Source organism: Leptodactylus fuscus, chromosome 8 (assembly GCF_031893055.1).
Source record: "Leptodactylus fuscus isolate aLepFus1 chromosome 8, aLepFus1.hap2, whole genome shotgun sequence".
NCBI classification, from domain to species: Eukaryota; Metazoa; Chordata; class Amphibia; order Anura; family Leptodactylidae; genus Leptodactylus; species Leptodactylus fuscus.
This window is the reverse complement of record NC_134272.1, coordinates 77,550,374-77,684,180: the sequence shown is the minus strand read 5'-3', so window position 1 is coordinate 77,684,180 and position 133,807 is coordinate 77,550,374. Positions and strand designations below refer to the sequence as shown.

At 42.6% G+C, this 133,807-nt stretch overlaps 2 protein-coding genes across 5 annotated transcripts; both read right to left on the bottom strand.

Annotated features, from left to right (window-relative positions):
* Positions 1 to 11,928: 11,928 nt before the first annotated feature.
* LOC142217278 (secretory phospholipase A2 receptor-like) lies at positions 11,929 to 53,674 on the bottom strand. Its single transcript, XM_075285471.1, has 36 exons — positions 53,581 to 53,674; positions 49,582 to 49,737; positions 46,052 to 46,165; positions 45,180 to 45,323; positions 44,637 to 44,825; positions 43,879 to 44,039; positions 42,090 to 42,197; positions 41,828 to 41,934; positions 40,999 to 41,168; positions 40,407 to 40,609; positions 37,248 to 37,393; positions 36,654 to 36,738; positions 34,906 to 35,038; positions 34,623 to 34,658; positions 34,357 to 34,514; positions 32,734 to 32,795; positions 32,267 to 32,376; positions 31,700 to 31,857; positions 31,335 to 31,440; positions 29,687 to 29,817; positions 29,210 to 29,336; positions 28,436 to 28,674; positions 24,454 to 24,622; positions 24,203 to 24,331; positions 22,216 to 22,323; positions 21,435 to 21,608; positions 20,961 to 21,008; positions 20,465 to 20,647; positions 19,578 to 19,634; positions 18,213 to 18,251; positions 16,987 to 17,169; positions 15,287 to 15,325; positions 14,790 to 14,972; positions 13,591 to 13,629; positions 13,096 to 13,278; positions 11,929 to 12,128 (listed from the first exon to the last, which is right to left on the bottom strand). Exons 1-36 carry the CDS (start codon positions 53,672 to 53,674, stop codon positions 11,929 to 11,931), a joined length of 4,671 nt encoding a protein of 1,556 aa, XP_075141572.1.
* Positions 53,675 to 60,383: 6,709 nt separating this feature from the next.
* On the bottom strand, positions 60,384 to 131,635 carry ITGB6 (integrin subunit beta 6). Of its 4 annotated transcripts, XM_075284472.1 has the most exons (17): positions 131,573 to 131,635; positions 131,333 to 131,449; positions 102,700 to 102,777; positions 99,216 to 99,295; positions 97,032 to 97,248; positions 95,757 to 96,003; positions 93,358 to 93,523; positions 92,273 to 92,434; positions 90,687 to 90,782; positions 86,500 to 86,589; positions 77,365 to 77,499; positions 73,697 to 74,105; positions 73,206 to 73,428; positions 67,977 to 68,092; positions 64,394 to 64,513; positions 61,204 to 61,367; positions 60,384 to 60,866 (listed from the first exon to the last, which is right to left on the bottom strand). In XM_075284472.1, the coding sequence occupies exons 3-17, from the start codon at positions 102,758 to 102,760 to the stop codon at positions 60,783 to 60,785; spliced, it is 2,370 nt and encodes a 789-aa protein (XP_075140573.1). In that variant the 5' UTR covers positions 102,761 to 102,777; positions 131,333 to 131,449; positions 131,573 to 131,635; the 3' UTR covers positions 60,384 to 60,782. The 4 variants fall into 4 exon arrangements, with proteins under 4 accessions (XP_075140573.1, XP_075140574.1, XP_075140575.1 ...); XM_075284473.1 differs by lacking the exons at positions 131,333 to 131,449; positions 131,573 to 131,635 and adding an exon at positions 123,180 to 123,261; XM_075284474.1 differs by lacking the exons at positions 131,333 to 131,449; positions 131,573 to 131,635 and adding an exon at positions 102,885 to 102,998.
* Positions 131,636 to 133,807: the final 2,172 nt, after the last annotated feature.

Genomic DNA, 133,807 nt, shown 5'->3' with positions numbered 1-133,807 from the left:
GCAGCACTGGGTCCTGGTGTTCAAATCCCGCCAAGGGCAAAAAAACATCTGCAAGGAGTTTGTATGTTCTCCCGGTGTTTGCATGGATTTCCATTCCATATTCCAAAAAGATATACTGATAGGGAAAAAATGTAGATTGTGAGGTCTATCTGGGGTTCACAATCTACATTTAAAAAAAAAAAAAGAATTTGCAATGGAGGCTTTGAGCTGAATGTGAACAGACCCATAGTCTCCACACTAGTCTGGCCTGTGTCCTTCTGATGGTAGGTTCAGTCTGGTTTGGTGTTGGGTCTTCCAGTTAATGTTACACTTCATCTGTATATATAATAAACAGCAAACTTTCACGAGATGGTGACCATGCAAGTTATACAAGAAAAGTGAAGGTAGTTCAGCCCCACAGGGGCCCTGGGGCCATCCTCCAGCCCCGCACCTGCCCAGGGATCAATAGGACATAATTATACTTCATCCTTGGAACGCGTCTCCTTATAAAACCTTGTGGGAGAGGAAGACGAGACCCCGGGGGAGCAGAGTAAACAATGAAGGATAATGAGCTGGAATAAGACTCTGTAGGGGATAGGTTGTTAAAACTGAGTTAACTAGTAAAGCGATTTTTCATGACTTACAGTAAATATTGCTGACCTACATGTCACATGTGTTACGTTTTTTTAATATTTTGCTTAAAATTATAAAAAATACTAATTAAACATAGAAAGATATTCACAATTCTTCCTTCAGCAGGTCGGGCAGGTCAGGCCGCTCTATTGGGATTGTCCATTACACAGAATTTGACTATCTCTGGCAGCCCTATTGAAGTGTATAGAGCAGTACACGCTGCCTGACCCCAGTTCTTATGATTGGTCCCAGTGGTCAGACCCCCACCGATCAGCAAGTTATCTCCGATCCTGTAGCTATGGGGTAAAGTTAACTGGGACTTGTGCATTTATACTTATGCAAAATGAAGAGCACCATATTGGAAACCAAGTAAATCTTTGTTCCTCCCATGCCGTGAATGATGAGTAGCAGGTGGACGGCAAGTAAACAGTCCCAGGACCTGCAAACCCAGCAAATTAGCTGATCTGCAGGGGTCCAACAGCAGCAACTTAAATTGATAGCTTATATTAAAGGGATTCTACTATTAAAAATCTTTATTTTTTCTAGTTAACATGTCGGCTTTTCGTCTTTTACTTTTAGAAGTCGTCTCCGGCCCACCGTTCGGTAGAAATACCGGTTTTCACCGGTATGCAAATGAGTTTTCTCGCAGTACTGGGGGTGTCCCCAATGCTGCCAGAGAACTCTCTCCAGCAACGCCTCAATCTTCAACAGCAACCGCGTCTTCTTCCGGCTGGGGTCACACTCCGCTCTTGAGCGCATGCTCAGTACGTTCCTGTAGTTCCTGTAGTTCTACAAAAATATACAAAAATCATAGTGAAAAAGAAAGAAAACGTGATTAAAAACCGCAGTCACTAACGCGTTTCATGACATCAATGTCCCTTATTCATAGCATAGCATGGCATTCCATCTATGCTATGAATAAGGGACATTGACGTCCTGAAACACGTCAGTGACTAGTGACTGCAGTTTTTAATCACGTTTTCTTTCTTTTTCACTATAATTTTTGTATATTTGCTGTTTATTTTTAAATGAAATATGGATTAAAAGTGAAATTTTAAAGAGCACTCAAGTGTTGCGGATCCATCTATCCTTTTCGGTGATTGGCAACTTAAAATAGAATTTACTAACAAGATATTTACGTGGACTACAAACAAGACTTTCACTTCACATTTATCTTCTGTTGTAACTACAACATGTTGCAAAATTTCTTTGCAAAACCCCCCACTGAATTTCATCATATGACTTAAAGGGGTTTTCCATGGGGGTTCCTATACTCCTTTTCCCTGGGTTCTATTGTGGACACAAGCTACAGGTTGCCAACCCTTAGTCATGTGATTGGAACCAGCATCTGACCGAGTCACTGTGTCTCCTCTTTTGTGTTCACTGCAAGTTACCTGTATCTCTGGGGTGCGAAATACTTCATAATAATAGTAAAACCAGTCTGCATATAGAGGAAACTAGTAGGGAACACAGGGGAGAAGGTGGAGAGATTCAGGGGCCAAGTGCTGGTTCTGACCATACAGTATGTCCCGGGGTTGGAACCAGCCTGGAAATCTGTAGTTTGTTCACAATAGAACAGGAGCAAGTGAGTGTAGAAACCATCTCTGGAGAACTCTTTTAAGGGGTTGTACTACTAGTGATGCTTCTACCCTGTCTATGTAAGTAAGGAGGCAGTGGCGTAACTAGGAATGGTGGGGCCCTGTGGTGAACTTTTTACATGGGAAAACCCCACCTGACTACCCCCCCTCCTCCCGAAGACCTTGACTGACCAACTCCCCCCCCATATTCCTGCACGTACTACTATGCCCCATAGTGGCCCCTGCACACAGTATTATTCTCCATAGTGGCCCCTGCACACAATATCATGCCCCATACTGGCCCCTGCACAGAGTATCATGCCCCATTATGGACCACCCATGAACAATTATTAAACAGAGTATAATAATTGGAGACCCAAGGGAGGATACAAACATAAAAAAAACCACTGTTACTTACCTCTCCCTGGCTCTGACGCACTCTTTGCTGATGTTAGCCATCTTCAATGATGGAAGAGACGTCACTTGTGCCGGGGCTTGCATCGCGACGCATAAGTACGCAAGCCTCAGACCACGTGACGTCTGTGACATCACTAAGTAGGCTTGAAGCCTACCGGAGCCAAGAGAGGTAAGTAACAGTGTTTTTTATGTTTCCTCACCTCTCCTAGCCCTCCGATCATTATACTTGGGGGTCTGAAAAGCTGTGAGCAGGAGCCAGGATAGGTAAGTAAATAGGGCCTGTTTCCTACTGGTTTTACTCCAGCAGGTATCGGCTTATTAAAAAAAAAATCCGCAGTGGTAGCGGCTGCTGCCGAGCCGCCTGATGTCTCAGGCCCTGTGGCAGCCGCTACCAATGCTACCCCAATAGTTACAGTGGGTGGCCACACACAGAGTCCCTACCCAAGACCGGTTAGTATCCCCTGAGTAACAATGTATATATCATGTCATGTTGGTGCCCATTGTCTGGATGTCGATAGTACAATGTACATATTGTTGTCTTTCCTTTGAAGGCATAAGGTGTAGAGGAGGAAAGGTGGTTGTGCCTTGGTATTGTACCACAACAGGAGGAGTTTTTTGGGCACGTCCCGTGCTATGATCCTGTGCTAGCTGTGACGTGACATTTGGTTATGCCAGGGCTTGTTATAAGTAGGAGAGTCTGTACAGGAGATGTCGTCAGGCAGGTCCGGTCTGTTGGTCGGTTTGCACTGTCTCAGGCACCGGAAGCCTCGTCTGTGAGAGTGAAAAAGAGTGATGTGCACTGGAGCGGGTGTGTAATCTCCAAGGGACTGAGTTTCCTGCCAAGGAGTCCTGTGCCTTGTGTGTGTTACTCACTTGTCTTGTTTACCTGAAATCACGATTAGTAAAGTTTCAAGAGATAGGGGGCGTTCACACTACCGTCGGTGTCCGACAGGTAGTGTCCGCTGCTAATGTCTGTTCAAAATCTTATGCGGACATTAGCAGCCGATACTAGCTGTGGCCGTGACATTTTGCATTGATTTAAATGGACATCGGGTGTGTTCTGTTACTGTCCGAGGGTGTCCTTAACTGTCCGTTCCCAAAGATGTCCGACTTTTCAAGCGGACAGCAAAACCCGACATGTATCCCCAAAATAGTAAGCATTCCACATTTTGTGCCTCAGCCTGGCTCACAGACTATACACAGATTGCTGGGGGTCCTACAGCAGGGACCCCCCTAAATACTGCATGTTAGCACATAAGTTTCAGTAATTGCTCCATGAGAATGAAGCGCTGGTGCACATAAGTAATTGGTGATTTATGGAAACCCCATAGAGGTGTATAGGGTACGGGCCATACATGTGCATTAGTACGTCATTCACATAAAGCCTGTTCTCCTGACATGTGGGTATCCCACGGGACAGACCCCCAGTGATCTGACACTTTTAGGGTATTAGTATCATTAGCAGCATAACCCTTTACAATGAGGAAGATTTTCATCCAGATGTTTTCAATTACCAATTCTATTTCCCCATCCAGATGACAAACTTGTGGAGGCTCCAATACATAGTTTATCCAAATATAGAGTAACATTATAAACCACAATTTTCTTTAGAATTTCCAGGGAAAAGCAAATTGCACAATTATCAAACATGCCCAAAAGCGACAATCCCAGGTGCAGAGAAATTAGTTTTGTCAGTTCCGTAACAATCTTATCCTGGAAACTTGTTATAACCTTCTAATACAGGGGTACCTGGGCCCTGCCCATACTGCCCACGCTGTGTCAGACTGTCACTCACTTGATTTTGGGATATACGCAAATATGGGAACATACAGTCCTATGAAAAAGTTTGGGCACCCCTATTAATCTTAATCATTTTTAGTTCTAAATATTTTGGTATTTGCAACAGCCATTTCAGTTTGATATATCTAATAACTGATGGACACAGTAATATTTCAGGATTGAAATGAGGTTTATTGTACTAACAGAAAATGTGCAATATGCATTAAACCAAAATTTGACCGGTGCAAAAGTATGGGCACCTCAACAGAAAAGTGACATTAATATTTAGTAGATCCTCCTTTTGCAAAGATAACAGCCTCTAGTCGCTTCCTGTAGCTTTTAATCAGTTCCTTGATCCTGGATAAAGGTATTTTGGACAAACAATTCAAGTTCAGTTAAGTTAGATGGTCGCCGAGCATGGACAGCCCGCTTCAAATCATCCCACAGATGTTCAATGATATTCAGGTCTGAGGACTGGGATGGCCATTCCAGAACATTGTAATTGTTCCTCTGCATGAATGCCTGAGGATTTGGAGCGGTGTTTTGGATCATTGTCTTGCTGAAATATCCATCCCCGGCGTAACTTCAACTTCGTCACTGATTCTTGAACATTATTCTCAAGAATCTGCTGATACTGAGTGGAATCCATGTGACTCTCAACTTTAACAAGATTCCTGATGCCGGCATTGGCCACACAGCCCCAAAGCATGATGGAACCTCCACCAAATTTTACAGTGGGTAGCATGTGTTTTTCTTGGAATGCTGTTTCTTTTTGGACGCCATGCATAACGCCTTTTTTTATAACCAAACAACTCAATTTTTGTTTCCAAAATGAAGCTGGCTTGTCCAAATGTGCTTTTTCATACCTCAGGCAACTCTATTTGTGGCGTACGTGCAGAAACGGCTTCTTTCTCATCACTCTCCCATACAGCTTCTATTTGTGCAAAGTGCGCTGTATAGTTGACCGATGCACAGTGACACCATCTGCAGCAAGATGATGCTGCAGCTCTTTGGAGGTGGTCTGTGGATTGTCCTTGACTGTTCTCAAAATTCTTCTTCTCTGCCTTTCTGATATTTTTCTTGGCCTGCCACTTCTGGGCTTAACAAGAACTGTCCCTGTGGTCTTCCATTTCCTTACTATGTTCCTCACAGTGGAAACTGACAGGTTAAATCTCTGAGACAGCTTTTTGTATCCTTCCGCTGAACAACTATGTTGAACAATCTTTGTTTTCAGATCATTTGAGAGTTGTTTTGAGTAGCCCATGATGCCACTCTTCAGAGGAGATTCAAATAGTAGAACAACTTGCAATTGGCCACCTTAAATACCTTTTCTCATGATTGGATACACCTGGCTATGAAGTTCAAAGCTCACTGAGGTTACAAAACCAATTTTGTGCTTCAGTAAGTCAGTAAAAAGTAGTTAGGAGTATTCAAATCAATAAAATGATAAGGGTGCCCATACTTTTGCACCGGTCAAATTTTGGTTTAATGCATATTGCGCATTTTCTGTTAGTACAATAAACCTCATTTCAATCCTGAAATATTACTGTGTCCATCAGTTATTAGATATATCAAACTGAAATGGCTGTTGCAAACACCAAAATATTTAGAACTAAAAATGATTAAGATTAATAGGGGTGCCCAAACTTTTTCATAGGACTGTATATAGTAGTTCAGCGGATGGGTTTGTTAAAAAACACAAAAAACAACTGAGATCAATGATAATAACTTTATTAATATAGCACCAACATTCTGCAGTACTATACTAGTCAGAGGGGACAAGAACAGACAATATGAGACATTACAATGTGACAAAGGAATCAACTTATCAAACATTAGGAGTGAGGGCCCTGCTCAAGAGCTTCGGGAGGAAATCGGGAGATACGAGAGGTCAGAGGGCTTGTTTGGTACAATGGTCCAGCCATCTATTAATAAACAAGCTGTATGAGATGTCACCGGCCGGCATATAGGGAGTGCAGATTAACTTCTAGATGGAGGGGTCAGGTTCTAAGGAATAGAGTAGGAAGGATAGTATAGGGTAAGATGTGTAATGTAGAACAATGTGATCAGGTCACGTTATAAGCCTGACTATACAGGTGTGATTTTTAGTTAGTGTAGTGGGATATTAATCTGATTGTCCAAGGTAACCCATTCTAGAGCATCGGTGTAGCTCGAGAAAACCCTTGAAGATGGGAGTGGGATGTTCCGATAATAGAGGATACAAGTCTAAGGTCATTGGCGGGACAGAGAGGACGATTAGAGCGGTAGACTGTGATGAGAGAGGAGATGTAGGGACGTAAGCGCTATGGAAGGGTTTATGGGGGAAAATGATAATTTTCTATTGTATTCTGTTGTGGACAGGCAACCAGTGCAATGACTGATACAAGGTAGATGCATCTGTGTACTGGAGTGACGGAGAAATGAGTCTGGCAAAAGCAACTGAAATAGTCTGGTCAGAAAGAAACTGATCTGCTGCATTTTTTTCAGCCGTGTGTGAATGAGATTTGTTTAAGTCCCGTCCACCATACTGGTAGTGAATATCACAGGCTGATGTGAACCGCTGAATGTGTACCTATAGATATTCCATACATGCTGAAGATGCGAATCCCCTTTTATGGCCACACAACATTCAATTTAAGGCGGCATTTTATTTTTTTTGTAGTTTAAGTTTAATCCCAAATATTATTCCTAGTGACAACATGGACCTGATCTAAACAAAGCATTGGCCGCCGTTCAGACATCTAAACTAACATTCACAAAGTCTTCATTCAGCCAATATCCCGTAAGAACAGATTAATCATCATGGCTGTCAGGAATGTTATTAGTTAAGTAAAACCTTGGAATGTCTCGAGATCCCGACATGTGTCTGCATGCTGGAAGGTTCTCACAAGAATATTAAAGATCAATTCCACCTTAAATAAAAAGTGGCTGCAGGTATGAACACACACTTGACTTGTCTTCACTTGTCTGGTTGTAAAAATTTAGAAATGTCCAATTCTGAGAAAGTTGGGTGGCCATCAATATTGCAACTATTAAAGGTCCCCTGTGAGTTCCAAGATTTCTGGATGGCAAATTCACCAGATTACTAAATATCCCTCATCCCTGTATTACTACATCACTCTGTCCCTTTGGGATTCTAGAAAGATCCTCCCATGAGGAAGCTCCGATAGTGACTATAGTGGTTCTTACCCAGCTTTCTCAGGAACAGATATAATTAAGGATGCATTTACAACACTAAATGGATGCAAATAGGTGCCAGCACATAGGCGTCCATTTGGATAGGATTCAGTGTTGAAAATAGCTGTGGCTACTTAGTATAAGAAGATAAGAGTTTGTTCTTACTGGCAATCATATTGATTGATAGGGGTTGGATTATACATTTTAACGCAGTCAAAATTGGGGGAGGGGGGATGTTAGAATATAAAAATGCACTTAGACTTACCTGTATAAGTACATGAGAGATTGTTCCTGTGCTCAGAGGGGGTGGGACAGCTTTTAGGACCGGGGAACAGCTTGTGTGCGGAGGACTTCTTGTAGGAAGTAGGTAGGGGGGGGCGGCATTTTTGCTGACCTAAGCCAGTCCAGGACAAGCTGTTCTGGACTGGCTCAGCTTTACTGTCTCGGCAGCCCGGCACAGGAAGCGAGCGGTGGATTAGGGAGGCCCTGTGGACGCAGCGCTGCTCCAGCGGCCTCCCCTCACGCTTAGCAGAGAGCAGGTCCTCTCCCTGCCTGCTCTCTGCCTGCTAACGCTGCGCCGTCCCCTCCTCCCAGAAGTAAATGCATGCATGCATACTTGCTCTACTGTTCTTGGAACTCCTATGGAAGTAAATGGAGCATGTTGGAAGCTGTAGTTTCACAGCAACTGGAGTGCCAAAGGTTGCTGACCCTTGTAATTAGGACATATGGACAACTTGGAAAGAGATCTGGCTTTGGCCCCCAGTAGGAGCCCACGTAGAAAATTATTGTGGACTTAGCGCATCCCTATAATTTGAATGGTAGCGTGCACTACTACATTTTTCCTGCAGAGGACGCAGCTATGAGTAGCTCATATCATCTTCCCTGTGTAATATCCCCTGTTTGCTGGGGGTTACAAGGTAGTAGGATGTGTCAATGACTTCTATGCAGAGCTGTGCTGTAGCTTCAGTGCTCTTAGTTCTTCTGTATCCAGTGCTATATCTGTGTTATTATAGTCTTATTATTATATTATAGTCTGCACCATTCCTTTTTGGCTCTCTAAATTCCTTTGATAAATCTTATTAGAGGTAAATGTGTAAGGCAGTATTGTCTGGGCCTATGACCTAGTTTAGCATGACATCAGGATATGATATATGACCTTCAGTGGAAGAACAAGTTTAGCAAGGTTCTAACCACGCGGAGTGATATTGCTCAAGATTCCATTAAAATGGTATATCCTGTAATATTATCACAGGGATTCTCAGGGATTTATTCCACTTTATGTTTATTCCTGGACAATGCAGCTACTGTACTGTATACAGCCATACACAACAGTCTATAGTAATGTGATGAGTCAGACATAGAGCCATACTTCATTCCAGAAATGTTTGGTGGCTGCAGCACAAGGCACTCAGCTTAGCGGTTATAGGCACAATAGTTACAAAACTTGGTAGTTGTAAAGTCTTTTAAAGACACAGAATGTGGCAGATATTAGTAACAACATAGCAGTCTCTCATAGAGTCCTCTCATACCCCCACAATGTATTGGTTACGTTCTCTTATTTAGTATAACCTCCATATTGGCTGCAGTAATAACGCGCTCTACTTGGGCGTACCCGAGATCTTTAGGCAAACACGGTCTTTGCATTTGGTCGGTCACAAACAGCATTATCTCCCCAGTCCTTCCTTAGTGCACAGGACGGCCACTCTCCAGGAAGTGTCCAGAAGAGGGACAGCCTCGGTGCAGGGATTTCCTCTAACTTGGCGGTCTTAAGCAAGGCCTTAGGCTATATTCACACACACAGCTGTGACAATACAGTACCAGTTTGGAATCCTTTTTTTAGGAGCTCTTTGACTGTTAGTGCAAACCACTGACTTTCAACATGTTTCCGAACTATCGGAAAGTAGAACATGCTCTACATTTTTCATGGATCACTCACCAGAAAACATTGGTAGTGTGAATAGAGCCTCAACATGGTGCAGGTCATGATAAACAGAATGTGAGGATCAGTGACACCAATCATTAGTAGGGGGACTCAACTCATAGGGACTTATAATATGCTCATTGAGCTCGTCCAATATTCCTGTAGTGATAGCAAAGTTATCCTTATCCTAAACCTCTCATGAAGGGCTCAGACCAGGGTGTCAGGATCCACCACCCTTGTATTTAGGTCCAGCATCCCATTCTACCCTCTCCTTCTGTTCTTCCCTCCTATTGCTGCGGTCAGTATCTATGTTCTCTGCATTCTGACTCCCTGACTTGGCTTGCTACTCTTTGCCGCTGCCTTTCTGCTGCTGGGACCTTTGGTTTTCCCCCTGAAATATGCTAACTCCTAGGTTTTAAAGGGTTGGTGCACGCTAATTCACTTCTTCTCTGACCCTGGCCTATTTACTGTTGTGCACAAACTCCACCAGACCTGACCTCTGCCCATCTGATTCCTGCTTGCTGACTTGGTACCACTTCCTGCCAGCCCCGACCCTGGCCTGTTTACCGTTGTGCACAAACTTCACCTGACTTGACCTCTACCATCTGATTCCTGCTTGCTGACTTGGTGTCACTTCCTGGTATCATCTGACTAGAGACTACTCTTGGGGCCAAAGGGGATGCTCTGCAACAGAGTTTGCAGTGATTGATGTCAAACTGCCCACTACAGCACTATTATTATTATTGTTTATTTATATCGCACCATTAATTCCATGGTGCTTTACATTTGGGGATTACATACAATACACAAAATATACAGGTAGATATAATACTAACAGTGACCGACTGGCACGGTGGGGTAGAGGGCCCTGCCCGCGAGGGCTTACAATCTATGAGGGAAGGGGGTAGAGACAGAAGGAGAGGGGGAGACTGTACAGATGGGGGTGCGGTGACAGTGTTATTGGAGGTTGTAGGCCTTCCTGAATAGGGGAGTCTTCAGGGCCTTCTTGAAGCCTGTGATTGTGGGGGTCAGTCTTATGTGTCTTGGTAAGGAGTTCCAGAGTATGGGGGATGCACGGGAGAAATCTTGGAGACGGTTGTGTGAGGAGCGGATGAGAGCAGAGCGAAGTAGGAGGTCATTGGAGGATCTGAGGTTACGTGTGGGCAGGTAGCGGGAGATTAGGTCAGAGATATATGGAGGGGACAGGTTGTGGATGGCTTTGTATGTTAATGTTAGTAGCTTGTATTCAATTCGCTGGGCTATGGGTAACCAGTGGAGGGACTGACAGAGGGGAGCGGACGATGAAGATTGGGGGGGGTGAGGTGAATTAAATGAGCAGCACAGTTTAAGTTGGACTGGAGGGGGGCGAGGGTGTTTATAGGATCTTCCGGTGAGCTCAGGCTCTAATACAATAATTGTCCAACAGAAGACACCCACATTTAAAGGGTGCTATGCTATATTTCTGAGGGGTTATTAGAGAGTGGGCCCCAAAATCATTCCACCTGCTAAGCCCAAGGAACCCCAGTGTGACATTGAGTGGTTAAAGGATGAATATTAGGGACTTGCTTAAACTCCGCTCTCAGGATTAGCCTTAGACCTTACAGGGTCTACACACATTCTCTTACAGAGGGTTTCTATACAGTAGGAATCCCCCGGAATTGCACCTCTGAAGTACATGTGTGAAGATCCTGAGACATATAATGTCACCTGCATAGGCAAATAGTACAACAAATAAACGTGCTGTCATTTATATGAGAATTATAATGGAAGGTTATGTGTACAATAATACATGAAGTGGAAGTTAAAAAAAAAAAATAGATACAAATTCCTGAATGAATAAATATTGTACAAGCTGGGGGACTCCGCGTTCCAGTATACATTAGTGTCCGCTCAGTATATGGTGCTCAGTGTGCAGAGACCTTAGTGGCTCATGAGAATTTTTTTTCGGGCTCCTACACGGTTTTTTCAGTGGTTTAACATGCTTGTAAGCAATGCCAAAAATGACCAGTGTTTGTTATAGCGTATCATTTTACATCAATTTTTTTTGTTATTTTGTTTGTAATTTTGTAAATTTTTTCCATCCTATACAGAAGTCTATCTGTTCACGTGATGCCTACCATTCACTACAAAGCCAGAAAAGCTTCTGCATGCAAGATCTAATCTCTAATGGATTTCAAAATGGATGGAAAATGGAAAAAGGAAAATGGATCCTGATGGATCCAGTTGAGTCAGTCTTAGGAGAGTTCATCAATATCAGATCGATGGCGGTCTGACACCAGATGATAGCAGCTGTATGGGGCCAGAAGTATACTCCCACCATTGTGATGTTAATGATCTCTCCGTAGGAGAGGTCATCAATATCAAAATCTCAGAAAAACCCATAAACTAGAAAGTCAAACATCGAAGTCCTTCAATTCAGGGGTAGTAGGTTTTCTGTTTTTTTGACTACAGGCTAGAACTACTATCTAAATCTGCAATAGAAATGCACAGTTCTTCATCCTGGGGCTCTGACCTGGCCTGGGTGCACGACAGTCTCTGGAGGTTTGGTCGTGCAAGGAATCTCTTCCTTATAAGCAGAACTATTAGGAGTATGGATACGGCCACTATTGACAGCACAACAGTTGGTATAAGGAAGTGATTGGTTCCTACAAGAAAAAACAGGATTGTTATAAAAATAATAATGTAAACTAACACAAGCACCTTAAAACTTTTTTTTTTGGCGATCACACGTCGGAATAACCTTTAGAAAGGCTATTCATCTCTTACCTTTAGACGTGGTCTCCACCACGCCGTTCCTTAGAAATACCGGTTTTTACCGGTATGCAAATGAGTTCTCTGGCAGCAATGAGGGCGTCTCCACCGCTGCCAGAGAAGTGTCTCCAAGCGACGCCTCCTTCTTCGTCCACCACGTCATGTTCAATATCTTCTTCCGATGCAGGCTCATAACCTAACAGAGCAGAGCAGACTGCACAGGCCACAGGAAAATGGCCGCTAACAATACTGTGCAAGCGGCCATTTTACCGCGACCTGTGCGCCTGTGCAGTCTGCTCTGATAGAAGTTACAAGCCTGCACTGGAAGACATTGAAGATGACGCGGCGGACGAAGGAGGCGGTGGCGCTTGGAGACACTTCTCTAGCAGCGGTGGGGACGCCCTCATCGCTCTTTGAGCACTGGGGCCCGCCCCCATCGCTGCCAGAGAACTCATTTGCATACCGGTAAAAACCAGTATTTCTAAGGAACGGCGCGGCGGAGACCACGTCTAAAGGTAAGAGACGAATAGCCTTTCTAAAGGCTATTCCGACGTGTGATTGCCAAAAACAAAGTTTTAATGGTAGAATCCCTTTAATAGCTATAACTATTTTCAGTGGGAGGATTTTCTCTGGCCAAAAGCCTCAATAGTATTTTTCTTTGCACACATTATGTATTGGTATATAGAGAGATATCTATATATATATATATATTAGTACATTGTGTTAGTATTCTGTTATGCCGATATGTGAAGCTTACACTGACTCTGCAGCTAGTCCGAGCTCTGAGATGCTGAGCCAATAACCTGGAGGGATATGTAAAGTCTGCTTAGTCCTCTCCATGTGCCTGCTATTAGTTGTTACTAGTCAGGTTCCTGAGCTCTGTACATATCTGTTGGGTTGCCGTATTCTTGGTGACTTTGGTTAGTTTACTAGATATTTGCTTGCTCACTGATTTTGCTTTGACTTTGCACTCTCGGAATGACCTTGGTTTCTGATTTGGATATTCTGTGCTTGACCTAGTTTGTTTCTTCTGTGTTTCTTGGTCTAATGGCAGATTGCATAGAGTGTATCAGAGATGTGCACAGGCCTTTTAATACATTAGGAGCATAGTCGGCTCCCGGAGCTGCCATACATTTGAGCTCTAAGTTACTCCAATTTCTGGTCAAGACTATGATAAATCTGCTGGGCCACTAGGTACGGCTGCAAATTAGCAGAAAGTCCCACATTTTTGCACAACAATGGACTTGTATAAAATGTGATACTTTTTTTACAACAGAAAAATGGAAAAAAGAGAAAGAATTCCAATAAATACAGGTGGTGAATGTATAAACTGTAGATCTAGAAATGCAGACTCACTTGTGTAAGTATCTGTGTCAAAATAGGGAGTTCGGACACCTGAGGATAGATATAAATATGTCACAATACATAGAACATAGTCACAGATTTATTTATTTATTTATTTATTTTGTAATAAATTCTTTATTTATAGCAACAAGGAATAACAAACAACAAAACAGGGCCCACACGACAAGAGGGGGCAGCAAAAAAAAAAAAAGAAGAGACCAAAACACAATGAAAAGCAAACAAAAAAGGTACCAGCATAAGTCACACTGCAATGATACTTCCGGAACATTCAGGAAAGGAAAGGGAAAGAAGGAAAGGGGGAAGGGAGAGAAAAGAGAAAAAAGGAAAAAGGACTGTAGGGCTCCGAGCTCCAAGCGAATAAGATTGGCAACCCAGATAGGATCACCTCAAAAGATCCCAGTATGACTGAATACCCTGGAGAAGAATACCCAGGTGTCCACACAAGCATCATACGTAGCACTCGAGAGTACCGCGAAGTCCTCTATGTAACAGAGAATATCTACCTTACAAACCCAGTGGCTTAAAGAGGGTGCACGAGACTATTACCAGAGCGTAGAAATACAAGCTCGAGCCTCATTGAACGTGTAGTACACAATAGACCTGTGGTAAGACCTCAAAGAGAGGTCCGAGAGGTGAGACGATAAGGGGGCAGGGGTACATACAAGCCACTGGAGTCCACTTGCTCCTGAGTAAACGAAACAAGGAGGACCGCTTCACGGTCGTATTAAGCCCATTAGCAATGCTAGAAGAAGACACCAGGGAACCCATTGGTCAAGCTCGGAGACCTACAGAGGGGGGAGATGAGGAGAGAGAAGAGGGGGAGAAGGAAAAAGAGGAAGGGGAGGGAGGGGGAGAAAGGTCGAAGAGCCTTTCTAAAGGCTATTCCGAGGTGTGATCGCCAAAAAAAAAGTTTTAATGGTAGAATCCCTTTAATAGCTATAACTATTCTCAGTGGGAGGATTTTCTCTGGACAAAAGCCTCAATAGTATTTTTCTTTGCACACATTATGTATTGGTATATAGAGAGATATCTATATATGTTAGTACATTGTGTTAGTATTCTGCTGTGCCGATATGTGAAGCTTACACTGACTCTGAAGCTAGTCCGAGCTCTGAGATGCTGAGCCAATAACCTGGAGGGATATGTAAAGTCTGTTTAGTCCTCTCCATGTGCCTGCTATTAGTTGTTACTAGTCAGGTTCCTGAGCTCTGTACATATCTGTTGGGTTGCCGTATTCTTGGTGACTTTGGTTAGTTTACTAGATATTTGCTTGCTCACTGATTTTGCTTTGACTTTGCACTCTCGGAATGACCTTGGTTTCTGATTTGGATATTCTGTGCTTGACCTAGTTTGTTTCTTCTGTGTTTCTTGGTCTAATGGCAGATTGCATAGAGTGTATCAGAGATGTGCACAGGCCTCTTAATACATTAGGAGCATAGTCGGCTCCCGGAGCTGCCATACATTTGAGCTCTAAGTTACACCAATTTCTGGTCAAATCTATGATAAATCTGCTGGGCCACTAGGCATGGCTGCAAATTAGCAGAAATTCCCACATTTTTGCACAACAATGGACTCGTATAAAATGTGATACTTTTTTTTACAACAGAAAAAATGGAAAAAAGAGAAAGAATTCCAATAAATACAGGTGGTGAATGTATAAACTGTAGCTCTAGAAATGCAGACTTACTTGTGTAAGTATCTGTGTCAAAATAGGGAGTTCGGACACCTGAGGATAGATATAGATATGTCACAATACATAGAACATAGTCACAGATTTATTGTACTAATACGGCCTAATACTTAGACAGTGTGAACTTAGACAAGAGAGATGATAAATCTGGTGCATCTGAATTTACTCAAACTATTTATTGGCTTAGTTTAGTATACAATATGCTGCTCTTGGCCCCAGTATATTTTGGAGCATGCATTATTGGTTTAAAAATGTAACAATACTGTGCAAGCGGCCATTTTCCCGTGACCTGTGCGCCTGCGCAGTCTGCTCTGCTAGAAGTTACAAGAATGCACCGGAAGACATTGAAGATGACGCGGTGGACGAAGGATGCGGCGGTGCTTGGAGACACTTCTCTGGCAGCGGTGGGGACGCCCTCATCGCTGTTTGAGCACTGGGACCCGCCCCCATCGCTACCAGAGAACTCATTTGCATACTGTTAAAAACCGGTATTTCTAAGGAACGGCGCGGCGGAGACCACGTCTAAAGGTAAGAGACGAATAGACTTTCTAAAGGCTATTCCGACGTGTGATCGCCAAAAAAAAAAGTTTTAATGGTAGAATCCCTTTAATAGCTATAACTATTCTCAGTGGGAGGATTTTCTCTGGCCAAAAGCCTCAATCAGGGGCGTAACTACCATAGAGGCAGCGGAGGCGGCTGCCACAGGGCCCGGGCCATTTGGGGGGCCCGGTGACAGCTGCTACCGCTGCGGGTTTTTTTTTTTTTAAATAGGCCGTTAGGGCCCCTATTCACTTGCCGATCCTGGCTTGGCTGAGATCGCCAAGTGACACCGCGGGCCCCACAAATACTATCATTATACTCGGGGATCTTTGCAGACCCCCGAGTATAATGATCGGCGTATCGGGAGAGGTAAGGGAACATAACAAACAGTGTTACTTACCTCTCCACGATCCTGCCAGGCCTCCTTTCTGACGTCTCTGACGTCCCATGAACCTGGCCTGCGTCCCGGGTCATGAGACGTCTGACGTCATTTCATAAGGACGCCAGCGGAGAAGACCGCGTAGGAGCCGGGGACAGGTAAAAAACAGTAATTTTTTATGTTTTCTATTCCTCCGGGTCTCCGATTATTATACTCTGGGGTCTGAAAAGACCCCAGAGTTTAATAATTGTTGATGGGTGTCCACAGTGGGACATAATACTGTGTGCAGGGGCCACTATGGGGGATAATACTGTGTGCAGGGGCCATTACGGGACAAAATACTGTGTGCAGGAGCCACTATGGGGCATAATACTGTGTGCAGGGCCAGTAAAGGACATAATACTGTGTGCAGGGGCCACTATAGGAAATAATACTGTGTGCAGGACTTACTAAGGGACATAATAGAGTCCGGAGGAGGGGGTCGGTCGAGGTCGTCGGTGTCGGTTGGGGGGGGCCATGTCAAAAGTTCGCCACGGGGCCCCGCCATTCTTAGTTACACCACTGGCCTCAATAGTATTTTTCTTTGCACACAGTATGTATTGGTATATAGAGAAATATCTATATATGTTAGTACATTGTGTTAGTATTCTGCTATGCCGATATGTGAAGCTTACACTGACTCTGCAGCTAGTCCGAGCTCTGAGATGCCGAGCCAATAACCTGGAGGGATATGTAAAGTCTGCTTAGTCCTCTCCATGTGCCTGCTATTAGTTGTTACTAGTCAGGTTCCTGAGCTCTGTACATATTTGTTGGGTTGCCGTATTCTTGGTGACTTTTGTTGGTTTACTAGATATTTGCTTGCTCACTGATTTTGCTTTGACTTTGCACTCTCGGAATGACCTTGGTTTCTGAGTTGGATATTCTGTGCTTGACCTAGTTTCTTTCTTCTGTGTTTCTTGGTCTAATGGCAGATTGCATAGAGTGTATTTTTAGGATACGGAGTCGCCGCGGTCTCCTTGCTACGCGGCGCCTCCCCGGGAGACGTATTAAGAGTTCTATTGGTTGTGCTTAGGTGATTAAGGGTTCATCTTTTCCTTGCTCTCAGTTCTCCATGCCATTAGTCATCACAGGTGTTGTGGGTGGTTTTCTCTGCTGCTATTTAAACCCCACCCAGGCATGGATCCTTGCCAGCCATTCACTTTGTGTTTTCCTGGTCTCCTGCTCTGTCAGTTTTCCTGTCTGAGAGTCTTTCAGTCTGTGATTTGGTTATTGTATACTTGGCTTGTATTTTGACTATTCCTTGTCTTCTGATTCGGTACTTTACTCTTATCTCCTGGCTTGACCTCTGGCTCGTCTGACCTCGCTTTCTCTACTGTGTTTTTGCTGGGACTTGTGGTCCTCCCTTGATCCATGCTGTTTTGTCTTTTGTTTTGCATTGCATGTTACACTGTGCTTTCTGCTTAGGTGTGACCCTCGTGACTCCAGTCCCTAGGACTTTCAGGGCCTCCTCTCCCCTTATCCTAGCCGCCTGGACAGTAGCGTAGGAGTCGTGGCAGGCGCACTTCAATTAGGAAGTGCATTGTTCTGCTCATCTCAGATCTACAGCATAGTTATAGCCGCAGGGCCTATGACCCCTTTTGTCATTAGTTGCACAGTGTTGCTTTCCCAGCTGTGTCACTTTGCACTGCCTGACCCTGACTCTGGTCCTTACTGTGTATCAGAGATGTGCACAGGCCTTTTAATACATTAGGAGCATAGTCGGCTCCCGGAGCTGCCATACATTTGAGCTCTAAGTTACACCAATTTCTGGTCAAGACTATGATAAATCTGCTGGGCCACTAGGCAGGGCTGCAAATTAGCAGAAAGTCCCACATTTTTGCACAACAATGGACTCGTATAAAATGTGATACTTTTTTTACAACAGAAAAAATGAAAAAAGAGAAAGAATTCCAATAAACACAGGTGGTGAATGTATAAACTGTAGATCTAGAAATGCAGACTCACTTGTGTAAGGATCTGTGTCAAAATGGGAAGTTTGGATACCTGAGGATAGATATAGATATGTCACAATACATAGAACATAGTCACAGATTTATTGTACTAATACGGCCTAATACTTAGACAGTGTGAACTTAGACAAGAGAGATGATAAATCTGGTGCATCTAAATGTACTCAAACTATTTATTGGCTTAGTTCAGTATACAATATGCTGGTCTTGGCCCCAGTATATTTTGGAGCATGCATTATTGGTTTAAAAATCTAACAATACTGTGCAAGCGGCCATTTTCCCGTAACCTGTGCGCCTGCGCAGTCTGCTCTGCTAGAAGTTACAAGCCTGCGCCGGAAGACATTGAAGATGATGTGGCGGACGAAGGAGGCGGCGGCACTTGGAGACACTTCTCTGGCAGCGGTGGGGACGCCCTCATCGCTGTTTGAGCACTGGGACCCACCCCCATCACTGCCAGAGAACTCATTTGCACACTGGTAAAAAACGGTATTTCTAAGGAACGGCGTGGCGGAGACCACGTCTAAAGGTTAGAGACGAATATTCTTTCTAAAGGCTATTCCGACGTGTGATCGCCAAAAAAAAAGTTTTAATAGTAGAATCCCTTTAATAGCTATAACTATTCTCAGTGGGAGGATTTTCTCTGGCCAAAAGCCTCAATAGTATTTTACTTTGCACACATTATGTATTGGTATATAGAGAGATATCTATATATATTAGTACATTGTGTTAGTATTCTGCTATGCCGATATGTGAAGCTTACACTGACTCTGCAGCTAGTCCGAGCTCTGAGATGCTGAGCCAATAACCTGGAGGGATATGTAAAGTCTGTTTAGTCCTCTCCATGTCCCTGCTATTAGTTGTTACTAGTCAGGTTCCTGAGCTCTGTACATATCTATTGGGTTGCCGTATTCTTGGTGACTTTGGTTAGTTTACTAGATATTTGCTTGCTCACTGATTTTGCTTTGACTTTGCACTCTCGGAATGACCTTGGTTTCTGATTTGGATATTCTGTGCTTGACCTAGTTTGTTTCTTCTGTGTTTCTTGGTCTAATGGCAGATTGCATAGAGTGTATCAGAGATGTGCACAGGCCTTTTAATACATTAGGAGCATAGTCGGCTCCCGGAGCTGCCATACATTTGAGCTCTAAGTTACACCAATTTCTGGTCAAGACTATGATAAATCTGCTGGGCCACTAGGCAGGGCTGCAAATTAGCAGAAATTCCCACATTTTTGCACAACAATGGACTCGTATAAAATGTGATAATTTTTTTACAACAGAAAAAATGGAAAAAAGAGAAAGAATTCCAATAAATACAGGTGGTGAATGTATAAACTGTAGATCTAGAAATGCAGACTCACTTGTGTAAGGATCTGTGTCAAAAGGGTCAAAAGGGTCATAATCGGAAGTTTGGATACCTGAGGATAGATATAGATATGTCACAATACATAGAACATAGTCACAGATTTATTGTACTAATACGGCCTAATACTTAGACAGTGTGAACTTAGACAAGAGAGATGATAAATCTGGTGCATCTGAATTTACTCAAACTATTTATTGGCTTAGTTCAGTATACAATATGCTGGTCTTGGCCCCAGTATATTTTGGAGCATGCATTATTGGTTTAAAAATCTAACAATACTGTGCAAGCGGCCATTTTCCCGTGACCTGTGCGCCTGCGCAGTCTGCTCTGCTAGAAGTTACAAGCCTGCGCCGGAAGACATTGAAGATGACACGGCGGACGAAGGAGGCGGCGGCGCTTGGAGACACTTCTCTGGCAGCGGTGGGGACGCCCTCATCGCTGTTTGAGCATTGGGACCCACCCCCATCACTGCCAGAGAACTCATTTGCATACTGGTAAAAACTGGTATTTCTAAGGAACGGCGCGGCGGAGACCACGTCTAAAGGTAAGAGACGAATAGCCTTTCTAAAGGCTATTCCGAGGTGTGATCGCCAAAAAAAAAGTTTTAATAGTAGAATCCCTTTAATAGCTATAACTATTTTCAGTGGGAGGATTTTCTCTGGCCAAAAGCCTCAATAGTATTTTTCTTTGCACACATTATGTATTGGTATATAGAGAGATATCTATATATATTAGTACATTGTGTTAGTATTCTGCTGTGCCGATATGTGAAGCTTACACTGACTCTGCAGCTAGTCCGAGCTCTGAGATGCTGAGCCAATAACCTGGAGGGATATGTAAAGTCTGTTTAGTCCTCTCCATGTCCCTGCTATTAGTTGTTACTAGTCAGGTTCCTGAGCTCTGTACATATCTGTTGGGTTGCCGTATTCTTGGCGACTTTGGTTGGTTTACTAGATATTTGCTTGCTCACTGATTTTGCTTTGACTTTACACTCTCGGAATGACCTTGGTTTCTGATTTGGATATTCTGTGCTTGACCTAGTTTGTTTCTTTTGTGTTTCTTGGTCTAATGGCAGATTGCATAGAGTGTATCAGAGATGTGCACAGGCCTTTTAATACATTAGGAGCATAGTCGGCTCCCGGAGCTGCCATACATTTGAGCTCTAAGTTACACCAATTTCTGGTCAAGACTATGATAAATCTGCTGGGCCACTAGGCAGGGCTGCAAATTAGCAGAAAGTCCCACATTTTTGCACAACAATGGACTCGTATAAAATGTGATACTTTTTTTACAACAGAAAAAATGGAAAAAAGAGAAAGAATTCCAATAAATACAGGTGATGAATGTATAAACTGTAGATCTAGAAATGCAGACTCACTTGTGTAAGGATCTGTGTCAAAAGGGTCAAAATTGGAAGTTTGGATACCTGAGGATAGATATAGATATGTCACAATACATAGAACAGTCACAGATTTATTGTACTAATACGGCCTAATACTTAGACAGTGTGAACTTAGACAAGAGAGATGATAAATCTGGTGCATCTGAATTTACTCAAACCATTTATTGGCTTAGTTCAGTATACAATATGCTGGTCTTGGCCGCAGTATATTTTGGAGCATGCATTATTGGTTTAAAAATCTATTCTTACATCTATTTATGTTTTTTATAGGGAATCGTCAGCTAAATTGTCCCTTCTCCTTTTCCCATCTTCAATCTTGAGCAAAGCCTGAGGAGCAGACGCGCGACTAATATTCCTTTGCAACGCTTTCTCACTGCTGCCATCTACTGGACTAAACCATGAGCAGCAACTACAAAGTGCTGAACCTGATGATTTCTCATAAAAAATTACCTTCTTTTTTACAAACAAAGCCTCTCCTTGCATCGCACTTGGAAATCCTCCATTCACCATCCTCCAGCCACAAGCTCACGCAGTTGTCATCCACTAATACACGATAATTTTTGGTCATATCATGCCAGTTAGTGTACCATACTCTAGATCCATCTGACCAAGATAGTACTCCTTCTAGGTAAAGAAATAAAATCTTGTTGTAAGTTATGACAGAACACAATTTAACTGTTCTTTAATAGGACACATCAGGGGCATGACTAGTGAAAGGGATTGTGTGGCATGTTTGCGCCAGGAGGGCCAGGGCACTGAGATATAAGGCAAGTGCAGAACGCTGAATATCGGGTTACAGAAAATGTGACTCTGGGACATTGTTTGGTTATTTTCCTACGGTCACCTATTTCTTATCCCGAAGTTGAGACAAGGTGACAAGTAATGGTATTGTGTGTTTGCTTTGATACTTGCAAGCCCCTCTGCAAACCCAAGGCAAGAGAAGATTCACCTGAGATACTTGTAAAATAGTATGTCTTACTGTAAAACTGAAATAGTTAGCTGTTCTAACTATTTGTTTTATTATTTTTAGTCATATCATCCATTGAAAACACAGTTGGAATTGGAATATTCATATATTTTTTCTGAAATGTTGCATTAACTTGGAGATGACCATGAGTTCCTGGATCTTACCAAGTAACCCATGTGAGTGCTGTCTAATGTTGGATGCATAAGATATCTTACTTGACTTACAGCTGTAGTATTTGGCTTTGCAAGTTGTGGTTCCACTTACCATCATGGAAAGTCATTCTGTTCAACCATATTGACTGCAGTGAGCTTAAAGTACTCGCATGAATAAATTTGTCTTCTTCTTCAGTCTCTACTGTAAGAATTTTACTACCTAAAGGTGCAGCACAGAGAAAGGTAGAAGGATAAATGTATTGTGTGTTCTGTTTTATCAAACTGATACATAAAATATTTGTTGGTGAACAAATACATGTATCTTCTTCAACAATACAATTCATTTACTGAGTATTCATTTCTTAAAGGTAGTCTTGTAACCAGAACCAATTATATCACCCAAACCCTGCAGATACATAGGTTAGTGTCACCAGAACCAGCATATCACCCCAGCCCTGCAGATACATAGGTTAGTGTCACCAGAACCAGCATATCACCCGAGCCCTGCAGATAGGTAGGTTAGTGTCACCAGAACCAGCATATCACCCCAGCCCTGCAGATAGATAGGTTAGTGTCACCAGAACCAGTATATCACCCCAGCCCTGCAGATAGATAGGTTAGTGTCACCAGAACCAGTATATCACCCCAGCCCTGCAGATAGATAGGTTAGGGTCACCAGAACCAGCATATCACCCCAGCACTGCAAATAGATGGGTTAGGGTCACCAGAGCCCAGCATATCACCCCAGCCCTGCAGATAGATAGGTTAATGTCACCAGAACCAGCATATCACCCCAGCCCTGCAGATAGATAGGTTAGGGTCACCAGAACCAGCATATCACCCCAGCCCTGCAGATAGATAGGTTATTGTCACCAGAACCAACATATCACCCCAGCCCTGCAGATAGATAGGTTAGGGTCACCAGAACCAGCATATCACCCCAGCACTGCAAATAGATGGGTTAGGGTCACCAGAGCCCAGCATATCACCCCAGCCCCGCAGATAGATAGGTTAGTGTTACCAGAACCAGCATATCACCCCAGCCCCGCAGATAGATAGGTTAGTGTCACCAGAACCAGCATATCACCCCAGCCCTGCAGATAGATAGGTTAGTGTCACTAGAACCAGCATATCACCCGAGCCCTGCAGATAGATAGGTTAATGTCACCAGAACCAGCATATCACCCCAGCACTGCAAATAGATGGGTTAGGGTCACCAGAACCCAGCATATCACCCCAGCCCCGCAGATAGATAGGTTATTGTCACCAGAACCAGCATATCACCCCAGCCCTGCAGATAGATAGGTTATTGTCACCAGAACCAGCTTATCACCCCAGCCCTGCAGATAGTTAGGTTAGTGTCACCAGAACCAGCATATAAACCCAGCCCTGCAGATATGATGTTTTTTCCCTTGTGAATCAGTTCCTCCATTGCCAAAGTATGGCCAATTGAGTTCTTTGGAACAACAAGGACATTGCTATTATTTATATATTGATATTAACAGTAACATCTCAGCAACAGAGACAGCGATTCACAAGGGTAATTCATGATTGATTCAGGTGACGCTAATTTATTTGCAGGGCTGTCACCAAGCATCAACACTATATGAAACTTGTCTACACCAATATACTGAATAGTGCCAGATACTTTACAGTATGTAGCATATTTATGACTTCAGGTTAGCTTTATTTTAATAATATGGAATACTTATTCAGTAAGCAAATCTTATCTATACCATATGTCATATACCCAGGAAACAGGAGTTGTGGAATTGGGGACAGTTTTTGGTGGAGTGGGAGTGTGAGTAGGAAAAAAAGTAGCCAACTCTAGATTCAAAACAATTGATACATATTATTGTATAATTAATTACATGTATAGTTTGTTACATATTTACTGTTATAGGAATCAATCACTGGATTATTAATGAATTAGAGGATCTTTACTGCTAGTGTCTGACATTAGCTGTCAGCCATTTATGAAGGAGTCAGAGCAGGAGATGGAGTTGGTCTGTGGAATAACAGAAGTATTGCAGTCGGTGATTTATCCTGCTGACTGACTGCCTGCCCTGCAAGGAATTAACAGATCTGACATTGATCACCTTGTTTTTTGCAAATTTCTTCAGCCTCGTAATAGTCTTTGTTGTGTAAAATTGTATACAAGCTGTAACAGAAGTCATCGTAAGGGATCCAGTGCTTCGGGCATCCAGGGTAGTGAATGACTATAATATCTGTGATCAAAATACTCCATTAGACCGTAATCCTGACAGTACACTGTGACTATGCACAATGGGATTTTAATGAGATATGTAGGTAAAGCTAAAAGCCACCTGGGGTCATGTGTGATCATTACCTGTTGATGGAAGACATAGCGCCCCCTTCAGGGGAGTATCACAATCTTCAGCTCTCCAGTACCCACTGGTGTCAATGTACACACAGCTTTCATTTGATGGAGATTCGTCATCTGCCCAGGATGCAAACAGAGACAAAGAGCCATCTATCCATTTAAAGTCATCTCTGGCCTGTGGATATATAGAATATAGATGTCAGGTTAATCCCACAGCAAGCTGAATATACAGTCCTATGAAAAAGTTTGGGCACCCCTATTAATCTTAATCATTTTTAGTTCTAAATATTTTGGTGTTTGCAACAGCCATTTCAGTTTGATATATCTAATAACTGATGGACACAGTAATATTTCAGGATTGAAATGAGGTTTATTGTACTAACAGAAAATGCGCAATATGCATTAAACCAAAATTTGACCGGTGCAAAAATATGGGCACCTCAACAGAAAAGTGACATTAATATTTAGTACATCCTCCTTTTGCAAAGATAACAGCCTCTAGTCGCTTCCTGTAGCTTTTAATCAGTTCCTGGATCCTGGATGAAGGGATTTTGGACCATTTCTTTCTACAAAACAATTCAAGTTCAGTTCAGTTTGATGGTCGCCGAACATGGACAGCCCGCTCTCAAATGATCTGAAAACAAAGATTGTTCAACATAGTTGTTCAGGGGAAGGATACAAAACGTTGTCTCAGAGATTTAACCTGTCAGTTTCCACTGTGAGGAACATAGTAAGGAAATGGAAGACCACAGGGACAGTTCTTGTTAAGCCCAGAAGTGGCAGGCCAAGAAAAATATCAGAAAGGTAGAGAAGAAGAATGGTGAGAAGAGTCAAGGACAATCCACAGACCACCTCCAAAGAGCTGCAGCATCATCTTGCTGCAGATGGTGTCACTGTGCATCGGTCAACTATACAGCGCACTTTGCACAAGGAGAAGCTGTATGGGAGAGTGATGAGAAGGAAGCCGTTTCTGCACGTACGCCACAAATAGAGTTGCCTGAGGTATGCAAAAGCACATTTGGAGAAGCCAACTTCATTTTGGAAACAAAGATTGAGTTGTTTGGTTATAAAAAAAGGCGTTATGCATGGCGTCCAAAAAGAAACAGCATTCCAAGAAAAACACATGCTACCCACTGTAAAATTTGGTGGAGTTTCCATCATGCTTTGGGGCTGTGTGGCCAATGCCAGCACCGGGAATCTTGTTAAAGTTGAGAGTCGCATGGATTCCACTCAGTATCAGCAGATTCTTGAGAATAATGTTCAAGAATCAGTGACGAAGTTGAAGTTATGCCGGGGATGGATATTTCAGCAAGACAATGATCCAAAACACTGCTCCAAATCAACTCAGGCATTCATGCAGACGAACAATTACAATGTTCTGGAATGGCCATCCCAGTCCCCAGACCTGAATATCATTGAACATCTGTGGGATGATTTGAAGCGGGCTGTCCATGCTCGGCGACCATCTAACTTAACTGAACTTGAATTGTTTGTCCAAAATACCTTTATCCAGGATCCAGGAACTGATTAAAAGCTACAGGAAGCGACTAGAGGCTGTTATCTTTGCAAAAGGAGGATCTACTAAATATTAATGTCACTTTTCTGTTGAGGTGCCCATACTTTTGCATCGGTCAAATTTTGGTTTAATGCATATTGCACATTTTCTGTTAGTACAATAAACCTCATTTCAATCCTGAAATATTACTGTGTCCATCAGTTATTAGATATATCAAACTGAAATGGCTGTTGCAAATACCAAAATATTTAGAACTAAAAATGATTAAGATTAATAGGGGTGCCCAAACTTTTTCATAGGACTGTATATATATATATATATATATACTAGCTGGTACCCGCAATTTCGTCTGCGGTGATTGTAGAAGTGGGTATATACAGGCGTGGGTAAGGTTTTCGTACTGTGTATAAGGTATGGGATATGAAATGTAACTTTGTATCTTGTTTTTGCTGTAATTCTGAGAATACGTGAGACTTTTGTGTTGAATGTAGTTTGTATTTCAAAGGGTGAGACCCCTGGCGATTGGGGGAATGGGGAGCCAAAAGTCTCCCTGAAGCCTTGTGATGCACCAGTGGGCTTGTGTGACTGGTGCTGTAATCACTTCTATGGGGTTAATGGTCACTATGTAGCAATTTCCCCTCTTGTTGCATTGCACTTATTCACTTATTGCCAGGTTTCTTCTCAGATCACAGCTGATCACTACAGATCCCAACAGGTGAAAACTTGGTGATCTGCTTTTTGTCAATGGACCTTTCTAACAAGTAATGCCCGGTTCACACATGCCGATGTGTTTTCCGTTCGTAAGAGTCCACATGAGGACCCTCCCAGACGGAATACAGGTGCAACTGCAAGCGCTGTGCAGTTGAAGCGCACGGACCCCATAGACCATAATGGGGTCCGTGTGCTTGCGGGGCACTGCCCGCACGAATGATTCATGCGGGCAGTGCGCGGCAAGCAGACGGACCCCATTATAGTCTATGGGATCCGTGCACTTGAACTGCACAGCGATTGCAGTTGCACCTGTATTCCGTCTGGGAGGGTCCTCATGCAGACTCCTTCCGGACGGAAAACACATCAGCATGTGTGAACCGGCCCTTAGGATTTTCCAGAGCAGAGAAGCCCCTTAACAACCTACTGTATTCTAGGATGGCCTTCATAGATTACAGTGTTAGGCTCAACAGGGCAACCCTTGTCCATATGCTCTATTTGAACCTATGGATGCCATAGTGGGCAGGGGTCCAGGACTTAGATCTTTGCGCTATAACAGCGGTTCTCAACCTGCGGGTCGCGACCCCGGCGGGGGTCAAACGACCAAAACACAGGGGTTGCCTGAAGCATACCTCCCAACTGTCGCGGCCGTTGGGAGGTATGTCCCGGTTTCAACTGATCGGCGCCCAGAGGACGCCGATGAGTTGAACACACAAACGATTAAAGCAGGAGCTGCTTTAACGCTGTGCTGCGTCTTCTGCATGTGTAGCCGCAATGTGATGAGGTCACATCGCGCCTACAACTATATGAGTGAGCGAGACTGCGGAGAGGGGGAGCATTGGAAGGTGAGTATAAGAGTTTTTTTTTTTTTTTTTTTAAACATTAAGGTGCAACATAATTAAGGGGCCCATGAACCTGGGGGCAGATGAAGGGGTGTGTGTGTGGGGGGGGGAACGGAATCACACTGGGGCAGATGAAGGGGTGGGAATGGCATGACACTGGGGACAGAGATGGAGGGACAAGAAACTGTGGGCAGAGATGGAGGGACAAGAAACTGGGGAAGAGATGGGGGGACATGAAACTGGGGAAGAGATGGGGGGACATGAAACTGGGGAAGAGATGGAGGGGGGGACAAGAAACTGGGGGCAGATGAAGGGGTTATATAAAACTGGGGGAGAGATGGCGGGGGACATATAATGTACGGGTGACTGTAGGAGGATTATACTGTGTAGGAGCACATGAAAAAATGAATGAGAATGGGCGGAGTCAACATACAAGTGGCCGAAGCTCAATTCACCACGGCGTGCTGCTCGCGCCGCACATCTTGTCCCTCCTTCTGATCTGATCTTCAAAAGTTGGGAGGTATGCCTAAAGCCATCAGAAAATACATATTTCCGATGGCTTTAGCCGCTGAGAAGCCGCACTACTGTCTGCAGCAGTGCTATTCACCTGGAACGCACGCCGTTATGGACGCGTGTTCCAAACTGAATGGGGTCACTGCAACATGAGGAACTGTATTGCGGGGTCACGGCATTAGGAAGGTTGAGAACCACTGCTCTATAAGCTCTCAGTCTGGACAATGTATCACTATTATCTATTATAGCAATGATCATCCTAATCTTTGTGGCGCAGTAGAAGGAATAAGTAGTATATAGCAATGCACAACACGCCAGCTCCAAATGGGTGACAAGCAGATGGGCATAGTATAAAACCTTCCTGGCTTATATCTGTAGCTAACAGACAGTGATGTCTACATCTACTTACATTAGCGCTATAGGATCCAATCCAATGAGAATATCCCAAGCGATGGACAAGAATGGTCACAAAGGCTTGGTGAGATTCGTCAGTGATGCTAACCAGATTATCGCCATATTGTTGACAAGCAGTGGAGGCGTCATGCCAGGACATATGGCCAGATATTATTCTGTAGGTTTTATGTCCATACATCATGGTTTCTGATACCGGGAACATGTCAGTTATATTAATACCTGGTGTAGGACTGTCTGCAATGATAAAAATGTGAAAGAGAAGAAAATAAATGACCTAAGTTCACACTCTGAATATTCAGCTATATCCATTTGTCACACAGCTCAGCTCTTTTCAACTGAATGGCCTGAGCTGCAATACCAAACGCAGCCACTATACGATGTATGGCGCTGTGTTTGGTAAGTAGTGAAGAGATTACAGCCACCATATCATAGCCCTGGAAAACTCATTAAGGCTAAGGACCCATGTCGCAGAAAAACAATGTTTTACAGTACCAGCAAAGTGAAATGGGATTTTATGAATCTCATCCACACATTTCAGGAGATAGAAACTGTGGAAAAGCAGAATTTTCAAAAAGTCACAGGTTCTTCAAAAATAATAATAATAATAATAATAATAATAATAATAATAATAATAATAATAAATTTTATTTCTATAGCGCCAACATATTCTGCAGCGCTGTACAATTTGTAGGGTTCAAATACAGGTTCTTAAAAAATGCACCTGCCTAAAATTTTGCACACCACTATACATGTCAGTAGGGCATATTACCTTGTCTTTTCTCACAAATAAACCCATAACGTGCACTGCACTTTTCAAGATACCATTTTCCAGTTTGGTGGCCGTTATAATTGGCTGCTATCAGGGCACAGAGTTGGTGTTGGTCGTTTTCGCCATTCTAAAAGAGAAAAAAATTACACAACTTGCCAAGTAATGACTGTACCATTATACAGAATCTTTCATGTCCTCTAAGCTAGGGGGAGTAATATATCATTACAAAGCGTAGTCAGAAGAGCCGGCCTTACAGCTCAGGGTCATTCCCACCGCCCAGCGATGAAGCTGAGCTATAAACTTGTGAGTGAACATAGTCAATATTCGCAAAACGAATCTTACAAGGTTCGCCCATCTCTAACTAATACCATAAGAGAAATTTAGTAGCAATACCAAGTTGTAATATGTAGATTGAGAATAGACTGGCACCAGGGTCACATTGCTCACGACTGGACAGTATATAGATTGTACACTTACATGGCTATGTCGAGTTGGAGTCCAGTTATTGTACGTCTGTACGCTTCCATTTTCCCATAACTCATAGTCAGTATCGGTGAGTCCCAGCCAAAACCCTTCTGGCCAAAGCAACAACTGCATAACTATAAAAGCTAAAGCAAACACAATAGTCATTTATAGCAGAGACGTTATGTCCACTGACATGAGTCTATGTGGTCCGGCACTGTAAGAGGGTCTATGGACCCCGAACAGATCCCATACATTTAACTTTATGGCATTCTCAGTTAAGCCATGGTAGGTTAAGTACTGCAGGTAAATTCCAGGGGAAAATATACATAAGATGCCATAGTGCTCCTCAACCTGTGCTTCCTGCAACTCTCAAGAAGCCCTGGCGCCTAAAGGCATGCAGGTAGCTTTGCAAGCGGCCACAGGTTGGAGAAGACGGCCATAAAGAAATGAGTAGAGAAGAGTTATCTGGTTTGTTACAAATTTTTGAAAATCGTCATGTTCAAGAAAATTCAACCATATTGCAGTTTCCTTTTAAAAACCAAGGCTTGGAGAAAGGGATTGCATGAGCTCAGCGACCAAGCGCGCTCATCCATAACGCCTTGCAAGCAGCCCTCAAGACCGGAGGAGCCAATAATGAAGGTCTAAAATCACTAAGGCTGATGGGAAGATGTCCAGTTTGTGTGAAAAATTAGAGAGATAGGGTCTTATACAATCAGAATTGAGATAGATAGGAAACATGCCGGGCCCCTTTTCAATAGATGCCAGCCCAGGGGAGGTGACTAAAAATAAGAAATACTTATACTCACCTCTCCTGGACTCCTGACAGACCACATGATGACGGCATCATGGCGTCAGCGTGCTCCACTTGACTGCTGAGGTCAAATTACAGGCCGCAGCAGTGATGTCTGGTTTGCGTCTCCACAAACACAGGCAGAAGAGAACCGAATGAGATGTTGAAGTGAACCAGACAGAGCGAGGATGGTCAAGCTAAGTGAGGTAAGGTGAGTATAAGTGTTTATTATTTTTAATCACGTCCCCTGGGCCACTACTTATAATAAGAGCACTGAAGTGGAGGGAAGACCTTCACAAAAATTCGTTAGGAACATACGCATAGTTCAGGAAAATATGCGCTGCGAAACTGTTGCGGCTTTGGAAATCACAGCATATCAATTATGCCTATGGAAACACAGATGGTTTCCTTGTAGAATGGAAGCAGAAATTCCACAGACGAAACCTCTGTGGGCTTTCTCTGAAAAGTGCTGCAGGAAAAATCATGATGCGTTTCTGCCATAGTTTTTCCCGCAGCACTTTTTTGCTGCAGGGCGCTACGTGGGGCCTTACCCAAAGACTCATAGAAGTATAGGAACCCTCAGAGTATCATGCACAACTTATGAAGGCAATTTGCACTTCTGGTTTCCAATTTATTGGCCTGGACCCGAAACGACAAACCAGAACACAAATGCAACAGTGAAAGCTTTGCTCATCCCTAGTTTTCAGACCATGTATTTGAGGATACTTTAGAGGTATAAAGGAGCTGTGTCAAGATTTATCCCCAGGCTATATGAGAAGTGTCTGATTGTAGGGGAATGATACCATCCTTGTCAATAAAACTATGGACATATTTGGCACATTTGGTTATTTGTTATCTGTTGAAAGTTACCTTGTTCTATTTCATTTGTAACTGTAGCAAGGTCTCCTCCATATTCCCTACAGAAGTTAGAAGCTGCATACCAGTCCATTGTTTTATCTCCGCATACAAGGATGTACTATAAAGGATAATAATGAAGCATTGGTTATCATAAACCCACGACTCAATGCATTGGTAAGCCTCTGTTCACACCATATTCAGGTGGTCACAATTTCTGACATGTACAGAGTTGGACTGGCCCATCAGAAAACCAGAGAACCCTCCAGTGGGCCCCATAGTGGCCAATCGTATCTGGCCCACAACTAAAACCACACGTTATGGATGGCTCTACAACACCCAGACCCTTCCAATAATACACTATTAATGAAGATTGCAACCTTGTTCCCGTAGTACAGCCAGTGCCCAGGACAGTTCTCCATCGCTTGGTAATAATGGTCATTGACCACAGGGGGGTAGTGATTTTCAATCTTCATTATTGCATCTGCTTTACAGATGGACAGATGTTCAGACTGACAATGTGTGTAACTCCAGAGCCCTGTAAAATAGAACATACAGGGATTATTGATGTAGTATAATACATAACCCCAATATCAGCAGTTACCATTGACACGACTGGGATGCCTCTATCTGGAATGGTGACGTATATTGGCACAATAGTCATTGGACACATAGATAATAAGGCAGATCCCTAATAATAGTGAGTATATTTCATATACAATGCTTGCTTTTAGTGCAATGTAGCGCCCTGTTATAATAGTGCTCAGTAATAGCTCCCTGTAATAGTGCCTTGAATATACCGTATCCTTTAGTGATCAAAGTTTTCATTCTTACATAGACGTCCAAATACCCTGCACATGTGTAATACCTACGGCAGCCACTAGAGACATCAAAGCATAATATCATCATCCTTTAGGCTTAATACAACATGGTGAATTTATACTCACCTGTGTTAGAGTCCATGTAGGCGCACTGTCTGTCTTTCATTGTACTGCTGTTATTACCCTGAGGATCTGTTTTCCAGTTACTGTATATAAGAGATGATTCGTCTCGCCAACTGGAGCCAAACGGAACAAACAAAAGTTACCAGATCAGCAGCTTTTCTCATAGTGTACAGATATGTGCACCCTCAGATCAAACTGGGCTAAAACCCTATCCCACGTTCCCTCCTTCTGCCATCTCTAAGAAAGCAAACATCCCTAATATTTAAGGGTTGTCATATCCTATATGTAATTGCATTCAGCTCCATTGTGCTTTGTGATCCCCTTGCACACATGTGGCTGTCTATGGTTTCTTGCAGATGACCTCAAACAGGTTACAAAAACTACGACCCGTCCTGGATACATTTGGTGGCTTCTGATCTATAGCAAATATTCTAGGCAAGTTTAATTATTTTCTTTCCAATACTATATACCTTAAGACTCCATCCTCCTTCTTCTCCAATCCAATCCACCATCTCATATTACTTGTCGACATCTGTAATGTAAGGAAATGTATGGGTTTTGTTCCTACCTTTGGAGGTTTACAATACTAAGCCAAATGTGACAAAATTCTGGCTTACGCTAGGTTCACACTAAAGTTCAGGTCTCAGTTGTTTGGGTCTCTGTGGGGACCTGGAAGACGGAGACCCTGTCCATTTAAAAAGTGGTTACCCTCAGAACCCGGCAGACCCCATAGATTATAATGGGATCTGCCATTTTACACTGGATTTAATTGGATTCTAGTGAATAGCATCCACACATTGCAGAAAAGTATGTGCAGCGGAAATGCTGCGATTTCCAAAACCGCGGTGGCTTTGGAAATCGCAGCATGTCAATTATATCTGCGGAAATGCTGCCATTTTCCCTAAAGGCATATCTCCCAAATTTCAAAGAACAGAAAGAAGGACAAAATGTGTGGCGCACTTTGCGCACCACAGCAAATTTAGTCCCACCCACTTCTATGTTGACTCCGCCCACTCTCACCCATTTATCTTTGTAGCCTACACAGTATAACACTCCTATAGTCACCCAAACATTATATGACCCCATATTATAATGTTCCCCTCCAATTGCCCCATAGTAGGACATCCGTCTCCTCATGCCCCAGTATAAATTGGGGACAAATATAGGGGACATTAAACTGGTGCAGCTGGAAGGGGACATTAAACTGGGGGCAACTAGAGGCAGACATATCCCCCTCCAGCTACCACCACGGTTTAATGTCCTCCTCCAGTTGCCCCCAGTTTAATGTCACCTTCCATCTGCCCCCACAGTTTAATGCAATCCTTTACCTGTCCCTAATTTAATATCCCCTCCATCCAGGGGTGAACCATGGCTTTCTGCCGCCTGAAGCGGACGTCAGAAAGCCCCCCCCCCAGGAGGGGGCGGGGCCGAACAGAAGGGGTGGGGCCTAGCAGAGGGGGCAGGCCCGAGCGGAGCTTTAGCAGGCAGAGAGCAGGCAGGGAGATGACCTGCTCTCTGCCTGAGCGTGAGGGGCGGCCGCTGGAGCAGCGATGCTCCAGCGGCCTCCCCAATCCACCGCTCAGTGACGGTGATCCTAAGCCAGTCCACGACAGCTTGTCCTGGACTGGCTTAAGTCAGCAAAAATGCCGCCCTCCCTGGGGCCCTGGCATAGCGCCGCCTGAAGCGGTCGCTTCAGGTCGCCTCATTGGAGGTGCGGCACTGCGCCACCAGTTTAATGTCCCCTCCATTTGTTCCTAGTTTAATGTCTCCTTCATCTGGAGCAAGTCATATGTTCTCTCCAGGCCACAGACTACCAGGTCCAGAAGTGCAAAGGGTCAAGTGACCACTGTGTCCAATCACTGACCTCAGCAGGCACTTGCTGGGTACTGATGATGTCACTGCTGATATCGGTACCGAACTGGTGGGTACAGGGGATGAACCCATTTGGGTGCTAGGGGTAGATGAGTTTTTTTTTTTTTTTTGCCCAACCCCCGGCCCCCACTGAATTTTTATTTTGGATAATCTCTTTAATTTGAGCCAAAGACACTGATTTTGCTTTGTCCAACAAAATACTTTAGGATACCCATATTTACCTGTTTTATTTTCCTATATAGGAAAGCTTGCTCAGCCTCAGAGTGTACGGACGTTAATGTACTTCCCTTCATGTAACACACATGCTGCGCTACATCAAAATCAGCATTAACAGTGATAAAAGAATAATCATTTCCTTGAAAGAAATACCATGGAATGTCTAAAAAATGAAAAGGAAGATCTATGTTACCCCATTTTATCTCCTAATATAAATCTCTCAATAGTAAATACTGCAATAACACACAGATAATAATTTTTCCGACCATACCTTCAAAAAGCCAATCTGGGACCTTGGGAGCTACCCCTGATAAAATACAAGTGTTAGATCAGGCTTCAAAGGTTTTACTGAAAAGTGTCACAGATTTGTACAGTACAGGTTTGCATTGAGATTATCCATTAAAAGATGTGGAAATAAAAAGGAGCTTTCGCTATCGTCAAAAATTCCAGCTCTTTGCATTATTCAATAGCCCCCGCTCCACTGATTCCAAGGTATTATAGTGAGATATGCATTAAACTTGCATATACTGCATATATACATCTCAGTCATTTACCTTTTGGAATTTTGCAGATCCACTCTTCTTGTTCGTTGCAATATATCGGCATTAACCACTTATCAGCCGTGTATGCCGCACAGTTCTTCATAGTATCTTTAGGATATACATCACGCCATAGTGATGTCACAACCTGCAACGAGTTACACATGTGAGAACAATGGTCCACTTGACCACCGACGCATTGACAAGCCCCTGTGGTCAGGGATGCTGCTTCTCTTTAATGACAGGCTGGGTAAATGTAGTGGAGTCTGGGCCCGGGGTTCAAACTGGGGTGGCCTATTTCCTCTCCCAGCCCAAAATTCATGGCAGGGGTTATCTGAAAGCCTACTCCTGCGCTGCAACCTCCACCCCAGCTACGAGCTGGAAACGCTGTAACACTGGCGTGGGTAGAGGTCAGCAGGCCGTGCTGAAGTTCATCAGTTTGGGTGACAGACAGCACACTGCCTCCGAGGTCAGGGATGCCATCCTGGATGATATGGCAATATGGTTTTCCCCGCTGCACCTGGGCCCAGGCATGTTTGCCTATGTGATAATGGACGGAACCTGCTAGCATATCTGGATTGACCAAAAATTGGATTGAGCTGATATAGCCTGAATGAATTTCTGGATCTCCCACTTAGCTTTAGGGGGTAGACCCTTAAAAATTGATTGGATTGAGCTGATATAGCCTGACTGAATTTCTGTCTCTCCCACCTAGGTTTTGGGGTTACACACCATGAACAACTGGATTGAGCGGACATAGCCGGACTGAATTTCAGTGTCTCCCACCTAGGTTTTGGGGGTACACACCCTGGATATCTGGATACATAGCCTGACCTAATTGCTCTGTATCCCTGTTTTGGGGTTACACAGCCTGAAAAGCTGGTTTGCACGTATATAGCAAGAAGAAACTGCTCTGTATTCCTGCTAATTTGTGGGGGGGGGGGGGACCCCCAAAAAAACTCTTTGTCACGTATATAGCAAGAAGTAACTGCTATGGATTGCTGCTATTTTGTTGTGGCCACCCAAAATAAAAGCTGTTTGGCATGTATATAGCAAAAAGTAACTGCTCTGTATTCCTGCAATTTTGTGTGTGTGTGTGGGGAAACCCCAAATAAAAGCTGTTTGTCTCGTATATAGCAAGACGTAACTACTGTGGATTGCTGCTATTTTGTGTGCGGACACCCCTAATAAAAGCTGGTTGGAACGTATATAGCAAGAACTCTATACTTCTCTCCCTTTAGTATAAAGCTCTGAAAAGAGCTGTTGTTTTTCTTTGGTTTTTCCCTGCCTATCTGAAGCAAATCCCTATCTAGCCCTCAGCAGATATGTTTCTCTCCCCATCTCTCACCGCGAAATGTCACGAATATGGCGGCGGCCGTTCTTATGAATGGGAGGTCACATGTTTTCGGCAGCCAATGGGTTTTTTCAATTTTTTTAACTGCCTGTCCCACCTCCCCTGCGCAGTTATTGGTGCAAAAAATGCGCCAGGGAAGGTGGGAGGGGATATGAAATTTTACTGCATTTGCCTCGTGGTATTCATTTGGAATCGAATACCTCGAACGGCCTGATATTCGATTGAACGGTGTTCGCTCATCTCTAACAATAATCTAAAGATATTGGCAAATTCGTAACATTCTCAGTTTGCAGCATTTTTCACCCCTGCGCAAAACTTTTGCACAATACTTTATTACAAAGTATTTTTACATCCATCTGAAATTTTCAGTTGCAAAAAACAAAATTGAGAAGATAAAGCTCAGGCTTACTGGGGATCCATCTGACCATTCCCAAGACTCTTTAGAAGATGGACTCCGTTTATTGAACCCAATCCAAAATTTTCGTTTGGCATCTCTGCAAGAAAAGCAAAAAATATCAAATCTAAAGTAGAACATGGAGCATTAACCATTTATTCATGGTGGACATTTGCACCACCTTACGCTAGGTTCACACTAACGTTTGGGTTTCTGTTTTTCCCAAGTGGACCTGAAAAATAGAAACCTGCTTACAAAGTGGACGCCATAGACTGTAATGGGGTCCGCTGGGTTTCCACCCAATTTCCATCCAAAAAATGCTTTTTTCAAGTGGAATGGAGGACGGAAACCACAGTGACTGAGCACTAGTGTGAACCTTGCCTTACAATGACAATCTTCTGGCATCACTTAGAGTATGGTCCCACATAGCGTAGTTGATGGTTTACCATGTGGACATCTACAATCAATTTCCACCAAGCAATGAAAAAGCTGCAGCGACTTGACGATTTGCGCCATGTCTTATCTGTGCAATATCCACTATGTTGGACTGTACTCGCACTTCCCTTTGTAACCTAAGACCCAGTAATATATGTTATCTATAACATTTACCCATTAAACATGGTGAATAAGAGGTCTTCTACAAACTTTTTTTCTTCTACATTCGATAGGCTAACCAGATGAGCTCCAAGATCTTGGCATAAATCTTCGGCTTCCTGCCAGGTTCTTTTTCTCGCCAATTTCTCACCATGGAACACCTGGTTTTGAAAAAGAAAAAAAGTGGGTGAAACGGGGAGCTATCCTACTAATATTATAAGTGTGAAAGTTTGAGTGTTTGGATGTTTGTGAGTTTGGATGTTTGTTCCTCAATCACGCTAAAACGCCTGGACGGATTTTTCATGCAATTTTCCACAAACATAGTTTTCCCTTAGGATTGAGTCACAGGCTACTTTTGGTGCCACTAAACAACATGGCTTCCTAGCAGGAGACTCACAAAAGCAGGACTCCTAGCCCCAGCTATAGACACACACACTGCCTGGCATTTCCTGCCTCAACCTGCCTGCACACTCCTTACTGTCACCTCAGGAGTAGCCCTCACTCTACCCACTCACATTTACATATAGCTTTCCACTATATAACACATCACATTGCCTGTATCACGACATACACAATACAACACATCACATTGTCTGACACAATACAACACATCACAGTGTCTGTATCACGACATACACAATACAACACATCACATTGTCTGTATCACGACATACACAATACAATACATCACATTGTCTGTATCACGACATACACAATACAACACATCACATTGTCTGTATCACGACATACACAATATAACACATCACATCACATTTGCTAGCCCACCAAACTTTTTAAAGCACTTTTACAGTTTCACACGTCTGTGTCCGCCCAATTCTCAAATCACCGCAGACGAAGTCGCGGGTAAAAGCTAGTATCTCATAAGGGGGAGATGGTATGGAGATTTATCAGACCATATATACCCTGCTAAGAATTCTGGGTAAGGAATATGCAAATAAGACCTACTTGGTGGAAAAGAGGAAGTTACTTTAGCACCACCTTCTGGAAGAAGCTCTCTATAGCACCCTGAGAATAATAGCCAATCCAGAAAACTGCAAAAGGAATAAGTTCCCATCTACACCCAGCCAGTACCTGCTCTGCTCCTGTTCATGTATTAACCCTTACTTTCCCTCATACGCTCAGCTTGTCTGTTTACCCTGTGTTATCTGTCCTGTGCAGAAAGAGAAGTAAGGGCCCCTTGACCTCTTTTATCTTGCTCTGTTCTTACACTGTATCCTCTTACTTAGAAACCCTAATGGATACAATGAACCTTAACCCCTTATAAGGGTTAGTTCACACGGTGAAAACCTTTCCCGCTGTTACCCATTTTTTTTTAACAGATGTGCTAGCTCTTATCCATACCATGGCCATGAATGTTCTGTCAGTACCAATCCAAACATTGAACAACAAGGCTCTGCCCCTTCATTCTGCTTTCTAGTTTTTGGTATTTTTTTTACATCTCCCCTGGACTCCTCCCATTATATTCTAAGATCTTATGAGACTCCAGAGTATAATAAGTAACTTCCAGTTCACAAAAGACAAAGTTTCACTTCTGAGGTTGAACCCTAAACTTTTAGAAAAATTGGTTGAATCTGGTTGGATCCAAACCGGTTGGCGCTTGCATCTATATTGATAAATATTAGAGATGAGCGAACAGTAAAATATTCGATATTCATTCATAGCTGCTCTACCCCAGCTACGAACTGGAAACGCTGTAACACTGGCGTGGAGAGATGTCAGCAGGCCGTGCTGAAGCTAATCAGCTTGGGGGATAGACAGCACACTGCCTCCGAGGTGAGGGACGCCATCCTGGATGAGATGGCAATATGGTTTTCCCTACTGCACCTGGGCCCAGGCATGTTTGCGTATGTGATAATGGCCAGAACCTGGTAGCAGATCTGGACTGACCAAAAATTGGATTGCGTTTATATAGCGTAACTGAATTGCTGTGTATCACACTTAGCTTCGGTGGGTACAGAATTAAAAACATGTTTGACCATACATGGCTTGACTGAATGAACGGCTGTCTCCCACTTAGCTTCGGGGAGTACAGCATTAAAAATTGGATTTAGCCGACATAGTCTGACTGAATTTCTGTCTCTCCCACCTAGGTTTTGGGGGTGCACACCGTGGATATTTGGATTGAGCGTACATAGCCGGACCTAATTGCTCTGTATCCCTGTTTTGGGGTTACACACTGCCTGAAAAGCTAGTTTGCACGTATATAGCAAGAACTAACTGCTCTCTATTCCTGCTATTTTGTGGGGGGACACCCCTAAGAAAAGCTGCTTTGCACGTATATAGCAAGAACTAACTGCTGTGTATTACTGATAGTTTGTGGGGGGACACCCCTGTAAATCTAGTTTGCACGTATATACAGTGTTGGCCAAAAGTATTGGCACCCCTGCAATTCTGTCAGATAATACTCATTTTCTTCCAGAAAATGATTCCAAGCACAAATTCTTTGGTATTATTATTTCTGTATTCCTGCAATTTTTTTTTTTTTTTTTAATTTAATTTTATTTTTTTTTGGGGGGGGAGGGGGAACGACACCCCAAAGAAAAGCTGTTTTTCACGTATATAGCAAGGAGTAACTGCTGTGGATCCCTGGTATTTTGTGGGGGGACACCCCTAATAAAAGCTGGTGTGCATGTATATAGCAACAAGCAACTGTTCTGTATCCCTGTTTTTCCCCGTCTGTGGAAAGCTGAACTCCTGTCCCTGCAGTGTATAGCTCTGAGAAGAGCTGTTGTTGTTCTTCGGTTTTTCCCTGCCTGCTACAAGCTAATGCCTATCTAGCCCTCAGCAGATCTCTTTCTCTCCCTATCTCTCACTGCGAAATGACACGAATATGGCCGTTCTTATGAATGGGAGGTCACATGTTTTCGGCAGCCAATGGGTTTTTTAAAATTTTTTCACTGCCTCCGTTGTCGTAGTTCCTGTCCCACCTCCCCTGCACAGTTATTGGTGCAAAAAACGCGCCAGGGAAGGTGGGAGGGGATACAAAATTTTACTGCGTATCCCGCGTGGTATTCAATTGGGAACAAATACCTCGAACGCCCTGATATTCGGTCGAACGGTGTTCGCTCATCTCTAATAAATATTCCTGGACTCAATGCATATTCCTAGAAAATTCATATATAAAGATGTCTGCTATGTTATACCTAGTGTTACCTTATAGCAGTAGTGACGATGGCTCTCCCAGGACGGATGACATTCTTTGTCCGTATTCCCTTTATCTGGATTTACGTGTAACTCCATATCATCTCTTAGGGGTTTCTTACACAAGGATTTTGCAGAGAATCCTTCACAGTCCTTTACTTTCCAGCGACCCTTATGGAGACCAGTACTCAGAGCGACACAACCTTCATTATGACCTAAATAAATCTCATACAGAGAAGACATTAGGGAATAAAGTCAGGCTGATCCTTTACAACCTACAACGCTAGATCTTCTGCTGCCATATGATATCATGAGAAATTCACAAGTGTCAGGGTAATAGGAACATTGGGGCATTTTCTGCACCCATCTTGTCGCTGCCCAGCCAGAGTTTGCACCCAACTTATGAATTGTGAGGATTGAAAATATAATAGAAAATGGTTCTGATAAAATGGGAATATTTTTTTAAGTTTAAGACGATTTAGAATTTCCCCATGAAATATTGATGTAGACAATGATGATGTCACGTCTCGTATATAGTACAGTATATAGTACAGTATGTTATCAGTACAAGCCATGATGTTTCTCCTCTGTAGGACGGACTTACTTGGCTCCTCGGTATCCCAGTTTGTGAAGCTCACATCTCGGTACTCGCTCCCGTGTACTAACCAGCTGTACTCTCCAGTCTTGTTAATGTCTTGAAGTGCAATCCAAAAGTAAGAGTCTACAGGTATAATCTTACTAGAGATCAGGCTGTTAAGGAAAGCCTGCTCAAACCTAAGGTAAGCAGCAGACACAAAGACACAAAGACATTACCATCTGATGGACGGAACCCTATTACGTAGTCTAAAGAGATTATATGGGATACAATATTGAAGGCAAAGCCTTAGGATAGAAACACTGTTCCTCTAGCTCCATTTCTTTGGAGGATAGCTCCTTATAAGTCATTGTCTGACCTTCAAGAAGCCTTGTGACATGATTTGGGATATGGGAACAAAAAAGGAACAACCAATCGCCCCAAAAGTTTTGGGGTTCTTGCCCCTGATCAGTGCGGAGCAGGGTACTGGTTGGCTAGGTGAGAGGCCATTGATATGGGTCAGGAGAATAGAATACTGGGTATTAGTGTAGCACGTCTCCACATAGACGCGTCTCCACATTCTCCACATTGCTCCTCCACATTAGACGCATCGCCACATTCTCCACATCGCGAAAGTGCGAAAATGATTAGAATACTGTACATGGATTCGTAGTTTAGTAGCCGATCATCAGTCCCTCGTGCCCCAGTGCTGCTAGAGCACATGCCCACCCCATAGCTATAGCATGCCTCTGGTCTCATAAGAAACAATGTAAGGAATAGCCAATATATATATATATTTATTACATACAAGTGGGCCCCCTGGCAGGTGCCACTTGTATAGCAGTTGGGTATACATTACCTGTTGGTTATAATTGCTGGGGGGCAGCCGGAATCACCTACAACTTGCAGAAAAGTCCGATCCTGTAAGACGGTCCCATAACAATAATTGCCGTGTCTCACCCAATCCTATAAAGAAAATCAGTTCAGTGAAACAGCAGGAAAACCTCTATTTTTCTGGCTTATAAGCACTGATGTGTGAATAGGTATTTATGGCAGGATGGTCTGATATGGCAGAAGTGACTACACATTAGCCTGCATGCTGACTGTTTCACCTTATTTACCTGGGCACACTTTTCTTCATTGGTATTTTCCACTGTCTCAGACACACCGGGTTTCTTACACACGTAGAAGAGTTTTCTGCTGCAGGGTCTCACTTTCCAGTTTCCATCCTACAATGGAATAGGAAATTTATCAATGGACATCTATACGTCATATCCCTTCAGTAACCACTAGGGGGTCGTCATCCAACTTACCCAGAATGCTGAATGGCAAATCTGCTATATAACATGCATGCTGCTATGGCTGACATAAATAGGTAGGGGCCCTTTACATATTAGGCACTGGGGCCCGTAAACGTCAAGTTCTGTCTTTGCTGTGATAAGTTCCATAATGTTTCATATTCAGGTTTGTGATATGGAGGTAGACTGAAGGGTACAATGTCTAATCTCGCCTCTCCCCCTCTTTTAGATAAAACTTAACACAATTGCATAACACAAAGCTCTAGGGAAGAAATGGGGGCTGGGGTGTGACTCTGCAACCAAAATATTGTACAGATTTCCATTGATTCCATCATGGAAAGAGAATCGATGGTTGAAAAAGTATTTTTTTGTATCCAGAAACCCCCGACTATATCTAATGCCTGGAGGGGAACCTAAGAAGGCAATGTCAAGACGGGGTCTACATAGCAAATTTAGTGTTATCCTATGGGAAATGAGGCCACAGATGACGTAAGAACAAGTCCAACCCAACTGCTGTATAGCAAGCGTCTGGACATCAAATATGACCCAGTAAATGTCTCATTGACTTATATGGGAGAGTATTGTGGGCATGCTCTATGACATGGGGAGTAGAAGCAGGAGGAGTGGAGATGTCTAACTATGGGTATTAGATTTTGGTAAGGACAAGTTGATCTAGGATTGCCCTGACATTGGGCAATTGGCATAAGCCGCATGTTTTTTTCCCCTTTCTCTGGATTGACACTATAGGGTTATAGGTTGGACTTGTATTTTCATACAGCTTCATCTACTATGTAACTATGTAGTCAAAGGGGTTATCCACTGTCTATTATTGATGGTCATCAGTATTAGATATTGCAACGGTCCAGCACCTGAGACCCCCATAGATCAGCCGCTCCAAAAAAGTGCAAATTATGGTAATATTTACATGTTGGGGGTTGTGCTGCTCACACACCATATAAAATATAGCAATGGCTTTGGATACAGCAGGTAGTGTCATAGCGCTCAATGGGGCAGCGATGCGGGACATAAAGCTACTGCCACACATAGTATGGGAGTGGACATTGTGGCTCCCAGGATGTAAACATTAGCCAGCAGCTGATCTGTAGGGGTCCCAGCTGCTGCATGCTCATAGCTCTAATATTGATGCCCTAAGAATAGTCCACCAATGTCAGAAACTGGATAACCCTTTTGAGCCTAGGGTTATATGATGACTTTGGCTTGCATGACCAAAGTTCGCCATGTCACCTTGCAAATCCTTTGCAAAAAGAACTAGCACTGCTGGCCTCGTATATGCAAAATTACGCGCCGTATACGATCATAACTCCCATTGAAATCAATGGGATCTTTTTGAGCGCGCAAACTGCTGACACGCAAATACGTGCCAGATTGTGCGCCACTTTACACCGTGTGAACTCCCCCTAATCCTGATGACTGCTGATCAGAGAATACATGGCACAAGCAAGCTTAAAAGTGATCTTTACAAAGCACAAAATAGCCCGATGTGAACGCTCACTGGCCACGGGATCAGCTATGGAATAATTCCGAGCACTTACATAGAATATTCTTAAACAGGAACTTCCAAAAGCAAACGAAAACAAACCCCTGATCTTACATCTCTTTGTGCCGACACACACAGGTCAGTGCTCTCCAGGCTGATGTCGGGTTCATTTCTCTGCCAGCTGGTGAAGGTCACTGCGGAGTTATCGGACCATTGAAACACAAGAGGAGCCCTGAGCTCAGAGCTCAGTCCTATCCAGGCTTCACTTATGTTCTCTGGAAGAAAGAGAAAGATTCAGCCCCGAAACACAGAACAAGAACAATTGTCTTCTGTTCATGAGTTTAGGATTTCATGAGGATTTAGGTGCAGATTCTTTGGCTAAATCCTCTTCAGTTTTGCATATCTTTCTGTATTGAGAGCTGTTCCTGCCTCTCTCTGAATGTTACGGTGTATGGAGTTCCCCATTCTGGGGTTATATTGCCGGTTATAGTGTATACTGCATATGTTATGGATAGTAGCATACAGTGGAGTGAAAGCAGCCAACAATCTCCCTTACAAGAAATTTAGAATTAGGGGGCCCAGCCAGCGTGTTACATGGTACAATGTATACTGTCCACAAGTTCTGATAAATAGGGACAGATCAGAACATGGTTTGGACATTATGACTGAGCCACTCAATGGATTGCTTGTGGCTCCCACTGACACTTTGTGCAGAGCAGATGAAATTATGATGTCTGATGTATATATGTCTGTGTGTGTGGACTACATTGTATATAATGGATAAACTGGGATCCTTTCTGTAGACATTGCTTCAGAACATGTCAGTGCTTTATAAATAATTGATACACAATAGTAGTGGAATAAATTCTCACCATCATTAAGGAGATGAAATAGAAATTCTACATCTGCCAAAGAGTTTACGCTCATTAATTCTCCTTCAACAATACGACAGGCGCCGGACGCGGCAGACCAGCTCGACTCTTCTTTTAGGAGTTTAGTACAGCGCTGGTTGTAAGGGATCCATCCAGATTCACACTGGATTGGATAGTATTTCCAGTTCTCTATTATATAAGTCATGAAATCAAGAGGGAACACAGATTAGTATGAGATTATTACTATTATTAGAAGTATCATTGGGGCTCTAGCTGAACCTTTAACACAAGGGCCCGTAATCCTTTAGCGATCCCCTAGTTATAGTTAGGCTTTCCTTCACTAGGTCAAAGATTTGTTTCCCTAGTTCTGTATCTATATAACATGGCAATGCAGGGCGGCAATGTTGGCACCCTGCCTGGAAGACAGAACCTGGAACATCTGCCCTGCCGACACACAACAGTCCCACAACCCGCTATCTCCATGAGTTCACTCCTATTCGTAAATGCAGGACACAAGGACAGATTGTCATTTTTAGTACTCACCATAGAGTTCATGTTGTCTTGGTTTGAGATACTTTTTACAGGCATAGGGAAGTTCTTGTTCACATCCAGAGCTCTTCCATTTGTGTTCTTCTCCTGCATGATACGTTCCACAGTGTCCCCTTTCATGGTACCAAGGAGGGAAATCTGCACCGTAAGTATTACAAGGGGTGACTAGGCAAAATATCATGTGAAGATAGCTGTCAATCTATGAGTAGGACCGCCCACTGGACTCCTATCAATCGGCCGAGATCTTCTTGCTCTATAAGATACTGCCTCCATAATCAGACTGCATATTCAGTGTGAGCGGCTCATTTCATCGTACTCTAGATTTCCATTTTTAAATAGGAGGTCCAATTATTTTTTATTAAAGAAAATTCCAAAAACATTCAGGGTTCACAACGCACAAATCACTATTATACTCTGAGGCCCGATCACAGATCCAAGTGGTCGCTTGAGGCCCATGACTTCACTCAAGAGGCCAGAAGTGGCCTGAGTGCACAATGAATGACACAAGAGAGTTGAGGGAAGGAGACTATGAACGTTTATTATTTTTCAGCATCTTCCCTGGGCCTCCACTTATTATACTCTGAGGTCTGGAGAGAACCCAGGGGTATAATAGTGATTCATGGCTGGAAAACACCCAAAATCTTATGTTCGTCATGTACTGGTATGTTCATCATTAGTCACAAGCACTGTGGCCCCTTCAAACAGCTGATCAGCGGAGTTCCAGGGTGTCACACCTCCACTGATCTCTTATTGATCGTCCAATTGTGGTTGGTTGAATACATGTGATACCTTTTATAGAATTGGTGCTACAACCTGCCTATACATTATCTATTCATTAAATATACACCTTTATATACTGTACATACTTATTCTTGAGTAGACGAATGCCAAAGCTGCTCCATCTGACCATTGCCATCCAAGTGATCCATCCAGTTGGTTAAGGCCAATCCATAACATGGTGTCCGCATTCCCCAACTTCTCTGCGTGGGCCATGAGAGCACAAAAAATAGCTAGTTGACTTTTGAATATTTCAGAGAAAACATTTTAATTTCAAGTTTTTATTTTCTTATGCTCAAAAATGGCTTGGCATGTGGCACACTGGGTATCTACGGTGGTGAAGGCAGATTGCAAAAGGTGTGAGCGGTGGGACGACCTTCTTGTTTCACAAAGACTTTCTCTACAAATCAGTTGTCCTATGTGTAATACAGAGACATGCAGATTCTGTCTGGGCAGTCTTTGTAGTAATGTTTTGCTTTGGCTAAAAGACTGGTGGATCCTGGATATACGGTAGCCCTGGGCTATTATATACGCAAACTCTAATAGGCCACTTATGAGTTATGCCACAAAGACAAGCCCTTTAACCTTTTTCAGACTGCATAATTTTACAACATTAACAGGCTGCATAGGTACAAATGTACCCTCATATATTTTGAATGAAGATAATGCAAGGAAAAAAGAATAATATATTTTTTTTTTAATGATAATGCTATTTTATTATTATAAACAAGTAAAAAAAACCTGTTCATTTACATTATAAAAGAAAATTTAAGAAACTTTTTTTTATTGATTTTCTTTGCAAGTAATGCATGTTGTCTTTGCTAGCGAGTGTTCATCGCAAATGGTTTCACACAAACCACACAAGACTTTCTAGTCTTAGGGTATGTTCACACATCAGTATGCCATCAGTCCGTTTGAATTCAGTTTGAGACTTTAAAACGGACTGATACACATACTGATTGTATACTGACACCTTTCTATGCTGATAGCAAACGCTGTCTGTCCCCTAGAGGGCAGATAAGGGGATTAAAAGTAGCAAAAAGGTGTCAGTATGCAATCAGTATGTGCATCAGTCTGTTTTTAGTCTCAAACTGAATTCAAACGGCTTCACTTCAGGTCTCAGCAGACTTAGCAACTACAAAAAAACATTCAAACAATTTACTGAAACTGAATTTCAGGCATTTTTGGGCGTACTGATTGCTGCTGGTGTGCACAGAGAGAAAAAAGAGAATCTGGAGGAAATGTGGAACGTTGCTGCTCTGCCTCTTACACGTGCAGCCATGTCTCGTGACCGCTTCAAGATGATACTCAGATTTATTAGATTTCACAATGAAAATACACGTGCAAAACGTGTGCAAACAGATAAAGCTGCACCAATATGGGACATCTGGACAATGCTGAACAGAAATCTGGAGGGAGCCTACAAGCCATATAATTGTATCACCGTCGACGAGCAATTATTTCCATTTAGAGGCCATACTAAATTTACCCAGTATATACCTTCAAAACCAGCTAAATAAGGCATAAAAATTTTCTGGGCTTGTGACTCGTCAAACGCCTACCCATTACAAGGTCAGCTCTACACTGGGAAACCAAGTAAACATTGGTGAACAAACAGTATTGGACCTAGTGAGCTCGTATAAAGGCTCTGGAAGAAATGTCACCACCGATAACTTCTTTACAACCATGGAACTAGCTAAGGTATGGAACTCCTGGAACATGACACTGGTTGATAAAGTGAGAAAAACCAAAAGGTTCCTACCTAACAACATGCAGCCTGCCAAAGAAAGGCCTGTAAACTCGACAATCATGATGCAACAGTCTGTTCATATGTACCAAAGAAGAACAAATCAGTCGTGCTTCTATCATCTATGCACATGACGGGAGAACTTGAAGAGACACTAGCAGCCAAGCCAGAGATAATAAAATACTACAACAAAACAAAAGGCGGAGTTGATGTTATGGATAAAATGTTGGGAGAGTACACTGTGAAATGACGAACATGACGTTGGCCTCTGGCATTTTTCTACAATATGATTGACGTCACTGGGTTAGCATCCTACATCATCTACAGAGAACACAATCCAAGCTTCAGGACAAAGGATCAATGAAGAATGTTCCTGAAAGATCTCACAAATCAGCTGTGTATGCCTGCAATTGAAAATCGTAGTACAAACCAAATAATGATGAGAAACCATTTTCTTCGAGGTGCAGTAGAAATGGGGCTTGGACAATGCATACTGGTAGCATCGCAAGTAGCAGCTGGCCCTCAAATACCTCATGGTAGTCGTGGACCCTCCCCTGTTGTTGGTAGTTGCTGTGTCTTGTTGCAAAAATATCTCGGCCCCTTATCTCGGAAGGGGGTGGAGATATTTTATTGAAATTTGGCCAATATATTCTGGACCAAAACTGCAGAGATGTCACAAAATTTCAGCCCTCGACGGCTTTTCAAAAAAAAAGTTATTGCAATTTTAAAACAGAATAGTTACAATTGTACCTAGTCAGCCGGACAAAGGTTAAAGAAGTAACACATAAAAAATTGACCCAAAATATTTATTTGTACATTGTAAGTATTTTATTCTTCATTTGTTACAGTATAGTTTCTACACGGCAGAAGTTTGTAATTATTGCAAACTACCGGTAAATAGCAATTTATTTCTCTAAGGCTATGTTCACAAGTTGTAAGTCAATTGTAGTGATCCATCAAAGGATCAGAGCAGTGAACTGAAATGCTGACAGGAAGACTGATGCATTGTCTCAATTTACTAGAATGTGAAAAACAAGACGGAAGCTTTCTTCTATCTTGTTTATTTCTTTTTTCAAATTAAGAAAAAGTTCTGCAGTTAATACAAAAAACCCCAAATATGTGTGTTACAGATCTAGTAGAATTATTCTTAGATTGAGCATTCTATTCTCATTTCTTAATATATCTTTTCAGTGGTCTTAGCTTAACTTTTCTGATAGAGAAGTTCCTGTTCCCTGTTTAGACATTAAAGGGGTCTCCCTAATAATGATATTTATCCCTTATCCATAGGTTAAGTGCCTGATCGCTGTCTGCAGACAGGAAAGTAGATCGTGAACTACTTTCCTGTCCACATGTTCCTTGCGGAGACCGTGCGGAAAGCACACGGACCCCATTATAGTCTATGGGGTTCGTGTGCTTTCAATGCACTTCGCTTGCCAATGCGCTCGGGAGTCCATTCAAGAGGGTCGCCATGTGGACTACCACACAGAACTTTAAGACCGAGATCCCATCAGAAATCTGCCTCATCTTCCAATTAAAAATTTGGGAGGGGGTATTTAAACCTTGCTAAAGTTCAGTTATATCATATGCCTTGTGCCGGTGATTGTCTTGTGCAGTTGGGCTCTTACTCTACTTGAGAGACTTGTTCACCGCTGATCTCCTAGTTCTCATTTCTGGCTTGTATTCCTGATTTAACACCTTAGTTTTTAATTTGGATTTTGTTGTGACTTTTTGGATTTGACTTCAGCTTGGACTCTGAATGTGCAAACTTTGCATTGTAATTGCAAATAATTACCTGGGAGAAACTACCCTTCCCTTAATTTATAGGTAGCCCCATAGGGGAGCATCGCACCATTTACACAATCAGACACTTACCGGAAATATAGTTGTGTTCATCCAGACTCGTGATACTGAGCAAATCGCCCCCTTGATCTTGACAAGCTGTCTGGGCCTCTTTCCATGACAAAGCAGACTGTAAATTGAACTGGTAGTAAATATGTGTGACGTTGTTTTCCTCCCATAAGCCGTTACCTATGGGCAGAATCAATAAATGAAGCATAGTCAGGAAATGTAGAGGTGTCAGTTCTTGGGCCCCAATGCAAAATCTGTACCAGGGTCCACTTCCAGAGGTGGCAACCTGATGAGCCCCCTTACAGAGTCATTTGTAAATAGCAGATCGTGGCAGTGACCTTTCTAAGGGTCCTGGCTTTTATAAAATGGCATAACTAAATAGATTATGAATCAATATTATAAGATCAGCTCCTTTTTTATTAATTAGAAATATTGCATCATTTGGTGTGGTTTGTAATGTTATGAAGACAACTACGGTTCGTTTTTTAATAAAAATAATAAGTATCAGTAAAATCGATTCATTGTAATTTATTCTATGTTAACGTTTTGAGTGATTTCCAAAAAAATATATAAATGACAAGAAATTCAAGTAAAATTACAGAAGGAAATTACACGTGGAAATCTGCAGACCCCATAATGGGAACATACGGTGACTTTGGTAACTGTATGCTACTGAAAACCTGGAAGAAGGAAAACTCTTCCAAAAAATGGAAAGCCTCATCACCAAATCCTGCACAAGAGCTGGTAAAAAAAAAGAAAAAAAGAACAAATCCTACAAAAATACAAGATTGAAATTCTTCCCCACAGTTGACGGCGACTGGCTGGGACTTGATGAACTTTCCCCCCGGGATAGCGCGGTCTTCATGGCCGCACACTGTGACTTGTGTTATTTTCTCTCTGTATGTTCTTATTAACTTCCCTTTTGCCTAACAGGTCGCAGGGTCCATATGTCTTTTGCAAAAAAGAGGGCACATTTTTTTACCATCATGTCACACAGGAAATATTTTACATCTCAACCCCAAGATCTATGGACCATTCAGTATATGGCAATAACCAGCCTACAAATGGGCTGCACATCCACATGACACTTAGAAATAACACAAACAACAATCAGCATTGAATAGTATAGTATATAGTGTACCGTACTAGAATATACAGTAGCATAGTATAGCTAGATGGACAGAGCCTTAGCCATGGTCCGTGGCAGGATAGCCCTATAGAAAATGTTGATTTTACTAAATATATTACATGAAATACAAGCTATCCTCATATTGACTCCACCACAAGTGATACATCCATCGCATGCACAGATGTCAATGCAAATGTATTTGGTCAAGCAAAAAAAAAACAAACAAAAAAAACCGAGAATGACTTTCAGAACTGCGGCACAACATAAATTCAGGACATTTTGGCATGCAAATAAAATCTTACCAATATTCTATTAAATTTAAAGGGGCTGTTCAATGTCAGACCAATATTGAGGGATAAATGTTATTGTTTGTATAATAAAAAGTTGTACAATTTCCCAATATACTTTCTATATCAATTCATCACAGTTTTCTAGATCTCTGCTTGCTGTCATTCATTCTGTTTACTGCAAATTGATAAAAATTAGAGATGAGCGAGTAGCATTCGATCGAGTAGGTATTCGATCGAATACTACGGTATTCGAGATACTCGTACTCGATCGAGTACCACTCGCTATTCGAATGGAAAAGTTTGATACAGAACCAGCGTTGATTGGCCGAATGCTATACAGTCAGCCAATCAACGCTGGTTCTTCTCCTACCTTTAGACGTCTTCTCCGTGCAGCTTCCCCGCGGCGTCTTCCGGCTCTGAATTCACTCTGCCAGGCATCGTCCGCTTGTAGTGTGGACATGCACAGTTGGTTCTGCCCAGGCCTGATGCCTGGCAGAGTGAATTCAGAGCCAGAAGATGCTGCGGGGACGCTGCAAGAAGACTTCTCGGAGGATCCAGCCCGACCTTCACTCGTGGACATGGTAAGTATAATTTGATTGAATGTTGCCTACCCCTGAAACAAGCATTTTCCCCTCATAGACTATAATAGGGTTCAATATTCAATTCGAGTAGTCGAATATTGAGGGGCTACTCGAAACGAATATCGAATCTCGAACATTTTACTGTTCGTTCATCTCTAATAAAAATCAGTCCATGGTCATGTGATGAACACACATCCATCACATGACCCTGGATTGTATATCACATGACCATGAACTGATTTTTCATCCACTAGGAGCAAGCAGTGAATGACAGAGAGCAGGGATCTAGAAAACTGTAAGGAATTTATACTGAAAGTATAGTGGAAAATTGTACAACTTTTTATTATACAAACAATAATATTTGTCTATTAATATTAGTTTTATAGGGGACAAACCCTTTAAGTATGACGGCAAACTTCCATCCTCCATACAATAAAAGATAGATAGATAGATAGATAGATAGATAGATAGATAGATAGGAGATCGATAGATAGATAGATAGATAGATAGATAGATAGATAGATAGATAGGAGATAGATAGATAGATAGATAGGAGATAGATAGATAGATAGATAGATAGATAGATAGATAGATAGATATGGGATAGATAGATAGATAGATAGATAGATAGATAGATATGGGATAGATAGATAGATAGATAGATAGATAGATAGATAGATAGATATGAGATAGATAGATAGATAGATAGATAGATAGATAGATAGATAGATAGATATGGGATAGATAGATAGATAGATAGATAGATAGATAGATAGATAGATTGATAGGAGATAGATAGATAGATTAATATATATTAGATAGATAGATAGATAGATAGATAGATAGATAGATAGATAGATAGTCAGCTCAAATGAACGGGCAGATGACGGAGGTTGCGGCCGCCAGGTGGAAGCCGTGGCTCAGCGAGCCGTGAATATGCCTGAAGAAGGGGCAGTTTGCTTCTTTTTTTCTGCTATCAGCATAGACCACCCTTGTAAGGGGCGGATCATGACGTGGATTCCGCTGTCAAAATCCGCCCCTTTGGCCCCGTGTGAACTAGCCCTTAATAGTCACCTCTCCACTGATTCCAGCGAGTTGTCATTTGCTCTCATCCCCACCATTCATGACTAACAAGTGCAGGTAGTTTTGGTGCCTGATGAGCTATTTATGCTCTAATGTCAGGTGGTCGGAGTCCATCAGGGGTGTGTGATTCAGAACTCCAATCAGAGGCAGCCAGTGTCAGAGATCAGAATCACACCCCCTTGTCTGTCCCTGAGTGACACCGCCCTCCTGACAGTACAGAGACTAAATAATGTATCAGGCACCAAAACTATGAGCTGGGATTGCTCAGGAACCATGGGGGCGAGAGAAAAAATTCCAACTGTACCGGAAACAGTGGAGGGGAGGCTATTAATAGAAGTATAGAGCTGGATTTGTTGGAAGTGGTGAAAGGTCCTCTTTAAGGAATTTGTTCTATGCTAGAGTCTTACATCACAGTCGAAACTCTTTACCCCTTGGACCACCCATTGCTACTCCCCAGGTTTGACACAAATGTATCAATCACAAACAACATGTATTACCTACTAAAATACTATTTCACATTCTAGAACAATATTCTATATTGATGAGCTATAAACTGATGGCCACTATGCTGTTACACAGATCTATCCACTAAATACAAGATACACTTCAAGAAGCTTTTACATATTATTACGCTATTATGTGAACCTTACTTAGATAAAGCCCCATATGTCTCTCCTGAATTAACTTTGCCTTGGGTAGGACCTGGTATTATAGGCACTTAAATTACAAGAAAAACTGTCAAAAATCTCAGGCAGAGGAGCCCTACTTTATTTATTTCTCCAATATGCCTATAAAGCTGGTAAAGGCGCGGTAGTCCGCAGCCCCCAGACCCCAATCATTCAGAACAGTAAAGTCACTATAGTAAACAATTACAAGTTGACACTTAGCAAGTAAATCTATCTATCCATAATATCTCTATATAAATTCATGGTCCTAGTACATTTACACTCACGGATCTCTTGGAGTTGTGCAGAAGTATAAGGCATCAGGATCCCATATAATAATCCAGTAATATAAAGCAATAGGGCAGACATGGCGCCGTGGTGGGTGGTTATATCCACTTAGCACGGTAAAGATTTGCAAACTTGACACAAACTTAGAAAAACAAATGAAACCCTACTAAATAAAATCCATACAGCTGCGTTCCCACAGCCTGAGGGGGGAGGAGAGGTATGCTGGAGGATGTGGGCTGAGTTATAGGGACAGGAGGAGCTGCAGTACCAGCCCGTCCATATACTGACTGCCCCTAATTCTACTGTCACAATGTTTCTATTTCTCACTAGACATAGCATGGTTATATCTGTTTCTGGGAAAGCTGGGTGACCAGTATAACTGAATGTATAGCTCATGAAGGGACTGTCAATAAGGTATAAGGCTCTTAAATTGGTAGTAATGTATAGAAGCCCAGTGATAAGTCCTCTGCCCCAATATTACTAGGCAGATTCAGGAGACAGAGAAAGTTACATAATAATAATAATAATAATAATGATAATAATAATAATAACGGCTGTATATAATAATTACTACAAAAATAAGCATATCCAATGGAAGGTGGAAAGTTAGGAACACTCAGGATACGTATTTAATAAAAGTAACACAAAAAGAAATGGGCTCTGGCGCCATCTAGCAGCAAAAAAACAAAATTCCAACCTCTTATGTCCATGTCAGGAGTACTGTAGACTGAAGATAGATAGATAGATAGATAGATAGATAGATAGATAGATAGATAGATAGATAGATAGATAGATAGATAGATATAGGAGATAGATAGATAGATAGATAGATAGATAGATAGATAGATAGATAATAGATAGATAGAAAGATAGATAGATAGATAGATAGATAGATAGGATAGATAAGATAGATAGATAGATAGATAGATAGATAGATAGGAGATAGATAGATAGATAGATAGATAGATAGATAGATAGATAGATAACAAAAATTACCAGCTACACTCTCTCCAAAGTTAGGGTGTACTCCCAGACTATAGATACCAGGTAACAAAAAATAGGTTTCAGCTCTATAATAGAGCCTTGTTTTAAAGCAGCTGAAACATTGCACATATGGGTTAAAGTACGCCTCATTATTTGGAGTGCTGCCTTTTATTATTACCATTACACCGAGGCAGTACGCCCGCTGTCCTAGGGTTGTATTTGACTCAAATCACGCCTTCAACCCACATGTTCAGGCTCTTGTCACCTGCACCTCAAAAAAGATCTCCAGAATCAGACAGTCTCTCTACTTATTGTCTAGAAAACCGCAAGGAATTGATACAGAATGTACTTTGGAAAGTTGTAGAACTTATTATACAAGCAATAACATTTGTCTGGAGCTGGACAACCTCTTTAAGCTTCATATAACCTAGAAAATAGATAATATACTACAATATACAATCTTTGCCGCATTATAAATGGTTTTACTCCTAGAACATCCCTCCTGCTTCTATTTGTGCTGTAATGTTGATCTTACAACATTGGGCACAAAGATCCTGGGCCTTGTTTAGTCTGTGCAGAGGCTGAATAGGTCATAGAGGTCTGTACAGGTGGTGGCCTAATATGGGGTAACAGGGTAAGGTCTCGTTCACATCTGTGTCCGTAATCCTTTCGGGGAGTCTGCATGGGGACCCCCCTGAATGAACTACCGAACACATTGGCAAGCAGTGTGCAGTAAAAGCACACAGACCCCATACACTATAATGGGGTCCGTGTGCTTTCCGCACGGTCTCCGCACGTAACATGTGGCCAGAAAAGTAGCTCATGATCTACTTTCCTGTCCACATGACTCGTGTGGAGACCATGCGGAAAGCACACGGACCCCATTATAGTCTATGGGGTCCATGTGATTTCACTGCACACTGCTTGCCAATGTGTTCGGTAGTCCATTCGGGAGGGGAGCTCCCAATTCGGACTCCCCCGAACAGATTACCGATGCAGATGTAAACGAGGCCTAAGATGGCTTTCCAGATGTTTATGTTGCAAACTCCATCTTGAAGAGCCCCAGGTGGGAAGGATGTAAATGTGTGTTACTTGTGGCCTAAGGGAGATTAAATAAACTAAGAGGACAAAGACTACAACTAAGATATGTCTGTTTCATACCCCTTAGCTTTTCTTAATGTGCATTGAGGCCAACAGGTTATCAGCGGCTCCAAAACTGGGTATCGGACTAAAGGAAATGAGGAGAGAGGCCATCCTAGAATGAAGGGTCAATGGTTTATTTGTATTTGTCTTTCACGTTTTGGTTTCTCCCTGTTCTTTTACGAAAAGTTGACTAGTTCTATCTTCAGTCCATGTCATGGCAGAGCAATAGGCTTCCGGACTAATTCCAGTTCTTCAGTTGGCCATTTGCTCTAAGACACATAAGGAATAGAGATGAGCGAACACTGTTCGGATCAGCCGTTCCGAACAGCACACTCCCATAGAAATGAATGGAAGCACCTGGCACGTACACTTTGCTGGCGGCCGGTCGCCATGCCAGGTGCTTCCATTCATTTCTATGGGAGCGTGCCGTTCGGAACGGCTGATCCGAACAGTGTTCACTCATCTCTAATAAGGAACTTAGCATAATCCATCTGGCCTATGCATGTGCCACAGGGGGTAGGTATTTTTTTCCCTTTCGACAGTGGAAAAGAACGCTGTCAATGGTGGAGACGAACACAGTCAAAAGAGGAGACAAACGCGGTCAACAGTGGAATCAGACATGACACAAGCGACTATCTCCGTGCCATAGGGAGTAATGTTTTTTTTTTTTCTTTCAATAGTGAAGATGAACGTGGTCAACAGAGGAAATGAATGAAGCCAACAGTGGAGTCAGCCGTGAAGCAAGCGACTATCTCTGTGCCATAGGGAATCGGGTTTATTTTCTCTTTCAATAGTGGAGATGAACACGGTCAACAGAGGAGACGAACGAAGCCAATGGTGGAGTCAGCTGTGAAGCAAAGTACTATATCTATGCCATAGGGAACAGTGGTAATTTTCTTATTCAGATGTCAACAATGAAGACAAACATGGTCAATAGTGGAGTCAGTCATGAAGCAAGCAGCTACTATATATCTGTGCCATAGGGAGAAGTCTTTATTTTCTCTTTCAATAGTGGAGATGAACACGGTCAATGCTGAAGATGAGCACAGTCAACAGAGCAGATAAACATCTGGGTCATAGGGGGCAGTGTTTTTTTTTTCCTCTTTCAACCGTGGATATAAATGCAGTCAGTGGTGGAGATGAACATGTTCAACAGTGGAGTCAGCTGTGATGGAAGCTCCATAGTCCAGTCTGTGAAGAAGAGGCGCTGTAGTCTACCATGACATGAAGATCAGGAAACAACTCCCTCTTCTATATTCTGTAATAGTAGTTAGTTTTGTTACAGCCTTGGTCCAGGGTTGTGTAACTCAGGGGCGTAACTACCGCCATAGCAGCGGAGGCAGCTGCCACAAGGCCTCGGACATTAGGGGCCCGGTGATAGCCGCTGCTATCATTATACAGTATAATGATCGGCGGACCGGGAGAGGTAAGGGAACGTAACAAACACAGTTACTCACCTCTCCACGATCCTGCTAGGCCTCCTTCCTTCTTGTCTGACGTCTCTGACGTCACATGAACCTGGCCTGCTACCTGGGTCATGTGACTTCCGATGTCATAGAACAAGGACGGCAGCGGAGAAGACAGCGTAGGAGCCGGGGGACAGGTAAGAAACAGTAATTTTTTATGTTTTTATTCCCCCGGGTCTCCGATTATTATACTCTGGGGTCTGAAAAGATCCCAGAGTATAATAATTGTTTATCGGTGTCCACTATGGGCTATAATACTGTGTGCAGGGGCCACTATGGGGGATAATACTGTGTGTAGGGGCCACTATGGGGGATAATACTGTGTACAGGGGCCACTATGGGGAATAATACTGTGTGCAGGGGCCACTATGGGGAATAATACTGTGTGCAGGGGCCACTATTGGGGATAATACTGTGTGCAGGGGCCACTATGGGGGATAATACTGTATGCAGGGGCCACTATTGGGGATAATACTGTGTGCAGGGGCCACTATGGGGGATAATACTGTGTACAGGGGCCATTATGGGCTATAATACTGTGTGCAGGGGCCCCTATGGGGCATAATACTGTGTGCAGGGGCCACTATGGGGGATAATACTGTGTACAGAGGCCACTATGGGCTATAATACTGTGTGCAGGGGCCCCTATGGGGCATAATACTGTGTGCAGGGGCCAGTATGGGACATAATACTGTGTGCAGGGGCCACTATGGGACATAATACTGTGTGCAGGAGCCACTATGGGCTATAATACTGTGTACAGGGGCCACTATGGGCTATAATACTGTGTACAGGGGCCACTATGGGCTATAATACTGTGTGCAGGGGCCACTATGGGAAATAATACTGTGTGCAGGGGCCACTATGGGAAATAATACTGTGTGCAGGGGCCACTATGGGGCATAATACTGTGTACAGGGACCACTATGGGACATAATACTGTGTGCAGGGGCCACTATGGGGGATAATACTGTGTGCAGGGGCCACTAAGGGACATAATAGAGTGCGGAGGAGGGAGTCAGTTGAGGTCTTCGGCCTCGGTCTCGGTTGGGGGGGGGGGCCATGTCAAAAGTTCGCCACGGGGCCCCGCCATTCCTAGTTACGCCACTGGTGTAACTGATCGCTTTCTTGGGGGTCATGAAGGATTTTTTTTCCCTGTGACACAAATTGGCCAAACGTGTCCAGGTTTTTTATCTTCTTCTGGATCAACAGCTTAGAGTTAGATAAAAATAGTAATAAATCAGAATAAATCAAGTTTAGTAATCGATGATGTGTCTCCTTGTCATGTTTCAAGATTATAAATCACTTGTCAAATTTTCAGATCACAATTGGGTGATAGATTTTTTTTGGTGAGGGATTATTTCCCAACACAACTAAGGATGATGCATTTCCAGATCTCTATCTGTTCCCTGATATTTGGGACAAGCTGGGAACTTTTAACAGCTTGGTTTTCATTTTTTTACACTCTTGTTTTTAGGTGTTATTTGTGAAAAAACATACAAGACAAAAAATTTTTATTAGTGTTTATTTAAAGCAAACTGATCAACAAATGGAAAAGACACAATAAAAAAAAAATCAGAATTTTGACTTCAAACAAGGTCCAGCCTCCAGCCAAAATGTAAAAAATATCAAAACATTGTATCACATCTACAGTAAATGATCCACTGATCACATCATGAGAACACAGTAGTCAATGCTGCACAACAGTGAGTCAAGTGAGAAGTCTAGCTGAGCGCTTACGGCTCTCACTAGAATTCGTACAATCCAGTCTTATCTGTCGCTCTACGTCTAAGGACTGATTATTTTGCAGACACGACTAAGGTCACCGGTACAATAAAAACACTCGTGATAGAAGTGTTTAAAAAAGTGTTGATTTAAACTTTTGTTATAAAAAGGATTACTGTGGTAAAACTGTAAAGTCTAGACTAGTCCAAAGATACACCAGATTTATCACAGTCATTTTTCTGGATGATAAACTAGGCAGTGTAAAGGTGCACCAGGTTTAAGTTTACACCAACTATTCAACTAAATTTTCAAGAAAATCCCGTCCCAAAGTAGATGAGTCCAGGACGGGACTTGAATGTCCCTATTTTACCAATGTTAAGATTGGTAGGTATGTGGCTTAAATCATATTTAGGGGTTTTACATCTATTGCTTCTAAATGAGGCTGAGCTGCAGTACCAGACACAACCCATGGGCAAGAGTGGGGCTGTTTCTAAAAACAAAACTCTTTTTTTCCTAACCTCAATGAACTCCTTTAAGTTCCCCACTTACATACAGCCATTTTACTGTACTGTAAAGCACGTTCTTATAGAATATTATTCTGCTATTTCAAGTTTTAGCTATCCAATAAAATCGATCATTGATCATTTATAAACAAAGCCACAATTTCTAAAAATTCTTTCCAAAAATAGATGGAATTTTCAAAGCTGCTTCATGGTTATTTTACAACAATTTGGTTTGGGATTGTGGACGTTCTAATAAAGGAAATGGCTTCAAGCAATACCTAGAAGTTTCTTCTAAGCTTTCCTGACTTGCTATCTTCCACAAAGTGCTCTGTCAATAGAAAAACATTGTTTGAGATTTCCAAAAATTGACTGCTTTCCTCCAGAAACAGCGCCACCTTAGTCTTTTGGGTTGTACCTGGTATTACAACTTAGTCCCATTACGATTCAAGTGAACATGGACAAGAAAGCAGTCAAGTGTTTGTAATCTTATAGTGTGGTCAGAAAGTAGGAGTGGATAAGGTCAATATGACCAGTAATAATTCTATATCATCCATATCCACAGGTGTCATCAGTTCTGTGCTCACATCTGCGTTATGGCTTCCTTGCATGTTCATGGGACCACTAAGGCTTCCAGTAATATGGTAGCAGCTCTGTAGAGGGCGCCACATGACGGAACTCGATTATTCTGTGTCTAACACAGACATGACCTAACGGTCCCCAATCTGCAGACCTCAAGCTGTTGCCAAACTACAACTCCCAGCATGTCCCGACACCAGCAGCCTGGAGAGTCACAGGTAAGACTATATTCACATTTGCGTCCGTCACAGTGTGCGCTTAACTTGCAGGCTGAAAAAGTCCTGCACGCACAGCTATTTTCGTCCATTGCTTTACAATGGACAATAGACAGACCTCATTATAACCAATGGGGTCAGTGGGTCTCTGTTTGCATCCACTATTTTAGCAGTCCTCCGACAGATCAGACCAACGGACACCCTGGCGTAGATGTGATGGGGGGTCATTCACATCATGTTTTTAAGATCTGCTTAGCGGATCTGTTTATTACATGTAGGATATGGATTAAAACAACTGCAAGCAGGTGGCCGCTCGTTCACATAGAGTCAATGTAAAAAAAACAAAAACAAATGTGGTGTGCAATGCCAAGAAAAAAAACAGCTAAAAAAGATCCGTTTTTAAAACTTTGACTCTAAATAACATAGTGTGAACAGCCCCTTCCAAACAGATGCTCTAACCTACACTTTGAGAGGCGCCAGAATCCCAGTGTAACACTATGGTTTTTAGTAGTCCCTCGAGTATAAATACAGTCATAAACCTTGAAGTGCTCGGAGTAGGTGCGGGGGCGACATATTGTCACAGCGCCCCATTGTTTGTTTGTTTGTAGGTGACATTTTTGAATGTGGTGGTGGAGCCCTTGAACAGCGGGTTGGTTCCCTCCTGAAAGAAAAAAAATATACAAAGATTACATCCTAGACATATGGCGTCCTTAGGCTGTCCGTCCATGACAGTGGTGCTGGAGCCAAAGAGGAGTGAGGAGAGGTGAGTAGTTAAAGGGGTTTTCCTATGAATATAACCATAGTTAAAGGGAACCTCTCAGTCCTCCCAAAGGTCCTTATAGAGCTATATAAGGAGATGCTTTGGCTGTCACTACACAGTATATGCAGACATGTCATTATATGGCAGCCCTATCTCTGACACTATATACAGGTACCCTTGTACTGAATGTTCCCCAATACCAGTATAGAACAGGGATCTATTGTATCTGTCTACATACCGCCCAATGAGCTTTTGCCCTTTCTGCTTCAAATTTAGCAACTTCTTTCCGATCATGATACGACACCAACAATTTCCATATACACAGCAAAACGATACCGATCAGTGCAATGGCGATAGAGACCCCCACAAGGATCATTGGGATGTTTGGTGGGGACAGACAATCTAGAAAAGAAAGACACAAGAGAGATCACAATGGATATTGCTGCCGATAGAGCGGTCACCCAACTGATGGGTAAATTTGTCATGTGTTTGGTAAAGTAAAATTAGTTTTTATAGTTAGTTACCCCCATCCCCTGCCTGTCCCCATATCTTCCCATAGAATTTATCATCCCTATTTTTGTCCTATTTGCTGAACTGTACAGAAACCTCAGCCTAACCTCCAGTGACTGTGACTCGGCCATTGCCAGTGACTCGGCCATTGCCAGTGACTCGGCCATTGATCAGCTCTCCATAATTGGGTCCGTTCTGTTCTTGTGAATAGGGAAATCCCAGTGATTCACTGGAGCCGGATGATGTCACTCATGGTCTCATTCAATAGTAATATGTAATACAGATGGATATTAAATGTCATGAACTTGGCTTTGTCACTATGAAATGAGGCCACCATAGAGTCATCGCCTACCCCTTTTATGGCCGCCCTATTAGGCTGTCTTGTTGGTAGATGCTAGAATGGAGTGGTTAGAAGAAGGTTCTTCCTCATATGGAACCAGTAGGTGGCGCTGCCTTGGTGCCCAGAGAGTTAGGCACCCCCAGATGAGATGGGTTGGGGTTGGGGCATACTCGACAGCTTGTCTGACACATCCTGAAAAAAGGACTGATCTCAAAAATCTTGGAAGAGGGGGGTGAAATGCTCCTGAAAGCAGAAAAATGCTTCCAGTCATATTATGTGCGACATGGACACTGTATGCTGTGGTGACATCTCCTTCCATGATGCCCTAATATGATATATGAACATCAATTGTCCTGATCTGATTGATCAAGCGCTATTCATAAAATGCCCACTAGATGTCACTAGTCACTAGCTAAGCCAATAATTCGCAGGGTTACTCAGCAGTCTCAGCTTTAGGACATGAATTGCAGGGCGGTTTAGAAGTTCATATATGCTACATTATAGGACCAAGAGTAAAATATGATTACATAAATCCTACAAAGCAGTTGCATGGACGGGTCGACAATTCTGCAATGTAGCTATTGATTAAAAGAGTTAAGCAGAGTGGAGATTTTCACCCTGGTGATGAGACAGAAATTGCACTTTATTTTTCAGGTTATGGTCCTGTTAGGAATACGACGCGTTGATGCATTTCCGATTCAGCTAGCTTTCAACAGCAATTTAGATAAAATATGTTAGCAGAGCTCCAATGGGAAGTATAATGCGAACATAATAAGCCAGTCTTAAATGCAATGTCGAGAAAATATCTGTTTGACGGCTGGCGTCGTTCTGCAGGGATATCGAAATGGTTGCACAACATTCCATAAGCTCAAAGGGTCTCATTTTGGAGCTGTAGGAATTGATCAATGCGCCATATGACACCTTCGCTTTAAGAGACAGCTGGGGAATGCTGACAAATGAAGAGACTGATGATTTCTCATGGGATTGTGTGTCAAACAATACCAGGGAAGGAGCGAGATTTACAGAAATACATTTCAAAGTGCTGCCCGAGACAAATGCAGCCGCAGCGAGGTGCCCGATTAACATCAGATGTATTAGCGGACTGGTAGCAGTGGGAATTATGGTGTCATATGAGATCACCCCACGGCTGGATGATAGGGACATGTGCAGGGGGCTCTTATGTCAGATGTGGTATTAAACATTGTGGGTGGTCTTATCAATGATGATGATGACTAAATGAAATGACATGTCGTGGTATAGGAAAATCCAGATTTAGGAAGATTTATGGGGGTACAACGCTACTATAAAGGGGGCTTGTAGGTTAATACATTGTTACAGGCAATGGCTACTGGATGAAAGTTCTGGGCACCATCTAGGTGGTCTTCATAATGTCTACCTAGTCCGCCCGAATATTAATAATCATTGCGGTGAACTGCGGGAGAAGATTGGCCACAATTCTGCCTTCCTGATTTTATTTCAAGGGTTGTTTCAGGATTTGACTTTAAAGACGTTGGACAGGAATTTATGATGTATGGTCTATCCTTAGGATAGGTCCTAAATATTGATTGGTGGGGGCCACAAGGATCGGCTGTATAGGGCCACTTCCATCGCCTGTACTATACACAGCATGGAGACAGAAACAGTTGGCGCTGGACTCTGTATAGTGGCCGGGCGCCGATACTGAAGGCCAACTCCCATTGACTTCATAAGGAGCTGCGCCGTAGTGCCTGGATCTATACATGGTATGGTAGTGGCCCCATATAGCTGATCCATGCGGGGTCCTTGGTCCACATCTTTGGTGCAGTATGGCTCATCTTCGTGATAAATTTGATAAAATTCTTTAAAATGCTAGACATGTGGGTGTGGTTTAAATACACCTGATGCGACAAAACAGTATCTAAAAATTCAGACTCAACGTAAGCCAGCAAAAAGGTGATAGATACATAGACTAGACAGCGTAAAGATACATCAGATTCATCATCCTGCATCAGTGACTGTGATAAATCTGGTGTAGTATCAGGTGTTCATCTGAATAAGGCCATAACAAGATGTGTCCATGGCCTAAGGCCGTCTTCATTGCCTATAGCAACCAATCACAGCTTCGTTTCATACCTCAAACTGCCCTACAAAATGATTGCTATGGCCAACAAGGCAGCAGTCTTACAGTTAGAGAGTAGGCCCAAGTGTCCGTATGGAATCCAATGGAGTGGCGGCACAAAAAGAGAGTATAAAAACACGTCCATACGCCCATAAGATGTCATATTAGCCCCATAGAATGATATTACCTCCATATGACAGCTCCGGACACCTAAAATGGAGGCAGAGGCCTAACATGGAGGACGCCTGTACACGGAGGTTTTTGTGATACCACACCACTTCTGTGACGTCTATCTATATATACTTACTAATGAATAAACCTTATAAAACCCTTTTCCGTTCTCCGGGTCTGCGGCAAATAAGACAAGATCTATGCGGTATCCGCTCGCATTGTGTTTGCTAGGCAGGGATCATTTGTCACATTTCTTCTCCCCCCCCCACCTTACATTAAAATCCCTGACAGACAATATTAAATGCCTACCATTTTGGCGTATGTTATAAATGACTTTCTTTCCTTCCTCATCCGTCGCCATCCTAAATGTAATAGTACATTCATTTTCACCTTGCATGGTGCAGAAAATAGATTTATCCTCTGAGAAATCTGAAGGGAAGAGAAGAGAAAGAGACAGGACAAATAAAATGCATGACATCAAAACAGCGGCCTTGATGGATTGTCATGTCATGCCGAGCTCGCCAATGGTTGAGACAGGAGTCCACGGACAAAATTGCCAGCGAGCGCTCAATATTTTCTCGTCTTTTCCTTGGCTTGGAGGGAGGAATCTCAGCCCGGGCTTAGATTATTCTTGTCTAAGGATATCCAGCATGTTTCAGTCACCATTGGTCATGTAATGTACTGGATGGGGAGAAGATGGCGTCCCCGTTCACAGAGCCTCGACGATGGGCCTTGCAGAGCCCTTGGGGCACATAATGGCCTCGTTTTTATTTAAAGGGAACAACGTGTTCTCCATTACTTGTGAGTTACCTGAAGACACTGGAGTACAGACAGGAATTCTAATATGGAAGCGTTGCGATACCCCGAGGCGGCCTCTTACTATGCATGGCTTGGCATACATTGTCACAACAGTTGGAATCAGTTAAGTTAAGAAAACAAGGAATGTCGGCTCCGTGTAATTCGACTCGCTTGAAGAAAAAAGTTATTTATGGTTAAGTTCTCGCTCTGTATGGCGCTAGTCCCTGCTTGGTGGCAGCTGGACGTGGAAGGAATCCTGGATGTGACAAGGCCAAAGCCTCACCTATATCTCATGCAAAATACTTGATATCTATGGTATCCGTGACGCTGCATATATACACATCATACACAGATACATACATACAGGTGTGCAAAACAAAGTGCATCACCTGCTACAAGGGATCCCACCGAGGACCTGACACCTGAGGCTCATGACAACTGCAAATCTTAATGTTCCGCAGTATTTTACACTGCCCTTACTTTATGTATGGAGCTAGTGTACGATATTATCTAACTGGTAACTCTATTTTTTTGGTGTTTGGTGACCATTTTTGAAATCTACTTTATTGACCTATCTAACTTCCCTCTTATTATAAAACAGGTTGATATATTATCCTTAGAACCCTCTAACTGAGCTGTTACTAAAGAAAATCTGTACATAGTTGTATTGAGAACAGGCAGAGCTGAAGTATCTACCAAAGGGGATGACGGTCACTCTCCTCAGTGGCCGTATCTCAGGTTCTATAGCACCTAGGAAAAGAGTTCTGGTATTACTGCTAAAATATTGTTCAGCGGTTTTATTTGTGTCAAAGGGTACGCTTTTTTTTTAGCGTTGGTGACATTAAAATTTAAATTAAAATTTTTGGTATAATTTATAGATAGATGAGAGACAAATGGCGATTAGGGTTGAGTGATCGTGTTCGGAAAAGATCGGATTCCGATCGGCGATCGAGAAAATTTCACGATCGCGATCGGAATTCCGAACACGATCTTTTTATGTGGGATCGAGATCGGTGTTCCTTTCCCACAATGCTTTGCTTAGCCTTCACACTGAGTATACGCTGTATACTCAGTGTGAAGGCTCTGCTGCAGTTCCATAGGAATGAATGGAAGCAGCCGGCACACAGCCTTAACCCCCTGCGCGCCGGCTGCCTCCATTCATTCGAATGGGAGACTAAACTAACATCTCTAGTAGCTACTTACCTCTAGAGATGGCTGCTCCGCTGCCCTCCTTCTTCTTGCCTCGCTGCCCCGCCTCCCAGGTTAGTGTTTAAAGCGCTAGGTAGGCGGGGCTTGTGGCTTAGGAGAGTGCGGGCGGGTACAAGGCGGGGAGACGTGACGTCTCCCCTCCCAGTACCCGCCCACACTCTCCTAACTCGCCCACACTCTCCTAACCTGGCAGGGAAGGGGCTGCGAAGGGAGAAGAGCAACGTGGAGCGACAGCGAGGCAAAGAAGAAGGAAGGCACCGGACCAGCTATCTCTAATGGCCATATATACCTTGTATATACTCCTTATTTTATTCTATACTATTTGTATAATATACATATTTGATGGATATTTTTAACAATGAAATGGATAAATGAACAAGACCTATCAGCTGTTCTGACTGTTTTAAGAAGTATTCACCCATAATATAACAATACTAGAGAATATTTTTACAAATCTGCATTGTACCATCCTTTGTTATTCCTCCTGGAAATGTATAAATATTAACACTCTACTCAGTGGCGTAACTAGGAATGGCGTGGCCCCGTGGCGACCAACACCGAAGACCTCGACTGAAACCCCTCCTACGCATTCCCGCGCGCTCTATTATGCCCCATAGTGGCCCCTGCACACAATATTATACCCCATAGTGGCCCCTGCACACAGTATTATGCCCCATAGTGGCCCCTGCACACAGTATTATGTCCCTTAGTAGCCCCTGCACACATTATTATCCCTCATAGTGGCCCCTGCACACAGTATTATGCCCCATAGTGGCCCCTGCACACAGTATTATGCCCCATAGTGGCCCCTGCACACAGTATTATGTCCCTTAGTAGCCCCTGCACACATTATTATCCCTCATAGTGGCCCCTGCACACAGTATTATCCCCCATCCATCTGAAAAGACCCCTGAGTATATGATAGTGTTTGTGGGGCCCGTGGTGTCACTTACTGATCCCGGCCCTGCCAGGATCGGTAAGTAAATAGGGCCCGTTACCGGCTGGAGTAACTCCAACTGGTAACGGCCTATTAAGAAAAAATAAAAAACCACAGCGGTAGCGGCTGTCACCGGGCCCATAATGTCCTGAGCCCTGTGGCAGCTGCCTCTGCGGCTATGGCGGTAGTTACGCCAGTGACTCTACTAATCAAAGGTGAAGTTTCTACATACTTTGCCACCAATCAGTGTTGACAGTGGTGGGATTCACCATGTTAAAGGGGTTATACTATGAAAATTATTTGTCTTCTGCCCATAGGATGAGGATAAATTGCAGATTGGTGGGGTCCGACCATTGAGACCCCCTCTGATCCTCACAATGGGGGTGTTTTGCTACAATTGTGAATATAGCATGGGGGGAGGGGGGTCACAGATTACCAGATGTACCACCGCTCCATTCATTTCAATGGGAATGCTGGATATAGTCAAGTGTTATCACTGAACTGAGGAGCAAGGTGCATCCCCAATATATTCATCACACCCTAAAAACTGCTCAGTATTGGTGGGGATCTCAGTGGTCCATAGCATATATTTTTGTGGCCTACCCCTTTAACAAAAGTTGTCAATGAATCCATTTCCAGGAGGAGTAACAAAGGGACCACATAAAAAAAGAGTTCTATAGAGGATGTTCTAGTATTGGGCTAGTGTATTAACTAAAACATACATGTCAGGATAGCGAACAGGTCCTCTTTAGTATACCAGTGATATACACAGTTGAGTATATAGACAGGTGGCCATTGTCTTGAATCAGCATTGGATTTTTTCCAGACCAATATTATTCCTATGACTTTTTTGCCTTAAATACTGTCACTAATTTCTTGCAATGCCTTGGGACAGTTTCCAGTTTTAATATGTCAGGGCACCCTTATTATACACAATTATAGGCTTACATTCTGGATTCCTGGACCCGTCCTCTCTGCTGACTGCAGCATCCATCAGGTTACATGTCTCTGCACATACCCCCGCTTGCTGCTCTTCAGAAAACAGATGGCATTCAACACAGGGCCTGCACAGAATAAAACGCAGAGTTCATTTATCTCCTCCTGTCGGCGAGCACAATATAAAAGTGAATACATAAGAGTCAAAAGTTCTGCTCGGCACATTGCAGCCACTTATAATATTCAATGTCCTGAGGAATAACCTGATAAAACCCCCTGGCCTCACATTTTTCTCTGTCCTCCTGTAGGTTTCCGAGACAGTCCTGCAGGCTACATAAATCAGACGCTCCTGTGTAATAAACTGCGCCTTAGTCATCGTACCTGAGTCTTATGCATAGTCATTTTTTAGAACTCAGATGTCACGTCTTGACTTGTGACCTTGCCCTTGTCACTGCCCGGAGGCTCTGGATTCATCACAGACGTCTTCAACTCAACACGTTCATGAAAAGATCTTGTATATTGGACAGTCCTGGGAATACTTGAGTGCTTGCATTGACAGGACCTTGCTCTGAGTTCACGTACACAGGGAGGGACTGTAAACACCGCCGCCGTGATATTTTTATGCTTTTCAAGTGAATTCCTGTGGTTATACGAAGTGCATAAGCTATTTGCTACCAAGCGCAGCTGCGGCGTCCATCACCTCAGATCTAATAGTAGCTATTGGGGATACAGTTATGGGTTATATACCCTTCATAGCCGAAATCCAGTCTCATATCCCAATGCTAGAAATCCATTGTCTCTGTATTATGACACTGCATTGATCTGTTTTATGGCACCAAATTCGGCATTCACAACTGGTCTATTTTTCGTATTAGATTCAATTATTTTATCTATATTAAAGGGGTTTCCCAACTTTTTGAGATTGATGACCTATCCATAACAAGGGTCACTGATACCATATTGGTGGTGGGAGTCCGACACCTCATATCCCTACAAGCAGCTGCCACAGCAGACATCTCCATCCATTGCGTCGTGGCTGTGACCATTTACTGCAGCTCAACATGGACAAAGTTGTGTGTTGGATTTCCACTGATCTGATATTAAAGACTAGAGATGAGTGAACTGATTATAACAAGATGGATTAAGAATTTCACATTCAGCATAACCCGAAATTTTTGGTTTATGCAGCTTCCCCACTGCATATTGTACTCTGGGGTCTCTACAGATTGCTCAGGAAGGGTGGGGGCTAAAGGAAAAAATGACAAGTGTGCTGAAATGATTGGAGGGGCGACTATTAAAGAATGCAAAGAGTTGGAGTTGGAGGAGGTGGTAAGAGGTCCTTTTTAAAGGGCTGTACATTGACTTACAGGGTATGTATAGGTGGCAGTAGATAGACACTATACTTTCCTCTGGAGGAGAGATAATTTGGACACTCTCTCTCTCTCTCTCTCTCTCTATATATATATATATATATATATATATATATATATATACAGTCCTATGAAAAAGTTTGGGCACCCCTATTAATCTTAATCATTTTTAGTTCTAAATATTTTGGTGTTTGCAACAGCCATTTCAGTTTGATATATCTAATAACTGATGGACACAGTAATATTTCAGGATTGAAATGAGGTTTATTGTACTAACAGAAAATGCGCAATATGCATTAACCCTGCTGTTCTGTTCGGGTCAATATGACCCGAAATGATTTTTGAGACCCTGCAGATTTTTTTTTAATGAGGATTTGAAACTAGTGGTTCCTTGACTTTTCCTCATTTGTGGAGCTCTACATTTTTTTTTTTGTTTGTTTTTTGTTTACTTTTTGCTACACTCTGATTGTTACACTTGTACTGTTCGGGTCAATATGACCCGATAGCATTTTATACTGTTCTACAGGTCTCTGATTATTTCTGACTGCAAAAGTTATGTTTTTTTATGTGTTCTTCATCTCCAAATGGTGGTGGTTTCACTGTTCTTATCAGTAAGCAAGTAATTATCTAGTCTGTTTGTGAGAGAGGAGACTGGTTCTCTATCATTCAAAGGGTAAAAGTTTGTGGAATTGCGAAACCGGTCGCCACATATTTAGAGCTACAATGTGTCTTGAAAGGTTTCATGACATTTCGAGAGTACTGCGGTTTGATTCTAAAACAGATAGAATGGAAAGAAGAGCTAAAGATAAACTCGCCCCTATTAGAAATGTTTGGAATCAATGGGTAGAGATTCTACCAAAACTGTATAACAGTGGTGAAAATGTAACTGTTGATGAGCAACTGGTGGCATTCCGAGGTAGGTGCCCATTCAGACAATATATACCAAGTAAGCCAGCAAAATATGGCATCAAGATCTGGACACTTTGCGACAGCAAAAGTTCATATGCTCTAAATGTTCAAGTGTATACAGGAAAAGCCCCTGATGAAAGACCTGAAAAAAATCAGGGTAGCATGTTGTTCTAGATTTGACTCATGGACTAAAAGGACAAAATGTCACATGTGACAACTTTTTTACATCCTATCAACTAGGCCAGATGTTGAAGAAAAAACAACTTACCATGCTGGGTACTATGAGAAAAAACAAACCTGAACTACCGCAAGGTATCCTTAGCAAGAGAGAGGTGTACAGTTCAACTTTTTATTTTTCTGGAAATACAACTGTTGTTTCTTATGTGCCAAAAAAAACCAAACAGGTAATTCTCATGAGCACAATGCACCATGACAATGCCGTAAGTGATAGAGAAGACAGAAAGCCTGACATTATTTTGGATTATAATGCCACAAAGGGAGCAGTTGATACTTTAGACCAAGCAATATCAACATATACATGCAAATGCAAAACCAATCGGTGGCCAATGATTATATTTTATAACATACTGGACGTTTCTGCATACAATGCATTTGTCTTATGGAGAGAAATTGACCCCGATTGGAACCGGAATAAGCTGCATAAAAGAAGATTATTTCTTGAGGAATTGGGACAATCCCTGGTGAGGCCTTATATTGAGAGCAGATAAGTGACCCCCAGAAGTGAGGGAGCAGCAGCCATTGTAAAAAGTGTCCAGCATGCTCAAGAAAGAGACTCCACATCCACGGCCTCCACCAGCACAGCTACCAGCAAAAAAGGGAAGAGATGGAGCTTCTGTCCATCTTCCTGTGACAATAAGACTAATCTGACATGTGCTGAATGTTCAAAATATCTGTGTAAGGGGCATGTGTCTTATTATTGTGCTCAGTGTAAAAACGCATGAACATGTTCAGTTTTTTCTTTTTTCTTTCTAAAATGGTTGAAGTTTTTATGATTTTTCATTTGTTGATTTATAAAATTTGTTTTCAAAAAGTTAAATTTCATGTTTTAGTAATAGTAATGTAAAGCTTCTATATTATTTGTGTGCAGAATGTCAACAATCGAAGATAATTGCAAAAAGCCTGTGTAACCATTTTGTGAAAAAAAAAAAAAAAAAAGTTTGAATTTAAATTTTTCTTTTGTTTATGATCAAAGATGTTCACATATAGTATTTCAATGAAAAAAATATTCAAATAAAACAATTAGAGTAGCTAAAAATCAAGAAATAATAGGTCGGGTCATATTGACCCGGGAACAGTACAAGTGTATAGCAAATGCGAACAGAACAGCAGGGTTAAACCAAAATTTGACCGGTGCAAAAGTATGGGCACCTCAACAGAAAAGTGACATTAATATTTAGTACATCCTCCTTTTGCAAAGATAACAGCCTCTAGTCGCTTCCTGTAGCTTTTAATCAGTTCCTGGATCCTGGATGAAGGGATTTTGGACCATTTCTTTCTACAAAACAATTCAAGTTCAGTTAAGTTAGATGGTCGCCGAACATGGACAGCCCGCTCTCAAATGATCTGAAAACAAAGATTGTTCAACATAGTTGTTCAGGGGAAGGATACAAAACGTTGTCTCAGAGATTTAACCTGTCAGTTTCCACTGTGAGGAACATAGTAAGGAAATGGAAGACCACAGGGACAGTTCTTGTTAAGCCCAGAAGTGGCAGGCCAAGAAAAATATCAGAAAGGCAGAGAAGAAGAATGGTGAGAACAGTCAAGGACAATCCACAGACCACCTCCAAAGAGCTGCAGCATCATCTTGCTGCAGATGGTGTCACTGTGCATCAGTCAGCAATACAGCGCACTTTGCACAAGGAGAAGCTGTATGGGAGAGTGATGAGAAAGAAGCCGTTTCTGCACGTACGCCACAAATAGAGTTGCCTGAGGTATGCAAAAGCACATTTGGAGAAGCCAACTTCATTTTGGAAACAAAGATTGAGTTGTTTGGTTATAAAAAAAGGCGTTATGCATGGCGTCCAAAAAGAAACAGCATTCCAAGAAAAACACTTGCTACCCACTGTAAAATTTGGTGGAGGTTCCATCATGCTTTGGGGCTGTGTGGCCAATGCCGGCACCGGGAATCTTGTTAAAGTTGAGAGTCGCATGGATTCCACTCAGTATCAGCAGATTCTTGAGAATAATGTTCAAGAATCAGTGACGAAGTTGAAGTTACGCTGGGGATGGATATTTCAGCAAGACAATGATCCAAAACACCACTCCAAATCCTCAGGCATTCATGCAGAGGAACAATTACAATGTTCTGGAATGGCCATCCCAGTCCCCAGACCTGAATATCATTGAACATCTGTGGGATGATTTGAAGCGGGCTGTCCATGCTCGGCGACCATCTAACTTAACTGAACTTGAATTGTTTGTCCAAAATACCTTTATCCAGGATCCAGGAACTGATTAAAAGCTACAGGAAGCGACTAGAGGCTGTTATCTTTGCAAAAGGAGGATCTACTAAATATTAATGTCACTTTTCTGTTGAGGTGCCCATACTTTTGCACCAGTCAAATTTTGGTTTAATGCATATTGCACATTTTCTGTTAGTACAATAAACCTCATTTCAATCCTGAAATATTACTGTGTCCATCAGTTATTAGATATATCAAACTGAAATGGCTGCTGCAAACACCAAAATATTTAGAACTAAAAATGATTAAGATTAATAGGGGTGCCCAAACTTTTTCATAGGACTGTATACTGTATTCACCAAAATATATAATGGGTCACCACCTAAATTCAGTTAGGAACCTGTACAACAAACCCTCACAGACTCCTGAGGGTATATTTTCTATAATCTTTACTTGACAGGTCATGTGTACCTATATACATTATGCAGACAAATAGACTCTACCTCTAAATACTAGAAATTGGAAGGTAAAGCCTCTACCTGTGTGAGCTGCAGGGGTCACCGCACGTCGGGCACTTTTCACAGGTATCTCCAAAGACCCCAGGGCTGTTACAGATACATTTGCCACATTCACACCTGCCTCTCCCACTACATACGGTGCCAGTTTCAGAGATACAGGAGTCGATACTTGATGTGCAGTTGCAGTATTGTCCGGTCCAGCCACTCTGACAGATACATTCTCCGCAGTCACAGACACCATGACCTATAGATACACAGAGAAAAATAAGACGTTACAGAAGACGTCTCAATATTACTGTTGTATAGCAAGACTATAATTCCCAACACCCCTACACACTTTTTTGCAATTGTTGGGCTCCTTTACTTTATCATTGCATTATTTGACCCTATCGGTAATAACAACCAAACGGTTGTCCCATAAGGATCTGAAGGGATAGGTAGAAAGCAGAGAGGAGAACTTTTATTTTTTGACTCTTTTGGGCTTAGACAATTCTTGACACTTCTTTATTTACCTCCACAAATGAGTCCTCCGTGTCTCACACATGAAAAGTCATCACATTCACAATGAGGTCCATAAACCCGTCCATATACAGAGGGGTTGCAAACACATTGTCCACAAAAGCATTCCCCCCGTCCAGAGCAGGTATCCTGCTCCTGACATGAACTATTGTTCAGAGATGCTTCGTTGCATTCACATTGAGCTCCTAAAAATCCAGGTTTACAAACGCAAACGCCGCATTCTAGGGATCCGCTGCCCCGGCTGCACTCAGCGCTCTCCTCTTCAGCCTCCGCCTTACAAGAACAAGAACACTCAGAATGAATTTCTATCTCCAGACTGTCTTGAAGTCCTACAGGCTTTATTATAACATGTCTTGCTTGTTTTTCGCAGGAGGTTGAAGTCACGGTCACATTAAAAGAAACCTAAAAGTAAACACAATACAATACATGAACTTGTTCCCCTTTATTAAAGGCACATTTTATACATGGAGTTCAAAACAACCAAAATGCAGAAACAGAAATTTCAATTTTCAATATTTAGCCCTCCACCAGGGGGAGCTCTCTGTATTTACATATATTCAGCTGGTAATGAAATCATGTGGGAACCTTATAGATCTGTATGTGAGCCGTCCCTAGTCTCAGAGGCAGGTAGAGATTTTTTATAATTTTTCTCAAAGATGGCGGACCTCCATTTATTTAAGGAATAGGACAAGCAAATGTAAGAAACATTGTAATATACATATTAAAGAATCATTTTCTCCATTTATCAGTCTGCTTTCATCCCCCATCTGTTGACTCTTATAAGTATTAGAACTTGTATCCAGCGGGCATGGACTATCAGCATCACACACAGAACTCGATGGAGAGGAGAAGGGGGAAGAGACCGGTGGAAAATCAGACAATATAACAATTACTGGTCTGCAGAGATAGATAGATAGATAGATAGATAGATAGATAGATAGATAGATCATAGATAGATAGATAGATAGGAGATAGATAAATAGATAGATGGATCATAGATAGATGGATCATAGATAGATAGATAGATAGATAGATAGATAGCTATAGACATATATATATATATATATATATATATATATATATATATATATATATATACAGTCCTATGAAAAAGTTTGGGCACCCCTCTTAATCTTAATCATTTTTAGTTCTAAATATTTTGGTGTTTGCAACAGCCATTTCATTTTGATATATCTAATAACTGATGGACACAGTAATATTTCAGGATTGAAATGAGGTTTATTGTACTAACAGAGAATGTGCAATATGCATTAAACCAAAATTTGACCAGTGCAAAAGTATGGGCACCTCAACAGAAAAGTGACATTAATATTTAGTAGATCCTCCTTTTGCAAAGATAACAGCCTCTAGTCGCTTCCAGTAGCTTTTAATCAGTTCCTGGATCCTGGATGAAGGGATTTTGGACAAACAATTCAAGTTCAGTTAAGTTAGATGGTCGCCGAGCATGGACAGCCCGCTTCAAATCATCCCACAGATGTTCAATGATATTCAGGTCTGGGGACTGGGATGGCCATTCCAGAACATTGTAATTGTTCCTCTGCATGAATGCCTGAGTCGATTTGGAGCGGTGTTTGGACATTGTCTTGCTGAAATATCCATCCCCGGCGTAACTTCAACTTCGTCACTGATTCTTGAACATTATTCTCAAGAATCTGCTGATACTGAGTGGAATCCATGCGACTCTCAACTTTAACAAGATTCCCGATGCCGGCATTGGCCACACAGCCCCAAAGCATGATGGAACCTCCACCAAATTTTACAGTGGGTAGCATGTGTTTTTCTTGGAATGCTGTTTCTTTTTGGACGCCATGCATAACGCCTTTTTTTATAACCAAACAACTCAATCTTTGTTTCCAAAATGAAGTTGGCTTCTCCAAATGTGCTTTTGCATACCTCAGGCAACTCTATTTGTGGCGTACGTGCAGAAACGGCTTCTTTCTCATCACTCTCCCATACAGTTTCTCCTTGTGCAAAGTGCGCTGTATTGTTGACTGATGCACAGTGACACCATCTGCAGCAAGATGATGCTGCAGCTCTTTGGAGGTGGTCTGTGGATTGTCCTTAACTCTTCTCACCATTCTTCTTCCCTGCCTTTCTGATATTTTTCTTGGCCTGCCACTTCTGGGCTTAACAAGAACTGTCCCTGTGGTCTTCCATTTCCTTACTATGTTCCTCACAGTGGAAACTGACAGGTTAAATCTCTGAGACAACTTTTTGTATCCTTCCCCTGAACAACTATGTTGAACAATCTTTGTTTTCAGATCATTTGAGAGTTGTTTTGAGTAGCCCATGATGCCACTCTTCAGAGGAGATTCAAATAGTAGAACAACTTGCAATTGGCCACCTTAAATACCTTTTCTCAAGATTGGATACTCCTGGCTATGAAGTTCAAAGCTCAGTGAGCTTACAAAACCAATTTTGTGCTTCAGTAAGTCAGTAAAAAGTAGTTAGGAGTATTCAAATCAATAAAATGATAAGGGTGCCCATACTTTTGCACTGGTCAAATTTTGGTTTAATGCATATTGCACATTTTCTGTTAGTACAATAAACCTCATTTCAATCCTGAAATATTACTGTGTCCATCAGTTATTAGATATATCAAACTGAAATGGCTGTTGCAAACACCAAAATTTTTAGAACTAAAAATGATTAAGATTAATAGGGGTGCCCAAACTTTTTCATAGGACTGTATATATTAATATTAGTAAAGTTAAAGGACCACCTGGGTCAAACAGATGCACTGCCTGAGGGGCGCTGTATGACACAAGTGTTCTGTCTTTGGTAATATTTGTATCCTAGTGTCATTTATCATCCCCCAAAGACCCCCCAGGCCTTGCATTAGGCATAACACAGTGAATGAGCTTTGTTTTAGCTCTCGAAACTAAGTTTCCTGGAATTTGTTAACATAATGTATTGCCCTGACGTGTCATCAAAAACTAGTTCAATGATGTCTTATGCAAAAATATTATATTATAGAACTGAACTCCAAACAATGAAAGGTTTGGATAGGTAGATAGATAGATAGATAGATAGATAGATAGATAGATAGATAGGAGATAGATAGATAGATACTATAGATAGATAGATACTATAGATAGATAGATAGATAGATAGATAGATAGATAGATAGATAGATAGATAGGAGATAGATAGATAGGAGATAGATAGATAGATAGATAGATAGATAGATAGATAGATAGGAGATAGATAGATAGGAGATAGATAGATAGATAGATAGATAGATAGATAGATAGATAGATAGGAGATAGATGGATAGATAGATAGATAGATAGGAGATAGATAGATAGATAGATAGATAGATACTATAGATAGATAGATACTATAGATAGATAGATACTATAGATAGATAGATAGATAGATAGATAGATAGATAGGAGATAGATAGATAGGAGATAAATAGATATATAGATAGGAGATAGATAGATAGATAGATAGATAGATAGATAGATAGATAGATAGATAGATAGGATATAGATAGATAGATAGGAGATTGTGGGGAATCTGCAGCAGAATCCTCCTGGACTGAGCCCTATGTGGAGAGGAAACCAGCAACTGAGTAAAGATCCGAGTGGATTTATTGATAGTGACAAGGACCTGGCTTACATTGCTCTTTACTTACTCTGTCACCAACTTTGATTCTTTGGCACTTTTTACTATTTGACGTGACTGTATCATTGTTACAATTTGCAGCAAAGAAGAGGTTAAGTCCGTCTGTGTCTCCCGACACCTCAAGCTCGATTTCCGACCTCAGTTCCTAGGCAAAGAGATGTGAATCAGCAATATTCAGTGAAGCATTAACATTTAGTTACTATCTGCCAAAAGGTCAGCAATTTCTCCTGGCCCCTTGTGAATGTGTCTGTGAGTCACAGCCGGATGGTATTACTGCTGGAGAAAAGACATAAGCGCTCTCTACAATGTCTGCGTCACATTGTGCACACCGAGCAATGGAGGACCTGGAAAAATAATGGGGACTAACCGAATGCAAAAGAGGATCCTTGGGAATACAATGTGCAAAGTGTGCGAATAGTGCAGAGTGTGCGAATAGTGTGCGAATAGTGTGCGAATAATGCAAAGTGTGTGAATAGTGCAAAGTGTGCGAATAGTGCGAATAGTGCAGAGTGTGCGAATAGTGCAGAGTGTGCGAATAGTGCAAAGTGTGCGAATAGTGCGAATAGTGCAGAGTGTGCGAATAGTGCAAAGTGTGTGAATAGTGCAAAGTGTGCGAATAGTGCAAAGTGTGTGAATAGTGCGAATAGTGCAGAGTGTGCGAATAGTGCAAAGTGTGCGAATAGTGCAAAGTGTGCGAATAGTGCAAAGTGTGCGAATAGTGCAAAGTGTGCAAATTGTGCATTGTAGAAAGCATTTAAAAAAATAGGTTCACATCAAGGTAAATTATATATACAGTAGTATAAATGTGACTATGTATAATATGTAATATGTCTGCTATATCTCTATTATCTATCTATCTATCTATCTATCTATCTATCTATCTATCTATCTTTCTTATCTTCTATTCTGAGCTTTGGATGTGTTTTTCTTGTATTATTATTGTATTATCCATGCTGCTGTAACAAACTGAATTTCCCCATGGTCGGACTATTAAAGGATTATCTCATCTTACCTCATATCTATCTATCTATCTATCTATCTATCTATCTATCTATCTATCTATCTATCATCATTTATTCTATTTTATATATATCTCTACCTAATCATTTATCTTCATAGCTCTTCCTATATTTATTTTAAATACATATCTATTTGTACCCTTTTTTATTATGTATCAGTCTGTTCATCTCATTTATCTATATGTGTCTTCCTAGATGTTTATTTCTATCTATATATCTATTTAATTCATTACTATCAATCTATTTATAATGTATCTGGTCATCTTACCCCATCTCTACGTCTTTTCATTCATCTATCTATCTATCTATCTCTCTCATATCTATCTATCTATCTATCTATCTATCTATCTATCTATCTATCTATCTATCTATCTATCTATCTATCTCTCTCTCATATCTATCTATCTATCTATCTATCTATCTATCTATCTATCTATCTATCTATCTCATATCTATCTATCTATCTATCTCATTATCTATCTATCTATCTATCTATCTATCTATCTATCTATCTATCTATCTATCTAATATCTCTCTCTCTCTCTCTCTCTCTCTTGATCATATCTTTCCCTATCTATATGATGTGAACATATTTTCCTTGGAGAACTATCTGCTTGTTTTGCAATAAATATGTTGCTTCCTGAGAACCAGTAGTCAATTGATCAGGAAGTAATGAGATTAGACACGCGTCTAGGCCACAGGACTGCAGTGATTGTATTTTTTGCATTCCCATCATTTCCTGCTACAGGGAATCAAATGCAAACCCACAGAGTATAGTCAGTCAGTACAGACAACCAGTATAGCCAGCCAGTATAGTCAGTCAGTACAGACAACCAGTATAGACAACCAGTATATCTGCACCATCAGAGTCATTGGTGCTGCTGCAACCGATATCATGCTACCTGTCGACACTCTCCAAAATTTCTATAGTTACATTTGCTTAGGCACTACTATAGCTAACCGTAACCCCTAACACTACTGTAGCTGGCACATATGAATAGGGCTGCTGGAATATATATAATATATATATATATATATATATATATATACACACTCACCGGCCACTTTATTAGGTACACCATGCTAGTAACGGGTTGGACCCCCTTTTGCCTTCAGAACTGCCTCAATTCTTCGTGGCATAGATTCAACAAGGTGCTGGAAGCATTCCTCAGAGATTTTGGTCCATATTGACATGATGGCATCACACAGTTGCCGCAGATTTGTCGGCTGCACATCCATGATGCGAATTTCCCGTTCCACCACATCCCAAAGATGCTCTATTGGATTGAGATCTGGTGACTGTGGAGGCCATTGGAGTACAGTGAACTCATTGTCATGTTCAAGAAACCAGTCTGAGATGATTCCAGCTTTATGACATGGCGCATTATCCTGCTGAAAGTAGCCATCAGATGTTGGGTACATTGTGGTCATAAAGGGATGGACATGGTCAGCAACAATACTCAGGTAGGCTTTGGCGTTGCAACGATGGTCAATTGGTACCAAGGGGCCCAAAGAGTGCCAAGAAAATATTCCCCACACCATGACACCACCACCACCAGCCTGAACCGTTGATACAAGGCAGGATGGATCCATGCTTTCATGTTGTTGACGCCAAATTCTGACCCTACCATCCGAATGTCGCAGCAGAAATCGAGACTCATCAGACCAGGCAACGTTTTTCCAATCTTCAATTGTCCAATTTCGATGAGCTTGTGCAAATTGTAGCCTCAGTTTCCTGTTCTTAGCTGAAAGGAGTGGCACCCGGTGTGGTCTTCTGCTGCTGTAGCCCATCTGCCTCAAAGTTGGACGTACTGTGCGTTCAGAGATGCTCTTCTGGCTACCTTGGTTGTAACGGGTGGCTATTTGAGTCACTGTTGCCTTTCTATCAGCTCGAACCAGTCTGGCCATTCTCCTCTGACCTCTGGCATCAACAACGCATTTCCGCCCACAGAACTGCCGCTCACTGGATGTTTTTTCTTTTTCGGACCATTCTCTGTAAACCCTAGAGATGGTTGTGCGTGAAAATCCCAGTAGATCAGCAGTTTCTGAAATACTCAGACCAGCCCTTCTGGCACCAACAACCATGCCACGTTCAAAGGCACTCAAATCACCTTTCTTCCCCATACTGATGCTCGGTTTGAACTGCAGGAGATTGTCTTGACCATGTCTACATGCCTAAATGCACTGAGTTGCCGCCATGTGATTGGCTGATTAGAAATTAAGTGTTAACGAGCAGTTGGACAGGTGTACCTAATAAAGTGGCCGGTGAGTGTATGTATATTATATGCATTGGATACATATATGTGGACATTTATTTGCTTGGTAGGTATCTACAAGCACTAGTGTTTAGTTGCCTGTGCTGAATGCAGATCACCTATACAGTACCTAAGCCTTTACCACCCACTTATCATCACCACATTTCCGATGTGTAAGTTCTCATTCCCTCAGGTTAGACGTATCACATTCCACCTTTAGATGTGTACTGGTCTGAACAAAGCTATATGCTGTATATATTAAAGCTGTATACACAATATTTGCAAGAAAGGGAAAGTTGCCATGGTAGGAATTTGTAGTTACAGCCAAACACCAGGATACATAGGACGTAGGCTTGTTTTCTTTTGGAAACATCTGTAATGAAGGAATTCCAGTCAAGCTTTAACACGTTGACCTGGTAGATTACTCATAATGTGATGCCCGGAGACATAGAAACCGCTGGAGTTTATAGTCATCTGTTGCAAATCCACAATTTAGCAAAGACCTGTCCTCTGAGAGTCATAGAATGGACAGGGTGAGGGGTGGGAGAGTAGGCAACCACCAAGGGTACCATAATGGAGGGGGATGTATGGAGTGAAAAGCAACGCTCTAGGTGTACAGTATTATTGGGGGATGGGGCAGGAGAAGATCTACAAGAGCCAGACCCTACTACAGATACATTTTAGGGTGACCAGATATGTAGAGGGAATGGAGGTGGAAGGAAACATGGCCAACCTAATAGACAGTAGAAAGCTACTATTAAGGTGATAGGGCCCCTTGAATGACCGGACCCCTGCACAGCTGGACAGGTTGCACCAATGGTATATCCACCCCTGAACAGGTCTCAGTACAGAGCAACAGGCTCTGCTTTAGCATTGATCTGTATCAGTCCTTCAGGGTACATTGAGGGTCTCTCAGATGACTTGTGGCAGGACAATCTTTGTAACTGCAGCTGTTATGACCGTGGTTGGTACACCAAGTGCCTCTTGACTACTGACCAACTGTTACTGCCTCCTGCATCGATGGAATGGTGCACAATATGGCGCTCACTGGCCGCACCTAACGCTAAAGTCTTCAGCGTTCGTTGTGCCTGGTGCAGATGCCCCATGGCCTTCAGGCTCCATAGTTTGTTCTGGCGCACAAGTTGTAGACACCAAGGCCTTCACTTTAGGGATTATTACTAATTGACAGATATACATACAGTGAAGAAGCAACACTTGATGACATGAGCAGCGAGGTGGTCTCTGGTCCCCAGCCTCAAACAATGTGCTTTCACTGATGTGAGAGATGTGACGCCTATTCTCTATCTCCGTTCCATTGCTCAATCCTGTACGCTACGTCAAGGCCATACCTTGGTCAAAGCATGGGTATGGTGTGAACAGTGGCTGAATCCCTCCCTTGCCAATCTACACAGTTGTTTCTGTGGACCAAGAGGAAAACATCCAGTTGTCTAAGTTGTCTATTTGCCATTTCCGAAGTATCCAAATGATAAAGCCCCCCCCCCCCGCCAGCGCCGAGCCCATTACCACCAGCAGTAAATTGCTTAGAAATTTAGAAGATCTTTCTTAATATTGTAATATTGTTTTAATATTAATATTAATATTAATATTGTAATATTGTTTTACATCCATCCTACATAAGCACCCCCTAGTACAGACTATAGGGTAGTTTTGTAAACCCCTTTTAGACAGACATCATAAGCATATAATGAATGCCTCATAATCCGGAGTAAAGTTCAATAATAGCTGTTTGCACTAGCACATATAAGGCCCCGGCAGTGCAAGGAGGAATCAGAGACAAAAAATGTTCTAGATTACACGAATGAGTGATCTAGCGTGATCAGAAGCGTCCTGGGATCTCACCATGGCTCAGTGATCAGAAGCGTCCTGGGATCTCACCATGGCTCAGTGATCAGAAACATCCTGGGATCTCACCATGGCTCAGTGATCAGAAGCGTCCTGGGATCTCACCATGACTCAGTGATCAGAAGCATCCTGGGATCTCAACCATGGCTCATAGATCAGAAGCATCCTGGGATCTCACCATGGCTCAGTGATCAGAAGTGTCCTGGGATCTCACCATGGCTCAGTGATCAGAAGCGTCCGGGATCTCACCATGGCTCAGTGATTAGAAGCGCCTGGGATCTCACCATGGCTCAGTGATCAGAAGCGTCCTGGGATCTCACCATGGCTCAGTGATCAGAAGCTTCCTGGGATCTCACCATGGCTCAGTGATCAGAAGCGTCCTGGGATCTCACCATGGCTCAGTGATCAGAAGTGTCTGGGATCTCACCATGGCTCAATGATCAGAAGTTTCAGGCAATCATGCCATAACTCAGTGATCGAGAGAATCCTGGAATCACGCCATAACTCAGTGACTTGGGGGTCCCTTGATCACACCATGACTCATCCTTACAACACGTGTGATCATTGCTCATTGCAAAATATCCTGGAAATGAAGTGCCTTGTACTTCTCCTTCTCAGGTTTATTAGAAGGATTAGAATTAATTAACAATTAGAAGAAATTGTATCAACCTGAGAAGGAGGAAACTGAGAGGTAAAATCCCAATGTATTATAATATATTATAGTGTTATTATTATTGTAGCCTGCAAACCAATCCTAACAATTAAGTTACAGTATGGTAATGTGTGATTGTATCATTAGAACACGTCTGTTCGTTGGCATGATCTGACCACCTGTCGTGATCTGATGCTCCTGCACACTTGTCAGTACAGTTTCCTTGGCAAGTGAACCGAGAGCATCCTGCGTGGGCCCGGGGTCCTGCATCATATTGTGGATATCGTATGGCTCCCACCATAAGTGTAGGATTGTCACACACATCAGATATTCACCTCATGTAGGAAAAACATGGTGGCCACTGCAGGCTTGAAATGCGGTGTGTAAAACCATCACCTTAAACCTATCAAAGGGCTGCAAGCCTAAAAGCCCCACGTTTATACCCATCTACACCAGAAAACTTGCATAGATGGGTTAGTAAATTCCTGCCATGTTCTTCTCCTTTAAATGCCATATAAACAGCATAACGAAGCAGCATATGGCAGCACATGAAATTCCTTTCTGTAACGTAGTGATGGCCGCAGTCATGCACAAAGCATTATTGTCCAGGGATGAATTCTCACTTGTATCAGTTGAGACTAGAACCAACAGTTAAGGCAATGATTGGAACTGCGTTACATTCGGTTAGATTGTTATTAGTCACATGGTAAGTACAGAGCACTGTGCATGACCTGCACAAGATGGCTGCACAATCCGAGTCAGCAAGGAGAGCTGTGTCTAATAAACTACTTGGATTGAGCTGCAGTACCACACTGAGCCCATCTGATGGCGGTGTTTTTTTTTTTAATTAAACAGACTCTTTCTTATGCAATACAATATAAAACCTGAATTACTTTCTGCTGCATCTTCAGGCTCGTTCCTTAAGGTCTCGTGTTCCCTCTGCTGAAAGTGAATGTAAAATCCGCCATGTATTTGCGCAACAGAAATCCGAGGCTGACCCTTGAATCTCTGCTTTACACCAATTTGGACCGTACAAAGATTAGCCCCATTCTTCATTCTGTAAGGCAAATTCTTAAGGTGGGTTCATACTACCGTTGTTGATGTCCGTTGCAGTCATCCGTCATAGGATGACAGTAACCAACATTAACTGTGGCAGAGTAACAGGCACAGATTGCGTCTGGGTCCATTCCCATTGACACTAATGAAAAGAACATGTCAGACCGCGTCTTCTAACATCTTTCTTTACTTTCTTGATGAACGAAAAAGTCTGGCGTGACAACGGATAATAACAAAGGTAGCATGAACCTGCCCTAAAGTTTTCCCCACTTATTGCAAAAAAAAAAAAATCTTAGTGAAAAAGTTACCGACAAGCGTCAGCCTATTATTAGGTTTACTGGCCAGAGTGAAAATTGCAGGATACTTTCCAAAAATGGTATGGAAAGTTACTAAAATCATCACAAATTCTTTACGAAATGAAGTAATCTCTGTAAAGCTTCGAGCCCATAAATAAAATCTATTTGCCATTTCCGAAGTATCCAAATGATAAAGCCCCCCCCCCCCGCCAGCGCCGAGCCCATTACCACCAGCAGTAAATTGCTTAGAAATTTAGAAGATCTTTCTTAATATTGTAGGTTTTTCTTCCGATTCTCGCGCAGGTTCCTGGGGCTCTACAATGAAAGTAATGTAATGAACTCTCCAAAAACCAACTCGGATCGCTGCAACACTTACTATTGGAGAGCGCGCTCGGCAGCCTAATGTCCGCTCTTCTTCTTCCCTTTCCGAGGCGACTTTCCTTTGCATTGCTAAATTAAATTTCCCCTCTCCTTGGCTTCATACTGACTTAACAGCATTATAATAGTCTTAGTCATGGCCAGCTTTATTTTGTGAGTCTGGGCCATTAACCAGCTGCTGCAGATAAAATAGTGTGTCATATTATACCGCCATTAATGTCAAATGTGATTACATAGCCAAGATAGGAAGGAGAGAGGGGCTGGTGGCTAATGCAAGCCTGGAAAGCAGAAGGCTTGAGTTCATTACTAGCGCTGCATGATCCGACATATCTATATTGGTTTTGCCACTGTAGCACTTAAACAGAAAAGCGATTTGTATCATCTGGAACCGCATGAAACCAAATAGTCCAGTAATGGAGTTTTTAACCCAGTTTTCACCAAAGTGATGAGCATAGCAATGCGCAGGATAAGGGAATGGTGCTCATGCCTTAAGAAGCAACATTTGTCTTATATTATCCTATTATATCCTGTTATGTATCCTCCGAGATAACATGTACAGCTTATATTAATGCTGCTGAAGCACTTGCTGTACAAGGAAAGTGGAGTATTCTATAATAAGAGAATGGCCAAAGGCCGGGCACGATGCAAAAAAATTAGGCAGGCTAGGGAAAAAAAAGGTGCTGCGTAATAAGAATGCTTCCAGAAACAGAAGGGTTAACGTCTTAGTGAATGAAGAAAAGAGAAATGCAAACCCCATCAATATTTGGTGTGAGCTTTGCCCTTTGCCTTCTCGAGACAGAGAGTCTTTGGCAGAAATGGGCAGAGAGTGGCCAAGGGGGCAAGTGAATTTATTATTTATTTATTTATTTATTTATTTATTTTGCTTACTTGTATAGCGCCATCATATAACGCAGCGCTTTACAAAGGTTGACAGTCACTATCCCGTATAGGGATCACAATCTACATTCCCTAGCAGTATGTCTTTGATGTGTGGGAGGAAACCGGAGGAAATCCACAAAAACACAGGGAGAACATACAAACTCCTTGCAGATGTTGTGTTGTCCTTGGCAGGATTCGAACCCAGGACTCCAGCGCTGCAAGGCTGCAGTGTTAACCACTGAGCCAAAACAATGGGTACACCGATACAAGGAGCTCGGCGATATGACCCATCTTAATTTACTGGTGGTAAGGAAGACCTTGCACTATAAGGATCGTCAGGGTCAAAAACCCATGGGGAAGGGAGGGACAATGCGTGCGCTTAGGTGTAATATACCGTATAATAATATAAAACCTTATCAATCATTATAATACTGACATACTGTGATATAGGTGTAATATACCGTATAATAATATAAAACCTTACCAATCATTATAATACTGACATACTGTGATGTAGGTGTAACATACCATATAACATAAAATGTTACCTGTCATTATAATACTGGCATACTGCGATATGTGTAATATACCGTATAATAATATAAAATCTTACCTGTCATTATAATACTGACATACTGTGATATAGGTGTAATATGCCGTATAATAATATAAAACCTTACCCATCATTATAATACTGACATACTGTGATATAGGTGTAATATACCGTATAATAATATAAAATCTTACTTTGTATGCCGATAAAATCAGCTGTAATACATTTCCGGAATCCTTGTTCAGCAGTCCTACAGTAGCTCCGGGTATCAGTTTAGCATATTTCTGTAATAAACAAGGGAAATATATTAAAGCCTGTCTTAAGTGTAAACCGTAAACTTCAGGTAATATACGGTATATTTAGCAGACGGAGGTGTTGGGCATCAGGGCCTAGAAGTTGGGGGGACTCCGTACAAATGATGATCTCAAAACATTAACACCCTCTTCCCAAATTCATCCCGCCATATAGAAACTCTGAAGATCTTAAAAATCCTCCAGTTCTGACTCTGACAACTAAGCCAAATAATATGATGAGACTTCCTGTTTTCTGTAGATCTCTTTACAGCAGTGACATCACTTACAGCACACTGATGATCCCAGCGATCATATATATGTCGATAAAGACACTGAATCCTTCAGTCACAATAGGTGATGTCACATCTTATCTACTCCCCGCTCTACAAAGGTCACAGAGCAGGCCTAGAAAATTCTCCCATGAAAGGCAATAGGGTCTGTTGCAGACCAATGTGTCTATAGCCCACGGTTCATCTCCAGGTAACAAGGAGTTACTAATTATTTTAGGCTTGGTGGCAAGAGTTGAAATTGCGAGATTTTTAGGATTTTTTAAATAAATAAATAAGGAAAATTAAAAACATCACCAAAAGTCATTTTCTGATGACACATTCCCTTTCAGCACCTCTCATGAAGAAGAGGCAAAACCAGCCCCAGAGCAATAACATATGTGATAAAGTTCTACAATGGTGTCATAAATTCTGCCCTGTGTTCACATAACTGGGGGTTTCTTCTGAGTAACAAGGGATGTCATCACTGCAAAGACGGATTTCTGAGGAAAGAAATATCATGTGCCGATGTCTTAAGCAATACCTGAGGGTTTATTTCTGCCAACATTCCTTGAATACTCTCCCGACTACATTGTTATTATTTGACTTGGAGCTCTGCCTGAAGTCCTATCCAAGCTACAAATATTTCTTAATACATCCCAGCGTGTCTCCTGCCCGGCCTGCCAGCCGAGGGATTGCCATATATAAAATGGATCAGGATTCCATCTCTTTGATGAGGCTTCTTATGTTGGTTTTTCTTCCATGTACTATAAATTTAGGGCAACTGGATTAAGGATCTGTAATATGTTGTCCGTAGACTTCATTGTAACCTCTATGCGCATCCAATTTCATGAGAAGGCTCAAGGAGGTTTCCTTGTTCATAGAGATCAAATGTGACATGGACCACAGTCTCCTAATTGATGGATGTAATGCCCCTTAGCAATATTACATTTTAGGAGAATATAGTGCAACATATAGCAGAACATAATTTCAGCTCAGTCCTGCACCACCATCAGCAGCACTCCAACCACCATCAGGGGCACTCCATCCATCATCAGCGGCACTCCAACCACCATCAGGGGGAGACTTGTGCTAGGTTCAGACTAGAGTCTGAAACATAAACCCCATCTGCTTAAAAAGCGACTACATACGGAAACTCATAGGTTCATAAACCAATAGACTATAAGGCGGTCCACTGGGTTTCCATCCAGTTCCTGCCCCAGATCGGCAGAGAGAAAATTCCTTTATTCTCCACATACTTTAAGGGAGAGGGAGATGGAGTCACAAGTAATGCCCCCTAGAAATGTTACTTTGAAGGAGAATGTGGTGCACACTATGACAACACATAACTTCAGTTAAATCCTGCACTGCCATCAGGGGCATTCCAACCACCAATAGCAGCACTCCAACCACCATCAGGGGCACTCCAACCACCATCAGCGGCACTCCAACCACCATCAGGGGCACTCCAACCACCATCAGGGGCACTCCAACCACCATCAGGGGCACTCCAACCAGTAATCAGCAGCACTTCAACCACCATCAGGGGCACTCCAACCACCATCGGGGGCACTCCAACCACCATCGGGGGCACTCCAACCACCATTAGCGGCACTTCAACCAGTAATCAGCAGCACTTCAACCACCATCAGGGGCACTCCAACCACCGTCGGGGGCACTTTAACCACCATCAGCAGCACTCCAACCACCATCAGCGGCACTCCAACCACCATCAGCGGCACTCCAACCACCAGCAGCAGTCCAACCACCAGCAGCAGTCCAACCACCATCAGCAGCACTCCAACCACCATCAGGGGCACTTCAACCACCATCACCAGCATTCCAACCACCATCAGGGGCATTCCAACCACCATCAGCGGCATTCCAACCACCAACAGCAGCACTCCAACCACCATCAGGGGCACTCCAACCACCATCAGGGGCACTCCAACCACCATCAGCAGCACTCCAACCCCCATCAGCAGCACTCCAACCCCCATCAGCAGCACTCCAACCCCCATCAGCAGCACTCCAACCCCATCAGCAGCACTCCAACCACTATCAAGGGGAGACTTACTACACAGATTGCCCCGGGGCAAAGTAACTAGTAAATAAAATTCTAAAAATTTAACCTTGACTAATAAATAAAACTTCCAGATAAAAAACCTGACCAGTGACTGCTACAAACTTATAAGAAACAACTTTTTTTTCTCTTATAAGATTTCTTCAAATGGCAGAAGAAACAGTGACAGATGTAAAATAAGATAAAATTTTCATTGCCGCTTGCCAAGTTTGTGACATATCAAACAGTAACCATATTTTTCTGATTATCGTCTCACATTCTTTAAAATAAATGAAACATGACATCTCATGTTCAGATCACATCTGCTCCATGGCTCCACTTCCATATGTCAGTCAATGCCTGTTGATGGGTCGCAGAATTTTTTTTATTTTTTTTTGCAGAAGAAAATTGGAATTTTTTTTATTTGTTTGTATAATGAATGATAAAATGAATTATGTGGGTTTTATTGGCAGAAGGTCTGGTAAAATAGTTACAATACTAAAATACTCGTGACATTGTTTCTTATTGACTTGGCTAGGCGAAGTATAAACCTAGTCTATGGCTTTGTAGTGCATTGGACCCCGAGTGGTCCTGCGCGGCCCCTTGTACATGTGTATGAGGTCTTAATGTGAGTTAGAACCTCTGCTCAGATCATCTCGAGACCTTCGGTTGTTTGTGTTTTCTCCTTTCCTTTGTTCCACACAACATAAACCAGCGTCACTGATTATAGCAGCTCAGGAAATATTGCTCATTATATTCTCATTTCAGCTTAGGCCCGGCTTGTCCCAGGGAAAAAAACACCATTAATCAAAGGCTAATGCAATTCTACATATTAAATCACTGTGTGGGCTAAAAGCACCAGAGCAGCACAAGGAGCACAACCACAACTATCCCCACAGAATGTGTAATGCAGCTTTACAAGATCTAGGTTACCATTGCAACAAAAGACCTTTCTCAAATCTGGAACCTCTCTGGGTGTTATGTGAATATTGTCCAAAAGGTATCACAATAAACTCTGCAAAAAGAGGGTCGAGGTATTGCTGAAATTATTGCTAAAGAGGAGCAATGACCCCGACTTAAAAGCCCAATGTCATCCATCATCTGATTGACACTGTCATCCTGAGCATTGCTGTGTTTTGTTTATTCAAATCTGTTCAGCCATTCCACAGATATAAGCCCTGTTAGTGTTGATACAAATTAAGGTCTACTAGCTAAATGGGCAGTAACACTGCACAATATGGAGCACAGAGACCCCGCCCCAGAGGAACCACTGTGTTTCCGCCCACTAGGCTAGTATAACCTATTATGTATCAATACTAACAGGGCTTATATCGGTGGAACGGCTGAACAGATTTGAACAAAACATCACAATGCTCAGGGTGATGAGGGATGTAACTGGGATTTTCACACCTGGTGAGAAGTTCTCTTCAAAGGATGTTTTCTTAGGATACTCCATCAATATCACACTGAAGGGGTTCTAACCCTCGTCCCTCTACTGATCAGCTGTTTTAAAGGGCTGTGCAAATACTGCACCCTCTTTGTGGTTTTGCGGGATGGAACAATGTCAATAATAAAGAGGCCACACCATGTCCTTGGTGTTGGGGCCCCCTGACTCTGTAGACCCCCAATGGCATCCAGCAGGTGCCATCTTTGAAATGACTAGACTACTCCATAGAATACCCAAAACTTACAGGCCTACAATACTGTAGCTACGGACTGGGGTGTCTGAAATACAACGTGGACAAGTATTTTGTTCTCACCTGGTAGAGGGGGACTTGTTTCTGAGTGACAGCGAAAATGAGCAGAATATTATTCTCCACCAACTTCTCTATCAGTTGACCAAGTGTTGGATATTCCTGGAAGAAACGAACAGCATGATGTAAGAAGTCGGTTGATGGTTAAACAACATTCTCACGGTGCACTCGTACGTATCGGAGTCCAGTTGGTTAATACTAGTTATACAGATTCAATGAGGTCAAGTGAAGGGGAGTTTTATTATACATTTAAGGTGGAACTCCAATTGTAAAAGAACTTGTCATATATGAATAGTACAGGGGAATAGAAGAAACTTTGTAATATATCTTGTTAAAGAATAATGCTTCTTTCCCCATTTGATCAACAGGGAAAGAAGCATTTCTCTTTAAAAAGAGTTATTATAAAGTTTTGGATTTCTACATTAGCTGCTCATTCAGTCTAATATCACTAACAGTCTTCCCAAGTAAGATGGGCTGTCAACCTCACAGATAAATGAAGTCTATGGTGAGGGGAGGGGGAGGAGCTACTGGACGGAAAAAGAGAAAGTTATATACTGCGTGGGTGGGCCAGAAAAAGGAGGTCATATATTGTGCGTTAGCCCAAAAATTGGGGTTGTATATTGTGTGGGGACCCAAAAAAGGGGTGTTATACAATATGTGTGTGTGTGGGGGGGGCACCTTTCTATAGTTCACTTCAGGCAACAGAGTGGCTAGATTTACCCATAGGAGCATTTTTCTCTGATAAGATATACCATATATACTCGAGTATAAGCCGAATTTTTCAGCCCAGTTTTTGTGCTGAAAAAGCCCCCCTCGGCTTATACTCGAGTCAAAAAAAAATAAAAAATTATTATTATTATTTTATTTTTTTTAGGAGGGTGAGGGGGGTTTATGACCAGCCACAATGTCAATGTATAGAATCTCCCATAAAATAGTGCAAAATTTTTTTTTTCAAAAAATAAATAAATAAAGGTTCTTAATCCCTCCTTTCCCTAGAATACATAGAAAAGTAGAAAATGACTGTAAAACACATACACATTAGGTATCCCTGTGTCTGATAGTGCCCTGTCTACTGAATATAGGTTATCTGCAGTGCTCCTGTTCCATCAGGAAGGGGTTAATAGGAGCACTGCAGATACTCTATATTCAGCCAGGCTGAATTCCAAGTGGGGGGAAGAAAAACAGTCCTCAGGCTCAGGGAAGGGGCAGACAGACAGACAACCAAAACACCCCCTCCCCTTCCCCAGCATCTACTGCACCCAAAAACTACGACCATTTTGATTTTTGAAATTTTCCAGTAGCTGCTGCATTTCCCCCCCTCGGCTTATACTCGAGTCAATAAGTTTTCCCAGTTTTTTGTGGTAAAATTAGGGGGGTCGGCTTATATTCGAGTCGGCTTATACTCGAGTATATACGGTATTACAATGTTTCTTATATTTATCTGTTCTATTCATTTGATAATGGTTTTATACTTGGAGGAACACTATAAATAAGATAAGCATCAGTAAGAGAACCCGCACCCCTATAATGTAAAGGAGGGGAGTATTTAACTGCTTTTCTAGCACCCCGGAGAGGATAATACAGTATCTTACCTGGACAGTAGACATGTAGTATTCATTACCGCTGTCCAGGTGGCATTGGCAATCGTTGGGAATCACAATACCGGCCAATTTACTATCCATGCCATAATGAGAATCTGCATCTGTCACAAATACCAGCAGATGCATTGATCCGTTCCTCCATCCAATTCGATCCTACAGTGAAAAGAAGTTACATCCACATAATGCTTTATAACAAAAAAAATAGCTTAAAGTGAAACTCCGGCCAAAACTTCATAATAGAGAAAAAACCACCAAGTATGTCCATTTAAGACACCAATGGACCGTGCACCCTAAGACACCAACTGTTTGACGTGTATATGAGTGCGCCGTCTGGTCATTACAATGGTACCCAAAGTAAAATGTGTACCTGGTCCTACAAATATAATGCATCCTATATAATACTGGCCTCCGCCTATTGGGAATAGACACCTTATGGGCTCACTCTGCACCCCCTGAGGCTGCACCCCTGGCTCCATGCCAACAGGATCCACTACACAAAATGTCTTATCGTTCCATCTTGGCTTCCATAATAACATAAGCCATGACGTTATTGTGTTTTACTCTTAGCAGGATAAAGACTGAACAAGTAAGTATACATCCTCTGTCTATTGTATTGTTGTTACCATTGTACACATATGGCATCTATATCATTAAAATCTGATAATTGTCTTAGTGAACTTAGAAGAAACCAACCCTTGACTCATCTTTGAAAAACAGCTGATCTGCAGAGGTCCCAGCAATAGGACCCTGCCAATCTCATCTTATGGACTATCTATAGGACAGTTTTGAGATGCTGGATAAGCCCTTTAGAACTCCAAAACAGAGAATCCAATTCAGAATATAGAATAAATTATTAGATACCTATACTGAACCTAGACCAAAGGTTATATTATCAAATGGCTTTACATCCATATAGACATTATCTTACACACTGATCGGTGTATTACTATAGGTGCCACGTGCTGCCCTTTAGCACACACTGTATCTCCATGTGTCGCAGGTTCTCACCACACAGATTGCTGATTGATCATGAATACTGGTTCAGCGAGTATACAATGTAATAAAACCTGACTTACTTTACACACCGCTGCCTGCATAATGGCGTCAAATCCTCCTTCGGGTGTATCAATATTTGCTGATATTCTTTGCTTCTTCACTATGTTATTGAAATTGGCCGCGTTATGAGTCAGGGATAAAACGTGTTTATACCCAAAGGTGGGTAAGCAGTCCACGGATTCCCTGCTGTAAGATGGAAACAGTCAGTTTAGTCACGTGGCAGCAAAACAGACTACAGATAAGCCGAGAGACAACATTGGTTATTAAAAGGACAACACTGGTTGTTAGACTATGTACACACTAGTGTTATGTGTAATCCACGCTGTATAATGTCCCCAGGCCACACGCTGTATAATGTCCTCAGATCCCACACTGTATAATATACCCAGGTCTCACACTGTATAATGTCTCCAGGTCTCACGCTGTATAAGGTCCCCAAGTCCCACATTGTATAAGGTCCCCAAGTCCCACATTGTGTAATGTCCCCAGGTCCCACACTGTATAATGTCCCCAGGTCCCACACTGTATAATATACCCAAGTCTCACACTGTATAATGTCTCCAGGTCTCACGCTGTATAAGGTCCCCAAGTCCCACATTGTATAAGGTCCCCAAGTCCCACATTGTGTAATGTCCCCAGGTCCCACACTGTATAATGTCCCCAGGTCCCACACTGTATAATGTCCCCAGGTCCCACACTGTGTAATGTCCCCAGGTCCCACACTGTATAATGTCCCCAGGCCACACGCTGTATAATGTCCCCAGGTCCCACACTGTATAATGTCCCCAGGTCCCACACTGTGTAATGTCCCCAGGTCCCACACTGTATAATGTCCCCAGGTCCCACACTGTATAATGTCCCCAGGTCCCACACTGTATAATGTCCCCAGGTCCCACACTGTATAATGTCCCCAGGTCCCACACTGTATAATGTCCCCAGATCCCACACTGTATAATGTCCCCAGGTCACACACTGTATAAGGTCCCCAAGACCCACACTGTATAATGTCCCCAGGTCACACACTGTATAAGGTATCCTAGTCCCACACTGTATAATGTCCCCAAGTCTCACACTGTATAATGTCCCCAGGCTCCACACTGTATAATGTCCCCAGGTCTTACACTGTATAATGTCCCCAGGCCACGCTGCATAATGTCCCCAGATCCTACACTGTATAATGTCTCCAGGTACCACACTATATAATGTCCCCAGGCCCCACACTGTATAATGTCCCCAGGTACCACACTATATAATGTCCCCAGGCCCCACACTATATAATGTCCCCAGGCCCCACACTGTATAATGTCCCCAGGTACCACACTATATAATGTCTCCAGATCCCACACTGTATAATGTCCCCAAGTCACACACTGTATAAGGTCCCCAAGTCCCACACTGTATAATGTCCCCAAGTCCCACACTGTATAAGGTCCCCAAGTCCCACACTGTATAATGTCCCCAAGTCTCACACTGTATAATGTCCCCAGGTCCCACACTGTATAAGGTCCCCAAGACCCACACTGTATAATGTCCCCAGGTCACACACTGTATAAGGTATCCTAGTCCCACACTGTATAATGTCCCCAAGTCTCACACTGTATAATGTCCCCAGGCTCCACACTGTATAATGTCCCCAGGTCTTACACTGTATAATGTCCCCAGGCCACGCTGCATAATGTCCCCAGATCCTACACTGTATAATGTCTCCAGGTACCACACTATATAATGTCCCCAGGCCCCACACTGTATAATGTCCCCAGGTACCACACTATATAATGTCCCCAGGCCCCACACTATATAATGTCCCCAGGCCCCACACTGTATAATGTCCCCAGGTACCACACTATATAATGTCTCCAGATCCCACACTGTATAATGTCCCCAGGTCTTACACTGTATAATGTCCCCATATTCCATACTGTATAACATCTGATATGTATGATATGGTCAATTTCTAGGCATGACTATACAATGCACATTTTAGCCAGTGGACAGTGTTTTGCGAACCAGCGCATCACTGGATTTGGAGAAACAGGACGGTCCTCTCGATGGATGGACATTCTGACCTAGCCTATGCCCTATGTTGTCCAGTGTTCCCCAATAACCTTCTCCTCTGGCTGTAATATTGTCATCACCGCCATAGATCATCATTACATCACACTGAGGACGTTTAATTCGATTCCACCATTTCCTTCTTGGCACGTGAGTTTGTCAATGAGTGTATATTTCATATGAAAAGTAAATTTGAGCTTTAGTTTCTATTATCAGGAAGAAATGGCGTCATTTTGGCCATGGACATTGTGCTGATTTTGTCATCCTTCGATAAGTCACAGATGAGTAAGACATTATACGTTATTGCCATTAATCACACTCAGCAGTTTATAGGAACCTTGTGAGTAAGGCTGAGTAAGTTTCTTACCGGCAGGGGTTCTCAATGTCTTCTGGAACAGGCTTTATATAAGGAGAAACTGGCTTCTCTACAAATGTCCCAAATCCCAAACGGAAGTTACTGGTCAGGTCGGACATTTCCTTAGAAAGTGTGGATCCTAGTTGTTGTATGGTCTTCAGATCATCACTCATGGAGGCAGAGAGGTCCATTAAGTAATATAAGTCTACCGGATAATCTTCACTTTGACGGACATCAACTTGAAAGGTTATTGAATTCCCTGGAGGAATTAATGGACAGAGACTTAGAATAATGGCCTTCAATGGAATCTCGATTGCTTTTGAGTTTCAATAATAATAGTAATTATACAATAGGATTCCTATAAGTAGAGTAGATGTTCTGGATTATTTGTTCTGAAATGTCACATTATATAAGAGTCTGTGGCTGGAATCAAGGGCTTGATTTATGGACTTATGGAATTAAACCATATTGAGGCTCCTGAAATACGCGGAGACCTCGTAGACTCTGAAGAGCTGACAAATCTCCAGGGAACAAGGGGCTCTCTATTGCTCTCAAAGTAACCTGGGCAAGGTATGTGCTGGATACATCATAAAAAGGGGCATGGTCCACCAAAAATGGGTTGCAAGGCATGCACCCCCCAAAATGGGCATGGTCTTGCCAGTAGGGGGCACGGTCACCCAACGCATTTTCCCTACTGAATAACGTTATTGATTACTTTAATCAATAACGTTATTCGGTAGGGAAAATGCAATATAATGCAATATAATGCATCAAAATTACTGCTACTCTCTCTGAGCCAGTAGATAGAATTACACCGGTTCTCTATGCGTTGTATAAATTGTGGGGATAACGTCTTTCCTTAGGGAGAGACCGCCTTCTCAGGTGTGTGGAGACTTCTACAGCCATAGTTGCTCCACTGCAAAGGAACATGGGAAGAATATGCATATCTGTCTACCAAGCTGTCTCCCTGTTTACAGCTTGGGAGACAGATTTGCATATTCCTCTCATATGCATTGTATATACAGTCACAGTTATAGTGGGTGCTAAGGTAGCAGTTAGAACAATACCCCTATATATGTGGGACCTAGCACTATAGGAGATAAAAAGTACATAAGAATGTGTCTTGTTTGTATCACATCAGCTAACTGTAGTCAGGGAAAGGAGCTGGCGGGGCGTTTTCCATTGGTGCTGGTTCGGGGCAGCTGTTGTCAAGCTATTCTGCCTTTTGGAGGGTATTTACCAGGCCCTGGTGAAGGAAAGCCTGGCTACGACTAACTCATAGCTTACCTGGCCTTAGTTTTAGGACAAGCTTCTGTGGAGTGATCTGTGTTACATGCTCATTGTTTTTCTGAGCTCCTTCTGTAAGGGGAGTATTTCTGTGGGTTTCTACCTTAGAGATGGGAAATTCAATGTGGTTTGCTGGGCATCCTTTAGCTAGCAGCTTTTCAGGAGTATCACACCGAGCTGGGACTCCCAAATGATCTGTAAAATTCTGCGGAAGTACCTAGAAACCAATGAATACATGTAATATATATAAATCTGTGACATCTTGATGTAGAGTAATGCAAGAGCCCTAAGTACCCATGGTATTGTCTACAATGAATCTATGTGTCCCAGCCAGCGGCCATCACTGTACCAGCAATGATGTCATGGCAGAGCTACACAACTGTGCAAAGTATTAGACAGGCATGGAAACAGTGTTGCGCAGTAAGAATGCTTTCAGAAATAGAACTGCCCCAATACTGCTGGGAGAAATTCTGTACTGCACTTATATCTGCCACTTGGCTGTTGCCTTAAGGTTGCTATGCCTTCAAGTCAAACATTGGCTGTGTCTGTTCAGTTGGTCAGGTGTTAAATACAGAGTCAGTCAGTACCCAGTAAAGGGCTGACATGGGGTATTTTAACCTAACACTTTCCTTACTTGGGTGCCTGTGATTCCGTTAGTAGTCTATGCTCTTTGTTCTTATAACTCACTCCCAGAATTTACTCTATTTCCCGGGTTTAAGTGATTTTGTCTTGCTTTCCTGGTTATCATTTATTTTGGCACCTTGTTCTGGGTTATCAACCTGGGTTCTTTGCAGCAAAGTCCATCCTGTCTGGGTTCTTTGCAGCAAAGTCCATCCTGCTTGGGTTCTTTGCAGCAAAGTCCATCCTGCCTGGGTTCTTTGCAGCAAAGTCCATCCTGCCTGGGTTCTTTGCAGCAAAGTCCATCCTGCCTGGGTTCTTTGCAGTAAAGCCCAATCTACCTTGCAGTAGGCTCTGGTGACCTTAGACTCTGTGAACCATAGCAGTGGATTATTGGTAGCCTGTTTACTTGCGGTCTGCTTGTTCCACAGTTACCTGCTGTATATTAGGAAATTGCTTATATAGCAATTCCATAACTGGATGTTTATCTGTATCCGTATTGTAGAGATACTTGTGATTATTGTGTGACGTTATGTGCGTGTAGACATCAGCAACAAGTATCAAAGTAATTCTGCGCTCCCAGCTGCAATCTGTCTGGTTCTTACCCAAAAACCCAAGTGAAAACCTCTCCTCAGTGATCATAGGCTTTTATGTTCCTATTCTATATCGCCATAGGGAATCCCAACCCTTGATAACTCATTTCCCAGCAGTACTGGGAGATGGTTAGATCCTGCATTGATGAGGTCTGGACATCTCGGGGGCACTCCTTGAGTTCCGCCCAGACGTTAATATTGATTTATTTTCCATTTATCTCTAAAGCAATCTCAAAGTCTAATTCTGTTGTATTAGATGGATGTTTTTTCGGAGGCAGGAAGTAAATCTCACGGCGAGTGCCCTTAAATGGCTCAATGAATTCATCCCACTGGTCTGTCTGACCGAAAATATTCACCGTAATATAAGCCAGAAAGATGCTGAAAGAAGAGCTTCACATGGGATGACTTGTCGTCAGCGGTAAAATATCTATGTCAATGTTGGACAGTACAGAAAAATACATCTAAGGAATCCTGATATTAGGACAGATTTGGGATTAGCAGAAGACAAGCCCATTTGGTGGAACCAGTCACTTGACACTGGGGTCTGTTCCTTATAGGATGTGGTGACACTGAATGATGTGAAAGGGGACAAGGGTCAGCAGAGGTGACATTAGAAAATGTCCCGAAATCTGCAGGTTCCGCACAACATTCTGAGCTCTGCTATATCTAATAGACATCTACAGCTGCCCACGTAGGCACAGTCTTCTGCTTCGGGATGATACGGATGCTTTAAGAGAATGTTGTTTACTTGTGACTATATAACATGTTACAACGCATTCCCGTACACACGAAGCTTATTAAAGGCTGTACATGGCAGTTTATCCGGCCGCATCAAGAAACAGTCTGCAAAAATAAAAATACCTAGGACAGCTGCAAAGAAGCTGACAAAGAAAGAGGCCGAGCCCGGAGCCATTCATGGAAACATAATATAGAAGTACAGTTCTTGTCATGCTAGAGCGCTTTACAGATTTACCTTCTGAGAACACCATGCACACTGAGGTCCTAACTTCAGGCAGTCTTCACAAGTCATTGTACTTCCCAGAGAACAAGTGCCTGTGTTTCAGAAGAGAAAAGCGAGACTAATAAATACGGCAAATGTAACAAGTCAGATGAGAAAGCTTTGTCTGGTTACAAGAAATGTTACCTTAACGGAAACATACCTGGAGAAATAAAGAGGACGGACAGGACATGTGGTGATATAGCGGGCTATGCCTAGTGCGGGGCCAGTGGAGTAACTAATTCTTGTGGGCCCCGGTGCAATCTTTTGTCCGGGGCCCTCTACCTCATCCCTACAGAGAATTCTTGATAGTGATGGATAGGGGTGCTAAGGAGTTTAATCCACCTTAGTGTGGTTCGGGTAATCTGTGGGTCTCCTTGGTTTATGGGCCAGATGGAAGCTGCAATCTCAATACTGATGCCAGGGCTTATGGGCCCCCTAAAGCTCCTGGGCCCTAGTGCACCCTCTGCATCAAGTTACGCCCCTGTGTGAGGCCAAAAGCACAAGTCACAGTTCACTCCCTTGTGTGTCAGGTTATTCTGGAGCATTTTTTTTTAAAGGGAAATTAGATCCAGAACTAATAGTAGAGGCCTTTAATAGGATTGGAAAGATAACTTTGTGGCTGCAAACCACTGAAGCAATGCAGTGATAGCCATCTTTTTATGAGTATGCAAATCAGTCTGTAAGTGCACTGGGGGCGGGGCCTGATTTACCAGGAAATATTGCTGCTGTCCATAGGTAAATTGGGTCCGCCCCCGATGCACTTAGAGCTGACTTGCATATCCATAAAAAGATGATTATCTCTGCATTGCTTTATTATGGGTTTGTGGCTACACAGGTATGGTTCTGCTTCCCTATTTGATACTATTATTGGTTTGAGAGACTCCCTTTAAGAGGATCATAACCCCCACCATAAAAAATACCACTAGCCATAGACTAATTTCACTCTTGTAAGTAATAATTAACAGTATAATTGTAATAGGAGTCCCAAGTCAATAGAATCTCAGGGGTTAAGTCTACTCATTCCCCAAATCGAACAGTAACATCTCAGCTTTGACTTCCTAAATGGACTGATATGGACAACATGGCGGCTTCTTGTATACAGTATTGTTTATATCTCAGTCCCACGCCATTCCTGGTCACATCTATAGTCCATGGACTCTATACTATCTCCGTGTGTTATCTAATCTGTGTCCCGGCTCTGTGAATTATTCATTCATTTACTTCCTCTACTGATAGAAAGAAAACTACTTGGAAATCCAGATCAGTTTTTAACTTCTCCGTATCGGGAAATGTTTTACCTCACAATAATATGTTCTTAGTCACGATGAGCAAGTAAAGAGGATGTGACATGTCTGGTCTATTAGATAATGGTGCATCCCATAATATAACAATTCTGGAACACCTTTCCTCAGGAATCTTCATTTCTCTGTTCCTCTTATTCTTTCTAGAAATTTATGAATAAATTGATCACTGGGTGTAACCAGTTGGGGATGTGTCTGATACTGTCCAATCAGAGTCTCTTGTCATGGAGAAAAGTAACACCCCAATTTCTTAATTTCCAGGAGGAATAATAGAGGAACAACATAATGCATAACATCTATAGGGCTGCATTAAAGGGTCGTACAGGCTTTACTATTGATTTCCAATTCTTAGGCCATCAATATTAGATCTGTAAGGGTCCAACAGCCAGATCCCCCCACAGATCAGCTATACTGGGACTCCTGGTATGGTTGCACTGCTCACTTGTGGGACAATCTGTTGGGTCATTGCTGCAGTACCTATAACCAACCAGGAGTGGCAATCCCAGCACAGCTGATCTACGAGGATCCTGGGTTTCAGCCATTATGTTGATGGCCTATCCTAAGGACAGCTGATCAATAGCAGAAACTGCTATTTTGACATCCTTCCAGGAGGTCTCAGCAGTACCTCCATCACATAGAAGAACGTGAAGATATTCCTTTAGGATTTTGCCTTAATCCGACAAACATAAAAACATGGCATGCTCCAGAGAGCCTCAGGTATCCGGGGGAGTTCACACGCATCTATGAGACATCCAGAGTCTCCAAGAGACATCAGCACTCTGACCAGGGACTCTATAGTAAGCACTAGACAGCCAATATAGGGACAATATGGTTGGGGTTAGAAACAAGTTTAACTTGACACTGATAATATCCGGCTGCAGCGTGTTATCTTATCACAACCATTGAAAGAGTCAATGTCAATGTTTTGTACCAAAGCGTTAACCTGTTAAGTTAAACTGTGCTCTATCTGTATACAGTGCTGGACTGAGTTAGAACAATTCTGGGGGCCCACTGTACAACAACCCCTAGGATACGCAGACTTGTGCTGGACCATTACTGGCCCCCCTTGTGGTCCTCTTGTCCATCTTGTGGTCTTTATGAACAGTATGGGAATGTTTTTTGAGCATGTTATGGCTCTACAGGTGCGCTGTGTGATATTATTATTTAGCATTATATAGGGATACTATAGAATGACTTTACAGCACTTTTGTACGGTCAATTTACGTCTCTGTTATTTGGACACTACAAGGTGCTGACCTTTACTAGTAAATATGAAGGCGGTTACGTGCGGACTGGAACATTTTCACTGGGCCTTCCATGCACTGAATAAATATCGTTACTCATATAGATGATGGTTCTACGATTATATCTGCAGAGGGTTTGGGCAGAGGTCTTCAATGCTGACACCCTGTTTCTCGGCTCTGCTCTTCTCTATACAGCCGTAGTAGAGCAGAGCAAATCTAATAATGGGAACGCCGGAAACCATCATCGAAAGAAAGTCTATCCAGTGCAATGAATGCCATGTAACAACCTTACTGTCCCATCATAACTCCTATCATAAGATGGTGTAGCGCTATTATTTACCTATTATATGGCACTATTACTTGGATACTGCTTATATTCGTGGGCTATTATTTGGGCACTATTATTGGGGCACCAACTTAAAGCATAAATACTCCTTGGCTTTTACACTTCAAGTAAAAGTGACTCTTATCAGTTCAGTGACCACCTTTAACCCTTTACAACAATATACCGCCATGGTTCATACATATATACTGTACAGCTTGTAGTTTGCCTTAAGTTATTGCAGAACGGTTTCTAACACATCTTCCATATTATCATTTATTATATAATAACAAAAACGATTAACAGCTGGATAAAAGCCTGAACGTATCCAATCCTCACGAGAAGTAAGTACACAGAACCCGACAAAGTAAGTGCTAATCTATGCCAGCGATACATCTGATACATAGATTGCAATGTGTGCAGTCCGGCCAGACATACAATAGCCCTGGTGCAGATGTAGCAGAGCCAAATTTTCCATTTAACTCCATAGGACTGCATTACACAGCGGAGGACACGTTCAGCTCTGCTACATCCGTAAATGATACTATAAATCTACAGCGCTCCACCTTAATCATTAACCTCAATCTTACCTTGGACATGAACTTTTCCATGCAGAAAGAAAGCTAAGAGCCAAATCAATTCAATCCCCATTCGTTTTTTACTTCAAGCTGGGAAAATATAAGGAAACATAATAAGGATAAAGAAGATTTCAGTTGTCTTGGGTTGCAAAGAATATTCTTGAAGTGTCTATTGGTTTCTAGATGGTATCACTTACATTCCTTGTATCAGAGAATTAAGATTCACAAGAAATCAGGGAGAGCGAGCGAGGAGCGCAGGTTCACAAGGAATGAAACCTTCTAAGCAGGTACAAACACCTTTCAACTTGGACGTAACCACTTCCTTGTTTTCCTTATAAGGATCCAGGTGCACTACCTAAAGAAGGTGGGGACACCCGGCCAGGTAAAAGGACACTTCTCACGGTCCTAGAGACTACATATTATTCCTTAACCTGCCTCTTGGCACAGTCTTAAGGCCACAGCTCACATTTCAATCAGCACAGTCAGAACCTTGTTCTTACACTTTCATCTGCACAATCCCCGGTAGGAATGTGGATTTTTTTTTTTTTTTGGAAACATAGTTTCTGGAGTGCTCCTCTCTTCTATCTGCAAAGATTGGTGAGGGCTTCAAGAGGCGAAGGGTTAACAGCGAGGATGACAATAAGCTCGCAGCGCAGGCTGAACCCTACCCAAGACGTCGAAGGATATTATTTTTTTTTTCTATCGAGCCCTGAGCAGCGATGCACATGAAACTATTATGATTGCTTCCGTGCGTGCCAGATTTAATAAGCCAAACATGTGATGCAGATCAATTTAATTCTGAGCAAGACAGTCTTATGGCGCATGAGCCGCGGAGAATATGTGTATAAGCAGATACGCCAGAGAAGATTAGGGGAGTATTTACTGTTTTCCTTTATTCCGCAGATGCGCCAGGTATAGATGGCGTTCTCATTTGGAGATGGCATGGCGCCCAGCGTTAATAGGATCTACATCTTTCTGCACTGCCTGAATACACAGAGCTCAGCTTGATACCAAGCACATGAGATACGAAAAGTTACTGAAGGTCTTAGCCTCACCCCGATTCCTGCCAAATTCCATCCGACCCAATGAGTTGTATGATAAATAGCCGAGCAATTAAAAGTTTCTGTGCGGTTACAGTTTTAGGCAAAATGTGGTGCGGTAAGAATGCCTCCAGTAATAGAAGTGTTCATAGATTGTAAATGTAAATCCCATCAATATTTGGTGTGACCTTTGCCCTTTGCCTTCTTCTCGGTACTGACAGTTTTTGACAGAACTGGGCAGGGAGGTTGTTCCCACCGCCATCTTGGAGAACTAAACCCAGATCTTCTGTGGATGTTGTTTGCTCCAATCCGTCTGTCTCTTCACGTCATCCCAGACAGACTGGATGATGATGAGATCAGGGCTAGATCTGTGCGGGGTCATATCATCACTTCCAGGACTCCTCCTCCAAAGGGGAAAAGGTCACACGAAATATTGATGGGATTTACATTAAAAAATAAACTATTAACCCTTCTATTTCTGAAAGCACCTGCCTGAAACTTTTGCACAGCACTGGATAAACAGTATTTGTATAATAGGTATATTCTAGAAATATTATAGTAGGAGGACCATCATGGGCGCTGTATATTTAGTACTACTGTCAGGGGCACAGACACATAAGGGGATAGTTGCCCCCCACCCACTACCCACAGGCTGCTGGATTGGAGCTACAAAGCTTCATTCATATTAATGGACTATTTTTTTATTGATAATGATGGGCCACTCAGGTTCTTAACATGGTGTTTGCTATACAATTGTGTCCACACAACTTTCTGCTAAATTTATGAAGGACTTCAGTTTCTCCCGACACAAATTCATTACCATCACTATCATCGGGTGGTTGATTAGACATACATATATAGCATAACAACTCCTGACACAATAACTGGAATACATGTAGTTTCTTACAAAGCTGATCACCTTGTGTCAGACATCTATGGATATGTTGAGGTAAGGGGAAAGTCAAGGGAGGATATGTAAATGAACAGGCCTTAAAGGGTGTCTGTTCAAGGCTTGATAGGGCACATATACAGTACATGTCTGTACATACCTATGGTGCCACTTCTTCTCCCAGTATCTGCAAGTAAATGAAGCTGCAAATGCCCCAAGGCCCAGTCAGTGCTCTTGGTCTCCCCGTCCACTCGTCCCTCATAATGACAGGGAGGACAAACATAAGCACTTGCCAGACCTTAAAGCACTTGTGACCTATATATATACAGTCCTATGAAAAAGTTTGGGCACCCCTATTAATCTTAATCATTTTTAGTTCTAAATATTTTGGTATTTGCAACAGCCATTTCAGTTTGATATATCTAATAACTGATGGACACAGTAATATTTCAGGATTGAAATGAGGTTTATTGTACTAACAGAAAATGCGCAATATGCATTAAACCAAAATTTGACCGGTGCAAAAGTATGGGCACCTCAACAGAAAAGTGACATTAATATTTAGTAGATCCTCCTTTTGCAAAGATAACAGCCTCTAGTCGCTTCCTGTAGCTTTTAATCAGTTCCTGGATCCTGGATAAAGGTATTTTGGACAAACAATTCAAGTTCAGTTAAGTTAGATGGTCGCCGAGCATGGACAGCCCACTTCAAATCATCCCACAGATGTTCAATGATATTCAGGTCTGGGGACTGGGATGGCCATTCCAGAACATTGTAATTGTTCCTCTGCATGAATGCCTGAGGATTTGGAGCCGTGTTTTGGATCATTGTCTTGCTGAAATATCCATCCCCGGCGTAACTTCAACTTCGTCACTGATTCTTGAACATTATTCTCAAGAATCTGCTGATACTGAGTGGAATCCATGCGACCCTCAACTTTAACAAGATTCCCGATGCTGGCATTGGCCACACAGCCCCAAAGCATGATGGAACCTCCACCAAATTTTACAGTGGGTAGTATGTGTTTTTCTTGGAATGCTGTTTCTTTTTGGACGCCATGCATAACGCCTTTTTTTATAACCAAACAACTCAATTTTTGTTTCCAAAATGAAGCTGCCTTGTCCAAATGTGCTTTTTCATACCTCAGGCAACTCTATTTGTGGTGTACGTGCAGAAACGGCTTCTTTCTCATCACTCTCCCATACAGCTTCTATTTGTGCAAAGTGCGCTGTATAGTTGACCGATGCACAGTGACACCATTTGCAGCAAGATGATGCTGCAGCTCTTTGGAGGTGGTCTGTGGATTGTCCTTGACTGTTCTCACCATTCTTCTTCTCTGCCTTTCTGATATTTTTCTTGGCCTGCCACTTCTGGGCTTAACAAGAACTGTCCCTGTGGTCTTCCATTTCCTTACTATGTTCCTCACAGTGGAAACTGACAGGTTAAATCTCTGAGACAACTTTTTGTATCCTTCCCCTGAACAACTATGTTGAACAATCTTTGTTTTCAGATCATTTGAGAGTTGTTTTGAGTAGCCCATGATGCCACTCTTCAGAGGAGATTCAAATAGGAGATCAACTTGCAATTGGCCACCTTAAATACCTTTTCTTATGATTGGATACATCTGGCTATGAAGTTCAAAGCTCACTGAGGTTACAAAACCAATTTTGTGCTTCAGTAAGTCAGTAAAAAGTAGTTAGGGGAATTCAAATCAATAAAATGATAAGGGTGCCCATACTTTTGCACCGGTCAAATTTTGGTTTAATGCATATTGCACATTTTCTGTTAGTACAATAAACCTCATTTCAATCCTGAAATATTACTGTGTCCATCAGTTATTAGATATATCAAACTGAAATGGCTGTTGCAAACACCAAAATATTTAGAACAAAAAATGATTAAGATTAATAGGGGTGCCCAAACTTTTTCATAGGACTGTATATATATATATATATATATATATATATATATATATATATATATATATATGCTATCACCAGAATCACAATGAAAGATAGAATAAGGTGACATGTCATTTTGGCTGCAGGGTGAACGCCGTAAAATGAAAACCCATAAAAAAGTGGCACTAATGCACTTTTTGTCCAATTCCACTGAATTCAGAATTTTTTCCCAGCTTCCCAGTGCATTCTGCAGGATAATAAATAATACCATTAGGAAGAACAATTTGTCCCACAAACATTCAGCCCTCATACGGCTCTATGAATGGAAAAATCTAAAACTTATGAGGTTTGGGGAGTCAAAAACAAAAATTAAAAATGTAACTGCTGGGAAGGGGTTAATAACTCCGGTGTATAAAACGCCCGTCCTAATAAATCCGCCTCATTAATTCTAGTCTTGGAAGCTTTCACTTTTTTCCTCCTCTTTGGCTGTGCGCCCTCTGTCAGGCCTCAATCTTTTCTCCGTCTTGTTCTCTTTTCTTTAAGACAGATTGTAGAAAGGAACAAGATGTTCGTCTGCTTAACCCATTGAGACAAGCAGCTTCTCACTTGAGATGACCATTCACTTTTTGTCAGCTGATAAACAGTAAGTAAAGTATCTGAGATGAAAGACGCTCATTGTGAAGCCTCTTAGCCTGATGGTAATGATAGAAAGATGAAAGGCTAATGGGTAATGGTGGAGGAGATACAGTTACCACAAGACATTGCTAGAAAGTCACCTCTAATGGAAGAGAATAGAGAACAGGGATCGTTTTAGGAAATGTCCTTAAAGGGGTTTCCATGAACGTAACCGGATATAAATCTCAAGACAATTGAAAGGGAAACATTGTTGCAAATATAAACAATCAAAAATGTTGCAGGTTTTTTTTGGATTTTATCTTGGAATGAGAGCGCCCCCTGTTTTTTCCTGTGGAATTCTTTGGAATCCTCTATTGCTGCCTATATCCTACACCTTGGTCATTCCTGATGGCCGGTGTCCAGGCGTTGGCGACCCTAATTTGGCATATTGGCCGCATTATCTACATCACCGTCCCTACCCGAGGAGAAGAGCAGATATCCAAGGATCTGGGGGATAGATCAGGGATCCACTTTAAACAGTTTCAGCTACTTGTACAAGAAGTGGGTGGGACTTATCAGGAAAGAGGTGTGGCTTGTCAAATTGGGTGGGGCTTAATTGGGTGATGATAAATCTGTTGCATAATTAGACTAATCTAACGGTATATCTCCTATTAGTTGGCTTCATTTATACCAGAAAAAGGCACCAAAATTTTGGTGCATTTTTGGTACAGTGTTGCAGTTTAGGCCACGCCCACTTTCTGTGAAGCCACAACGCTTTTTATAAAATTGTCTAAAAAGTGTCTAAGACACTTGTTAAATGCGGCCTTCTTTTGTATGCAAATAACGCCACAATTCAGGCACATTTTACTAAATCTCCTGCATTGATAAATGTGACAAAATTTTAATACATTTTTTTTGTTGAAAACTAATCTAATAAGTAGTGTAAGGCTAAGGCCCCACGGGCCGAAAACGCCACGGTAAAGTGGTGTGGGAACAACCACGGCGGGAACACATCGCGGTTCTTCCCGCAGCGCTTTGAACAGAAAGTTCACAGAGTTTTCCTCCGCAGACTTTCTGTTACCATTATATCTATGGGGAAGCCGCTGGCGTTTCCGTAGATATAATTGACATGCTGCGATTTTCAAAAGTTTTGGAAATCACAGCGTATCCTTACTGAGGTTTTTCCTGCAAAGTGGGGATGGGATTCGCATGAATCACATCCACTTTGCAGATACTGTAACACACTGTGATTTTTCCTGCGGTGATTCCGCTTCGGGAAAATCGCGGTGTTTCCGGCCCATGTCTAGTCTTATGCTAGGTTCACACTAACATTGGGATTTTTGTTCTTCAGATTCGCTCAGGGAACTGAAAAACGGAAACCCAATCTGCTTAAAATGCGGTCACCCGTGGAATCCCGCAGACCCATAGACTACAATGGTGTCCACTGAGTTTCCGTCCGAACAATGCGGAGAGATAAGTCCTCCGTCTCACAGAACTTTCACATTCTTGACTCGTGAGTTACATAAATGACAAGGAATTTTACCGCACTAATATTTGCATAGTAAATGTAAAGATTAGCACAAGGTTCATGCTGCAGCGCTGGTGGCAATGTAGACGCTGCGCGAATATCACATAGTCCATCTGACTGGTGGCTGCTTGTCAAATGAGTGGATACAACATAGATAAGGTGAGAACTTCAGAAGCTTTGTTTATAGAGAAGACACTGACAGATGAGGAAAGCTCTGATCACTGCCGGAACGCCTAGTGTCACGGTTCATGGGGAAGGTTTGAAAAAGATTCAATGGAAATAAAAAAAAATTTGCTGAATTGGTGAGATCTTAAAGGGAGGCTGTCAGAAAATATTGCCCTACCAAAAAACTCCCAGCATCAGGACACTTATATACACTTACATATGTTCTACTCCTCACATCTTCATTGCAAAAAAAAAAAAAAAAAATTACATCTTATCCGGGATTAACAAACATGGCTGCCGACTTTCAGAAAGAGCTCCATTTCCTCTTCACATCTATTGGTCACATGGTCATGCTACAGCTCAGTCCCATTCAAATAGGGGGGCTGCAGTCTATTACCATGATAGTCGGGAGCCTATAGAAGGGTATTGACTGTAATAGAACTCTATGAACTTTACAATACATTGCAATGCACTGGGCAAAACAGAGACAACCACTGCAAGTGCTAATTGTGTAATTTTGGTTCCGCAATGTCTATGGAGGTACACTGAGATTTTTGGCATGGATGGAGCCAGTGCGGACTCTACAGGGAGATCTGGAATTACTGAAATTTATCAAAGTCCTGAATCGAGACATCGTCCCATATAACGTGTTGTACATGGACATCTGTAGCATCAGCCTATGACTATGTCTGCTCTTTATCCTATACTGAGTGTTTGCAGATTGTAATACATTGTGGTTTATATACTATAGGGAACGCACAAATGAGATCTTTGTTCCGACTCATAAGAACACTGCACAATATTGGATAATCCCTATGAGCAGGAGCTGAGGATTATACACTAGCACATAATATCAAGCAGGATGAATGGTGCTATTTACATCCATTGTTTCTTCATTGGTCTGGGCGCTTATATACTGGGCATAATGAATTGCCCATCTGGCGGTATCAACTGGGGACACATATAGAAACCATTACAGGAGAATACTGGCCAGTGCTCCATATCCATTCTGTATCCTCAGGTCTGGTTTTGTGCAGGAGAAGGATCAAACTAAGACTGCCCGGTATTATTTATTGGTGTATGGTGGTATTATTGACATTGCATTGCAGTATTACATAGCCAGTATATGGCTGTATTGTGTAGACTCTTATTTATTACTTGTATTTGGACACTAAAATGTATTTGGACTCACTGTGGTACCATTAAATGATCTGTGTATGGCGGTATTATTAAAATTGAATTGCAGTATTTTGTGGGAACTATATGGCTGCATTATATGGAGTCTAGAAATCTAAGAATTCAACTATTCCCTATACCAGATTTGTCAAGCCTGGTGACAGCTCCACTTTAAAGGGTCATGTAGTATTACTATTACTTGGATGCTAACAAGTTTTTGGACTCACTATGGCAGTATTACCCAACTTCTATAGGGCGGTATTATGTGAGCACCAAGGTTGAAAAAAAGACCTAAGTCCTCCCACTCAGCCATTTATGGTGCTTTCTATTTATCTGAATGAGGTTGTTTTGGTCCAAACACATGGATTTCTGCAACTCTCAGATGAATAGAATTGCCCCTCTGGAGGTCACTTTAAAAGCTTACTATTTACTAAGCCGCCACTAGAGGGGGCTGAAAACATTACCATATACTGAGTATTAACATTTACCAAAAATATATGAATTTACTTCTTTAAGCCTTAAAGTGAATTGCTATGAAGTTGGTTTTAAAAAATGAATGTCCCTTTGTCAATATAAAGATACTAAGGTAGAGACCACAAGTGTTGTCATAGGGACACTGGGATTGACCAGGGACAGGATTTAATTACAACAATCATGCACAGTTATGATCATTTACCCTAATACTAAAATCCTCACTGTAGTGGAAACAGTGTGCATGTAATGTAACTATCCAGTGCCTGGACACAATACACACTGGACTGACATCAGATCTGATCTCTGCACTAAATCTAGGATGTTATATTTCACATTTCCATAAAGGTTGCAGGAAGTAAGAGAGGTCAATGTTCAGGGCGACCGACAGTTACAGCTGCAGAATATTACATAGCGAAATATGTTTATCGAACAGAAATATCCAATATGGGCTGCATTATAAATGATGTTTACACAGATGTTTAGTGAAAAGCCCCAAAAAGCACATAACAGATGTGTCTATGGTCAGTACTATCACATAATGGTAGAAACCCAAACCAACCCGTAATTTGGCTTTAAACAAAGCTGATTACACTCTTAGGGCTCCTAGGTCTATATATCTATAATACATAGTGTATGACACTGTCAGGGCTCCTAGGACTATATATCTATAATACATAGTGTATGACACTGTCAGGGCTCCTAGGACTATATATCTATAAGACATAGTGTATGACACTGTCAGGGCTCCTAGGACTATATATCTATAATACATAGTGTATGACACTGTCAGGGCTCCAAGGACTAACATCTATAACACATAGTGTATGACCCTGTCAGGGCTCCTAGGACTATATATATCTATAAAACATAGTATATGACACTGTCAGGGCTCCTAGGACTATATATCTATAAAACAGTGTATGACACTGTCAGGGCTCCTAGGACTATATCTATAATACATAGTGTATGACACTGTCAGGACTCCTAGGACTATATATCTATAAAACATAGTGTATGACACTGTCAGGGCTCCTAGGACTATGTATTTATAATACATAGTATATGACACTGTCAGAGCTCCTAAGACTATAAATCTATAATACATAGTGTATGACACTGTCAGGGCTCCTAGGACTATATATCTATAAGACATAGTGTATGACACTGTCAGGACTCCTAGGACTATAGCTATAATACATAGTGAATGACACTGTCAGGGCTCCTAGGACTATATATCTATAAGACATAATGTATGACACTGTCAGGGCTCCTAGGACTATATATCTATAAGACATAGTGTATGACACTGCAGGGTTCCTAGGACTATATATCTATAAAACATAGTGTATGACACTGTCAGGGTTCCTAGGACTATATATCTATAAAACATAGTGTATGACACTGTCAGGGCTCCTAGTACTATATATCTATAATACATAGTGTATGACATATATATAATACATAGTAAGATTGTCAGTATTGCTGACTATACAGGAGCTTTCATCACTGAAGCACTACAATAGATAGTTGTGTAACTGGAAACCAATTTTACTCTTTTGTCCGTGAACGACTTATATATTACACTGGAGGGAGGGGGGAGGGTTGCATTATGTTGTTAATCGGGTGTAAATATTTTAGATGTTTGTGTAAGGTGTATAAATTTTAATTTTTTGATAAAAAATAGTTTAAAATATAGTTGTACTACATAATATGTGCTGAATATGTAAAATCAATAAAAAAATGTTGAAATGAAAAATAAAGTTGTTAAAATTAGTAAAATGGCAAAATAAGTAAAAATTTTAAGCATGCCTCCGAACAGTCCCAGATTCTGCGGGATATTCCCGGATTTGGGGTCCTGTCCCGCAGTCCTGGTCAGCGGGAGGTATGTACCGGTTTTAACTCAACTGTGTCCAGAGTTGAATACATAGGCGAGTAAAGCAGGAGCTGTCACAACTCAGCTTCTGCTTTAACGCTGCAATCTGGCTCCTGGATGTGTGGGCGTGATGTGATGATGTCACTCACATCATGCCTACAACTCTGTAAGTGGAACTGCGGAGAGAGCTGCGGGTAGTGAGGGAAAGGTGAGTATCAGTGTTGTTTTGTGTTAAACATTGAGGGGGAACATAATGAAGGGGGTCCATGAAACTAGGGGCAGAGGAAGGAGTGGGAAGAACGACATGAAACGGGCAGAGATGGAGGGCGGGACATGAAACTGGGGGCAGAGATGTAGGGGGGGGACATTAAACTGGGGCAGAGGTGGAGGGGGGACAGGAAACTGGGGCAGAGATGTAGGGGGGGACATGAAACTGGGGCAGAGATGTAGGGGGGGGACATGAAACTGGGGCAGAGATGTAGGGGGGGACATGAAACTGGGGCAGAGATGGAGGGGGGGGCATGAAACTGGGGCAGAGATAGAGGGGGAATGAAACTGGGGCAGAGATGGAGGGGGACATGAAACTGGGGCAGAGATGGAGGGGGACATGAAACTGGGGAACAGATGGAGGGAGACATGAAACTGTGGGAAGAGATGAAAGGGGGGCTTGAAACTGTGGTCAGAGATGGGGGACATGAAACTGGGGGAAGAGATGGGGGGGACATGTAACTGGGGACAGAGATGGAGTGAAACATGAAACTGGGACAGATGGAGTGGGGGACATGAAACTGGGGGCAGATGGAGTGGGGGACATGAAACTGGGGGCAGATAGAGTGGAGGACATGAAACTGGGGGCAGATGGAGTGGAGGACATGAAACTAGGGGGCAGATGAAGGGAGGGACATGAAACTGGGTGATGGAGGGGGGCATATAATTTACAGGTAACTGTAGGAGGATTATACTGTGTGGGGGGCACACAAAAAATGAATGGGAGAATAGGCGTCAACATAAAAGTGGAAGGGGCTAAATTTGCCACGTCGCGCATAGTGCGCCACACATTTTGTCCCTCTTATTGTACTTCAAAAGTTGGAAGGTATGTTTAAGTGGAAAAAAAAGATTTACTGTAGCGCTCTGAAAATGTCTATTACAGTGTGAAAATTTTACTTTAGCTAGCATAACCGACAATGTAACATATTTTCCGCGAGCGAAGACGCCGGGTATTTTACTAGTAATAATAATAATAAGTGACATGCAAAATATTTAAAAAATTAAACATTAAAACGTGGGTCTTTTTTTGTGACACATTCCCTTTAAATAATGTTTTCCATCATAGACTGAATCCATAATAATTCCATACGTGCAGATTGCAGATTGTATATGTGAGGTTATTATCTGAGGGATTTATGGAGCGCCCACAGGTAAGACATGATGCATTCTCTTCATTATTGGTTTCAGAGACTATATACACATGCCCGTCATATCTTTCAGCTTTTGGCCGGGTCTGTGCACTCCGATGACTATGCCAAGCAGACAAACATTACCAACATGCCGCAGGGCATCAGTGACTACATCGCACACAATTTACCCTACATATCAGGTTTATCCTGAGAAATGTTGAAGTAGAAGGAAAAAGTGAGCAGAATGGACATGTGTCAGCTGCTCCCCAGACAAAGCGCACCGACAATGTCAGAAATTAGATTTCGGAGCAGACAGACTTGTTTATCAATTGCAGATTTGGAGACACTGGAAACAATGAGAAAATGTAATATGGTGAGAACACAACCACCATTATACTGTGTGTTACAATGTATATCTAACTACAATGCATGTAACATTGTAAATCCTCACCCTGAGTCACAGCCTGTATTATACCTCAGAGCTGTAATCACAATTCTGCTGGTTGTCATTGTATCAAATCAACAAGTCTGGAGTCAGGTGCTCTCCTAATAGCTGAGCTCAGTATAAGGCTAAGGCCCCATGGGACGACCTGCAGCTATAAAGCGCTGCGGAAGAACACGCGGCGGTAACGCATTTCGGTTATTACTGCAGCGCTTTACACAGAAAGTTTGCAGAGTTTTTCTCCACGGACTTTCTGTTACAATTATATCTATGGAGAAGCCGCTGGCGTTTCTGTAGATATCATTGACATGCTGCGATTTCCAAAACCGCACTGGTTTTGGAAATCGCGGCGTGTCCACACCACAGTTTTTACCGCAAAGTGGCCATGGGATTCGCTTGAATCTTATCCACTTTACCTGTACTGTAAAATGCTGCAATTTTTCTCAAATTTAGGCGTTTCCGACCCATGGGGACCCGGCCTTAAAGGGTGTTCCCATCAGGGACAGTTATGGCATATCCACGTTTCTCTTCTCTACTATCTGGATGACGGTGGTGCCATCAACTCCCGACACAGGAGCCGGCGGCGGCTGGCTACCATTGGTTCCTGCCATTGGACCCAGTCTTTTGGGGCATGACAATCCCTTTTGTAACGTGGACATGAAATGCGTTGCCCTCTCCACTTTTTTTATGTCTTGATTGAACATAAATTGCCCATGCCACATACAGTACGCCCGTGGGCCTGGTAGGTGGTGGGCCTGGAAGCTAGTCCCACTTTTTTGGAATGGTCGGAGGTCACCCCTTTTTGTGTGCGCTTCAAGATCTTTTGGGAGATCTGTGAAATACATTGTTGCAAACAGTGGGGCTTGTTTTTTTTGCAGAACACCGTAGGCTTGGCGTATGCATAAGCTCTTATGTCTGTACTCAATTCACATTGCACAATTAGTGATTCTAGTCATGTTGGATTGCGCTCGCTTTTGTCCATACCATATGCGGTTTGCAGGACGGTTTCCATCTAACGGACTTAATGACATAATTACGGCCCTGGCACTTTCCGATCCCTGACAGCTTTGATCCTCATAATGCTTCATTTGCCGGCCCACCGCATTGTGTGAGCGCTCTCCAGCCATGGCCTCTCCATGTGGAGTTTCGTTCCGCCGCCTTCGCCTTGACCTTACATTTTCATTGCTGAACTGCTAAAGAGACAATCAATGGATCTGACCACAACATTAGGAGTGGAGAATGTGAGAAATGGTTGCTGCAATCCATCAGTCTTCTAAAACACTTCAGGGAAATGGCGTCCCAGCTCATGAATACGTATGCGGCTAAAGAGCAGTCTACCTGTCTGAGCCTCATCTATAACGGCCCCCTCCTCTTTCATTACAGTCCCATATCTCTCTGTCAGAGTCAATGACTATGGAGGTCTCGCCGCTTTTAGTGTTTTGTCTGCCTGAATTGTTGGCTTTGTGGGAATATAGAAGATGCAAAAATAGCAGCAGGGTCGAGAACGCTTTGTTGTGTCTTGTAAATTGCCTTTATTTTCGCAGCCAGAAAATTGTGGCTTATGTGCCATTTAAAGGGAAGTTCCGAAACTTTGAAAGAATTTGAAATGGAAAAAGAAACATGGCAGAAACAGTGCCACTCTTACCCGTAGGCTGTATTTGGTATGGCAGGTCAAGTGAGGTTGGATTGTGGTGTTAGGACAAGAGTGGTGATGTTTTTGCCAGAAAGCAGCCATGTGTTAACGTATCTTGTACAACCCCTTTAAATACCTTACTGGCTGTTTCTTGTAATGTAATATAAGTGCACTTGTCTTAAAGGGATTGTCTCATAACTAGCACTTAACCCCTATTCAGATCTGAGACCACCACCAATCACAAGTAAGTAGGGTCCTCCATTTGAAGGATTTCCTTGCCGTCCTATTCACTCTGTTGACCTGCCAGAGACAGCGGAACGTTGCACTCATAGTCAGTGAATGGAGCAAACCTGCACGACTATAGGGGACATGGGAGACCCAGTCTTGGGATTGGTGGAGGGTGCCAGCAGTTGGATGCCCAGCAATTATACTGTTCATGGGTCCCTCAACTCTTTGGTTTGTCCCATTATGGACCCTTATTTATCTCCGACCCACAGGTATGGGGGTTAGGTATCCGCTTGCTAGGGGTTCGATCTCCATCTTGTAAATCTGCTGGGCCCGGTGAACTACACCAAACATACTATCACCTACGCGGCCCATATGGAGGCCCTGCGTATAATAAATCTTGCCTCGATACGGCCTTGTCTGGTCTACGTGAGCCCATTAATGTATTTCTCTCGTCTGGTTCCCTCCATTATCATAAAGATCGCTGAGACTTGTCGCTTTGTAGCACAGTCTCGGCAGGCATCACATCCATACATAGTCCTGACTGACAGGTCCCTGGAGATAAGCGAGTGCTCCGACTAATGCATTGTGTTTCCACTGGAGGAAGAATGATGTGATCCGCCTGCGCGTCTAGCATGTGTATTAACCCAGGAACTCTCCAGGATTGAAAAAGAACATTTTATAAAAGTTTCATTGGTTTTAGGATTTGGGGATTGTTCTAGTTTTGGGCTTTGGGGGACAATTTAGGTTATTCTATGTAGGACGGACACAGTATATGGGAGATTCACCGGTTATGGGGTATGCAAGGCATAAATAAAGTTGCAAAATTTTGGTGCAAATTGGGTTTTGCACAAAAATATTTGACTTTTTTCTGTTTTTCACTGCTCATGACACTTTCATGGTAAGGGTGCGGGGAATTGGGTGTGCACTAGATTTATTGTCATGTACCCCATTGTACAGTGAGCCCTGGAATCTGCACCAGCTCACAGATGTGGAACAGACTTCAATGCAGGCGTGCATCCCTGCAGAGGGTGCATACATGAGGTGCCATACATGGGGTGCACCCTCCACCGGTGCAGGGGGTATAAAGACTGGCATTGAAGAGGTGTTTCTTCTACTGTATGTAATCTTGCCTGTATTTCCTTTGATGACTGCTACATAGAAAACCCTCACAGAAGTGACAGTCTATTATTAGGCTTAGTGGTCAGCGTGAAAACTGCAGGATATAGTAAATTTTTTAAACGTAAATTGTGATGTGGAAATTTTTTAAAAAAAATGGTCAAAAATTGTTAAAAATTATCTTTAACATAAGCTGCTTTCTGGTGACACATTCCCTTTAAGTCTTTCAGTATTTGCACATGTAGTATGTTTACTTTCTTAGCCTATGGGTCACAGGGTGACATAGACTTCACTGACATGACATTCCCCTTTAAATGTGACGTGAGGCGACGGATCACAGTCAGGTAACATGTTATGATTGATTCACTTGAGTTTTCGAGCCGTGAGTCACTGTCTACGTTACTGAGGGTGGGTGGATGCTCGTAGTTTCATGTGTACTTGTCTGATCCGAGTCTTGGCCTCGTAGACGTCTTTATTTGAACAACATATCTTGGCTCTGCTATTGTCTTTTTACAATTTCCTCAAGAACGAGACCAGACGTCATGGTTTATGTTTGAGCTACACTTTGATACAACCAATTCATCAGCGATTTCTGTGTAAATACGGTGTGATAATATTGTGCATGAACTCCTGCTCTCCGGCTGACAGGTGTAGCCAGTAGCTTAGTAATTCTAGGATACTTGCTGGGGGTCGATGGCGTCATTTGGTAGCCAATGGTTTATATGAAAATGGTTGCTGTACCTGCATTAGTTGCAAGTATATAGGACTGTGCTCCCTGCTCCACCATTCAGCCCCTGCCTGTGCTCCCTGCACCGCCATTCCTCGCCTGCCTGTGCTCACTGCTACGCCATTCATCCCCTGTGCTCCCTGCTCCACCATTCATCCCTTGCCTGTGCTCCCTGCTCCACCATTCATCCCCTGTGCTCACTGCTCCACCATTCATCCCCTGCCTGTGCTCACTGCTCCACCATTCATCCCCTGCCTGTGCTCACTGCTCCGCCATTCATCCCCTGCCTGTGCTCACTGCTCCGCCATTCATCCCCTGCCTGTGCTCACTGCTCCACCATTCATCCCCTGCCTGTGCTCACTGCTCCGCCATTCATCCCCTGCCTGTGCTCACTGCTCCGCCATTCATCCCCTGCCTGTACTCACTGCTCCGCCATTCATCCCCTGTGCTCCCTGCTCCGCCATTCATCCCCTGCCTGTGCTCACTGCTACGCCATTCATCCCCTGTGCTCCCTGCTCCACCATTCATCCCTTGCCTGTGCTCCCTGCTCCACCATTCATCCCTTGCCTGTGCTCCCTGTTCCACCATTCATCCCCTGTGCTCACTGCTCCACCATTCATCCCCTGCCTGTGCTCACTGCTCCGCCATTCATCCCCTGCCTGTGCTCACTGCTCCACCATTCATCCCCTGCCTGTGCTCACTGCTACGCCATTCATCCCCTGTGCTCCCTGCTCCACCATTCATCCCTTGCCTGTGCTCCCTGCTCCACCATTCATCCCTTGCCTGTGCTCCCTGCTCCACCATTCATCCCCTGTGCTCACTGCTCCACCATTCATCCCCTGCCTGTGCTCACTGCTCCGCCATTCATCCCCTGCCTGTGCTCACTGCTCCACCATTCATCCCCTGCCTGTGCTCACTGCTCTGCCATTCATCCCCTGCCTGTGCTCACTGCACCGCCATTCATCTCCTGCCTGTGCTCCCTGCAGCTTGGAAAGCAGATGCAGGGGATGTAGAGGCTCCAGTGCACCTGTTGCTCTCAAGGCACAGGCAGCAGAGACACAGTGGACTGCAGGGGAATGGGAGAGGTATTACTTTTTTATGTGCATTTCCTGTCTGCTGGGGGGGGGGCCATAAGGAGGGGGTTACTGTACTGTCTGGGCCAGAAGGGGGAGCATTATACTGCAGGGCTCAAAAGGAAGAGGGGGTCATACTGTGGGTGTCACAAGACTAGACGGTTGTTATATTGTGGGGGTCAGAAAAAGAGGACAATTATATTGTGGTGGCCACAAGGTGGGGGTTACTATACTGTCTGGGCCACAAAGGGTGATCATTATACTGTGGGGCTCAAAGGATGGAGGGCATTATACTGTGGGTGTCACAAAAAGAGGTTGGTATACTGTGGGGGTCACAAGGAGGGGACCATTATATTGTGAGGGCCACAAAGGAGGGGGTTACTATACAGTAGGCAGCATTATACTGTCTGAGCCAGAAAGAGCAGGGCATTATACTGTGGGTGTCGCAAGAAGAGTGTGCCCCACTCTGGGGGTCAGAAGAAGGGGACCATTATACTGTGGGGACAACAATGACAACACAAACAGCTGTTGTTGGTCACAGCTTTCAGCTGTGATTTCTGTGTCATTGGCCCATTGCAAAAGTTGAAAACTGGGGTCGCAACAATAACTGATGTGCTCTGGGTCCGAAACCCGCAGTGTGACACACTTTGAGCTGTGGGTTTGTTTCTGCAGCGTGTGAATGGGATTTTTTTTTCTACTATACTGCTATTATACTCCATCGCCTGTAATTTTGCAAAACCTGACCTACTACAAGTATGCAGCAAAGTGTGTGTCCAGGGGCTTAATTTTTTTTTTTTTTAAATTGTAGATTGTGAGTCCTACATAGAGCCCCATATAGGGCTCACAATGTACATCTTTCCCTATCAGTATGTCAGAAACATGGGGGAACATACAAACTCCTTGCAGATGTTTAGTCCTTGGCAGGATTCAAACCCAGTACTCCAGTGCTGCAAGGCTGCAGTATTAAGCCACCATGTTGCCCCTGCAACGATTTAATCTTGTGGGATTACCTCTGCAAATCTGGTAACAGACAAGTTTGTTATATTTTTCATGACTTCTTAGTTTTTCCTATGTGGTATTAATAGCTGGTGGGGCGGGCGGGGGTCTCGCCTTCTGATTCCACTTTCAGCATTTGCTGAGCTGGATTGTGCAGATCTAATGGCTGCATCTGTTTACTTGTTCACTTTGTGTTGTTTTACATATTTCCCCGGGTAATTTCTGCGGGTTCATAAGGTTATATACAGAAGGGATGAGTTACTTGCTCTGAAATCTTATAAATCATGATCGAGTCATCTACGACGTATTAATCTGCTGGATGGATCATTACCAGCAATAATGCCAAGATGTTCATTTGCAATTTTGTAAGAAAATCCTATTGTTTTTATTGATTTTTACAATTTTATAAAGAAAAATTATCTGAATCTTTCAAAGTTTAATCATTTTATAATGACAATCCTAGGGCTACTGTTTAATCATCACCTTCTATGACATCACTTCCTGCTCTGAAATCATTGGTTGAGGCTGCACATGGTGGACTTCCTGCTCCAGAACCCAGCATATCACCCCAGTGACGCAGATAGATAGGTTACTGTCACCAGAACCAGCATATCACCCCAGCCTTGCAGATAGATAGGTTAGTGTCACCAGAACCAGCATATCACCCCAGCCTTGCAGATAGATAGGTTAGTGTCACCAGAACCAGCATATCACCCCAGCCTTGCAGATAGATAGGTTAGTGTCACCAGAACCAGCATATCACCCCAGCCCTGCAGATAGATAGGTTAGAGTCACCAGAACCAACATATCACCCCAGTCCTGCAGATAGATAGGTTAGTGTCACCAGAACCAGCATATCACCCCAGCCTTGCAGATAGATAGGTTAGTGTCACCAGAACCAGCATATCACCCCAGCCCTGCAGATAGATAGGTTAGAGTCACCAGAACCAGCATATCACCCCAGTCCTGCAGATAGATAGGTTAGTGTCACCAGAACCAGCATATCACCCCAGCCCTGCAGATAGATAGGTTACTGTCACCAGAACCAGCATATCACCCCAGCCCTGCAGATAGATAGATTAGTGTCACCAGAACCAGCATATCACCCCAGCCCTGCAGATAGATAGGTTAGAGTCACCAGAACCAGCATATCACCCCAGCCCTGCAGATAGATAGGTTACTGTCACCAGAACCAGCATATCACCCCAGCCCTGCAGATAGATAGGTTACTGTCACCAGACCCAGCATATCACCCCAGCCCTGCAGATAAATAGGTTAGTGTCACCAGACCCAGCATATCACCCCAGCCCTGCAGATAAATAGGTTAGTGTCACCAGACCCAGCATATCACCCCAGCCCTGCAGATAAATAGGTTAGTGTCACCAGACCCAGCATATGACCCCAGCCCTGCAGATAGATAGGTTAGTGTCACCAGACCCAGCATACGACCCCAGCCCTGCAGATAGATAGGTTAGTGTCACCAGACCCAGCATATCACCCCAGTCCTGCAGATAGATAGGTTAGTGTCACCAGAACCAGCATATCACCCCAGCCTTGCAGATAGATAGGTTATTGTCACCAGAACCAGCATATTACCCAGCCCTGCAGATAGATAGGTTAGTGTCACCCGAACCAGCATATCACTCCAGCCCTGCAGATAGATAGGTTAGGTGTTTTCCTGTTGTGAATCAGTACCTCTGAGATATCGATGTTTTTGTCAATATACAAATCTTTAGAGTAATGAGGGTGTTGGCGCTTTTCTGTCTGAAGCAATGGCAACAACCCAAAGGACCTGTTTGCATATTGGGTGACATGCTGGTGACCCTAACCTATCTATCTGCAATTCTGGGGAACACTCCCATTATCAATCACAATCACTTGGAGTACAATCTGACAATTGGTCACCCATTACAGTTCCCATTACTCTGAGCAGTACATCTTCTAAATCATTACTGGACAATCTAATATGGAGCAATCATTGGGAACAAACAATGGTGTGAGCGATCATCATCCAGTGTGAATAGACAGCTGTAGAACCAGGCAAAATCAGCTGAACAAGGCGGTTACACAATTACTCATTGGGCAGTGTATTTATACATGAAGCACGAGATGGGAATATCCCTTTAAGTGAACTGTATGTATATAGAGATCATTTACCATTCACAAACTAATCTCATCAATGATATGACTGACAAGTCTGTTAAAAGTCCCGTGTATAGACAAGCTGTGCTAATATCAGTCATGGCCGTACGCCCACCAGTCGTCTCCCGCCCCGCTCCCGTGTTCTGAATTCCTATTAACATTCTCATCCTCCTAAGTCTTCATTAGTAAGTGTGGGCGAGGAAAGCCGGCATCTCTGACACCAGTGCACATATAGTGTGTCAGCAGCTCTGTATACTATATATTACACTATTATCTATCTATCTATCTATCTATCTATCTATCTATCTATCTATCTATCTATGGTATCTATCTATGGTATCTATCTACGGTATCTATCTATCTATCTATCTATGGTATCTATCTATGGTATCTATCTACGGTATCTATCTATCTATCTATCTATCTATCTATTATCTATCTATCTATCTATCTATGGTATCTATCTATGGTATCTATCTACGGTATCTATCTATCTATCTATCTATGGTATCTATCTATGGTATCTATCTACGGTATCTATCTATCTATCTATCTATCTATCTATCTATCTATTATCTATCTATCTATCTATCTTCTATCTATCGATCTGTCGTATATCTATCTATCTACAGTATCTATCTATCTATCTATCTATCTATCTATCTATCTATCTATCTATCTATCTATCTCCTATCTATCTATCTATCTATCTATCTCATATCTATCTATCTCATATCTATCTATCTATCTATCTATCTATCTATCTATCTATCTATCTATCTATCTATCTATCATCTATCTATCTACCATATCTATCTATCTCCTATCTATTTATCTATCTATCTATCATTCTATCTATCTATCTATCTATCTATCTATCTATCTATCTATCTATCTATCTTATAGACTATGAATCAATTGAATGATGTTCTGCATATGATCTGCTTGCATATGAATGAATACATCATTTTCCTACCTTTCCCTTGTTAGAGCAGCAGTTCTTGCTCCATCTGACTCTATGACCAGGCTGTTGCAGCCATTGTCAGGATTACTAGAGTAAGTCTTATGGCCACCTACCTGCCACCATGTACCTGTAGACTAGTCCATGCATCCTCCCCAGTCCCCAGGCCTCCTCTCAGTGTCTGTCACTTTTTGGATGTTACTCCCACTTGTGTCTACAATCAGATGGGAAAGGAACTTCAGCAATGATGTAGAGACACCCACATGGCTGGTTAGAAGAGCCCTGGAAGTTAGTCCTGCCATCCCCTGTGCTCATTGGTTTCAAGGGACAAAACTTCTATAAAATATTCTGGTGAAATAGTTACATAGATATGATAAATGATACAATGTAACATGTACACAGAACCAGTTATAGATACATAGATAGAGCAGATGTGTATTAGCCATTATATAGTGGCTCCAGCAGTCTCTGTCCTGGCCCAGGAGGTGTAGCCGGGGAAGATCCAGTCTGATCACATTCCCATCATGCCCCCTCTTGCCCCTGTAGTCAGCCGTCCATCATCCTGCCAGCTCATACACACAGCTCAGTAACACTGCCGCTTTCATGGATCAGGTTTCCATTCACACTGTTGATAAACAATATATTGAAGAATAATTTGTAGGGAAGGTGCTAAGTAAGACATCCAGCGACAGGTGCGAGAACGATGAACGCAACGCTTTATCCATAGATGACTTAACCATGGCTGTGCCACAGCAGCTGCTAGAAGAGAACCTTTATAGTCTATGGCGGACAGATCCTGACAGATTGTATAGCTTAGCCCTAGTTATCTGTCTGCTTTCTGGTATGCGTGTACATACCCATTATCTATCTATCTATCTATCTATCTATCTATCTATCTATCATCTATCTATCTATCTATCTATCTATCTATCTAATATGTGTCTATCTATCTATCTATCTATCTATCTATCTATCTATCTATCTAATATGTGTCTATCTATCTATCTATCTATCTATCTATCTAATATGTGTCTATCTATCTATCTATCTATCTATCTATCTAATATGTGTCTATCTATCTATCTATCTATCTATCTATCTATCTCCTATTTACCTAATATCTATCTATCTATCTATCTATCTATCTATCTATCTATCTATCTCCTATCTATCTGTCTATCTCATGATGTTTTATTTAGAAGATGGCAGCACTCCAAATATATGCTATGACACATTGAAGCAAATATAAAATAATCATCTGTGTGTAATGTTTCAGTTCATACAAAACATATGTATTTATTTATTTAGTGATCTATCTCATATCTATTTAATTATTTACTTCGTATTCATCTCACTTTATCTATTCTATCTATTGTAGCTCATATCTATCTACATCATCATCTACAACATTTTATCTATTTCACTTCTAACTACATCTCAGATCTATCTATTTCATATCTATCAGCCGCACTTTAGACTGTCCATTCTCATCTTTTGAACCTGTCACAGAAGAGGAAGTTTCCCAGCTACTTTCTTCATCTCGCCCCACAACCTGCAGTAGTGACCCCTTCCCCTCACACCTTCTCCAATCTCTGTCCCCTGCTGTCACTACTTACCTTACTAAAATATTTAACCTCTCTCTCTCTTCTGGAATCCTCCCATCCTCCTTCAAGCATGCTGTTATAATCCCGCTAATGAAAAAACCCTCCCTGACCCATCCTGTGCTGCTAACTATCGACCCGTCTCTAACCTCCCCTTCATCTCTAAACTTTTGGAACGCCTGGTTTATTCTCGGTTAATCCGTTATCTCTCTGCTAACTCTCTGCTTGACCCCTTACAATCTGGTTTCCGCGCTCTGCACTCTACTGAAACAGCTCTCACAAAAGTCTCTAATGATCTACTAAAGGCTAAATCCAATAGTGACTTCTCTCTTCTTATTCTTCTGGACCTCTCTGCAGCTTTTGACACTGTTGACCATCAACTTCTCCTCACTATGCTCCGCTCAGTCGGCCTCAATGACACTGCGCTCTCCTGGTTCTCCTCTTATCTCTCAGACCGCACTTTCAGCGTATCATTTGCGGGCTCTGTTTCCTCCCCTCTTTCCCTTGCTGTTGGGGTTCCTCAGGGCTCGGTCCTCGGCCCCCTGCTCTTTTCTCTCTACACAGCCCCCATTGGACAAACCATCGCCAGATTTGGCTTCAGGTACCATCTTTATGCTGATGACACCCAATTATACACATCTTCCCGTGACATCACCCCTGCACTCATACAGAACACCAGTGACTGTCTCTCTGCTGTCTCTAATATCATGTCCTCGCTCTATCTGAAACTAAATCTCTCCAAGACTGAACTACTACTGTTTCCACCATCTAACAGATCTGTCCCTGATATATTCATTGCAGTCTCAGGCCTTACTTTAACTCCTAGGCAGCATGCCCGCTGCCTTGGGGTCATATTTGACACAGAACTTTCCTTCACCCCTCATATTGAATCACTTGCACGTTCATGTCACCTCCACCTCAAAAACATCTCCAGAATACGCCCTTTCCTTACCAGAGATACACTAAAGACACTTATTGTCTCTCTGATTCATTCTCGCCTTGACTACTGTAATTCCTTACTAATCGGTCTTCCCCTCACTAAACTCTCCCCTCTACAATCTATTCTGAATGCAGCGGCCAGGCTCATCTATCAGGCTAGACGCTACAGCGATGCCTCCGGTCTGTGCCAGTCACTACATTGGCTGCCTATTCATTATAGAATAAAATATAAAGTTATCACTCTCATCCACAAGGCTCTCCATAATGCCGCACCTCCCTACATTTCTTCCCTCATCTCTGTCTACCGCCCAACCCGTGCTCTCCGCTCACTCAATGACCTAACACTTACATCCTCTATTATCAGAACCTCCCACGCTCGTATACAAGACTTCTCCCGAGCTGCACCACTTCTCTGGAATGCTCTACCCCGGACAATAAGATTAACTCCCAACTTCTACAGTTTCAAACGCAAACTAAAGACGCATCTTTTCAGACAAGCCTATCACAATTCCTAATGCGCACAAAATTGTCTGAACACTGTATAAGCAATGCTGCCCCTGCTACCTCTTGTGTCACCCCCTCTACCTCATAGATTGTAAGCTCTTTTGAGCAGGGCCCTCAGTCCCATTGTGTGAAATGACGTTCTTTGTTATGTATGTCTGTATCTGAACCCTATAAATTGTACAGCGCTGCGGAATATGTTGGCGCTATATAAATAAAATGTATTATTATTATTATTATATCTATCTCTTATCTATCTATCTATCTATCTATCTAATCATCTCCTATCTATCTATCTATCTATCTATCTATCTATCTATCTATCTATCTATCCATCCATCCATCCATCCATCCATCCATCCTATTATTCTTTATCTCATATCTGTCTGTCACTTTTTCTATCTTTCCAGCTTTCTATCTTTCTTTCTGTCCCTATCTATATCTTGTTCATCTTTCTCTCTCTATTTCTCCGTCTCTATAAATCAATACCTCATTTGGAGAATATTCTTTCCGCCTTGGTCTTTATCATATATAATTCTATGTAAATTGTATTTAATACCTATTAAATGATTGAAAGTAAAACCATCAACTGTGACACCAAATAGGACAATTATACCAGAAACTCAATGACAAATGAAAAGTATCCGCCATAGATACAATGCAAGAGAAATCCCAAACTACTGAATGTCACTTATCATGGCATACAGAGAATATCTATGTGTCTAAAGACCCCCCTCCCCACATGTACGGAGGTGCTGGTGCAGTGGGTGCAGGTGCAGAGGGTGCTGGTGGAGGGGCTGCTGGTGCAGAGGTGCTGGTGCAGAGGGTGCTGGTGCAGGGGGTGCTGGTACAGTGGGTGCTGGTGCAGTGGGTGCTGGTGGAGAGGTGCTGGTGTAGGAGGTGCTGGTGTAGGGGGTGCTGGTGCAGAGGTGCTGGTGTAGGGGGTGCTGGTGCAGAGGGTGCTGGTGCAGGGGGTGCTGGTGCAGGGGGTGCTGGTACAGTGGGTGCTGGTGCAGTGGGTGCTGGTGGAGAGGTGCTGGTGTAGGAGGTGCTGATGTAGGGGGTGCTGGTGCAGAGGTGCTGGTGCAGGGGGTGCTGGTGTAGGGGGTGCTGGTGCAGAGGTGCTGGTGCAGAGGGTCCTGGTGCAGGGGCTGCTGGTGCAGTGGGTGCAGGTGCAGAGAGTGCTGGTGCAGAGGTGCTAGTGGAGAGGTGCTGGTGTAGGGGGTGCTGGTGCAGTGGGTGCTGGTGCAGAGGTGCTAGTGGAGAGGTGCTGGTGCAGAGGTGCTGGTGCAGGGGGTGCTGGTGCAGGGGGTCATAAGGAGGCCGTTGTGCTGGTCATTTGGCTCACTACATAATATGACTTAATCTCCAGGGATTTTCCATAGGGCAGCAGTAAAAGCTTGTGAGTTATCTTAACTAAATGAACAATGAGGTGACAGCTCCTGTATCCACGTAAGTGACACATGGATGTGTCAGACCACTGAATATTACATGGCTGTACAAAGAAACACTTGCTGCCAAATATAATCCAGAAAATACCTGGCAGGAAAAGAGAAAATGTTTTCCAGGATTAATCCGTGTGTTCCACCAGAAGTTTTCTCAAAAGCACCTGACCACATCAAAAACTGATGTATGGGGCTGCAAACTTTCCCACATGAGTAGCAATGAGTCAGTGTGTTCAGCATCGCAGGGGTCTGAGGAGACTCCTGCCTGACATCAGGCCATACTGACACGCTCCATGGTAATAAGGCCCAGACTGCTGGAACAGAACCCTGCGGGGCCGAGAAGCCATGGTCATAGCATTCATTGTAAACCACATGTGCAAGGGAAAAAGTGCTATAGAAGAAGGTGCTGGTCACTACAAGGGAAGAGCAAGATAGCCCTATCCATAACACTTACTGATCTATGAGATTCCACTGATCATAAGAATTAGGGTGCTTGGCACACCCTTTAGTTCAATGTTCCTGCTACAGAGAGCCGAGTGCTATCCTTTGACTCTCCCACAATCCCATGGAAATGAATGGATCAGTTTGCTGTCCGAGCACCTCTCCAAATAAGCTGGGGTGCAATAAATGGAGGTTGCAGTGGTGGGACCCCGACCGGTCAGCAAGTATCTTGGTGCAATTTACAAATCTGCTTCATTAGAGATGGACCCAACCCCAACATATATCAAATCCTTGTCTGCAGCTGACCATATAATGGTGCTTGTGATAGGGATTCTCTATGGCCCTGCACTATGCATGATGCTGTAGGAATTTCACCTTTGCAATGAAGTTTCTCTAGAAAACATCTGGTATTTAAAGCAATTCACATGGAACATGATGTCCGGTCTGCATGTTATATAGCAGGCGGAGCCGAGCAGTATGACGTATTGGTTCATAGGTAAGTGGTTATTTATCTATTGTAATCTCTGTTCATCCAGGTATTAGGAGTCCAGTGGGCGGTCTTATCAGGGATTTCCAGCCTTCTAATATGAGTATGCAGAACATTGCACTGGACTGAATGAGCAGAGATATAAAGAGCACCTGTCGCCATACACAACACGCTCATTCACCATTCACTGCCGCCGGCCCCTGAACAATATGGTATTTTTATGCGGTCACACGATGATATACTATAGTCCTTATATCTGCTCTCATATCTGACCTTGTGTAATAGGCCTCAAGGTATCAACAAGCAGGGAAATTAAGCAAGACAAGGAACAAATGCAAATTTTAACCCCAAAGTTCCCTTACTTGCATTTACCCTTCTTTAGTGGATATAACCCGCACCCCCGGCTCATACTTGGCTTTGTGCAGATTTTACTTTTGGCATGAAGAGGCTCCTGATACGAGGCTCAGCACAGGAGTAGGAGTTACCATGAGTCAACGAGAAGAAAGCGGATCATCTGATGACTAGGTAGACGTGTAGAGGCTTCTCCTGAGCTCATGGGAAGAGTCGCCACTCACGAATACCACTTGTTTTTGGTGAGTAACCCAACACCTGTTGTGGCTGCAGGGGCGATGAGAGAAGGGCCCATTATGCGCCCACGGGCACTGATTTATACTCTCTAGACTGTGCACTCTTCCATTACAACAGGGTTTTTGAAGTTTTAGCCAGAAGCTTAGAAATATCTCTGGGTCATGGAAGAAATAGCAAGGAAAGACTATAGGCCTGAGTAATGACCACGTTACAATCACATTGATAATGGGCCCCCCTGATGGTGCGGGAAAGAAGGTCCTCTTAGATTTTTACCCACCCATGAGCCTTGGGACAACTCATCATTCTCACAACCTAAAGCAAATGGGATTGGACTAAATAGTGCTCAGTCCTTTCTCCAAGAGCCCCATGGGAACCACAGGGTCTGGCTCTATGGTAGATGCACCCTGTTTATGTGAAGAGGATCCGTCACCCCTCCTGAATTGTCTACTTTAGCTCCTTTTTGTATTTCCTGTGAGATAACAACTTTGGGGCATCTTTTCTTAATCCTCCGAGTTGTGCCGTTCCTCTGTTATTCTTCTTAGCAAATTATTAATAAATTAACAACCATTCCCCATGTCAAGGGGGCATGTCAAATTGTGTCAAGACCCGCCCTGTTGTCAATCTATTCACAGACTATGGCAGCACCATGCAATGCACTGAATGATGCAGTTTTTGATCAGTTCTGGTTCCTTTCTGCACTGCCAATGGTGGAATCCCCAATAACCCCCCCCACACACACACACACATTTTTGGGGGCATGATGATGCCCACTTTCCTGTGACATGGACACCACCTGTGAGGGTCACGCAATGTGTTTTGACAGGGCTGAACATAAAGCGACAATATTTTTTCAGGAACATTGGGAGAGTTAGCAAGTATGACATATGGACATCTTAGGGAAGGGGGTCCTCCACCCACCAAGCCAAAGCAATGTATTTGTTGCTTGAAGGCAGTACTTCACAGGAAAGGAGGAGCAGAATGAGGCCCGGTTCACATCTGCGGTTAGGTTTCCATTTGGAGAGTCCACATGGGGACCCCGTGAACGGAAACCTGTACGCATGAAAAAACAGTTACCTAAAGAAACCCGCGGGTCCATGTGGTTTCCATTCGGTTTGCGCACGAAACATGCAGAGAGAATAGTGCTGCTTGCAGGGCTTTTCTCTCTGCATGTTTTTTTTACAGAAAACAATTGGAAACCATACAGACTCCATTATAATCTATGGGGTCCACGGGGTTCCCAGGTAACCGCTTTCTATTGCATATAGGTTTCCATTCAGGGGGGCCCCAAGTGGACTTCCTGAATGGAAACCTCAACCCAGGTGGGAATAGGGCCTTAGCAAGGATTAGAGACAGTGGTGTAACTACCGCCGTAGCAGCGGAGGCAGCTGCCACAGGGCCCGGGACATTAGGGGCCCGGCGATAGCCGCTACCACTGCGTTTTTTTTTTTTAATAGGCCGTTACCACCCCATTTACTCATAGATTGTAAGCTTTTACAAACAAGTCCCTCACTCCTACTCATAATGTCATGAATCTCAAAATCTCACGTGGTAGCCTGTGGATGCCCTCTAGCACCGTCCTCTTACATAGAGAATGATTGAGTCCCGAAATGTGTGACCATATGGGAATTGCGTCCCCCATTCCACTTAAAAATTGGACAGAAAACGGGGTCAAAACCCCCATGGATCCCATAAATTATAATTTCCATGGGTAACCACTTTTTAAGCAGACCCTAAAGATGGAGACCCGACCGGAGGTGTGAAATTTTGGTGCCAGGTATGGGGCCATTCACAACCCCGTGCCTACGAGGACTATTACATATAGTGAAGACACTCCTACAATGAGTAGTAACATCCAATGGTAGTCAAGAAGGTGACAACTGACAACCCTCCCGACAACCCTCGTCCTTGGGTTACCTTTTATCTAAATGGGGGAGAAGTCAGATAGAAGACAACTATAATAATACATCAGGTTGTGCAATTTCATTCGTAAACCCGGAGACGCTATAAATGTCATGATAGTTAAGAATCTATTTGCACAATGCTAATAATGTATGTATAAAAAAATAACCTGCAAGCCGAAAAAATAAAACACTACAAAAAAGTGCAAAAATATTTGGCAACAGAATAAAATCTATTGAATATTTCATATAAATAATATATAAAATCAAATAATAACAATGCAACAATTCTAAATAAATACAAAATAAATCCATACGACAAAGGAATCTGCCAGATGGCAAACAATATCAGAAGACGAGCCAACTTACCTTCCAGTCCTCCAGTATCAGAAGAGACGCACGTTTCGCAGAGTCTCCATCCTGGGCTTTGCCTTGGCGTAATCTATTATCCAACCTTGATGCAAACAGATTAATGGCGCTCAGCGACTAAAAGTTGAGATAAAACCAGATTAATTTTAATTCACTTCTGAGTGATTTTGTGATAAAACACATCATTTACAAGCCTGCGGGGATCAAGCACAAGTGAATCAGAAGATGCATGCTCAGTACCAGGCCAAGTGCACGGATAAAATTAGACCAGAAAATGTGAGTACAAGAAACCACCGACTGACAAATGGCAAAGTTATGTCAACCTAGTTTGTATCCTAAAGTTATGTGCACTAGACTCCTCCTGTGAGCCCCCTTATCTCCCTCCCCCATGGTCATGCAGGAGATTTGGCTGAGTATTAAAGGCCAGGAATATGGATGTGAGAAAGGTTTATTTATAACATTGACAGTAACTCAAATTATAGGATGGTAAAGGGATTTCAGGAACTAACCTCAGAACAGGCAACTGGTATCTGACTAGTGGGGTAGGACTCCTGGGACGTCATTGATCAGCTGGATGATGGATTTCATTCACTGTTTGCCCAGGTATAGCGCCCCCATACAATTCTGGCTGTACTCGGTACTGCAACTCAGTCCCTTTTACTTAAGTGAGACAAAGCTGCAGAAAGATGGCAGAGCCAGGAACAACCAGGATGATGCATAAAGCAAACATATTACAATGAAAGCAAGAAACCTGTTATAGAGCAGGAGCAGCTCAGCAGATTGATACGGTATATGCAATGCGGTGCAAAAGTTTTAGGCAAGTGTGCATAAGAAATAGAAGGGTTAATAGTTTATTTTATGAAGTGAATGAAGAAAAAAGAAATGTAAATTCCATCAATATTTGGGGTGACCTTTGCCCTTTGGAGGAGGAGTCCTGGAAGAGATGATACGGCCCCCACAGATATAGCCCTGATCTCATCATCATCCAGTCTGTCTGGGATGACATGAAGAGTCAGACGGATTGGAGCAAGCAACATCCACAGAAGATCTGGGTTTAGTTCTCCAAGATGGCAGCGGGAACAACCTCCCTGCCCAGTTCTGCCAAGACTGTCTGTACCGAGAAGAAGGCAAAGGGCAAAGGTCACACCAAACATTTTATAAACCATTAACCCATCTGTTTCTGAAAGCATTGTTATATTGAAACATTTCTATCACACTTGCCTAAAACTTTTGCTGTGGTTGCACTCAGGACTGGGCTAGCTCATCTGTGGCTTCTGACCAGTGCGGCCACAGAACATAAAGATTGGTAAGTCCTGAAATGTGGTGACCACAGGCAAAAACAGGAGCACCAACAGGAGTGACCCCGATACTAAATACTAATCCGGTTATATCAGAAGTTGATGTTCTCAGCAGTAAGATTGTACTTTGCCACGATAAAGGTCACAACCCCTCTAACAATAGCATAGAAATGAGTTACCAACAATACCAAAAATTGGATGGTAAGGGGTGTAGCTAACTACAAAAAGGTTGGGGTTTGGGTTAAATTAACCCCCAAGGTGGGAGATTTGTGGGAGCTTTTGGGTGGGAAAGGGGAGTTCCTCAGCAGGTTGTGGACAGGATTTCAACTAACACATCCCAGGATTTTATTGCCAACTGTGCAAAATAGGTTCACTCTGCCATTGGGGTTCCTGTCCCCATAGACTATAATGGGGTCCGCCAGAGACTCATCAGCAATTATATCTATTTAATCTTGTAATCTAATGTAATGTAATGTAATCTTATCTATCTATCTATCTATCTATCTATCTATCTATCTATCTATCTATCTATCTACAGTATATCAGCACAGGAGGGACTGGCTATTGGGTATTGTGTAATAACACATTTTATAAGGTAATACAATAATGTATTTGTCAGGTTGTCGGACTCACCTGTGCTGCTTGTGGGAAATTACCGAGACTTCCTGCCCTGTTGGATAATCTCACATTCATTGGCTCACATAATAGTTTGTTCCTCTCCATAGAAATGCAGATCCTCATACATATAATCTCCTGCCAGTAATAAATTGAGAAATTCTCTGGCACCGTTCACAGGAAATCACCAACTACACAACCTACTATTATCTGGGTTACATTACATCAGAAGTGCTGGAGGTGTCATCGCCCAAATGTGTATATCTATACATGTACATGTGCTAACATTGCCTATGTACTTGTATACGTCACATGTTTTATTGTATTACAGTATGTATGTTTTATGAATTTTTAATCCTATTGGATTTAGAACATGTTGTGTTGGAAAAAAAGTACAGTGATGTCACAGTACAGAGATAATACACACAGTGATGTCACAGTACAGGATAATGCACACAGTGATGTCACAGTACAGGGATAATACACACAGTGATGTCACAGTACAGGGATAATACACACAGTGATGTCACAGTACAGGGATAATACACACAGTGATGTCACA

Bases quoted from the DNA above. Each gene is read 5' to 3' on its own strand.
- ITGB6 (XM_075284472.1), bottom strand. From the start codon at position 102,760: ATGGGGATTGAATTGATTTGGCTCTTAGCTTTCTTTCTGCATGGAAAA. The intron at 74,106-77,364 runs GTAAGTAAAGAG...GTTTACTTTTAG, and splicing joins GAATCAAAGTTGGTGACAGA to GTTTCTTTTAATGTGACCGT. The intron at 61,368-64,393 runs GTAGGCATTTAA...TTTCTTTTCTAG, and splicing joins TTATAACATACGCCAAAATG to ATTGTCTGTCCCCACCAAAC.
- LOC142217278 (XM_075285471.1), bottom strand. From the start codon at position 53,674: ATGTCTGCCCTATTGCTTTATATTACTGGATTATTATATGGGATCCTG. The intron at 24,332-24,453 runs GTAATGATCACA...TTTTGATCACAG, and splicing joins GCTATGTCTTCCATCAACAG to ATATTATAGTCATTCACTAC. The intron at 19,635-20,464 runs GTAACAACTAAT...ATCTATCCTCAG, and splicing joins AGAGCTCAGGAACCTGACTA to GTATCCAAACTTCCGATTAT.